Below are 144,179 nucleotides of genomic sequence, written 5' to 3' on the forward strand. Positions count from 1 at the left end.
AACAATGCATTTTACCACCATCCAGGGGATTGGATAAGGATAATTCGAAGAAGATAGAGCCAGGGACTTCCCTGGTGATGCAGTGGTTAAGAATCCACCTGCCAATGCAGGGGACCCGGGTTCAATCCCTGGTCTGGGAAGGTCCCACATGTTGTGGAGCAACTGAGCCCGAGCGTCACGACTACTGAAGCCCATGCGCCTAGAGCCTGTGCTCTGCAACAAGAGAAACCACCGCAATGAGAAGCCTGCGCACCACAACAAAGAGTAGCCCCTGCTCGCCATGACTAGAGAAAGCCCACACACAGCAATGAAGACCCAACACAGCCAAAAATAAATAAATATATTTATTTTTTTTACATGAAGCAGATAGAGAGGAAAAGAATCCATATAAGAATATACTGATACACAATTTTGAATTGCTTGGAAGTGTGACAAAATATTACATAAAAAGAGGCAGAGATAGACCCACATGCATAATCTTGGGTAAGTAACTTTCACTTTACCAATCACAGTTTCAGCTTCCTTATTAACAAAGGGATGGGGGTGCAGACGGTGACCTAGATTAGTCTTACTGGAAGACCAAATCCTTTCTTATATGAAACGTCCAGAATCTCACATGGCACATTATTAGAAACACTATCTTAGAGGATCTGTAATGAGGAGTATCCCATTTACTATGCCCCCAGGGCTTCAGCAACAGCTCACCTGACTCAGACAAAGGTCTCCTCCCCAGGTCCCCATAACAATACCTCCCCTTAGCACTTCCCTGTGCCCTTGGGTCTAGGTGTTATGTCCATTGATGTTATTCCAGTTTTCAGACGCCAAACACATATGTGAATATGAATATTTATGCATAAGCTTGAAGACAGAGAGAAAAGAGAGCCCATAAGAGTTTCATATTGGTCTGAAACTCAAGACTCCATTTAATTCTTCTGGGTCCTCTATCTTGATAGAACCTGGCTGATGGTCTCTGGTGTCATTTAATGTCCTCTCTGGGTTAATCTCATGGCATTCCCCACTCCCCACCCCACCCCCCCCACCACCACCACACTCACCACTCAGGATAATTGCCTCAGTGCTGCTGAATTTGTTTATCTACAGAAAACAGTATAGTGATTCCCCTACAGTAGCTGCACCATTTTATGTTCCCACCCACAGTGCACAAGGATTCACATGTCTCCATACCCACACCAACATCTGTTATTTTCCTTTTTTTATATATAATAGCCATCCTAACAGATGCAAAATGCCAGCAGATGTTTTTAAGATCATTTGGGTAGGAGGGCTTGCCAACACAACGTAACCAGACACCTGCCACCCAGACTATTTAATAGCACAATTAGGGGACATCTTGCCACTTCTATTTAACATAGTACTGGAAGACCTAGCCACAGTGATCAGACAAGAAAAAGAAAAAAAATGTCATCTAAAATGGAAGGGAAGAAGTAAAATGGTCACTATTTGCAGATACAGAAACATATATATGTGTGTGTGTATATATATATATATATATATTTGAAATATATATATTAGAATTAATAAATGTATTCAGTAAAGTTGCAGGATACAAGATTAATACACAGAAATTTGTTGCTTTCCTATACACTAACAATGAACTTAAAAAAGAGAAAGCAGGAGGGACTTCCACAGCAGTCCAGTGTTTAAGACTCCACACTTCCACTGCAGGGGGTGCAGGTTCAATCCCTGGTTGGAGAACTAAGATCCCATATGCCTTGTGGTGTGGTCAAAAAAAAAGAGAGAGAAGGCAGGAAAACAATTTAATTTATAATTGCATTAAAAAGAATAACATACCCAGAAATAAACTTAACCGAGGAGGTGAAAGATCTATACTCTGAAAACTGTAAAACACTGATGAAGGAAATTGAAATTGATACCAAGAAATGGAAAGACATCCTGTGTTTTAGGTTAGAAGAGTTAATATTGTTAAAATGCCCATACTGGGCTTCCCTGGTGGCACAGTGGTTGAGAGTCTGCCTGCCGATGCGGGGGACACGGGTTCGTGCCCTGGTCCGGGAGGATCCCACATGCCGCGGAGCGGCTGGGCCCATGAGCCATGGCCGCTGAGCCTGCACGTCCAGAGCCCGTGCTCCACAACGGGAGAGGCCACGACAGTGAGAGGCCCGCGTACCACAAAAAAAAAAAAAAAAAAAAAAAAAAAATGCCCATACTACTCAAAGCAATCTACAGATTCAATGCAGTCCCTATCAAAATACCAATGGCATTTTTCACAGAACTAGAAAGAAAATTTGTATGGAAACACAAAAATCCCTGATTAGTCAAAACAATCTTGAGAAAGAACAGAGCTGGAGATATCATGCTCCCTGATTTCAAACTATACTACAAAACTACTGTAATCAAAACAGTATGATACTGGCATAAAAACAGACATCTAGATCAATGGAACAGAATAGAGAGCCCAGAAACAAACCTAAGCATATATGGTCAATTAATCCATGACAAAGGAGGCAAGAATATACACTGGGGAATGGACAGTGTCTTCAGTAAATGGTGTAGGGAAAACTAGACAGCTACATACAAAAGAATCAAAATGAACTACTTTCTTACACCATATACAAAAATAAAATCAAAATGGATTAAAGACTTAGAGGTGAGATCTGAAACCATAAAGCTCCTAGAAGAAAACATTGGCAGCACACTCTTTGTCACCAGTTGTAGCAATATTATCTTTGGATCTGTCTCCTTAGGCAAGGAAAAAAAACCAAAAAATAAACAAATGGGACTATATCAAATACAAAGCTTTTGTACAACAAAGAAAAATGTCAACAAAATGAACAGTCCATCTACTGAATGAGAGAACATATTTGCAAGCAATATAGCTGATAAGGAGTTAATATCCAAAATATATAAAGAACTCATACAACTCAACATTAAAAAAATCAAACAACCTGATTAAAAAATGGACAGAGGACCTGAATAGACACTTGTCCAAAGAAGACATACTGATAACCAACAGATACATGAAAAGGCACTCAGCATAACTAATCATCAGAGAAATGCAAATCCAAACCACAATGACGTAACACCTCACACCTGTCAGAATGGCTATCATCAAAAAGTCAAGAAAAACAAGTGTTGGCAAGGATGTGGAGGAAAGGGAACCCTAGTGCACTGTTGGTGGAAATGTAAATTGGTGCAGCTGCTATGGAAAACAGAATGGAGTTTCCTCAAAATGTTAAAAATAAGACTATCATATGATCCAGCAATTCCAATTCTGAGTATTTACCCAAAGAAAACCTAAACACTAATTGGAAAGGATATATGTACTGTATGCACCCCTATGTTTATTGCAGCATTAGTAGCCAACATGGAAGCAACTGGAAGTGCCCATCAATAGATAATGGATAGAGAAAATGGCATATATGTGTATATGTGTGTATGCATATATATAAAGTGGAAATTACTCAACCATAAAAAAGAATGAAATCTTGCCATCTGCAAAAACATGGATGGACTTAGAGGGCATTATGCTAAATGAAATACGACAGAGAAAGACAAATACCATATAATTTCACTTATACATGGAAAGTAAAAAACAAAACAAGTGAACAAATATAACAAAAAAAGAAACAAATTCATAGATATAGAGAATAAACAGGTGGTTTCCAGAGGGCAGGTGGGTGGGGGGATGAGTGAAAAAAGTGAAGGACATCAAGAGGTACAAAATTCTAGTTACAAAACAAATGAGCCATGGGGATGAAATGTCCAGTATGGGGCATATAGTCAATAATATTGCAATAACTTTGTATGGTGACAGATGGTAACTGACTTGTATGATCACTTAGTAATGTACAGAAAGATTTTTTTTGTTTTTTTCTTAATTTTTATTGGAGTATAACTGTTTTACAATATTGTGTTAGCTTCTACTGTACAGCAAAGTGAATCAGCTGTACGTATATAGACATCCCCTCTTTTTTGGATTTCCTTCCCATTTAGGTCACCACAGAGCACTGAGTAGAGTTCCCTGTGCTATATAGCAGGTTCTCATTAGTTATCTATTTTATACACAGTATCAGTAATATGTAGAAATACTGAATCACTATGTTTACATCTGAAATAACATAGTGTTGTAGGTCAATTATACTCCAATTTTAAAAAAGGAGAGAAAGAAACACAGCTGTCAGTGTGATATGAAAAGGAACTGATGGCAACTGAACACATGGTGGGGTAACTTACAGGAGGGGAAGCCTAAGACTAGGAAACTAGAAAACATGAATCTTTTGTAATGGATATATATATATATATATATATAGCCATTTGCTCCAGATAAGTGAGGCATCATCTTTATTATACTGGACTGTAAGCATGACTGCTCTTTGCTCTATAGGGAGACACTATATCTTCCAAGGCTGTTCAGTATATAAACTTCCTTAGATGAAGCTAAGAAAGATAATCCAGATTAAAGGGAAGTCAGTATCTCTGCTTGCAAGCCATGAAGAAACAAGAAAGATACATGGAGAATTATCTCCCAATAGTAGTTACTAGCAAATCCCCCTTCCTCACCTTTTCGTATAAATACTACGAGTATCATAGGATTTAATTGTGTGTGCTTTGATTTGAAGTTTATGAATGTGAATGTGGACATTCATGGTGATTATAATGGACCACTGCAGCAATGCTTAAATGCAAAGGTAAGATGCCTATGGTCATTTTATTCTTTTAAGAGTTGTAGAAATAGACCAGCCTTTGCCTGGGCCCTTGTAGGCTGTACCTGGTAAGTATTTACCAGCCCCACCTAAAAGAGTACAGATAGGTGTCCACCTAGTTTAACCAGGCTACCCAGAATGACAGGACAGGCACCAATCATAGGAATCTAGCATAGGGAGTTACAAATTTAAATGCCTACATTGGCCAGGCTGGTAGGTACATGAGTGAGGTGGTCAGTTGTAATAACTAGAGTAGTAGTGACAAGAGCAACAGGAGAGACCATGAGCCATCTGAAGCTGGTGGCCACTTCTCAACTTCAACTGATTATTTTCATGTAAGAATGAGGGTCCCAAGTTGCTTGACTTTTTTCCCCAAAGAAATTGGAAATGGGACTTTTATGTGGTATCATTTGCTCCTTTAAATGTTGACAACTAATGCAAGTTTAAAGTATTACAAGTGCCCAGGAGAAAACCCAAAGGAACAGTGGGTTGGAATTGAGAGAGCAGTCATAAAGGAAGGAGCCAGCTCTGATAGACCCCTTATCTCCTCTTCTAAGGGGGTAGCTAAAACCTCGGTTGACCATAGTCTTAATAGGTAAACCCAACTGATTAGGAGAACATAAAGTTAGGAGAAGTAGATGGAGATCTGCTAGAATCACTTTCCTGCCCTCTCGTCCCACCCTCACACCCCCAGGGGAGGAAGAATGACTTACTTTATTGGGAATTTAGAAAAAGGGAATTGTCTGGATCAGTTCACTCCTCTCCCTCTCTTTGAGATCTGTCTGCCTACAAAGGACGCGAGATTTGGTCTCTTCCTTGATGTCTCTGGCGTAAGTTTTACAGTAGCCAATTTGCATGGCAGGGAGTGGTGGGGCGTGGGGGCAGGTCCCTGTGGCTATTTAGCACTACCAGAGACAACAGCATTCCCTGAGTGCCACTCAACATCAACTTCTCTCAGTAATAAAGCTGACGTGTTATTCTCCACCCTATTGACACTTCAGTCTATTTCTCAATTGTTTCCAAATTTGGGCAGGAATTAAGGTGTGGCATTTATTTATCCCTTCCAGCTCAAATGGGCATTATTATTATTTCCACTTTACAGGTGAGAAATGTTGGGAGCCAAGAAGTTTTCGCCATTAGAAGATGGCCGACACCCTGCTTCTCTTCCTGATTTATGAGATAGAAGTTCGCGCCTAAAATGAAAGCCCGCGCACGCAGCACCAATGATGATTAGCCAAGTACTTCCCTCATTCTGAATCCCGCCCCCCTTTCTCTGCAGTGTATAAATACAGCTACCGCAGCAATAAAAGTTTGAGGCTTGATCAGGATTCTGTCTTGCCTCCATTCTTTCGCGTCTCCTGCCCTTCCCCCTTTTTTCAACCCCCACAGGTTCCTCCTCGGACTCACAAGGATTTGTCCTGCTGGTCGGGACTCCCGGGGACGCCCGGGGCCGTACACAGAGAAAACGGAGGCATTGGTTGATTGAGATCTATCTAGTTCCACATTCTCTGCTCCTAAAAACCACCAGCGCTATTTTTGCCTGCCTATTAGCCATTCCTCCTTCTACTAGTATCAACGTTTTGATCTGGGCTTCCCTGGTGGTGCAGTGGTTAATAGTCCGCCTGGCAGTGCAGGGGACACAGGTTCGAGCCCTGGTCCAGGAAGGTCCCACATGCCACGAAGCAACTAGGCCCGTGCGCCACAGCCACTGACCCTGCGCCCTAGAACCTGCGAGCCACAACTACTGAGCCGGCGTGCCACAACTACTGAAGCCCATGCGCCTAGAGCCCATGCTCCGCAACAAGAGAAGCCACTGTGATGAGAAGCCCGCGCACCACAATGAAGAGTAGCCCCTGCTTGCCTCAACTAGAGAAAGCCCATGCAGCAATGAAGACCCAACACAGTCAAAAATAAAATAAAGTAAAATAAATTTATATATAAAAAAATTTTGGATCTTACATGGAATTTTCACTGTACATCTGACAGGGGTAAGTTTGACTCACCCCTTCTTCTGGGAGTAGGATATTTCAGAGCTGGTCTATCAGAGCAACAGAACCGTTCATCTGAATACTGTGATTGGCTCAGGAATGAACAGATGATACAAGCTTGACAAACTAGAATCAATTAAACTTAACCTGGTACGATATTGGGGAAGAGACATACTCTCTTCCCTGTGGGGTCCTCAGAAGAAAGGGATAAAAGCCTGGAACTTCTGACAGCCATCTTGCCACCAGAAGGAGAATGTGTATAGAGCCTAAAGAGAGGAACAGAATGTAAAAGTGGTGTGCCAGTTAGCCACAGATTGCCTCTTGGCTCCAAACTCACCCTTTATTGTCTATTCTAAAAAAATGTAGTGGGTCCTTCCATTTTTTTCTTTACCAGCTGTCATGATATTACACTTTGTCAATAGAGAGCACTGGAGAAACATGGCAGAAGAAAGGGTTCTGCTTCCCGGTTCCATGTGTTCACTGGGAATGGGGGCCACTTCTCCAGTGTCTGCCACTTGCAGCATCAATGGCTTTGCTGGCATCTGCTCCTTCAGTGCCAGCAGCACACCCAGTGGCCAGCATCTTACCCCGGCACCTACTTCAGATACGCTTCCTCATGAACAGCTTTCCCCAGCACTATGGGGATGAATTTCCAGTAAGTTGCAGGGGGAAGATTTCCAGCAAGTTCCACTGAAACAGCATGACAGTAACTTATTTGCCTATCAGTGAGATACAGCTGTGCCCTCTCCAACAAGGTCTGGATCTCAGGTGGGGAGATGGGAATGCCTAGATCTTTCCTGGGTGCTCTATATCAGCCCCAGGAGTATTGCTCCATATACCCACACTTCCTGCATTCTTCAGGACTGTTTACTTCTTGCCGGCCATTCCCATGTTACTCCAATCTCCTGTTACAGGTAATAATTCCTTTCTTTTCACTTTTTTATAATTGTTATTGAAATATAGTTGGTTTACAATGTTGTGTTGGTTTCAGGCGGACAGCAAAGTGAATAATTCTTTAGGTTAAACGTTTCCTGTTCGAATGATCGTGTGGTTTCTCCCTCCTGATGGGACTCTGAATGGCACAGATGGCGAGGGAGACCAGGCCTTGACGGCTTTGGCTGGGCCAGAAGCTGCCTCTTCCTCTGGACTTTTCAGTTATGGAAGCCAATACTTTTTTTTCTTAATGGAGCCATTTTGAACTGGGATTTCTGCCTCTGACAAATTAAAGAACCTCAATTATATAAGCCACAGAAGGGTAAGGAACAATGAAAGGAACAAGAAATGTTTACCCATAAAAAAGTCATCTTCCTAGGAGGCAGTATGAGAACTATTTACGTTTTCATCGTGTGAAAGAACTTGAATGTTATGATCAATTTGAATTGTATGACCATAAGATAATTTGTCATCTGATGACCAAATTAGAACCAATGGGTAGCAGTTACAGAGAGACAAAAATCTCAGCTCATCATGACGGCATAAGGAAAAACTCTCCAGCAATTCAGTGTTCAAAGATGAAATGAACTGCCTTGTCCTTTGGGAGGGCCCTGTCCCTGGAGGGGCTGGGAACAAGAGGTGACAGTCACTGGCAGGTATGCTATGGAAGAGATTTTTGCATTGGGTGGGATAGGCAACTAAATGACCTGTAACGTCCCTCCCAAATCTAAACTTCTACTACTAGATTGTGAAACTTCCTTAGCCCAAATCCTATTAGCCCATCCCAGTTAAAAGAAGACCAGACAAGGGCAACATTGTGCCTTATGGGAATCACTTGGGCTTGGAACTTCGGGTACTGCCAGATGTTATCATCAGATGCAAAGAAAATGGAGTAAGTCATCAGATAGGGGTGTTTAAATAGACTTCTTTGCCCTGCTAGGAACGCAATGTATGGCCTGAAACACAGGAAAGCAATTACTGTAAATAAAATGGTTCTAAAAATAAGCATATCAAACACTTGGTTTTCATTTGGCCTGAGCATATCTACCTGACTCAGAATTAGATTGCTTAAACGAGAAGGTAAATGAAAAGTGCTCCAACATCCGGCCTCACCCCCAAGGTATGGAACATTAAACTTGGAGGGAGCCAACGTTGATTCTATTCCGGCTTTTTATAGTGTCCTTGGGGCAAGGGGGAGGGGAAGGGGAAGAAGAAAAAGAACTTGATTTTGCTGAGCTATGGCTTGCCCGAGCACAAAAATCAACAAAACAATAGCCACACCTACATCACAGAGTATGTGAAAGTTAAACAGGAAATGCCTGCAAAAATAGAAAACAATGTATTTGTCTATGAACATAATAGATATTTTGAGTCGGAATCTTTTAATGCAAAGGTTTCTGGGCATAAATTACACTGAAAACTGCATTATTTAGCCAATATTTCCCAACACCCTCTGAATTAATATAACTTCTAAAGATATCTGCTCCAAAACTAGCTAGTTCTAGCATGTAGGACAAATTGGTTTAACATATACCAAAAGACAAAGAAAGTGAAACTAAAACATATAGAAAATCAGTAACACAGTATACCCAAAGGCATAATATATTCAGAAAGTCAGAGACAACTTTGCATCTGACTGTATATGGAGTAGCCCTCTAGACCAAACATTTCAACAAATCAGATCACTTCCTTTTCACTATCGATAATTTTTTCCCCTTCTCTTTAAGAGAAAAAAGAAAAAAAAAAAATCCAACCACAGCTCCATCACAGTTTTTGTGGAGCAAAACTTGCTTTCAAGTTTAATTACTTACTTTGTCCTTATATTTACTATTGTTTCTTCTATTTATTTTTTTCATGCAGGCCGCATCCTGAGCAGGAAATCATTTTAAAACCTAATTCTTATGGATATCCTCATTTCAGGGACATTTTCTGACTGCTTATTTATTCCTTACACAGAGTGAGGGAAGGCAGGAACTGGTTATGAACCAAGAAAGGTAGGGACTGCCCCTGGATCGAGCCTTTACAATTTGGCTTCCCTGATCAGTTAAAATCAACTTCTAGATCAGATGGACCCATCCATGTCCAATTCGCTCCAAAGGCTCATGTATGGTTTAGGGATCGTTATCTGCAGCCCAGACCAACTCGAAAGAGCCTCAGCACACTCTGTCTCAGAGGAAAAGGGTTTGGGAAAGCACATTTGCAGAGGTTCTCCTGAAGCCTGGAGCAATGAAGAAGGCACCAGAGAAAGCATCAGAGGCCAAACTTCCACTAATAGTTTATTAATAGGCACTTGCAGAGGCTCTATTACAGGAAATGCTTTAGAGGCGAGACAATAGAAGTGGGGTGGGGACTTCCCTGGCGGTCCGGTGGTTGGGACTTCGCCTTCCAAAGCAGAGGGTACAGGTTCGATCCCTGGTCCGGAGCTAAGATCCCACATGCCTCAAGGCCAAAAAAAAAAAACCCCAAACAAAAAGCAGAAGCAATATTGTAACAAATTCAATAAAAGACTTAAAAAGAAACAATGGTTCCACGTCAAAAAAATCGTAAAAAAAAAAAAAGCAGGGTTGTGGCTAGGAACGAGGAGAACTCCAGGGGTGGTGTGTGTCTCCAGCAAGCCCCAGTGAGAAGGTATGGGCTCTGTAACCTGGAGTGAAGAGATGGAAGGGGTAGAACATTCAAGAGGCTGGTCTTGCGAGAGGAGCTCTCCTCTCTGTTTAGCACAGGGAAAGAACTAGGAACTCTTCATAGTCAACACCTTGCATGAACCATGGAAGTTTTGCCAGGCAGTGGAAGGGAAGGCGTGCAGAGAATGCGGAAGCAGGCACCATGAGCACGGACATTTCTTTTGGCTTCCAAAGCCCAGGAGAACTGGTGGTGGTTGGTGATGGCCCATAAGAACACACCTTGAGAGGGAAGCCAGCTTTCAGGGAAGATGGATCTCTCTGGATTACGGTATCGCCCCACACTGGCAATATGGTGGCATTGACGTATGAATTGAGGCCTCAATCGTACGGAAGACTTGAGGCCGCCACATTGGGGATGGCTCTAGCTGAAATTTACCGTTAGCACTGGCCTGTTTTAATATGCTTAGAACATGGCTGACTAACCATGAGTATATTTTCTAAGGCGTAAAGGACAAGACTCCTAGTGCATGGTCCTAAGGAAGGGCTTGCTGGGAAATGAGGCCCTGGGAGGACATAGGTTTTTAGGATTCAGGGATTCTACCCCACCTTCACCACGACTATACGTTTGGCCCTTCCCTTCTGGAGGGGCGCTCCAGTCCCAGGGAAGGGCATGACCTGGTCCAGGTAACAAGTAGCTCAGTGCCTGCCACGCAAAGATCACAATACCACACAGAACTCATGTGAGGTAAAGGGGGGATGGGCGAAGCCAAAACCAGGCCTCTCCCTTGCTGCCAGGGCCTCCAAAGGAAGATTGCCCTGTTTTTCTGTTCTCAAGTCGCAAGTGAAAATTTTCCTCGAGGTAGGTATTTTTAGGTTAAAAGCAACCACCACCAGGTTTTCCTGAATTTAGTCTCAATTTAGTCCAAACAAAAAATGGTGAAAGTGAAGCCAGAAATCTTATAATTCTCTTAGAAAAGATAGTATTATTCATACCTATAGGTTCTTTTGTGTTTTATAATCTTCTGTTTTACTATGTAAACAGTCATACTAGGAAAATATGTAGAATGTTGGCAAACATTTATCACGTTAGGATAGTCTCAGAAAATTGATGAAATTATAGATTAGTTAAGTATTTTTCTTTTAATTCTATTCTAACAAGTGTAGCTTCTCTACCAAAACAGAAAAATAAGAAACCATGTGACAGTATTTATCTTATTTGTCAATTAGGTTTCAACTGCTGTTAATTTTACGGAGTTATTATTTAAAACATTCTACAGAATGTTGCTTACTCATAAAACTGTATGTGTAAGTATGCTTATGGACACTTTTAACAGAAAAAGAGAGAAAAAGGAAGAAACACCAATATAGAATATATTGCAAAATCATGCTGGCAAGACTAGTGGTAAGAGGAACCTAATATTAATTAGAGAAAGCGGAGCACAAAACTCTATAGTGTACAGTATAATTTCAATTTTAAATAAATATTATGTGTTCAATTAAAAATCATAGAGATGAAAAGTGGAATGGTGGTTGCCAGCGTGTGGGGGGAGGGAAGAATGAGGTGTTAGTGATTAATAGGTACAGAGTTCCAGTTTCACAAGAAGAAAAGAGTTTTAGAGATGGATGGTGGTGATGTCTGTAGAACAATGCGAATCTACATAATGCCACTGAACTGTACACTTAAAAATGGGTAAAATGATAAATTTTATGTTATGTATATTTTACTGTAATTTTAAAAATTATATATTCAAGTTAAAAGCCTAGATGAGGGCTTCCCTGGTGGCGCAGTGGTTGAGAGTCCGCCTGCCGATGCAGGGGACACGGGTTCGTGCCCCGGTCCGGGAAGATCCCACGTGCCGCGGAGCGGCTGGGCCCGTGAGCCATGGCCGCTGAGCCTGCGCGTCCGGAGCCTGTGCTCCGCAACGGGAGAGGCCACAACAGTGAGAGGCCCGCGTACCGCAAAAAAAAAAAAAAAAAAGGCTAGATGAAAATACAATAAAATACCAGAAGTCATTATTTCAGAGTGGTGGGATTACAGATGGTTTATTGTCTATATGATTTTCCAAATTTTCCACAATAAATATTTTTTAATCAAAAAAAAAATTTCAGCACCTCTTTTCAAACTCCAGTTTTCTTAGATTTCTCAAATCATCAGTCTACTTTTCAACTTCTTCAAGATTTCCCCAAGCACAGACACTAGGCTTTCTTCCCCTTGGGACACAGTCTGTCGAATTTCCCATTCAGAATTCATAGAATTAGGAAAACCTATATCTCAAATAGTCCAAGAGATTTCAGTTTCATCCTTATAGTTGTAATGTCGATATTTAATTCAGAAAGTGTGGTCACAATACCCATACAGTTTTTCAGCTTCCCCACGGCCGTTGCCACCTAATTTTCTCTGCACTTTCTCACAACTCCTCCCCCTGTGGTGTAAGAATCTGTGGTATCAGAGAGTAGATGAGATTTCATACCTTTCACCATGACTGCAGTCAGTTCGTTGGGTCATTGTTCAGTGCTCTATACATCATCTCTCTTTAATTCTGAGAACTCAAGATGTAGTAATAGACTTTCCTTTTTTTTTAATCTATTAAGAAAATTCACTTTGGGGAAGCAGAAGAGACTCCAAATCAGAATATCACCACTAAGGCATAAGCTGCTCTCACCTGAAACTCTTTACAAGGAGCTGTAGGAAATAAAGGACCTCCTCTCATCATTTTCATGAATGAATTTTAGAAGGTAGTTCACCAACCTCTAAAAGCTTGACTTTTATCTCAGGCGTCAACAACATAGGCAGAAGATGGATTCTCCAACCTTATTTTAACGACTGCATAGCATTCTGCATCTTCTACTGTTGAACATTTCCGTTGTTTCCAATTTTTTCCTTTCGCCGATTGTCATTACCCATAAGGGAAGTACTTTCAATTTTCCAAATTGGGAAGTCATAATTTAATCTTTGTTATTCATGTTTAGTTTCATTTCATGTGCAGTCAAGAACTGTGGCCTAAACAACTCTCCGTTTGGAAATTTGAGACCTAGTGCATTATATATTTTGGTAATTTCCCATGGATGCTTGAAAAGAAGGTTCTCTCTGAGTCCATAATGTGCTTTTTAAAGGAGCAACATATCCAGCCAGAGGTAAAAATGGAAAAATGAGTTTGTTCTTGGATCCAGGGGCTCTAGGACCTGCAGAGCTTAGGTGATTCCTTGCCTCCCCGTCAGGCATCGTTAGGTGGGATTCTACCAGCATTGTTACTGATGAGTGGCTGGGCATCCCAGCTCAGCCACTAGAGACTGCTCCATCTCCAACTGTGCAATATCTCTGCTTCTGATACGATGCAGGGCCCTGTGGGGCTCCTGGGCACAAAGCCTTTCTGTGTCCCCCATTTCTTTGATTACAGGAAACAGCCTTCATTCAGCCTCCATGACCTTCCCTGAGTTCCAATGGGCAGATTCAAGCAGTTGTTAATTAGGGAAGGGAGAGGATGCGAGACCAGGGAGAAATAAACAGTCAAGAGCAGCCTTGGGGCAAGGTCCTTTTTCCCCAACAACAGATGCACACAACAATATCTTTGAGCTATTTTGCAGATTCTGAAACCCCCTCCAGGTGGGAAAAGTTAACGATTAACGATGGTATGCTGCCCACAAGCATGTAGACCCCAGACTAGCTGGACCTGAAGGTTGATGATGCCGACTCCTACTTACCTCACCACCAACCCATCAGAAGAATGCAAGACTGTTACTGCCTTGATCCTTATCACATACCCCTGACCACGAGCCCTGACTTATAAGACCTCTCCCTATTCCCCAGGGAGGGGGGCACAGTTCTTGAGGTGCTAGCCTACTGTGTCCCCCTTTGCCTGGAAAAGTAATAAAGCTATCCTTTTCTACTTCACCCAAAACTCTTGTCTCCGAGATTTGATTTGGCACCTGTGAACAGGGAAGCTGAGCTTTCAGCATCACTTCCACTTTGGCAACCGCAATGACATTAGTAATAGCAGAACTAGCTCCTTCCTGCAGTTTTCCTCATATGATATTCTCAAACTTAGACTTGCCTGTTTTGGGTCCATAGAGTCTCAGATAATGAGCCTGAGATGGCAATTTTGGAAAAAGTCAATGTGGACTAGGGGCTGAGAGAAGATGATAAAGGCGAAAAAATCACCATATGCTCCAATTTGGATTAGATAGTTCCAACACTTTTTTTTTTTTTTTTTTTGGTGGTACACGGGCCTCTCACTGTTGTGGCCTCTCCCATTGCAGAGCACAGGCTCCGGCCGCGCAGGCTCAGCGGCCATGGCTCACGGGCCCAGCTGCTCCGCGGCATGTGGGATCTTCCCAGACCGGGGCACGAACCCGTGTCCCCTGCATCGGCAGGCGGACTCTCAACCACTGCGCCACCAGGGAAGCCCCAGTTCCAACACCTTTGCAAGATATTTATAAATGGTTTTTATTAAGATGTGTGTGTCTTAAAATGTACAGGTTGAATCTAGTCTCCACTGTTCGCTAGCTGTGTAGTTTTGAAGTGCAGTTTCCGTATCCATAAAATGGGAAGAATAATGCTGGCCTCTTAGGGTGATAGGGAGGCCTAATGAGCAACATATGCTTAATAATATTAATTCTCTGTTTTATCAGCTCTTGTTCCTTCGTCTGCTAACTAAGGACTCCTTTTCATCCCTATTCATTGTGATCACTTGAATTGTTCATAAACGTGTAGGTGGTTTCAGCTCTGTACATGTGGGGCCGGTGACCAGCCCCAGGCGTGGAGGTGGTGTTGCAGGTGGGTGAGAAACAGAACTCCTCAGCCTGACCTCCTGCTAGGTCCAGTAATTTCTTCTAAGTCCTGGCTGTGGTGCCCCTCCCCCAGCATTCTTCCCCTCTGACCCTCTCCCACCCCAAGTTTCTGTGCCCACTGTCCAGGGCTCCCACACGTGCACGCTCTTCTAAATAAGGAGCACGTGCATCCTGATTTGACCTGTAATGGGCAATTAAATTATGTGTAAATTGGGTCAAGTTACAAACACCTCATAAAAGTGAGTGCTCAAACCTGCTACATTTATAAAAACGATTTGTAAGCTGAACTTAAAAACTTAAATTGAAGCTAGGTTTTAAAAGATGTTACTATAATAAACAGAATATCCATTTTAAATTTAAAGACTCCATCAGCTTTTTGCAGATACACAAGAAGCCCTGACATTGACTAATCTGGGTGGAGGAGGGCACAGATCACACAGAACTTGGAAGGAGCAGTCGCCCTCCCCCAGGGATTTACCGGCCTTGGGCTAGAGCCTGGGACAGTCTTGGTGGACTGACTTTCCTATGCCCTGCCTGCTCTGGCGCTCCACCCTGGGGATCAAAAAAGTCAATTGCAGTTAGATTGTCACTTTGCTAAGAGAATAAGGCCATGGGAGTGGCTGTGGGTTACTGACCCTGATCCCTTTCCCCATTAGGATGACCCATGTCCCACCCAACCTTGATATCCTTCTTCCTCCGGCAGCACAAAGGTGACAGTCTTCTCATGGATCTCTGCCCTAAGTCTCTGGGTTTGCCCAAATCACCTTCCTCTCCTCATTCACCCACTGAGGCATACTTTGTAAATTAAACATAGATGCCTGCATGCAAGATGGAGAGAACCCTCTACAATCACGGGTCAAACTCAGACATGTGAAGTCACATATTTTTCTTTTTTCTTCCCCCTCCAACCCCCGACTCTAATTAGATGGTGGTTGTCACCTGTCAGGTGCAAACACACTTAAGAGAGGAGTCATAGAAAGATGTGGAAAAAATAGGGACAGGGTGGCCAGAAAGAAGTGGAGGGGGAAGGGGAGAAAAAAGATATTTCTTTAAGGTCTAAAGAAGGACTTGATGGGGCTTCCCTGGTGGCGCAGTGGTTGAGAGTCCGCCTGCCGATGCAGGGGACGCGGGTTCGTGCCCCGGTCCAGGAAGATCCCACATGCCGCAGAGCGGCTGGGCCCGTGAGCCATGGCCGCTGAGCCTGCGCGTCCGGAGCCTGTGCTTCGCAACGGGAGAGGCCACAACAGTGAGAGGCCCGCGTACCGCAAAAGAAAAAAAAAAGACTTGATGAAGGGAAAACCAAAGAGAATAGCTTAGGCTAATTAAGAGAGGGAAGAACCTAGCTAAGATTTACTGAACACTTACTGTGTTAAGAATTGTTTTAAGGACTTTGCATCTTATCTCATTTAGGCCTCCCAACAACTGCAAAAGATAGGTTATTTGGGGGTTTTGCTGATGAGGAAATGGAGGCATAGATGAAGTCAGTTGTTCAAGGTCCCGGTGGGGTCAGGATGCAAGCCCACCAAGGCTGACTAGAACCTGAGCGACATCTGTCCTCCATACTCCCCCCTCCCCACTCTTCCCAGTTGGCTGTTCCAGGGATAAGGAAAGCTACCCAGTGAGAAGCACAGGGTGGGCACTGTGGTCATGAACTTATTTAGAAGAAACTCAGTAAACTCAACATGTTTTCTATAATTCAGATTCTTTAAGGGCAAATGTTCCCATGAAATTGCAGATTAGCAGAGAAAATGGATTTATTCTGGATACTATTTCTGCATGTAAGAATGGATACAGGAGACTTTGTTATTTACTAAAAAGGCTTCCTGAGGTATTAAATAACCCTAACAAAAGATGCTGACCAGTTTGGGGTCTGGCCTGGAGATGATTAGTATGGAATCTAATTATGTCAAAGGGGAACTTGGGGTTGACCACATGCCAGACAATTCCATTTAGAGACAGTGGAAGGGACTTCTCTAGTGGTACAGTGGTTGGGAGTCTGCCTGCCAATGCAGGGGACACGGGTTTGATCCCTGGTCTGGGAAGATCACACATGCTATGGAGCAACTAAGCCCGTGAGCCACAACTACTGAGCCTGCATGCCTAGAGCCTGTGCTCGGCAACAAGAGAAGCCAGTGCAATGAGAAGTTCGTGCACCACAACGAAGAGTAGCCCCGCTCGCTGCAACTAGAGAAAGCCCACGCGCATCAACGAAGACTCAACACAGCCAAAAATAAATAAACAAGTAAATAAATAAACAAATTTATGAAAAAAAGATAGAGACAGTGGAAGACACACCAGTGTGATTCAAAACTCTTGAGTGCAATATGAAGGTGAGAACACTGGCCCAGGTGTAAATAAGAAAGGTGTAAATGTGAAAGGTGATGCCACCATCTGTTTACAGATAAAATGCAGTTAGGCAAACTGCCCAAGAGCATTACATAATAGGAAGGAGGTGGGCAGAGTTGGGCTTGCTTTAAGGGCATACAAAAGAAAGTGGAAGAGGAACCAAGGAGTTATTTTCATTTGTCTGAAGAATGCAGGGAAGAGGTTTTTTTGGGGGGCGGGAGGGGTAAGTAAGATAAAGGGAGGTTTTCTGGAAGAGCTTCCAGGGGAAAATAAGATATATTTCAGCTTGTGGTGGGTATTTGGAGATAGAACAGATGACTTTCGTAATATTAAGCAATGAACCGGAGTGGCAGTAAGAAATGTAAGTGGGAGAAAATAGCTCTTGAGAGGAAACGAGAGGACCGTGACTGAAGTTTGTCTCAAGCCTGCAGAAAAGGAGAAGGGGAGGAGAGGAGGAATTAATAGGAAGAGGTGAGGGAGGAGAAGAGTCACAGCTTCCCTGTAGGAATCTCAAGTCTCCAAGAAAAGAGGTGTTAGACCAAGAGCTGGAGACACCAGTAGAACCTGAAATAAAGGCAGAACAGGATTAGCCAAATACAGGAGGAGAAGAGAAATCCAGAGCATGAACTAAAGAACAAAGTAAATACAATCACACAGATATAAACATTGTAACACTTAAGTAGCAAGAGTACCACGTGTAAGAAAGGAAAATTCTAGAGAGGGAGCTTCAAGAGGGCAGAACTCCGATGCCATACAAAGAGGACACAGAGAGGCAGCTGAGGGGTTCTCCCCACGATGGGAGTCCTCACAGCACTAAAGCTCTGAGGTTTAAGAGAATGGCTGGAGATAAAAATTGTGGGGGGAGAGATTCTGTTACGAGATGTAAAAAGTAAGAACACTGATAACTACCCCCCTTCCTTTTTCTCCTAAATACTGTTTATACTGTATTGACATTTCTTCTATAGAAAGTGATACCGGAAGGGAATTTCAAAGGGATCATTAGGAAAGTGGCTGAAGATAACCGAAAGCTGACTTCTGAAGCCAAGCCTTAAGTCATTATGTGAGAATACAGGGCCCATATCAAAGGGAAATTGGCGGAGAGGAGCTGCCCCTGCAGGCCCATCCTGGTGGGGTTACAAAGTGTGGGAGACAGCCCGCGAAGCAGGTGTGTTTCAGGGGTGGGAATAAGCGAAGTTGGGGTAGAAAGGATCAGACACCAGCCAGAGGAGGCACAGTGGAAGAATATTCACTCTTGTACAACTTGGGGGTGGTAACGACTTTGATCCCACCAGTTCCAGTTTCCAGAGGGAATCTGGAAAGAACCTAGAGTGGGCAAGGGCAGCCTCACGTTAGGACCCCATGTGATGGGCATGCCTGTCTCTCTCCTGCCAGGGCACTGGAGGTCCAAGACGGGCGAGTGTGCAGCAGAGGTGGGAGAAGCAGTCGCATCTGCGAGGCTGTCAACCCAGGTGGGCGGCCTGGACTCTAGCATCCTTGCAGCAATGAGGGCTGCAGGTGGCACTGCAGATGGCAGGGCCCCAAGGGCAGGCACCTGAGTGGAGACCCCTTGCTGGTGGATGGCAGCTGGCCCGAGGCACCAGGCCCACGCAGCACCTGCAGGGTTAGCTGCTCAGCACTGCCAGGGAGAGTTGATGAGCGCTGATCATCGACTACCCTCTGCTTCCAAAGCCACTCCCAACCATGCAGGTGAAGGCTGAGGTTTCCAGTTAACCGCGGGGAGGGGCATCTTAAGAAACAGTGAGTTTTGTTGTAATCTTGCGTGTGCCACTCCCCAGCCCTGAATCGAATGTGAGAGGAAGACTGGAGGTTGTGAAATACAACTCAGAAGTCGCTGCCTGCAGTTCTGTGTTAAGAGTGGAAATAAAAGGTCTCAAAAGCCGGGTGAGGGGCCAGCGTCATGGAGCATTTAGCAACTGCGTGTTAGAAATGCAAGGTAAAATAAAAGGACAAGGGAAGGAATTAGGGATCTCTTTTCAAGGAGGCACAGAATGATGAGAAATATTCTTTAAATGTTTTAAAATAAAAGTGCTAAGAAAAGGAGAAAGTCAAAGAAAGTTTTTAAACAGTAAATAGATTTCTGGCTGCACAGAATTTTAAATGCAAGCGTGGGCCAAGGTAAGAATGAAAGGTTTTATTTGGCTCCTGGTAACTCCTCTAATCTGCTGCTGGCACACCCAGTGGATGGTACACCCTTCCCTCAGGTAATGACAGCCACCACCCCACAGCCATAGACTTCATTTGAGGACTTTAGAATGTACTGCCTGCTGATTGCATGCAGGGAGGGCACTACAGAGGAGCTGAGTACTGAGTACAGAGGGAAGCATCTTTTGTCAGCCTTGCATTCCCACCAAAGGATTCTGAGGAGGGTCTAAGGGAAGGGACCACTTCCGGATTGGTTGCCATTGCTCAGGCAGGATTAGGAGAAGCAGGGATTAACTAAGGATTGAGTGCTATTTGTGGCTAAGCAATGGGCTATCCACGGCAATAAGTGAAAATAGGAAACTGGGTCTGGGGGTGTCATTGGTACAAGTCAATCACTCCAAGGGAGGGTTATTATGGCATTTTGCATCCTTGAGAACGAAAGATGTTTTCTGCTAATTGCAGTATGCTTTTATCCGTCTCTGTCCTCCCAGCCCGGTTAAAGGCAGGGCTGCTTTTTGCTTTCTCAGTTTGAGCTGATTTTTATTCTTTCATTATTGGTTAGGTTTTTCTCTTTCAATCCTGTCTTGGCCAAGGGTAACCAATGTCAGCCCTTAGGACATTAATCTGTGAAATCCAGATCTTCCTCATAATCTGGGTCGACCTAAAGGCAGTTCAGAGAACCTCCTGTATGGTCAGGTAAAAGAAAGCTTCTCATTCCTTCTGTTGTCCAATAAACTGTGGGTCATCTCATAGGACAATGGCTGTGCGTTAGCCTTTGGATTCTAGAGGCCACACGTTTGAATACTGCAACACAGACAACACTAGCAGAATACGTTATGATCAGGGCGTATAATCTATTTCTTAACCAAGAGCCAGATTGACTCAGAATTGTATCAAGAACAGGTACCGTCCCCATTCTGCAGAGCCTGTAGAACCAAACACAGGGGTATTAGCTAAAGTGAGCTGAGTATGGACTCATGTTTAGCTTAATACAGATACAGAAGGTTACATGTAGAAATATTTACATAAATATAATACATACATGGCTAATTATACACATTTTTCTTTGCTCTGTCAGCTGGGGAGGCCTAGAAGCAACACTCCACTAACCATGAGTACACCTATTGCCCAGATTTGGGTTTCTAATACCATTCTCTAATCAAAGAAATCAGGGCTTTTTGGAGAAATAGCTGATTCTAGGACTGGGGCAGAAAATACAAGATAAACCTGGAACAGCCTGCAGTGCCAGAAAGTAAATAGGTGTTCCAAAAGGAAATAAGGAAGGAGAGAGGGAGGAAGAGAGAGAGAAAGAAAACACACACGCACACACAATGAAGGGACACAGGTCAACTGAAAACTTCGGTCATTGGGAAAGTTCCAGCTCTCCCGATGGCCAAAGCTGGAAAAATTTTTTTTTTTTTTTTTTGCGGTACGCGGGCCTCTCACCGTTGTGGCCTCTCCCGTTGCGGAGCACAGGCTCCGGACGCGCAGGCCCAGCGGCCATGGCTCATGGGCCCAGCCGCTCCGCGGCACGTGGGATCTTCCCGGACCGGGGCACGAACCCGTGTCCGCTGCATCGGCAGGCGGACTCTCAACCACTGTGCCACCAGGGAAGCCCCTGGAAAAATTTGATCAAGAAAATAAGGTACTGTTAGATTATAACTCAAAGTATAAAATAAATATCCATGAGTCTATGCTGATATAAATAAATGATTGAATAAATGAAAAAATGGGAGAGAAAAGACAAATCTCCCATGCAGAAGGATTTCAAAGCATTTATGTAGATACTTTCCCTCAAGAAGTGGAACATAACGCTCCCTCCTGAAATGTGAACTGCACACGGTGACTTCCTTTCAAAGAACACAGTGAAAAGACAGGGGCGGAAAGTAACTTTACAGTGGAGAAACCTGACAAAACTACCTCAGCCGGAGTGATCCAGATACATCAGCAGTGGTAAGTCTTATTGATGGTACCCTGGATAAGATGTGATAAGAATGGCGCTTTACTCCTTTGATCTTCCTGCAGAAAACCCATAACCCTAATCTATGAGAAAAACACCAGACAAATATCACTTGAGGGACATTCTACAAAGTACTGATAAAGTCAACAAAATACAGCCCTCCTCCAAACTGTGAAGGTCACCAAAGACAAGGGAAGTCAGAAATTGTCACAGCCAAGAGGAGCCTAAGGAGACGTGATAACTAAATGTATTTAATACGGTATCTGGATGGGATCCTGGAACAGAAAAAAGACATCAGGTAAAAACTAAGGAAATCTGAATCAACTATGGACTTTAGTTAATAATAATGTAATTAGAAGTTTATTTTTAAAACGGCGTGTGTGTTTCTACCCCTCCCCTCCAAAAAAAATTAAAAAGGCTAAACACCCCTCTATACTTCATTACCACAGGGACTTTTGGGGACAGTTTTCTCTTGATTGATTTCATTTTCTTTTAGGGCATATATTTAAACTGTCAAAGCTTTGCATTGTCATTTGTTAAAAATTAAGTACTGCTTTTGCCACAAATGGGCCCCTTCACCTCCATCTGTCAGCTAATTACTTTAATCATAATATATTCCATTCTCTTGAGAAAAGGCCCATTGGAGGGTTTTGGTTTGGCTGTGTGTGTGTGTGCCCGTGTGTTTGCCTAAGTGCTGGTTAAGTAGCATTCGTCTGACTTTCCCTTCAGGTCACTTGTTAGATATGTGAGCAAATTACCTACCTTTCCCTTAGATGCATGATTGGAATCTAGTCCTTCATTCAGTGAATATGTACTGAGAACCCACTGTGTACCAGACACTGTGCTAAGTCATGGGAAGACAGACAAGTGCAAAATGGCCTCTGTCCCCCATGGAGTTTATGGTCCACGATAATTAATATTACTAATAATCAAGTTATGAGCAAAAGCAAAATGATCACAACTTCAATACACACTACCAAGGTACAAGGGACAGGATGTGCTGCCCTGGGGGAAGTGAGGCTCTGGAGAGATCCAAGGGATGAGACGGGACAGAAAGTCCTGCCAGGTAGAGCTCAGGGAGCCTGGTGAGCAAATGCCCTGGCCTCCGCCTCCCCTTCACCGCTCCGGTCATCTAGCCAGTTCGTCCAATGCGCTGAGTCTGGGAAGAAGGACACAGAAAGGGACAAGTGTCTCAAACTTAACTAGCCACACTTGAAGTCCTCTCCCTACCACTGAGGAAAAGAAGCAAAGTCTCCAAACAGGCTTCTCAGCAGCAGAGCCAGCCTTAGACGCGGGCACTGGTCCCAGCAGGAGCCCTCACAGCCCTGCCCTGGGCTCCAGCAGCCCCAGGGTGCCTGCGGCTGCGCTTCCACCTCTCAGTCTCTCTGCGGCTGCTTCTGGCCTGTTGACTGCTTGTTCTGATCTCTGCTGCGCCGCGTGGCTTTGCTTTATGAGTGGCCTCTGCTGGCTGCTGTTCGCTGCCACCTTTCTGAGGCTCTCAGCTGCTTCTGCCCTGTTGGCTCCCCCACCTGTTGAGGGAGATGCACTTGGCTCAGCTGATCACCGTCCATAAGCGCCCTCCCATGGGTGCAGGTCTGCACCCATGGCCTGGCTGGAGCCGCTGCATTTAGGTCGGTGGGAGCAGGAAAAGTGAGACAGGCGTCAAGACCTCTTGCATCTGAGGGCCTGCCTCTGGCCACTCTTGCTCCTTTGGCAAGGCACGCACTTCTCAAGAGCTTCACAACCCAAAGTAACTCCCCTTCACCTCCCACAATCGGGGTCATGGCACTCACAAGGCTGTATTATATTTGCTTCTTTTCTCATTTGTCTCCCTCCCTGGAGTGTGTTAGTTTGATAGGGTGGCCATAACAAAGTACCACAGACTGGGTGACTTAAACAACACACATTTATCTTCCCACAGTTTTGGAGGCTAGAAGTCCAAGATCAAGGCATGGGCAGGAAGCATCTCCTCTGAGGCCTCTCTCCTTGGCTTATACGTGGTTGTCATCCTCAGGTATCCTCACGTGGTCTTCTCTCTGTGCAGTGTCTGTGTCCTAACCTCCCCTTCTTATAAGGACACCAGTTATGTCGGATTAAGGCCCACCCACAGGAGCTCACTGGAGGCTCTGTCTCCAAATACAGACCCATCCTGAGGTACTCGGGGTTAGGACTTCAGCATGTGAATTTGTGGCGGATGTGATTCAGCCCAAAATATCTCTCAAGGACACAAAACCTTATGCTGTAAGTCATGTTATACCCAGCCCTCAGGACCACCTGACACACAGTGTGCACTCAATTTTTCTGAAGGCAGGAAAAGAGACTAAGATGAAGAGAAAGAGCACATGTGGGAGGGATGGTTCAGAGTTGGCAGCTTAACTCAAGGCGTGGAAAAAAGTGAGACGGCCAGTGTGAAGCAATACAGAGAACGGCACGACCAAGACAAATGTTCATTTTGTTGAGCTGTGGGAAATGAAACTGAAGGTTAGGCCCAATACTTGAAGTCCTGAGTGCCCAGATGAGGCACTTGGAATTTACACTGCGAGCAACAGAGCTGCCCTGAGAGGTCATGAGCGGAGGAAGAACTTTGAATGTTAGTGGAAATTGGAGAGCTTCTGCCTAGAGACATGCAATTTTTATTAAGAATTCCAGAAAATCGTGAATAGTGCAAGGAAAAAACAAAACCAAACCTGCCTCTTTGTGGTCAAAGGTTGATTTTTCTAATAATAAAGCATTAGGTAACAGGACCATTAAGACCTCATTTAAAAATTGATCTTTTTTATGATATAACCAGGTCAATTTCTAGAGGGGTGGGTCACCACCCTTGTTTAGAGCTTTCAAAGGGTTCATTCCACTGGCCTTCTGGGAGATCCCAGCAAGTGGCTCTGTCTTCTTTTATTGGTTTGATTTTATATCGCCCTCCTCACAAGACCACTGATCTGTGTTTGACAAAGATTCTCTCCTGGTAATTAACCAAAAAAACCCTGGAGCTAGTAAGGCAGAAAGATTTCTAGGCTTAAGTAACTGGTGAGATAGGGGTGCAGCTGGCCTCAGGCATGCCTGCAACCAGGAACTTTGGTCCTTCAAACCTCTCTTGTGCTGGCTTTGTTCTCTCAGGCTGCCTGGCTGTACAGGACTCCCAACCTCAATGGTTACATCATTAACTTCCTTCCCTTCCTCACCAGAGGAAAATTTAAGAGTCTATCAACCAACCCCAACCTCTGGTCTAATTTGAATCCCAGTTCAAATAAACTGTTTTAAAAAATGAAAATTTGCACCTGACTTGGTATTTGATAATGTAAGAAATCTTTGTTAATTTTTAAGGCAGGGTGATAGTATTGTGCTTATTTTTTTGAAAGAGTCCTTATCTTTTGAAATTCTGAAATGTTTATTGTGAAAGCTACGATGTTGGGCATTTGCTCCTAAATAATAATGCAGGGAGAAGTGGGTGAGGGTTGGGTGAAACAAGATTAAAGAGGACCCTTCTTCACCAGAACCAACTGGAAAATTCCAGAGAAACACTGATTAGGTCATGTACCCACTCCTGCCCAAAAAGATGCTTATGGTTGACCTGGGGAGGAGAAAATCCCTCTTCAAAAAAGGGGGGTGCTAACCTAGACTGATAAAATAATAAATGTCTGTTTTGGGGCCTCAAAGAAATTATTTTTATTTTCAAGCATTTTGAGGTTACATGTTTGGTCCTTGTGACCTGATAGGTTAAATTTTCCAAGACAGCCTCAACTTCATTTAATGTAATTTTTTTCTCAATAAAGTGTATAACTAAATATGATTTGTGTACACCTTTGTACAATTTCATATGAATGAGTGAGTGACTAAATCTGAAAGTCATTTGTCAAATCTTGTGCCCTTAGTTTCAGAAAACTGGGTGGGTTGCTCTCCTGTTGAGCACACTGGCAAAATCAGCAAGAATCTCATGATCGTTCTTCTGTTTTGTTTTGTTTTTTTGCGGTACGCGGGCCTCTCACTGTTGTGGCCTCTCCTGTTGCGGAGCACAGGCTCCGGACGCGCAGGCTCAGCGGCCATGGCTCACGGGCCCAGCCGCTCCGCAGCATGTGGGATCCTCCCGGACCAGGGCACGAACCCATGTCCCCTGCATCGGCAGGCAGACTCTCAACCACTGTGCCACCAGGGAAGCCCATGATCTTTCTTTACTTCTGTCATTTGATCTCTTCATCTGTCTGTTGACCCACTTGAATGGGATCCTCATGACCTTAGATTCTGTTGATCGTCCAGGTCTAGGTGTTGTTGACCTACAAACAATCGGTGAAAGATATGTTTGCTAAGCAATTGAGAAATAACGTTTTCCACATTAGACTCTATTTGGTGTGTGAGGCTTTTTTGCTGGCTGACTGATAATCATCATTCCAAACTGCTTTGAATGAGACTCTCTCGAGATTGTGAGGGCAGGAATTTGGGGTTCGCAGAGTCCAAATCATGATATCCCCTTTTAGGCTGCAACTAAATACAAAGCTCTTGATCTAACGGCGTCTCTAATGGTTGATGGCAGGGAGGAATGGCTGGAAGGAGGACAGTAAGGGCAGGAAATGGGCAAGGAAGTTAATGCACACAGGGGAAAACCACACCTGGCATTAGACAATAGGTGTGAGAGTGGAAAGGAAGAGACAAGCCTGAGAAACACTGTGAAAGAAGAATCCGTAGAACTTGGTGACTAAGTGGACTTCCAGAGAGAAGAGGAAGGGAGAGTCAGAGACTGCTAAACGGCTTTAATCTGTGGTAGAGGCAAAGGAAATGCTCAACCTTTAATAGAAATGGAGAAGCTGGGAGTGAGAGCACGGGACTGTACAGTTTTAGACATACTGAGATCGGACGAGACAGAAAACCATCTCAGGTGGTTGGAAACCCAGCATCACTTGTAGTTAACATTCAGGAGGGGAAGTGCAGAGAGGTGGAAACCCCAGCACCAGGTCAAAGACCAACCCAGTTAGGGGTCAGAGGGCACCAGAGGGGCCACATAAGTCAGTGACAGAAAGGATTCCCAGGTGATCTTCACATACTTGTACGTGGCCCTGGAAATGTTGAGATTAATCAGTGGGAATAGGTCTATTTTTTCTCTCCTTTTCTCCTTCTTTTATTTTTTTTAACTTCTTATTATGGAACACTTTTAAAATAAACAAAAGTAAGAATAATATAATGAACCGCCATGTCTCTATCACCCAGCCTCCATAATGATCAGATTGTGGTTAATCTTTTTCATCCCAACCCTCACCCACTTCTCCCTGCATTATTATTTTGAAGCAAGCTCCAGACATCATAGCTTTCACAATAAATATTTCAGTATGAATTTCAAAAGATAAGGAGTCTTTAAAAAAAAAAAACAAAAAACATAAGCACAATACCATTATCATGCCTTAAAAATTAGCAATGATTTCTTATATTACCAAATACCAAGTCAGGTTAAAATTTTAATTTTTTAAAAAAGTTTATTTCAATTGGGATTCAAATTAGTTTACAGATTGGGATTGGTTGATAGGCTCTTAAGTCTCTTTTACTCTATGGATTCTCTCTCTCCCCCCATCCTCATTCCTCACCCCATCCCCACTCCCTACCCCCCTTCCAATTTATTTGTGAAGAAATGAATTTGTTTGCCCATAGAATTTCCCACAGTCTGGACTTCGCTGGTTGCATTCCCTTGGTGTATGTTGGCATGCTCCTCTGGCTCGCTATGTCTGTATGTTGGAAGCCTTGATCAGATTCAGACCCACTTTAATTTCAAATGTTATGCAAAAAGACGCCCAGTGAAGGTGTTGGAGGGAGCCACGGCAGCGGATGGGATCAGCGGGAAACAGTGTAAAGCAGAAGGGTTCTGAGAACCCCTGAGGCCCCTTAGGGAGGGTGACATTTAAGGGGCCGGCAGAGGAGGACACTTCTGGTAAGGAGGGGCAGAGGCGCAGCCGGGCCAAGGCTGAGGTAGGACCTTGAGGCTCAGATCGGGCGGTAGAGTGTGCGGGTGTCTTCACCCCAGACCCGGGCAGTGGCAGAGCTGCTGACCCCTCTTTACCCGCAGTAGAAAGTAACCTTTCTTCTGCAGGGGCTTCTGGTGGCCCCAGAGAGAAAACAGGCCGAAACACTGCGGGATGCATGGGCAACACGAGCCTCGGGGACAGGGCTAAGAAGCAAACACGCACAGCTCCTGGCTTTGATCCGGCACCCGGGGGGAGTGGGGGAGGGGAGGAGGCTCGCTGCCGGATGCCCCGCCATATGACGAGGCCAGGCGGTGTCCTCCTGGCCCTCAGCGTGGCCATCTCTTGAAACAGTCCCTGCATCTGCCTTTGCAATTACACCCTCGCCCACTGGCCGGCCTGGCAGCTCCCTGCAGAGGGCTCCTGCTTCTCCAGCGGCTTCTCCTTCAGGTGCTAGAGAGATCCTGGCAATTGGCCTGCCTTCCCTCACTACTCAGGGACCCTGCTCTTTTTCAAGGTGTCCCCTACGCAGTATCCTCACTGCCGTGTACCACTTACTGCTGCCTATGGCAGTATTTATAGTCACCTTTGTGCTAGGCTTTCAATGATAAAACCTTTGGACTCCTACAAAATCAGTGGGTTGCACCACCACACAGACACCTGGCCTCGGGTCAGTGGATCAGACCAACTTGGCCACCTGTGCCCCAGCAATGCCCATTTGGCTGGGCCAGCCTCGCTGGAGAGCCAGGAGCAACATGTCCTTCTCTGCTTTGGAAAGTCCTGGAAAGAGGCTGGGTCTGCCACAAAGGTCTCTCTTCAGAGGAAAATGCTACACAGGGCTTCTGAGCCCTAGCAGGAAGCCTGTGAGCTGACCAGCACTGTCAATCAGTTTCCCTTCTCTAACTGCCCAGGCATCCCCAAATCTCAGCGTCAGTCGCTGCTTTGCTTGGCATCTAAGGCCGCTGTGACGAGGTTAACTCGATACCAACAGATGCCGGATAGCACTCGTTAACCCCCAATGTAGATTAGTATAAAGTTTGATTGCCTTAACCATGAATATCTAGACTTTCAGGAAATGGAATAAAGGATGGGGGCAGATAGGGTTCTGGCACGGGGAGCAGCCCTGCACAGGTCTGGGTGTGTCTGCAGATGGGGGTACCCTAACATGAAGGCCCTGGCTCTTAGTAAATGGCCAGGATGGGGGGAGGCAGGAGATGTGGAAGGAAAGGAAACTGTCATTTTACTGAACATCGAGACAGGCATTATGCTGGTGCTGAGATACATGCAAAGACTAACTTCTGGGAAGGAGAGCGTTAAAAACTATGGAGGTGGAAACGGGCACTTTTTGTTACTCCTCTCCCGATAAAATAAAGCCAATCTGTGCAGAGTGAAAAAGGTCTTGAAAGAAAGTGGATGCCAGCAGCAGGAGACCCCTCTGCCTGGCACTGAACCCCCTGCCAACACAGCTCATTTCCTCAGCAAAAGCCCCTTAATAGGATCTCAGCCTCAAACAAGGCACAGGGCGTAGGGCTGGCACTGTTGACGCAGCTGCTTCGGAGGTGCCCTGGGGCGCTGCTGGAGCTGAGCCGTGGCTCAGGAATGACTTCAGCCCCATGCTCTCGAGATTCCTGCAGGCCCCTCAGTCCCCACCTCTTAAAGAAGGAAGGACGTGTCTCACATCCAAACTCATCTCTGCAGGAACTACTTACCGGCAAACGGAGCCAAGCTAGGTATTTCCAGCACATGAACCATTCTCCCTGTGCCCACTGGACAGGATGCAGGTTCCCTGAAGCCCTCACAAAGAAGCTGCAAAGGTCACTGGGTCAGGCCTGGTAAATGGCCAATGTCTTAAACCCTCTGCAGGCCCAGGAGCCCCCAGGAAAGGCCTGAATGCTATGCTAGCCTGCAAGCCTGGCTGGCTAGGGGCCCTGTGCTGATGACGTCAGCCTTAGGCTTTCAGCTAAACAGCCATATGGTACTAACAGATGCAAAGCTAGTTGGTTTGACTGGGCATGGAGGGTATGTTTAACTTCTAAGTGACCTGGATTATCATCAATGTTGTTTCCTTGTTATAGAAGTTACTTTTTACTGCTTGTTGCTTTTCTGAAGTTATTTTCTCCCTCTGACTTAGACAAATAACATAGGGAAGGTGATTAGAGGGGGAAAAAAGGGGAGGGGGGAATCATGGGAGATATGCTTCAAAACCACAAACCTGAGGAAAAGGGGAAGTGAGGGAGAGAGGGTTTTTCTGTTTTTAATTGCAGTTGAACTGCACAGCACAGTGCTATAGAAGTGAATTACCACCAGAAATTCTCTGCCCAGCTTCTGGGTGTTGATACATTTTAATTCTTATGTGTGACATGAACAGTTTTAGTGTATATTAATTACCTGCCATCTGGCCTATTTCTTTTAAACATATCTCTGAATTAATGGAGTTTTATGTGCCTTTTGTTTTGTTTATACAAATCTTTTTTTTTTCTCAAAATTCAAAGTGGAAAGAAACCCAGCATTCATTTTTAGAAGCTCATTCTCTAAAGTTCAAGAGATAAAAATGTGTTTCTTCTCTTAAGTTTATTAGTTTGATAACCTCAACTTATTAAAGCATCCAAAACGTAAAAGTCCAAGATTCAAACTTTAATGGCAGTGAGATCCCAACAGATGAAGTCCAGTGACCTGGTTTTCTCTTAAAGTGACAGAAGTATGTATATAAATAGATTAAAATAGCAAACGCTCATGGAGCACTTATTAAGTACTAGGCACTGTTCTAAGCACTTCATAGGTATTGACTCATTTCATCATCGTAAAGATTCTACAGACTAGGCACTATCATTACTCCATATTAAGGGTGAAAAAATAGAGGCACAGAGAGGTTAGATAACTTGCTAAGGGTCACACTCTAGGAAGCAGAGGAGCCAGCACATAAATTCAAGCTGCCTGGTGTCAGAGCCACATTCTTGTCCCATATGCTATGACTTGCAAAACTACAAAGAGCTTCCCTTAGGACACAGTGGTCCCTCAGGGGAGCTGCCTTGAACTCGAGCTGAGTCCTTGTCTGGATATGAGGTTTATGAGTTGACGGGCTCCTGGAGGCAAGAATAATGAAGGTGCAGAGATGCTGAGTAGCTTGCCCCAGCCTGTGTGGGTGGTACGTGGCTGCACAGGTTTCAGAGTCATTGTGTAACATCAAGAACATATTAAACTGCTTTTAGATATTTGTAAAGTCCTTAGAAAAAATTAATATGTGACAATCAGCAATATTTTAAAATCAACAGATTTTTTTAAATCACCAACTATGTTAAAGCACATCTTTAAAGTAAACCTTATACATCAAAATAAGGTGGTAGCATTAGGTTTATGGAAGTAACACAGTTTTTACCCTCAGTAATTTTAGAATTAACAGATAATTGAGATAATGTACATGAAAGTTTACACGTTTGATTCACATTGTTGAAAAATGTCATATGGCTCCATAACTAACTGATCTGTTGTTGTTGTTTGTTGCTTTCTGTGTCTTCCACTAGAATATAAACTCCATGAGAATAAAGACCTTGTTTACCTTGTTCCCTGCTGTAGAACAATGCCTGGTACATGGCAGCTGCTCAATAAATGAATATTGAATGTATGAATGAATGAGTGTATTTACCAGCCTTGTTGAGGCTGTGAGCTTGGATAAACTCTGTGAGTCTGTGGACAATGAAAAGAAAGGAAGAATCTCGAGGAATTCTGCCATTCAGAGGATGGGAGTAAAAACTGGAGTCAGAAAGTAATCAGTGGGATGGAGAGCAAAGCAAGAAAGTGAAGGATCATGAAAGTCAAGAGTAGGGAGAAGTTTGGGAAGTGGTGAATAGCATTAGGAAACACTGCAGAAAAAATTTAAAGGGTGATAAAGGGAAGGCACTGTTGCATTTGGTCTTTGGGGCTGAAAAAAAGGCAGCTGCAGAAGAGAAATTGGAGTGGAACCCCATTTGCACAGGAATTAAGGAATAATTAGGACACTAGGCAGGAAGCTTGGCAGTGAATAGAAGGAAAGAGAGTTGACAGCACTGGGCATTTGCTTGCAGAATGCAAGGACATTGTTAATTCAGTAGAAAAGTGTCATGTTGCCACTTTGTCACTGTCTCAAGTGGGGGCTCCCTCTCACTTGTCCTTTGTCCTAAAAGAACAAAAGGGGCCTTGAATTTCATGAGTGCCCCAATGATGCTTCTGAGAGCTCAGGCTTTGGAATCAGACCGTCCAGGTTCAGATCCTAGTTCTTCCTATTACCAGTTGAAGAAGAAGAAATGACTTAAGTCCCTAAGTTTTCTCATTGGTAAAGTAGAGATTCAGTCACTGAATATTATTAAGTTTCTACCATGTGCCTGACACAATTCTAGTGAGGGAGTTAACACACCAGCGATAAATAGATCTCGGTACTATTCCAAAAACATGAAACTAACTAATATTTTAAAATTGTATCTTGACTTCTGTTTCCGGGAAGATGGAGTAGATATACTTTTCCCTGTTGCTAAGTAAAACTTAAAACCCTGGACATTGTATATAAGACATGAGAAGACTCTGAAAGGTGGAGAGAAAAAGACAGACAGGCTAGGGACTTTGGGATCTGAGGCACAACCTGGTGATGAGTTCCCTGGGTTTTCTTTTAGCCTCGTGGTTCTCAGATCTGGAGCTGAAGAAGCTGGCATCCCCTAGAAATGCCCAAAGGAGCAAACAAACAAAAAGTCCCCCACAAAAGTCAAAAGACCAGGAAAGGGGCAACTTAACAAGAGTAAAAACTTTTAAACTGTAACCACTTACCCCAGCCAAGAGCCACAGAAGGAATGGTGGCTCCACTCCCACCCACACCAGCAAAGGGGGAGTGGAAGCCTAGACTTCCTGCCCAGCAGGGTATATCAAAAGACCCCAACTGCAACCCCCCGCCACACACACACATTGAAATGGTATAAGAGAAGCCCATAGGGAGCCAGACTTTCATCCCCACCTGACAGTAATGGGTTGTGCCCCTATGATGTCAGTAGAGACCACATGGGGCATCTGAATTCCACCCACAGCAGCAGGAACAAGGTACCCCTCTCCATCCCTGCTGGCGTGGTGTCAAAGGCAGCAGAGAGTCAGAACTTTCACTGCTGCCCAGAGGTAATGAGGCCACCTTTCTCTGGTGTCAGTAGTGGCCACATGGGGAAAAATAACAAGGCGTCCTACCCCTCCCAGCCAGGGTAATATATATTGGTGGATGCCTCATGGTAACCAAACCTCCCACCCCTGCCCAGCAGTAACTAGGAGCCCCTTTCCTCTCCAGTGTCAACAGAGATCAAGTTGTGAATCTGGACTTCTACCCCAACCTGGAAGCAACAAGGCAGTGCCCCTCCCTTCCTCTGCCAGGAATCAGAAGAGCCAGTTAAAACAGAAAGTTTAAGTAAGATCCAGAGTCTCATAACATAATATCCAAAATGTCCAGTTTTCAACTGAAAATTACTCATCACACCAAGAATCAGGAAAATTTAATCTTGAAAGAGAAAAGATCATCAATAGGTGTCAACACTAAAATGACAGCGATATTACAGTTATCTGACAAAGATTCTAGGGCAGCCATCTCAACAATGCTTTAACAAGCAATTATGAACATGCTTAAAACATGAAAAAATAGTCTGAGCAAAGAAATGTAACGTCTCAGCACAGAAATAGAAAATGTAAAGAAGAACAAAGTGGAAATTTAAGAACTGAAAAATACAGCTAAAGTTAAAAAGTCAGTGAATGGGCTCAACAACAGAATGGAAGGGTCAGAGGGGGAAAAAAATCTGTGAACTGGAATATAGAGCAATAGTAACTGCCCAGTTCGAACAATACAGAGAAAATAGATTGGGAAAAAAAAAAATGAACAGAGGCTCAGGGACCTATGGGCCCATAACAAAACTCTAACAGTGATGTTGTCCAAATCCCAGTAGGAGAGAAGAAAGAGAGCAAGGCTGAAAAATCACTTGAAGAAATAATGGCTGAAAACTTTCCAAATTTGGCAAAAGACATAAACCTACAGTTTCAAGATGTAAGTAAATCACGAACAGGATAAACCCAAAGAAACCCCATACCAAGCTACACTTCTCAAAACTAAACACAGTATTTCTTCTTATATTTATTTAAATGTAATTTTATGCCATTGAATATAATAATAAAATTTCAACAGCAACAACAAAAACCCCTAAAGACAAAAAATCTTGAAAGCTAAGAGAAACAATACCTTACATAAAGAAGAAAAACAACTTGAATAACAGTAGATTTCTCATCTGAAACCACGGAAGCCAGAAGGAAATGGCATAACATTTTTTTTTTTTTTCCGGTACGCGGGCCTCTCACTGTTGTGGCCTCTCCCGTCGCGGAGCACAGGCTCCGGACGCGCAGGCCCAGCGGCCATGGCTCACGGGCCCAGCCGCTCTGCGGCATGTGGGATCTTCCCGGACCGGGGCATGAACCCATGTCCCCTGCATCAGCAGGCGGACTCTCAACCACTGCGCCACCAGGGAAGCCCGGCATAACATTTTTGAAGTGCTGAAATAAAAGAACTGTCAACCCAGAATTCTATATCTAGTGAAACTATCCTTCAAGAATGAAGGGGAAATCAAGACCTCAGCTGAAGAAAAACTAAGAAAGTTCAGCAGCAGCAGACTTATCTTAAGAAAATGGCTAAAAGAAGTTCTCTAAACAGAAAGGAAATGGAAAAGGAAGAAATCTTGGAATATAAAAAAGGAAGATAGCACAAAAAGAGTAAAAAATATGAGTAAATACATTTCCTCCTCCTCCTAGGTTTTCTGAATTACTTTTGAACATTGAAACAAAAATTATAACACTGTATGATGTTCTTCTATGTAGATGAAATATTTAAGACAATTAGAAGCAGGGGAAGGCAAAGAAATGTAAAGGGAGATAAGGTTTCTACACTTGACTTGAACTGATAACGTATTGACACCATTAGGTTGTAATAAATTATGCATATGTAAAGTAATACCTGGAGCAACTACTACAAAAGCTACAAAGAGATACACTCAAAAACACTATAGCCATAGGAAAATGTACAGATTAACGTAATTATGAAATTAAATTAAAACAGTATAAATAAAACATAATTCAAGAAAAAGTTCAAGTAATCCATAAAAAAGCAAGGAAAATAAAACAGAAAAATAAGAAATAGAACAAACAGAAAATAAAATGGCAGATTTAAATTCTAACATCAATAATTACATTAAACATAAATGATCCAAATATACCAACTGAGGGACTTCCCTGGTGGCGCAGTGATTAAGACTCCATGCTCCCAATGCAGGGGGCCTGGGTTCAATCTCTGGTCAGGGAACTAGATCCCACATGCATGCCGCAACTAAGAGTTTGCATGCCACAACTAAGGAGCCGTTGAGTCACAACTAAGGAGCCCTCGAGCCACAACTAAGGAGCCCTCCTGCCACAACTAAGACCCAGCACAACCAAATAAATAAATAAACATTAAAAAAAATTTAAAAATAAATATACCAACTAAAAGACAGAAATTGGCAAAATGGATTAGAAAATATGACCCAGTCGAATGTTGTCTACAAGAAACTCACTTAAATATGACTATATATGTAGGTTGAAAGTAAAAAGATAGAAAAAGACATATCATCCAAATATTAATCAAAAGAAAGCCAGAGTGGCTATAATAATATCAATAAAGAACACTTTAGAGCAAAGAAGTTTACCAGCGATTCAGAGGGACATGACATAATGACAGAAGGATTAATCCACCAAGGAGACATATCAATATTAAATATGATGGAAGCACCAAACGATAAGAGCTACAAACTACATGAAGCAAAAGATAGAATTAAAAGAAGAAATGGACAAATACACAATTATAGTTGGAGAATTCAACATCCCTCTCTCAACTATTGATAGAACTAGACATAGAGTCAGCAAGAATATAGATCATCAAGCAACAGAATTTAATTGACGTTTATAAAACATTTCACCCAACAAGAGCAGAATACATATTCTTTTCAAGTGCTCATAGAACATATGCAAAGATAGGATTATATCCAAATTTCACATTTAAAAAAATCCACTAATCAGATCTATTGATACTTTAAATATCTAGATATAAATACTGGGGTTTTTTGGAGTTATTTTATCAAAAGCAAAGATTTCAAATGAAATTTATTTCACGTTCATTGGGAATGATGTTGACTGCATCTGCCATCTCTGATAACTTCTTTCTTTCTTGCCCAGAGAGAGCACAGCAAGTTAAGGCAGGGGAGGCACTCACTTTAAATAAACAAAAGTTATGAAAATCTGGATTTACAGAGAAGATACTTTCACATTCCCAGATGTTTTCGCAAAAGGTTGGCCAAAATATTGTTTTATTGGAAGCTCCCCAATTTTAGCCTAAATTCTCTCTCCTAACTGAATAGTACTGTTTACAGTTTCCTACATTAAAGCACATGTACAGTGACTCCGATGAAAGTTTGTCATTTACCTTCTCTGGGAACACAAACTCATAAGCACACATTTGATCACTATTGTCACACAGCAGCAAGATGAAATTTGAGCCTGTTATTCAGCAAAAGATATATGCACATACATTTCATGTCTTCAAGCTCTCAGCCCCTCAACTGACCAGACTGCTCTGGTTATGAGTGACAGAAATTCAAATCAAACTTGCTTAAGGGAAAGGGAGGAACTTCCTGGAAGGCCCATAAAACCCAACTGTCGGCAGGACAAGGGGTGCCAGTGGAAATCAGGTACAATGGAACCATGAATTAGATGTCTTTAGGACTTTCTCTTCCACTCTCTTTCCCTTATTTCTACTTCTTTCTAAATAGGAATTTCATTTCTCAGATTTCCACGTGGCTGAAAGCATGGCCACCAGTGGTTCTTGAGACTCACATCTCTTGCCATCTATGTGTCTGTTTTCCCAGCTCCAGCTCAAATAATTTCGGGAAATGAGAGAGATGCTGGTTCATAAGACAGCAGGTGGTAGATGTATGCTATAGTCTCACGGTTCCATCCGCCACAAACACCTCTTCAAACCCTAATCCCCATGGTGAATACCTAGTTTACTTTAAAGGTTCCATTTAAGCATCATTTCCTCTAAGAAATTCCTTTCTAGAGTCTTCTCCTTACAATATAGATTAACACTGTTCTTTGGATCTCTACATACCTTCTATGTATTTACCTCTATCATGGATCCGGTGATGCTTTATTTTGCTTATTTGTTTACAGCTCTCTTTCTACTGGACCCTGGCATCATAGACATCTTTGCTTTCCCACCCTAACAGGGCAGCTAGTTTGCTGAATGACTGCTGACGATTTTTTTTTTTTTAAACAAAACCCATTGCACAACTCATTCCAGGTGTAGACAATGAGTAGTTGGAACCACCAATGTGCTCACTAATGTGCATGAAGTAGTGACTACAGTAGCAGAAGAAATCGCTGATGTTCACCCAGGAAGAATGAAAAGGACTGCCCCAGGCTAGGGTCACACTTAGCATTTAATTTGCATTCTCTACTCCCTAGTGTGGTTTCCTTGGTTCAGGAGAGATAAAACTCCAAACAGAAAGTGTCATGTCAACCTCAATGGTGATTTAAATCACTACTAAATATCTAAGCAGTTACATCCCAGAAATGTCATTGAAAAAAATTCCCATCTAGGGAGTCTGCATCAAGATTAAAAAATTCAAAACTCAAGACACACACACACACAAAGCAAAAAGGACCCTTCCCCTTTCCCCTTTGAACAAAGAGGGGAAAAGATGAAGGAAGAGCCAAGTGATTTTTTTTTTCTTTAATAGTGGGAGAAAATTTACCACGGACGAGAGATGCCCTTTGCCCCAGATAATAAGTTCTCCACATCTAGGAGCTCTGGGCAACTGCAGAACCAAGCTCAGGCCTCCCAGTGGCCTATGGACTGCTCTGTGGATAAGACAGGAGAGTGGCCTTTCAGCAAAGCAGCCATCCCTCAGAGCCACGCCTGCCCCAATTTCCTTTTCCCTCCTGTTTCTCCATCCTGCTCGATGCATTTTCTAGGAACATTCTATGAACCTGGACCAGTGCAGCTGACTTGGGGGGCGGATTAGTTGCAATAGTAAATCTTTTCTGGTGGGAGCAAAATAGGTATCTTTGACCTCCAGTTTTTCACCAGGACCTAGCTGGATTGGTCCGTCAGAGCCCATACTCCAAGGCACACAGTGGCTTAATTTTCCCTCTGACGTTCAGGCAACACAGCATAAATTCCTCTATTGCTCATCCATCCTCTCTCACTCTCACTTACAGGCACAGACATGAAAAAGTCAGAGAGAATAAGAACTAGCTCCCCAAAGCAAGTTTACAAGGTGAGCTGAGCAGCTGTGTGGGGCATCAGTGCACACAGGACATCACTAGAATAACTCAGAAATGCGTTTCTATTAACTCAGGTCCCACAAGCAATTCCTCACATAACCAGTAGATGTGAACTGGTCCCACGTCCACAGAAAAAGTGGGGAAAATAGTCCTCACCAGCACCAGCTCCATCCACACTAAATTAATCTTGAAAATTTATTTAAATGAATATGAGTTTGGACGGGCTAAATTATTAGTCTGCCTCATATTCCTTGGTCGACTACAAGTGCCCACTTCTCTTGTTTATTATGGTTCATATCTGAGCTAACCAATCAGAAAACAAAATGGAAATCTTGTTTTACTTCGTATCTGTCCAAAGCCAAGAGAAAAAAAAATTTTAAAAGAGTGTCAAGATGATTTAGAACTCTATTTCAAGTTTTTGCTCAGAGGCATGGTAACTTGCAGTGTGGTTTACTGGCTTCTAATTTATTCTCCTCCTCTCTTCTGTTGCCTCTTCACTGTTTGAGGAGGGGGAAAAAAAGGAAACCAAGAGGGTGAAAGAGAAAGCTGATGGGGTGGACTAAAGTTTGATTGATGCTTCAGAATATACCATTTTGGACAAACAGTACTTTAAAAAAAAAGATTTATGAAGAATGATCAAGTGTGACCACTCACTTCTCCAAGAGTTTTTTATTTTTAATAAAAGGGGGTTATGAGAACATTTCTTCAAGAAGTGACCTCCTCTAATGTATTTAAAATACACTTCAGAGTCAAATACAGATGGAAATTGAATATATGCCTAAGATGGCTGATGATATTGGTTCACGTGAATCTATACCTCACATCTTGCTTCAAATTCATTCCATGTAAGAAATCAAAACACAAAAAATACTAAAAGAAATCATGGGAGAAAAGATTTTCTTATAATCTTCAAGTAGGCAAAGAATATAAAGAATTAAATCAAAGGATAATCAAATGGCTTTTACATATATGAAAAGGTGTTCAAATTCATCCATAATAAGACAAAGTAAACTATTCTGAGAAGTGATGTAAGTACATAAATCCTGTGTTCCATTCTACCCAGGAAATCCTTATAAATATTGACAAAGGCTATTATGCTGGCTTTTCACAGAACACTACATGGAATAGTGGCTTAAATGACTTCAGTTATTAAAGGAAGGTTTGACTTCAGAAGGCTGGAGGCCTTAGCTGTATTTGGATTACAATTGCAAAATAAGAAAGATAACATATTCCCACTAAATTAATGTTCTTAGGATAAAAATTAAGAATATTTTTCCAATATGATCTTTTTCAAATTGTATTAGTAAGCTAAAATGCAGACTAAAAAAAACTACACAAAATATACCAATTATCACCTTTTGTGATACTCCATGTATGCCAAGGAAAATATTGGAAGGACAGAGACTAAAACGTTAATGGTGGTTATTTCTTACCTGGTAAAATTATAGTTGATTTTAAAGGTTTTCCTTTATGCTTTTGTGTTTATTTTTCCCCCAAGATTTCTGCAATGAGCACATGTAAGTTACTTGTGTAAAAAGAAAAAAAAACATTAATTTTAGAAAATGATCTCTCAGTAAAGAGAGAATTACACACTCTCCCTAACCAAGACTCAAACAGATCTAATTCTAACGACCACATGGAATAGCTTATAAGAAAGGAGTGGAGGAGGTGTCTTTATACTGCCTGAGAACTTTCTCAGCTTATTAGTCCACTTAGAAGATTAACATAGGCTAAAACCACTGCAGCAAGAAACAAATGTAAGATATAGTAAAATAGCTTCTCAAATCATTAATGTTGAGTCCTAAAGAATCTTTGTAGCACCCATAAAAGAGATCTTGTGGTTTTAAAAAGCTCTAAAACTTGCTCTCCGAGAAATTCAATCTGTAGGCCTGTGTTTAAACACACAGGTTATTATTATATAACTAAGCAGCTGGGAAGATTAATCGTGATTAAAAATAAAAAGGAAAACACACAGAACACCAAGGCAGGACTTGTTTAATGAGAGAAGGGTAACTCAAAGGAAAACAGTATTTGTACAGGGTAATAAAAAGTCAACCCACAGACTTATCAAATAAGAATAAAAATATTCTATCTCATATCTGATTCAAAAGGTACGCTTATCAAAGATACGATTACACTAGAAATAACGCAAACAATATTCATAAGCATATACACAAAATGTATTATGGACCTTTTGTGATTTATTTCCAAATCTCATGCCATTATTCAAATCCAAACACCGTAATATGTCTATGATTTACCTTTCCAGCCTTACTTTTCTTTCCTCACACCCTGCTTTCCAATTATACCTGATAATAGTTGCTTGAACACCATATACACTGTCTACTCACATTTTTTTTTTTTTTTTTTGGCTGCATTGGGTCTTCGCTGCTGCTACAGGGCTTCCTGTAGTTGCGACAAATGGGGGCTACTCTTCGTTGCGGTGCATGTGCTTCTCATTGCAGTGGCTTCTCTTTGTTGCAGAGCATGGACTCTAGGGGCACAGGCTTCAGTAGTTGTGGCACGCAGGCTCAGCAGTTGTAGCACACGGGCTTAGTTGCTCCATGGCATGTGGGATCTTCCCGGACGAGGGCTCAAACCCTTGTCCCCTGCATTGGCAGGCGGATTCTTAACCACTGTGTCACCAGGGAAGCCCTGCCCACCACATCTTTGACATGAACTTCCAGTTTGTCCTGTACATATCAGCCCCAACCCATTTCCTCGGATCCCACTATCCCACCTTATACTCTGGTATGTCCATTCAGACCATAAAGGTTTATGGAGTAGCATCAGGATCTATGATAGGTTCTGGGGACACAACGATGAATAGAACATTGTCTTGCACTCAAAAGAACTTTGGCTGAGTGAGGGACAGATGTGTAAACAATAGTTAAAATACACTTGGCTTGCAGGGAGAAAGCACGGCTATGCTTAGTGAAACCAGCCTCTGGTTGGTGATCACTTATTAATCCATCATCCACAAATTCTCCTAAACCACTGCTTGCAGACTCGAGTGCTTACAGAGTAAGCAGGTAACACGAATTTATGAATCAGGTTGGGTGTGAGATAGTAGCTCATGCTGAGACCTGTAGCCAAATGGAGAGTACCTGTCCTGTCTAAAGGCATTCAATTTCTCACTCTTTTTCAAATGCCATGCCCGAATAACAGAATATGCCTGAAGGCCTGACTTGGTTCAGGCTGCCGGTTTGCGACTTCTGTATACTAAGATTAACAACATCGTTTAATGTTTACTACGTGTAGGTCCCTCTTCTAGGCACTTTGCAAGTATTAACTTACTCCTCACAGCAACTGTGTAGGTGGATATTATGATTTTGCCCATTTTACAAAGGCACAACTTAGGGACAGGAGGGTTCTCATAACTTGCTGAGGTCACACATCTATTAGGGTGGTGAAACTGGGAACTGAACCCAGTCAGGCTCCTTCACAGCCCACACTCTTAAAAGAAGTACTTCATAGCACTATACTGCTCTGTATCTAAACTTCCAAAATTCCTTTATTCAGCTTAAACTACATAATGAATTACATATTTTAAAATGTGCCAAACATTATTCTTTTGGATCAAACTTTTTTAATTGGTATAAACAGACATGATGTAAAAATTTGACCATCTATCTGTTCACCTCTCCATAAATTTCATTACAGTCCTTGCTTACCACCATCTTTCTCATTTGAAGATCTTAATTCTTTAGAAAGAACTTTGCAGTTATACTCCAAGAAATACATATTCATTATAGGAGAAAGCAGGTAGAGTTAAGTGTTATTTAAGGTATTTTCACAATGACTCCCCATCTCCTCTCCGTTCCCTCCAGTCTACCTCCGACATCCTTCCCAATTCTGGGTGTATGTGGATTATTAGTCCTCCAAACAGTAGGACAATGTTTTGTTTTGTTTTCAATAATTGTCAGCATAATGTTTACAACTCTGTGGATCTTTCTGGACAAGGCAATCAATCAGGCCATGTCTTCAGGGAAGTCCTATTTATATGAGCTAAAACAAATCCAAGGACACCTAGGCATTTGGTGAAACAGGCAAAATATAAACTCCCAAGTCTGTGATCTTAAGTCAAAATGTTTCACTAGACCAGGAGATGTAGCCACTTTTTATTCACAAACTTTCCTAAGAACTCTGGACGTTACATTATATTCTTTTTACTTAGGTAAGTTGAAGCCAAAACATGAAATCTTAGAGAGGCTATTGGTTCGGCCTCCTGGCCTTTGTTGCGACTGCTTCCTCGGCCAGGACCTCCCCACAACATCTGCACCCCCTTCCCAAACCCTGCTTCCTACCCGACCTTCCTGAAACTCCTCACACGCCCCCTCCTCTGAGAAAACTTTGACCTCCAAAGTGGTTACATGTCCTTCCTATATATACCCAGTGACCAGCACTTAATATCTATTTCAGTTGTTTACTTATTTCTCTAATTTGTAGTTGGAATTTATGTAGTAATTATACTTCTTAACCTAATTTGTACCTGAAATTTATGCAGTAACACTTATTTCTGGAAAAAAGTTGTGCCCTTGAGCTTTTTAACTTGGCTGTTCATTTTACAATCTCAAGAATAGTAAAAATATATGGGTTGTGGGCTTTGGCATTGAACTAATGTGGGTTTGGCATCCAGCTCTAGTTCTAATGGCTGTGTGACCTTGAACTGAGGCAGTTTTATCCTTTGGAAAATAAAGACCTACTGCTCTGTGAATATTAAAGCTTAGGAGCACAAGAGCACATCACCTGTCCAAGTTCGTGCTAAGGGTTAACTGCTGTTGTATTTCTCAAGAGTAATTTAATTTCATCAAAAGGAGAGATTTAACCAATAGAAAAAATAATGCCAGCTGATTTGGAACTACTCAAATGCATTTTATGATAAGCAACTTTACCTACATTGAGATTAATACTTAACATTTGTTATCTGTTGCTCTCTACCTATTCAATATCAAAATACATCTTAAATGGTTTGAAAATGTATCTGACTCCTTTAAATGCTCTAAAAAAGAGATCTGAAAAATGAAAAACAATGTTGGCACCATCTACGGGAGTATCTTTTATGCCAGGAAATTAATAGTACAGTAAATGTCACCGAATAAGACCCTATCTTAATCTCTAGGAGACTGGAAACGTCAGTTCATCCAACTCTCTAAGCATCAAATTTCAAACAGCTTAGAAAGTATTTTGAAATTATTTACTTAAAGTAAATTGGCTTCTGAGCCAGTAAAAAATCCAGTAATCCAGTTGAGTGTTTAAACCCCTCTTTTTAACCCTTCTTACATAGGAACTAAGATGCTTAGCGATTGATTGCTGCCAGATTTAACCTGCTAAGAGCCACAGACAATTCTTACTAATAAAGACTATCTCTAATGAATTTTCAACTCTGGACCATTCAGAATCCCAAGAGGAAATGTGTCCCACTTCCCTGGATTTTCCTCTTTTAGATAAGCTTTAAGCTCTCTAAAGCCACAGGATTAAATAAGAGGATATTCTTTCGGCATCAGTATAAACCAAAAGTACACTAACATAAACAACAGCACTGTATGTTCATTCATTTATATATTTATTAATCTCCACTTGCTCTAAATCAGAAGCCATACGAGGTGCTGGGGGGAATCCTAAGATGAATAAAACTATGTATTCTTGCCCTCAGGCAGTTCTCCATTTGAATTTCATTTACAAAAGTGTAATACTTTAAGCCATCATTAATTCACAATTGAAGTAGGCACTAACCCATAGCTGAAACCAAAGGCTTGAGATGGCATAGAGAAATGGTACAGCGGAGGTGGGAGTGCGCAGGAAACATGACCACTAAAAAGAAAGGAAAAGGAAACTAGGGCATAATTCTGGTTTTAGGAGTCAGAGACTCATTCAGAGTCCAGATCTGCCAACTACCAGCAATGTAAACAATTTTGGTTTTTGCAATTAGTATGTATGTTATAATTAAAAATTTTTAATTACCAAAAATGTTCCTTGTTTCACAGTTTTGAAGATCAGATGAGAACACTGTAAAGTATACAGCACAGAGCTTTTTAGTGGGAAGCTCAACTAGTATAGTAGTTTTTAAAAATGTAGTATCCCCTTAATGAATGTTCAATACAATTTTGTTAATTTAATTTACATTAATACACTTTTTTTTTTTTTTTTGTGGTACGCGGGCCTCTCACTGTTGTGGCCTCTCCCGTTGCGGAGCACAGGCTCCGGATGCGCAGGCTTACCGGCCATGGCTCACGGGCCCAGACGCTCCGCGGCACGTGGGATCTTCCCGGACCGGGGCACGAACCCGTGTCCCCTGCATCGGCAGGCGGACTCCCAACCACTGTGCCACCAGGGAAGCCCTACATTAATACACATTTTGTTAATACAGTTTTGTTCATGATGATAATGCTCAGTAATAGAGAGTGAAGCAAAAGGGTAAACAAAAAAGTAAAAGCCTTCAAATCGGCCAGATCTAAAGTCAAGTTAGGGTTCGAGCTCTTGAAAGAAGTTATTTTATCATCATGGACAAATTTTCACAGGGTGGTAAAGATTAAATGTTAGAGATACAAGGCCCTCAACACAGCGACTGACACTCCTCAAATATTAACTTCACTCTTCATGATCCCTAAATAAACGCATTTCCCAGCTGTCCTGGACGCCTGGGTTTTGGCTGCTCAGCATGCAAACCTAGTACTTCTTGAGCCCCTTCCCCATTCTTCTCCAAGGGTGAGGACGGGAGGAGACGTGCTTCCCCCTGCCCTCTGGTGGCTGAAGCATGGCCTGCAGCCTAAACACAGCTAAAACGATACTCCTTCCTGGGGCTCGGACTCTGCAGGGATGGCACAGCAGACACTGTCTGGGCTGCTGGTGACAAGGGCGGTGCCTGCAGCAGAATCTGGGCATCACGGCCCCACAGCAACTTCTCATTAATTCTGTGACCTACACACTCATCCAATAAGTGAATTTTCTCCTTAAACAGTAAACAGTTCCTGTTGTTTGTAAACAAGAACCCTAAACTAGTACACTTTTGTAAAACTAATAAAAGTAAATATCAGTGCCACGAAATTATTTTAATATCTTTTTCTCCATGACTGAATATACAAAGATAATGGAAGTAAAGTATTCTTCTGCTGTAAAGATGGGTGGAATATATCAAAATCCACTTGTTGAATTTTCTTTAAATAATCCTCCAGAGCAACCTGAAAAAAAGAGAATAATGGTCACTAGATCACAGAATGATTAAGTCTTTAAAAGAAACAAAAACAAACCCAGCAGGTATTAAGGCTATTTTAGTTTTCCTGAGATGGTCTTCTACATACTAAGAATGTAAATGAAAATTTTAAAAGAGACAGAGAATAAAGACATCTTCTAAGAAGTTTTCTATGAAGCCAGTAAAACTATGTCACAGATCTAGTACTAGAAACATCAAGCCAATTCTGATCATAATTTAGTGTTCTGGTCAAAATGTGACAGAGAAATTATTTGCCAGGTCTTATTACTAGATTCTGTAGAATACAAAAGGGGTGTTTCATTTGAGGAAAATGAACCCCCCCCCACACACACACACAGAAACACACAGTGCCATGAGGGGGAGCTCAAGTTGTTTCTTTAAAAAATTATTTTGTGAATAAGTTTAAAGGGTGTCCATGTTCTTGCTGGAAAACAATTTGCAGCCAGGGAGAACAATCACAGGTCCCTATAAACGTCACACCATGCTCCCCCCATCACACAAAACTTGACAAAGCTTTCTCTGGGACCGGGGGCCACGATGGAAAACACTGATGATGGGCAGTGCTCTTTATGTTTTTCAATCTTATTAATTTGTAAATTTTTATTAAACAGAGAAGCCACCTACTTTTGCACTGCACAATGTGAAGCGGCCCCACCGCCTTCTCAGCCCACGTGTACAGCTCCCCTTAGAGTTCTGCAGCGCAACCTGTGTGACCCACAGAGAGCATATGCTTGTCCAAAGGACTGTGTGTTCTCCCAGACTTCTATACACTATAAACGGATGAGTGTACATACAAATTCACTCTCTACTTTTGAAACCCTGCACTTATATATATGTATGGCAAGAAACATGTGCATTAATGTGCACAAATGCAAAAACCCTGGAAACAATCCAGAAGTTCTTTGACAAAAAAATAAATGTTCACACAATGAAATATTAAGCTGCCATGAAATAAATGTAGCTAGATGCAATAATATGGATAAATCTTAGAAACACTGTGTGTGTGTGTGTGTGTGTGTGTGTGTGTGTGTGTGTGTGTAACCCAGAAGACATAAACAGCTCAAAAAAAAAAAAAAAAAAAAACCTAAGGGACTTCCCTCGTGGTGCAGTGGTTAAGAATCCTCCTGCCAATGCAGGGGACATGGGTTCGATCCCTGGTCCAGGAAGATCCCACATGCCGCAGGGCAACTAAGCCCATGTGCCACTACTGAGCCTGTGCTCTAGAGCCCACAAGCCACAACTACTGAGCCCACATGCCACAACTACTGAAGCTCGCATGCCTAGAGCCCGTGCTCCACAACAAGAGAAGCCACCGCAATGAGAAGCCCGCACACCACAACAGAGTAGCCCCCGCTCTACGCAACTAGGGAAAGCCCACGTGCAGCAATGAAGACCCAATGCAGCCAAAAAGAAGCAACATTTTGGTTAGGAATACATAAAATAGGGAAAAGCTTTTCTAGAATAAAAGCAAGATAATAAATACAAAATTCAGGATAGCTACTTGGAGGAGGAAGGCAGAGTCAAGGGGATGAGATTGGGAAAACACATGAGTGCAATTTAATGGTGACATTCTAGTTTCTGGATTAAGTGGTGAGTTCATGGGTGTTCATTATGTTATCCTTTATAATACATGCATACATATATATTCATTTGTAGATATCAAATAAAAAACATGTTAAGAGAAAAAACTTTGAAGATATTTTAGTGTACTTTCACATGTTCTCTTTTATTTTTGGAAAAAAGCTCATGTTATTCATAATGTTCTGTAACCTGCTTTTTTAAAAAATTAATTCATATACTGTTATTAACTTTCCATCTCTAAGAACTTTATTATGTTCATTTTAATAGTTTTATAATATCCAATTATAAAGAATAGTTAATGAAATTAAGATACAAGCACGAGAGTATTATACAGCCATCAAATATTGTATTAATATCTCTAATGATGTGGTTAAATGTTTGATAAATAGGACACTGCCATATAAAGTGTGACTTTAAATATACACAGAAATTCATTTAAAAGAAGGAACAGTGTACATAGCATTTACCTCTGGGTCTGGGAATTGTAGGTGATTGTTATTTTCTTCTAATATTCTTTTTATATTTTCCAAATCTCTATTATGAGAATGTAATGCTTTTATAATTAGGAGAAAATTCCATTAAAATACAGATGAAACATGACCTCAAAATTAGAGCTCAACTGGGCATTCACAAATTAGGATTTGGTTCATGGTTAATGGTAAATAAATTGTTCAAAGTAACAAATTCATTGCAAAATTCTCAAAGACGTTACAATTTCTGGGCTTCCCTGGGGCAGTGGTTGAGAATCTGCCTGCCGATGCAGGGAACACGGGTTCGAGCCCTGGTCTGGGAGGATCCCACATGCCACGGGGCGACTGGGCCCGTGAGCCACAACTACTGAGCCTGCGCATCTGGAGCCTGTGCTCCGCAACAAGAGAGGCCACGATAGTGAGAGGCCCGCGCACCGCGATGAAGAGTGGCCCCCGCTTGCTGCAACTGGAGAAAGCCCTTGCACAGAAACTAAGACCCCACACAGCCAAAAATAAATAAATAAACCAATGAACCGACACTTAAAAAAAAAAAAGATGTTACAATTTCTGAATATAGCTTCTTAAAACCTCATCTATAGAGCACAACATACTCTACCCTAGACTAGTCATTTTCAAACCATTTTTAAACAGCAAAACCTTTTCTTTGAACAAAGTAATTAACAGATGCTCCATATATAAAACAAATGAGAAGAGATGTGCCCCAGCTGGAATGAGGGTGTAGGATAGAAGCAGCTCCTCGGAAATTACCATGTAGTCCCTCTACTTTCTCCTGGCACGGGACGGAAACAGAGCTGGGCTCCAGCCCCTAGAGTTTCTGATCCATTAGGTCTGTGGTGGATCCCAAGATCTACATTTCTAACAATATCCGAGGCATATATTGCTGGCCCGGGGACCACACCACTAGCCTAAGATAGTGGTTCTTAGGCCTAGCTGCACTTCATTATTACTGGGGGAACTTTTAAGAAGTATCAGTGCCTAGATCCAACCTCTTTGATATGATTTAACTGGTTTGGGGACAGGCCCAATATTGCTTTGTTTTGCTTTAAAAGTTCCCCAAGTGATTCTAATGGACAAGCAGAGTTGAGAACAACCTATTTCACAAAAGTGAACAAAACAGACAAAGTCTTGAACTTTCTTAGAGCTTATAAGTCAAGACAGGTGATGGGTACTTCCCCAGAGGTCCAGTGGTTGGGACTCCACACTTCCACTGCATGGGGTGTGGATTTGATCCCTGGTTGGGGAACTAGGATCCTGCATGCTGTGTGGTGCAGCCAAAAAAAAAAGAAAAGAAAAGAAAAGAAAAAAATAGAAAAAAAAAAAGAGAGACAAAAGAGATGATAGTACATCACCAAATAACCAAATAAATAACAATTAAAAATGGTGATACAGAACAATGTGTTGACACAGAAAGAGATGCTCGACACCTCATTTATACAAAAAATACATATATAATTACATGAACATAAGAAGTCCAGAAAGATGAACAGACATTATCTCTGGAAAGGATAGAATTGTGAGAGCATTCTAATTTCTTTTGCCTCCTCTTATGTGAACATCTAAAACATTAACATATTACTTTTATAATAAGTGAACCCAGAAAAGAAAGAAAATGATTTCAAACACTCAGAACTGAGACCCAGGATAGAAGATGTGAAAGGATAGAAATGAATCTTTAAATATATTTTAGGGAAAAATGTAGAAGGTATGTTTGGTACTGTAGAAAATGCATGAATTTTCCATTTTCAAACATCACAGATCTTTGAACCTTGGTTTCTATCTATAAAATGAAGTAAACCACACCTAGGAATAATGTATGCAATGACCTAGCTCAGAACCTGTCCCACAGTAGGTGCTACTAACCGGAAGCTATTCTCATTTCTTTATGCATTTTACCACAATGGTTCCTGAACCAGGCTACACATCAGAATCACCTGGAGAATTTTTAAAAATCACAGATCCTCTTAGAAATGCTCCCCTCCCCAACCTCAAGAGTCTTATTTAGTAAGAAGACCCCAGGAATCTGTATTTTTGAAGAAGCCTTCCAGATTATTCTGATGCAGCCAGCTCGGCACTGGTCTGTGAACCACTTTCGGGAACCAGTGCTACAATATGGTCACTAAGGAGAAAAAATATAATAGACTATTAAGTCATATTTATATAGCCATAAGTAGCCTAACACTCCTATGAGGTGCTTTCTCCTATGATTCCCATCTTACCTATGAATAAACTGAGGTACATAGTGATTAAGGAACTTGTTCCACAGCTAGTAAGTGGCAAAACAGATTCAAAACGATGCAGTATGGCTGCAGCCAGTGCTAATGACAATTCCACTCACCTGCCTCTGGGGAACAGAGGCATGACCTTCACCAAAAGCAGAATGTAACTAACAAAACATACCACAGGGAGGAAAACAAACAAAGACTCCAAACTAAAGATCTGCACTGGGAACCTTATAAAATAGAAAAAAAAAATTATACACATCTGCTTCATTAATTAAACAACCTTCTCTGTTAATCTACTTACCGTCTGAAGGAAAGCAGGAAATGCTTTCACAGGAACACTTTTGTGGAAGGACCTAGCCTAAAAAAGGAAGACAAAAGGAAACTGGTTTGAAATACAAATATTTCTGGAAATAAACACTCTCCCTCTGAAAGTGAACACAAAGCAACACCAGCAGTTTAAATTATCAGCACTGCTAGGGACGCTCTCGAAAGCAAGAAAATAGTTCTCATCTCCTGTCAGTTGAGATTAATTTGCCAAACCTAAAGGAATCAGGAAAAGGTACTATATTAAGAATTCTCTTCTTTCTTACATTTGGTTTTGACATTTCCAACTGCCTTATAACTTTGACCCCCCCCAGCTCTGTGGTAAGGGGCAAATGAAGACATACAGGTGACCCTAGAATAACATGGGTTCACTTACATGCAGATTTTTTTCAACAGTAAATACTACAGCACTACATGATCCTTGGTTGGTTGACTCCACCTTGGATACAGAAGACCACCTATAAATTATACATGGATTTCCAACTGCGTGGAAGGTTGGAGCCCTTAACCCCCGTGATTGTTCAAGGGTCAACTGTACTTACATACAAGTCCCAGCACCTTCCCAGCTTGGATGTCACTCCCTCCTGTCTTGATGAATATAAGATCCTTCTAGCTGATCTTCCTGCCTCTGTGTTCCCCAACCTTTAATTCATGCCCCAGAGCCAGAGCCAGCCAAATTCATGTCCTAAAGTCACTGTTTTACTTTTTCTTTCTTTAACTTAACTCCCTGATAGATCATGTCCCAAATATTCATCTTGGAATTCAAAGGCCTACACATCTTGAATCTAACCTCATCTATCCAACCTAACACCCTACTACTCCAGACTACAGAGCCCTGATGCACTTAGGCTGACGCCCATCATCCAGCCCTCACCACGCCCACTTCTGTCTGAAGGTCTTTGCTTATACTGTCAGATACTGCTTCTTACTCCTGACTCACTTACCCCACCTACTACAATTGCTCTCTTCAAGACCATCCACAATTTACTAATCATCGTACCTATCTTTTCTCTCAATCTCTCCAAGAAATGCAAAATTTCAGTATTCCCCATTCTTGGAACTTGCTCCTCCCTAGGTTTCCAAGACACTGACTCTGAGTTCTCCCACTTCTTTTGATCATTCTTTCCTTCTGCTTCTTCCTATTAAATGGCCCTTCCTCCTCCTACCTGAGAAATGGAGGTGGGCTCAAGGTTCTGCCTTTGGTCTTATGGTTTAAATGTATATTCTCCTTGGACAACAGCATAGCCACACTTAGAGCTTTAAACATAAGCCTTCCACCTGGATGACTCCCCAATCTGTACCTCCAGTTCTGATCTCCTCTTAAAGTCACAATCCTACAATCTGCATTTTAGCCCACCTCCCTAAATGCCCTCTAATCCCCTTACATTCAATGATGTCCAGCAGCTACTGATCAGCACCCAGCACACCACTGCTTTTTTATTGTAGTCTCTGACTGGCATCATCACCATCTATATTTGAACTCCATGCAGCCTGCGACTTTCCTGCTTCCTAATTCTGCTACAATCCAAACAGTTATCAAGTCCAGCTGATTCTTCCTCTGTTATATGTGTGTACGTATATGTATGTGTGTGTGTATATATATATATATATATATATACACACACACACACACACACACATTCACATACATACATATACATATAAAACCATCTACCCTCTCTAAATCACTCTTTATTTTTTAATGACTTATTATAGCTTAATTAGTTGGTAAGTTTTAGTATTATAGCTTTAATATATTTAAGTTATATTAAATATGGCAATCACTTGTTTGTACTTTCTGGGCTCTAATAAATTACATGTAAATTTTAGTTTCAGAAAACTATTTTGACTGAGCAACCTAGATAAGTTACATTCGCTCACATCTTGGAAGCATTTAGAATAAAGCTACCAAGAAGGTTTAAGAATGCAACAAATCAGACACTTCTTTAAATGTGGCAGTAAGGAGATTATATACTAGAGATTATTATTAGAGTAAGCAGGATGAAAGCCAAATTATAGTATGGTGAATGGTACCATGGTGGTGAGGGCCTTGAGGTAAAATGAAGGTAGAACACTTATGCAAAAAAGGTTAATTGGGAGGGGAAAATAAGAGACAGAAGGGTCCAATGGGCTGCCTGTAACTTCAGAAGGCAATAGCAACAAACCAGAAGATAAAAGGGGCAAGTTATCAGAAAGGCCAACTGAAAATACCAGCTGGGAACTGCTGACGATGCAAGGTCCTGGAAGAGTAGAAGAGGCATCAGCCTTAACAAGGCAGAAAGACACACTGTCCCCTGAGAGAGAAATAGTGAGCGGATGGATCAGAGAGGAGCCTAACTGAGGAAGCTGAGAGGGAGAAGGAGATTTTTTTTAAAGTAGAAAAAGTTTATAATAATCCCTGAGATAAATCTATTGGGATTTCAGTGAGCGATGGATATGGACTGCCAAACAGAGAACACTACAACCATGCTCTAGGAGTAGCCACAGCTAGAAATGATAGTTTCCTAAATGATTTGGCAAAAAGAGGCTACTTACATGCTTTAGGTGCAAGTGTGCCTGGCTGGCCATGTCATATACCACATCTCTCACATTTTTATCTTGGCTCTTCCGTAGAAAATCCTCTTGTGAAACACCATGCTGTGTGGGAAAATGTACATTACATCAGGATTCAAAAAGCACAATTAAAACTAGCTCAAGAAAACTGGTGATAGAACAGTATATACAGTATAATGCCTATTTTGTTTTCTTGGTTTTGGGGTTTTTTGGCCACGCCGTGCAGCTTGCATGATGTCAGTTTTCTTTCTTTTTTTTTTTAATATTTATTTATTTATTTGTTTGTTTGTTTCTTTGTTTGGCTGCACCAGGTCTTAGTTGTGGCACACGTGGCATGCAGGCTCTTTCATTGCAGTGTGCGGGCTTCTCTCTAGTTGTGGTGCAGCTCAGCAGCTGCAGCGCGAGAGCTTTCTAGTTGCAGTGCAGGGGCTCCAGAGCGCACAGGCTCAATAGGTACAGCGCTCGGGCTCTAGAGCATGCAGGCTTAGTTACCCCGTGGCATGTGGGATCTTAGTTCTCCAACGAGGGATCGAACCCACGTCCCCTGCATTGGAAGGCGGATTCTTAACCACTGGACCACGAGGAAAGTCCCCTATTTTGTTTTTTAAAATATATCTATATGTACGTGAGTGCGTATATAGACACACACACAGACACTCTCTCTCCTGGAAGAATATGCAACAAGATGCTAACTAATGACAGTTGTAGGTGAAACAAAATAAAGCACGAAACAAACAGATAAGAAGTTTAATAGAACAGACAATAATGAACCTCCTCCAGAAAACAAAAGTTCTCATAAACAGTATTCTTTTTTAATGGATTATTTCCTCCTTTAAAATAAAATAAAGAACAGGCTAAGGTGACCACTAGGAATAATTACTGTAATTGCTTGAAAGGGAGTAAGGCATCAACATGTAAGTACACCAAGTGAGGTTCTCTGAACCTTCTTACTCATAGCCCCACCACAGACCTAAAATGCCTGACTCATAAAATTCTGACTTGATAACTCTGGAGCAAAAAAGCAATAAGCATGTGTTTCAAAACGGTCACTTGAATAGACTAAGCAGAGAACCAAGACAGGACGTCCCTCCCCATATTCTTGAGGTAAATAATTAGAGGGTACAAACAACGGCCTTACCAGCATACAAATATCCATGGGAAGGAATACTCTTCTTCTACTACCATGATACGGCGTTGCTCTCAAGCAAGTTACAATGCCTTGTGCTTTTCCAATGTGACTTGCGGCATGATCTGCATGAAGATCCTTTATACCTATGATTTTAGAAATCAACTGGGCTGCTCTTTTCTCTTTAAATGCATAACAAGTCAACAGAAGCAGCATAGAGAAATGACCTAAACATGTAAAAGGTGTTTCTCCCATGTTTTATATCTGAAAAACAGGATGTATGAGAGCAAAACTGGGCACAAAGACAAGCTGACCATTTACCATAAACAGGTTTCTGAACTTCAACTTTTAAATAAAAGAGTTTTCCTCAGAGTACAGCACACCAAGAGCACATTTGGAATTTTAATTAGCTATCGTGGAAAAACACTGCAAGTCTTGCATTTCTTCTCCTCAGTGCAATTTCCATATGACCTCATTTTAAGTATATGCTTAACAAACATTCTGCTCTTTGCTCCCTCCTTTCATTGTGTTGGCAAACATGTCACTGAATGTGCAGGCAGAACAGGCCCGGGAAATTTGGTAGGGACTTGGGTTATTCTTTTAGGGTGACATAAAGACATATTACCTTCTTCAAACGGATGATATTGTCCTTGTCCCAAATAATTTCCTCATTACAATAAGACCTCACCAACTTAGAACAAAATCAAAGTAGGAAAAATACCATCTAAGTGGCATAATTGTTTTTTTTTAAGACAAATCTCATAAAACTTTTAGATATACAGTTTTATTTCTTCTACCTTTTGTTTTTAAACATGGGGAAGTATTATTGACAGAGAAGGAAGGAGTCAGGCCACAGGCCTTCCAAATTGTAGGAGATGCATAAAAAAATAGAATCATCTGCAATTACCAGATTATTAATTACAGCACTCTCATGAGGTAGCTAAAGTCCTTTTATGAGAGCCTGGGTATTGTGATTAGTCTACATTCCATTCCAAAGAAAGGTATATATTATATTCCCCTTCTTACTCAAAAAAAAAAAAAAAAAAACGCTATTCCTTTCTAGTTGGTGCAAAGAAAAACTTCAGTGTTAAACTGGTTAGATTGTCAAATTATGAAAGAGTGAAGTCTAAAAGGTGTTTCCTTAACAGTATGCAGGTTCCTTAAAAAACCAAAAATAGAGTTACCACATGATCCAGCAATCCCACTCCAATCCCATATCTGGTAAAGATGAAAACTAATTCGAAAAGATACATGCACTCCAATGTTCATAGTAGTGCTATTTACAATAGCCAAGACATGGAAGCAACCTAAGTGCCCATCAACAGAAGAGTCAATAAAGAAGATGTGGGGTGCGCGTGTGTGTGTATACACACACACACACACACACACACACACACACACACACACACTGGAATACGACTCAGCCATAAAAAAGAATGAAATATTACCACCTGCAGCAACATAGATGGACCTAGAGATTATCATACTGAGTGAAGTAAATCAGATAAAGACAAATATTATATAATATCACTTATATGTAGACTCTAATAAATAATACAAATGAACTTATTTACAAAACAGAAACATACTCACAGACTTAGAAAACAAACTTATGGTTACCAAAGAGGAAAGAAGGGGAGGGGGATAAATTAGGAGTACGGGATTAACAGATAACACACCACTACACATAAAATAGATAAACAACAAGGATTTACTGTGTAGCACAGGGAACTATATTATCTTCTAATAACTATAATGGAAAAGAATCTGAAATACATATATATACGTATAACTGAATCACTTTCCCGTACACCTGAAATTAACACAAATTAACACTTTCTTGTACACCTGAAATTAACACAATTCTAATAACTATAATGGAAAAGAATCTGAAATACATATATATATGTATAACTGAATCACTCTCCTGTACACCTGAAATTAATCACTTTCCTGTACACCTGAAATTAACACAATATTGTAAACCAACTATACTTCAATTTAAAAAAAAAGGTGTTTTCTTTAAAAAAGAGAAGTATAAAAAAAAAAAACTTACCCAATATTTCTAGTGTTAGATAAAGAAGAGAGCTCTGTGTGTTTTCAGCATAATTTTCCAGTTCCTGGATGTTACGATATGCTTTGTCATCCAAATTTTTTTCCTACAAACAAAATGCTTTATTTGCTTGACGAATTGTCAATATTTTATTTTTAAAAGGCACAATTTTTTTGCCCTAAAGAATTGAGTAATAAAGAATAAAAACTTTTAGTATAAGTTGTTTATTACACAATAAAATAAGATTAAAATAAAATTAAAACATTAAAGTCCTACATGTTCAATACTTACAAATCGCCCCTCAAAATAATACCTCAGGAATAACCTCAATGCACAAATCACCACGGACATGGGGTTGGCTTAATTTTTACTTCCTTCTAAAAGCCTGAGGTATCATGAGAAATTGACAACTGAGCTCTTACTTAAGTACTTCAGACATTATCTCCTTAATCCTAACAACTCCCTCAAAAGGAATTAATACTTTTTTCATTTCGCAGATGAAGAAACTGAGTTACCAACAAGTTAAGGAATACGCCCAAGGTCGCACAGCGAATTAGTGGTGGGAAAAAGATTCAAACCCACATATTTTGACCATTAAGCCCGTGCTCTTAATAGGGAAAAGGTGCCTAGAAGAAGAAAGGAGATCACAACCAGGCCCTGCACCCCATTCCCCATAAAAGAAACTATGCTCAATAAACCAACAGTTGATTACCAGAACACACTATATTCAAGAAACAGAAAAATGTAAATGTTAGAACATCTAGCAACTTTTATAATAATACATTTACAAAGACTTGATGGCCAAGGTAATATTATTCCTCCACCCCTTCCTCCTTTTTCACAATCAGGAGAAACTGGCACCAACAATAAATGAATCCCAGGGGAAAAAATATGTTCCAGCTCCATTATATTTAAAAACAAACTGGAACATAATTCATATACCATAAAATTTACCCTTTTGAAGTATACAATTCAGTGGTTGTAGTATATTCACAAAGTTGTGCAACTATCACCACTAATTCCAGAATGTTTTCTCTTCATCACCTCAGAAGGAATCCTGTATCTATTAAGCAGTCACTTCCCAGTTCTCCCTTTCCTTATCTCCTGACAAACCTCTAACCTACTTTGTCTCCATGGATTTGTCTGTTGTGAACATTTTATAAAAGTGCAATGATACAATATGTGGCTTTTTGTATCTGGCTTCTTTCAATTAGCATGTTTTCAAGGTTCATCCATGTTGGCACATCTTTTAGTATCTCATTCCTTTTAATTGAAGAAAATCTGAATAATATTCCACTGTATGGATACACACATTTTGTTTATTCATTCAACTATGAGTTGTTCCCACTTTTGGACTATTACGAGTGAACATTTGTGCACAAGTTTTGTGTGGATACGTTTTCATTTCTCATACCAACCTAGGAGTGAAATTGCTAGGTCTATGATAACTCTATGTTTAACTTTCTGAAGAACTGCCAAACAGTTTTTCCAAAGCAGCTGCACCACTTTACATTTCCATCAGCATCGTACGAAGGGTTCCAATTTCTCCACATCCTCACCAACACTCGTTATTGTTCATTCTTTTTATTATAGCCATCCTAATTGGTATGAAGTGGTATCTCATTGTGGTTTGGATTTTCATTTCCCTCATGAAAAGATGCTGAGCATCTTTTAAGGTGCGTATTACTTATCTGTATATCTTCCTTAGAGAAATGTTTACTCAAATCCTTTGCCCATGTTTAAGTTGGGTTATTTGTCTTTTTATTGTTGAATTATAAGAGTTCTTTATATATTCTCGACACTAGTCCCTTATCATATATATAACTGGTAAATATTTTCTCCCATTCTGTGGATTGTCTTTTTGCTTTCTTGAAGTTTTTACTTTTGATGAAGTCCAATTATCTTTGTTTTTATTGCTTGTGCTTTTGGTCTCATATCTAAGAAGTCACTGCCCAACAGAAAGTTAAAAAGATTTATGCCTAGGTTTTCTCCTAAGACTTTTACAGCTTTAACTCTTACATTTAGGGCTTTGATCCATTTTGAGTTAGTTTTTGTACATGGTATGAGATAGGAGTTCAAATTCATTCTTTCGCATGTGGATATCCAGTTGTCCCAGCATTGCTTGTTGAAAAGGTTATTCTTTCCCCCACTGAATTATCTTCATACCCTTGTCAAAAATCAGCTGACTATCAACATATAGGTTTACTTCTGGACTCTCAATTCTATTCCATGCCAATATAGATGATCTATATGATCAGTATATATTGATCTATATGTCTATGGCAGGTCAATACTACACAGTTGATTACTGTAACTTTATACTTAAGTCTCAAAATTGGGAAATGTGAGTCCTCCAACTTTGTTCTTCTTTTTCAAGATTCTTTTGATGATTCTGGGTCCCTTGCATTTTCATATGAATTTTAGGATCAGCTTGTCAATTTCTCCAAAAAAGGCAGCTGGAATTTTTATAAGGATTATACTGAATCTTCAGATCAATGCAGGGAGATTGACCCCAGTCCTTTACTTTTAAATATCCCTCCATACAAAAGCCAAATGTTATTTTCCATTAAACAATGGAAAAACTGCTATTTTTTCATTAAGAAAAAAAGAGAGATTTTCCATTATCTCTGTCTTGAGTTCTCAAATTTTCTTTACCTCATGAAAACTGAAGACACCTGAAAAATACATTTTCTTAGTACTAATTAATTCTATAGGCCAACTGAGCAATTTTTTAAATGTTAAAGTCATTATCTCATTTTTGCTTATATTATTACTACTATAGCCTATGGTTACTAATAGATTGTATCCAAATAAACTAAGTAAACTTACATTTTCAGGACAACAATATGTGATAAATATCAGGCCAACAAGGACACTTAGCCAACAATGTGTCAGAAAGATTACACAAATCAGCCCAGGTCATCAAGCAATTTGCATGCTTCGTTAGAACTAGAACTTAGTTCTAAGAACTCAGTATAAGATTCCATTTGCTAGAACTGTTGAACTTTCCTTATTCCCTCTATTTGGACAGAGATCCAAGCACTGGGTATGCATAATGATATGTGTACAACTACTCAAGTTTTGATGACATTAAGGAATTATCCATACTTTTTAAAGGTCTGGTAATCATATTATAGTTATGTTTTATACAAGTTTTTTTCTCTCTCTTTTTTTAAATTTCTATTTTATACTGGAGTATAGTTGATTTACAATGTTGTGTTTAGTTTCAGGCATACAGCAAAGTGATTCAGTTATACATATACATACATCTATTTTCAAACACTTTTCCCATTTTAGGTTATTACAGAATATTGAGTAGAGTTTCCTGTGCTATACAGCAGGTTCTTGTTGATTATCTGTTTTATACAAGTTTTTATCTTTTCAAGATACATGTATATGTACAGATCAAATAATAACATGTCTGGGGTTTACTTTAAAATAATCTAATAGGGTTTAGGGAGGGAAGTTGGTAGAATATAAATGAAATAACATTGGACATGTATTTATAACTATTAAAGCTGGGTGACATACACATGGAAGTATATTACACTGTTCTCTCTACTTTTATATAAGCCTGAAAATTTCTGTTTTAAAAACTTTCTTTTTTAAAAAAACAAACTAGTAGAGTGTGGTGTGCACACGCATGCCTCTGCCTGGGTGCCTGTCTTTGCTTGTCTGTTTCTAGGTACAGGGGTGGGCGGCTGAGGTGGGTGGCATGCAGTAATGGAGAATGGATAAAATGGTACAGTTCTCTAAAAGTTTCCTTTCTCCAAATATTAATATACATACTAAAACATTTCCTCCCTGAAGATTAGCTTAAGGATTAAAAAGGAAGAAAAAACTTAAGACTTGAGCAATTTCAACTTACTCTTTCATCAATGATTTTCATAAGCCATCTTTTAGTCAGATTATGTCTTTTGACAGCCTAAAAAAAACAAGAGTTGTAAGTTTTAGAAAGTACTGGAAACGACTTCTGTACACCTGAATAACATAAACAAACCAAATACAAAACTAGGTAAGGGGGCTTCCCTGGTGGCGCAGTGGTTGAGAGTCCGCCTGCCGATGCAGGGGACACGGGTTCGTGCCCCGGTCCGGGAAGATCCCACATGCCGCGGAGCGGCTAGGCCCGTGAGCCATGGCCGCTGGGCCTGCGCGTCCGGAGCCTGTGCTCCGCGACGGGAGAGGCCACAACAGTGAGAGGCCCGCGTACCGCAAAAAAAAAAAAAAAAAAAAAAAAAAACTAGGTAAGGGAGCATTCGTAATAACGCATCACCAGATAGATAGCTATGTTAAAGAACTAGGGAAAAAAAGAGAATGTCCCTAGAAAACATTTCAAAACATTTCCAAGTAAGGATAATATATATCCAAAACTTTTCCACTAATTTGTCTTTTTTTTCTTATATTATTGGTAATTTAGTGATTCCACTTTCAAAACAAAAACGAAACAAGAATTAAGCAGAGCGGAGCTTCTCTGCTATGTGATATGCCCCAACTTCTATGCTTACTTATTACACACAAACTTTTTTCCATAAAAATGAAGACTCTATTTAATGAAAATAAACACTTTCCAAAAAGAAAACAGTAATAAAGCTCCAAAGAAAACAATCTGCAGGGTACAGTGTTATCTTACAAGTAAAGACACTCTAGTAGGAAAGAGAACACCTAGTGCTCAGATCTTGGCCTCTAATACCACTCCCCGCAAAGGAAACAAGAGTCTAGAAAATGGGTGATTCCAGAGCTGGAGCAAGGGAGATTCAAGATGATTCTATTTTATTGCGCCAGAAAATAGAAAGTGCTCAAAAGAACAATGGGAGGCATGTCAGGACACAGAAGCCAGTTTGAAGGGACTCCCACTGTCCAAATCTGGGACTATTTGAACACCAAAATAATTAAGTATAGTAATAAGTTATAAACTACTGAAAAAAACAGTAGAGTTTATACCAATAATTAATAAACAAATAAATAATATAGGAGAACGAGAGCATTTGCCTATAGTAGAGTGCCAAGTGGTAAATGTGAACAGAGCATCAGAGTTGCGAAATTATCATTCTGCAATCATAATAGTAAAGACTGGATAAGACAAGAACCATCAATGAATGCAGGAAATTTCACAAGAAGTTGATGAGGAACAGCGTATTTGCATTGTCTGAAAGTTGGTTAGTTACAAAGGGAACTATAATTATACAGTAGATTACACATTGGGAAAACCAGGCAACATCTTGACTGTTAACGAAAATGAACAATGCCAATAAAGGAAAGATGGACAAAATGTGTCTCCGGATGTGATACCCTGAGAATACATCACCTATGCAGTATTCTGGCCAAGAATGCATAACCTGAATCATTTAATCATGCGAACACATCAGACAAATCCAAAATGAGGAATGTTCTACTACCAAAAAAAAAAAAAAGAAAGAAAGAAAAAAAGAAACAGTTACATTCTTCAAAAATATCAATGTCATAGAAAACAAAGAAAAGCTATGGAAATGTTCCAGATTAAAGCTAAAATGACATAACAAAAAAAAGTACCTGACTGGATCCTACACTGGAGGGGAAAAATACATTAGTGGATATTACTGGGTCAAGTGACAAAATTGGAATATGAGGGCTTCCCTGGTGGCGCAGTGGTTGAGAGACCGCCTGCTGATGCAGGGGACACGGGTTCGTGCCCCGGTCCGGGAAGATCCCACATGCCGCGGAGCGGCTGGGCCCGTGAGCTATGGCTGCTGAGCCTGCGTTTCCGGAGCCTGTGTTCCACAACGGGAGAGGCCACAACAGTGAGAGGCCCACGTACCGCCAAAAAAAAAAAAAAAAAAAAAAAAAAATTGGAATATGAATGGAAAATTAGATGAAAAGTGTTATATCAAAGTTAAATTTACTAAAGTCAATAACTATTCTGGTTATATAAGAGAATGTCTCTATTAGGAAATACTAAAGTATTTAGGGACAAAGGGACATGATGTATGTAACTTATACTCAAATGATTTAAAAACTTATGAGTGTGAAAATATATACAGAGAGAGCATGCTAGCACACACACACTTGAGTGAGCACGCAAAATGATTAACAAATGGGATAAAATGTTAACAACAGGTAATTCTAGGCAAAGGATATAGAAATGTTCTTATACTATTTTTAATTTTGTAACCTTTCTGAAATTTTGAAGTTTTTTCCAAATAAGTTTTTAAAACATTGTTTTCTTACCAAGTCAACACTAAGTATAATATATTTTCACAATAAATAAATATAGTAGTGAAACAGAGTCTTAGGAATATATCCTATACTTCAACTGAGACTCTACGATGTCACTGATACTAAAATGTAAAGGCTGACATGATCATCAATACACATTTATGTGACAAAGGGTGGATCTGTGGAGAATGGAGCCCACTTTGCCCTACAGGAACTTAACAGAAGCTAAAAGGGCTACATGGAGTTGGTTTCCAAGTGCTCTCAGCATTATTACAATTACATAGCACGACTCTCTACAGGCCTCTCTCCCCAGTCCCAGGAATCAGCCTGGGATACCTCAGTCATTAGAGTTCTGCTCTTGTTTTATTTTGCACATGTCTGAGTAGGGCAGGACTTGTTTGATCTTTGTAACCACATCATCAAGCACCATTCCTGGCATAGAAAAGTACTCAATAAATACTTAACCACTGAAAAGTCAGACTCCTATTTACTCAAGACTGACGCTATAACAGCTGCAGTTCCTTGACCACAAAATATAGCTCTCTTGTCTGATTCTGAAGGAAATCGGAGATCAAGATAAAAAATAAATATTTATAAGAAGCTGAAAACCTGCTGAACAAAACTATCAAAACTTTGGAAATAGAAGCCAAATAGAACAAAAACCCTGGCTATAAATATTAGAAATTATAGATATTCAACTATTTTGTACCCTAAAGGCACCAATGAAACAGTGTGGCAAGAATGTACTCTTTGGACAACATGTCACTGTTTCCCTATTTAATCTTCTAAAGAAGCTGAAACTCTTCAAAGAATCAACTGAAAGTTTGACTGGACAGTGGTGCAATAGGGTATGTTCCAACAGAACGGGGAGGGGTAGGGAATATGCAATCAGGACAACTGGTCTGAACACTACCTGCTTCTTTCAAATACTCATATTAACCTTCAATACCTGTCATATCAGAAAGCTGGCCAGGGACTTCCAGCCAGTGGCACAGTGGTTAAGAATCTGCCTACCAGTGCAAGGGATATGGGTTCAATCCCTGGTCCGGGAAAATCCCACATACTGCAGAGCAACTAAGCCCATGTGCCACAACTACTGAGCCTGCGCTCTAGAGCCCGCAAGCCACAACTATTGAGCCCGTGCACCTAGAGCCTGTGCTCCAAAACAAGAGAAGCCACTGCAATGAAAAGCCCACGCACCGCAACGAAAAGTAGCCCCCACTCACCACAACTAGAGGAGCCCGTGCACAGCAACAGAGACCCAATGCAGCCAAAAATAAATTAATAAATTTAAAAAAAAAAAGAAAGCTGGTCAACGTTAATCAACAAAATTTAAGCAGCTATTAAAACTGGACAAATTGGCATATACGTAAGCATTGTGTAATTTAGATATGTTTTCCAGAATTTTTTTAAGAGAAGCGAAGGCAAGATAAATTTGTGTTAAAGAAATCTCTGACCTTTCACATTATTTCCTGACAAAGGTCAGAATCTTCAGTGCACGTCTTAGCATAAACCTCTAATGCAGTCAGGTTTGTATATAAAATAAATAAGAGTTTCTGGATTTTTAGAGAAACTTTTTTCTAAACTGAGTCACCTAGGATGAGATTCTTGAAGTGGGATGAATAAAGGTAAACAACTAGTCTAATACTCACAAGCTTCCCATCCACTCTTTCTTCTCAGTCCCCAGTGGAGGGGCCTGGCTTTCCATCCTTACTGAGGCTCTGTGAAGTCAATCTGGGGCCCACAAATGGGGCCTGCCTCTGCTGGGGCGCAGACCTGAGAAGAGGCGTACCACTGTCAGGTCTGTCAGTGGCTCCTGTGATGGAAACTATCTTTTGGCATTCATCATATTACAATAGGGACACAGATCAGTGATGAAAGGTACCTAATTCCCTTTCTCTGTTCACAGTTCAGCGTATTTCTAAACTGTGCATGGCTGTTTGTGAATGAAGAATCCATACAGCTTTAATGTAAAACTAATTACTAAATACATCTAGTTTACAAATAATACCCTAGCCCATAGGTTTCCATTCTCGGACACCTAAAATTCATCAACAAATAAGCAATTCTATCAAACTAGACAAGGCAGTTTTAGATTTGTGTCTGGACAATGATGAGAGCACGTCTCCTGTCACAAAAGATCAATGCGTGATTTTCTACTGCCCAGAGTACGGATTAAAGCACTGGAATAAGGAGCTGCAGGGCAGACAGAAAATGTACCTGCCACTGCTTCAAAATTTGTAGGGCTTAAATTCTGCAATCAAATATGTGGAAAATAACTTATAGCATATAGAGATCAGATTTCTCCTTCCTCCTTTTATAAAGAAATACACTGAAGATGTGTGCAAATTATTCATGGATGATTTTAAATTCTGTCAAATCTAACATATATCTGAACATTACATGAGCCTAAAATTATTTTCAGGATAGATTCCCCATTGACATTATCCAAATTGTATGTAACAAAAAGTATGCTCAAATAACATTCTTACAAATTAAAAGTAGGGGTCTTTTTGGGGGGTTGTTTTTTTTTTACCTTCCATAGTTCAATGGCCACAGGCTGATGTGGTGGACTGTCACAGTATATATCATCCACAGTTTTTTTCCAAAACTGCATTCTCATCAGTCCAATTGTTTTCTCAGAGACAGAGTCCTTAACCTGTAAATAGTGTTTAAAACTTTAATAAATGCACTGTTCACAGTCTCAAAAACCAGCATTGTAACTGCATAATCATATAATTCAGCCAAAAATTAAGTTTCTCTACATTTAATTTTTTCCTTGAAGTTATGTATCATTTAAATTATCATCATTATGAGTTTCCTAAGTAAAAGCTACAAATTATTTGGTGCTTATTCAAAAATATTTTCAAGGTCTGCATTCAAAAATAGGAGCAATTCTTCTAGAAAAAAATTGCAAGAAAAAACAAAGAGAGGGAGGGGGATCATTTCGTTTAAAAGAAATTTAAGAAAGAGATCAACCAGTCCCATGTAGACCTATTTGAATCCTAGTTTAAAGAGACAGAGACAACTAGGAAAATCTGAACACCAGACGTTTAATGATATTAAGAAATTATTGTTAAATTTTTAATATATAATAATGGTATTGTGGTTTTTTTTTAAGTGAGTTCTTTTAGAGATGCAAACTGAAATATCTGCAGATAGAAAAATTTGAGACTTACTTCAAAATAACCTGGAGGTGGAGATGAGGAGGGTGTGGAGTAAAGATGAGAAAACAAGATTGGCCATGAGTTAGTAACAGTTGGAGGTGGGTAATGAGGTATATGGGGGTTCATTATGCTTCTCTCTCTACATATGAATATACTTCATGTTGTATATGACTGAAGTTCTCCAAAACAAAGTTTTTCAATAATAAGTGGAAGAGAAGAAAAACAATTCTCACTGGGTTAGTGACAGTAAAAATATTTTTGAGTCTGAAGATAAACCTAGGAAATAGAACCAGAGGCTTTTTAGAGGAAGCAGAGAAGGAACTAATATTTATTTATCAAATGTCAACAAGTAGGGCTTCCCTGGTGGCACAGTGGTTGAGAGTCCGCCTGCCAATGCAGGGGACACAGGTTCATGCCCCGGTCTGGGAAGATCCCACGTGCCGCGAAACGGCTGGGCCCGTGCGCCATGGCCGCTGAGCCTGCGTGTCTGGAGCCTGTACTCCGCAACGGGAGAGGCCACAACAGTGAGAGGTCCGCGTACCGCAAAAAAAAAAAAAATGTCAACAAGTACCAGGTACTGTACCAGAGGTTATCTGATCACAATCCTCACAACAAACTCACAGGGTCCTTACAAATACACCCATTTTACAAACACAGAAATTATGGCTCAAAAAGGTAGAAGTTTATCCCATGCTCTGCATACTCACAGCTCTTATAATGGAACCAGAAGGATATGTAAAAGATTGTGGGAGAGGGGAGGGGTTGACTACAAAGGGACACATAAGGGTTGATGGAATTCCTCTGTATCATGACTCTAGTGGTAAATACGTGACTCGAAGCAGTTCTCAAAACCTAGGACTGTACATCACAAAAAGTGAACTTTACTGTGGTGCATTTAAATAAACTCATTTATTTATTCACTAAGTAACTTTTTAAAAGAAGATTATTAGACTCTCTCCCTCACTTACTACTGATTAAGAATGGCACTGGGTCAAGCAAGAATCACCAATGCATGCTAAATCTAGGAGGTACATTTTTTATTTTTAATTGAGCTATAATTGACATATAACAGTATCTTAGTTTCAAGTGTACAACATGATTTGTATACGTATGTATATATTGTGAAATGATCACCATAGGTCTAGTTACTATCTATCACCACACATAATTAGGAATTTGTGTATGTTGAGAACTTTCAAGATCTACTCTATTAGCAACTTTCAAACACATAATACAGTATTAGCTGTACATTACATTCCCATGACTTATTTACTTATAACAGGAAGTTTCTACCTTTTGACCACCCTCACCCATTTCACCCATCTCCCACCCACTGCCTCTGACAACCAGCAATCTGTTCTCTGTATCTATGAGTTTGGGGTTTTTTTTGTTTTGCTTTTGTTTTTGTTTTAGATTCCACATATACGTGAGATGATATGGTATTTGCCTTTCTCTAACTTATTTCACTTAGCATAAAGCCCTCAAGGTCCATCTGTGTTGTCACAAATGGCAAGATTTCCTTCTTTTTTTATGTCTAAGTGATATTCCATTGTGTAGATATACCACATCTTTATCCAGTCATCCACCAATGGACACTCAGGTGGCTTCCATGTCTTGGCTATCGTAAATAATGTTGCAATGAACAAGGGGGTGCATGTATCTTTTCAAGTTAATATTTTCATTTCCTTTGTATAAATACCCAGAAATGAAATTACTGGATTATATGGTAGCTCTAGTTTTAGTTTTTTGAGGCACCTCCATGCTGTTTTCCACAGTGGCTGCACCTGTTTACACTTCCACCAACAGTGCACAAGGGCTCCCTTTTCTCCACACACTCTACAACACTTGTTATTTCTTGTCTCTTTGATAACAGCTATCCTAATAGGTGTGAGGGGATATGTCATTGTGGTTCTGATTTGCACTTCTCTGATATTAGTGATGCTGAGCACATTTTCATATACCTATTTGCCATATGTGAGGTAAATTTTGATGAGGACCATGGTCTTAAAATGTTTCCTTATATTTAACAAGGAAAAAAATGTTAACATCTTGACTAGTGACCAAAATTGGTATTGCCAGTAAGAGGCATACAGACATGTAATGCCTCCTTGTGATTCCCTGAGAAGGACATATACCATTTAGGTAGTTAAGCATTAGACTAGATATATATAAATATAATCATGACAAAAAATAAACTCCAAATGAGAAATACTCAATTTTTGAAAAGGAACAATATTGTTTTTAAAATGTCAATGTAATAGAAGACAAAGAAAGGCTGTGGAAATGTTCCAGATTAAAGGAGGCCAAAGAGACATGAAAACTAAATGCAATACATTATCCTAGATTGGATCCTGTACAGAAGGGTTAAAAAATGCCATAAAGGACATCACTGAAATCATCTGACAAAAGTGGAAACCAGAAGGTAGATTAAATAAATGTACTGTATCAATCTCAAATTTACTCAAACTGATAACTGTTATGTAAGAGAATATTCTTATGGTAATGAAATACAGTTCAAGTTTACAGGGATAAGGGCCATGGTGTAGTCAAGTTACTGTAAAATGATTCATAAGAAAACCAGTGCGTGTATGTGTGTGCATATTTGTGTGTGTGTGTGTGTGTGTGTGTGTGTGTGTGTGTGTGTGTGTGTGTGTGTGTGTACCCAGAGAGAGAGGGAGAGAGAGAGGGAGAAGGGGAGAGGGGCACAATATGATAAAGCAAATAGGGCAAAATATTAACAAAAGGGTATATGGGTATTTGTACTATTCTTACTTTGGTGTGTGTGAAATTATTTCCAAATAAAAAGTTGGGGTTTTTTTTTTTTTTTTTTATGGTCTTGGTGCTGGGTGGGTCTCTTAGCAATGCTTAGTGTTCAGATCCCATGGCATATGGTCTATTCTCAATACAGCATCAAGAGTAATCCTTTAAAGAAGATGTGGCGTATATATATATATACACACACACATACACACACACACACACACACACACACACACACACAGTGGAATATTACTCAGCCATAAAAAAGAATGAAACAATGCCATTTGCAGCTATAAGGATGGACCTAGAGATAATCATACTAAATAGAGTAAGTCAGAAGAAAAGACAACTACTACTTACCAAAGTGATATCATTTATTTGTGGAATCTAAAGTATGACACAAATGAACTTATCTATGAAACAGAAACAAACTCACAGACATAGAGAACAGACTTGTGGTTGCCAAGAGGGAGGGATGGATTGGGAGTTTGGGACTAGCAGATGCAAATTATTATATACAGAATGGATAAACAACAAGGTCCTACTGTATAGCACAGGGAACTGTATTCAGTATCTTGTAATAAACCATAACAGAAAAGAAAAAATAAATACATTTTTAAAAAAGAGTTAATCCCTTTAGGAGGGAGATCAAGAAGGCAGAGTAGGAGGACACTGAGCCCACCTGCCCCCATGAACACATCAAAAATACATCTACATCACTGAAAACAACCTGGAAACTGGCAAAAAGGCTCTTCTACAACCAAGGCTGTGAAGAAGGATGCACATGGAGTCGGGGAGGAAGGGAGGAAGAGAAGGACCCAGGCCCTTAGCAGGGGACACAGAAAAGGAGGGGGATATCACACACAGGCTCAGGGAACCACCCTGGGAAGCAAGGGGTTTGAGCCACACACCAGGCACCCCAGCCCAAGGGTCTGACACCGGTAACACAATTACCCTTAGCTGGTTTGAAAACCAGTGGGACTTACTGGAGGGCTGTAAGAAACCAAGACTCTGCTTGTGAAGAGTATGCACACACTTACTTATTCCCGGGAATAGCATGGAGGCTGCAGACTGAAAACTGCCTGCGGCTCTGACCAGCTGCCTGCTCCAGCCTCTCCTGCTCCAGCACTGCTCTCCACTAGGGCGAAGCCTGTCATTGCTAAGGAGAGTACACACACTTAAAGAAAAGGAAGCCAGCTTGGACCTGACTCTGCCTCTGAATAGCGTGAAGGCAGCCATTAACAGCACGCACATCAGGCTGCAGGCTGAAAACTGCCTGGGGCTCTGACTGGCTTCCCAGACCATTCCAGCATGCACCCCAGCCCACACCAGGCGCCTGCTCCAGCCCCTCTTGCTCTCGACTAGGGCTGAGGTGCCATTGCTAGAGGAGTGCACACACTTAGAAGGATGGGAGGTTCAGACCAACCCTCAGGGCTTGTGCTCCAGCACCTTGGGCGCCAGACCCCACCCAGACAGGATGGTGACTGCCACTGGAAGAGCAAAGGAAAAGCCCCAGCTCACACCTGGCTCTGGCTATAGCCCCTTCATCTATAGCCCTACCTCTCACCAAAGTGGTAGCTGCCAGCACACCCCAGGAGAAGACATGACCTATGCTCACTTCAGATCCAGCCCTCCCACCAAAGTAACTGGGCAAGCAGACTGCATAGGGGCAGTCCCACCCAAGGACACCCCTTCAAGATTGGGACAGGTAACCAATCTTATCACCCAACTCATAGAGACAGAGCAAGTTAAACAATATGAGAAAACAAAGGAATATGTTTCAAATGCAAGAACAAGGAAAAAACCCTGAAAAAAACCCTAATGAAACAGACATAAATAATTTACCACATAAAGTATTCAAAGCAATAGTAAAAAGAATGCTAACTAAATTTGGGAAAAGAATGAATGACCACACTGAGAATTTTAACAAGGAACTAGAAAATATTAAAAAGAACCAGTCAGAGATGAAAAATACAATAAATGAAATGAAAAATGCACTAGAAGGAATGAACAGCAGACTAGGTGATAGAGAAGAACACATAAGTGATCTGGAAGAAAGAATAATGGAAATCACCCAATCAGAACAGCAAAAAAGAAAAACAAATTTTAAAAAATGACGATAGTTTAAGGGACCTCTGAGCCAACATCAAGTGTACTAACATTCACATTATAAGGATTCCAGAAGAAGAGAGTGAGAAAGGGGTAGAAAATGTATTTGATGAAATTATGGCTGAAAACTTCTTGAAGCTGAAGAAGGAAACAGATTTCCAGGTACAGGAAGCACAGAGTCCCAAGCAAGATGAACACAAAGAGACCCACACCAGGACACATCATAATTAAAACGGCAAAAGTTAAAGAGAATCTTAGAGGCAGCAAGAGAAAAATAAAAAAAGAGAGAGAGAGAAAAGCAGAAAAACATACAAGGGAATCCCCCTAAGGCTATCAGCTGATTTTTCTGCAGACGCTTTGCAGGCCATAAGGGAGTGAGTGGCATGATATACTTAAACAGCTGAAAGGAAAAAACCTACAACCTAGGATACTCTACCCAGGAAGGTTATCTTTCAGAACTGAAAGAGAGATAAAGAACTTCTTGGATAAGGAAAAAACTAAAAGATTATCAGTACTAAACCAACCTTACAAGAAGTATTAAATGGTCTTAAGTGGAAAAGAAAAGGCTACAAGAAGTAAGAATTTATAGGTGAAAAAAAAAATCCCACTAATAAAGACAAATCATATAGAAAAGGCTGTGGATCAACCACTTAAATATTAAAGCCAGTATGCAGATTATAAAACAAAAAGAAACTGTAAAAGCAACCATAACTATAATAAACAGTAAAGAGACAGACATGAAGATGTAAAATATGACATAAAAAACACAAAATATGAGGCAGGGGAGTAAAAAACGTAGATCTTTTAGAATGCGTTTTAACTTAAAAGACGATCAGTTTAAGTCACGTAGATATAATTATTGGTCAACATATATGAACCCCATGGTAACCACAAATCAAAAACGTATAAGAGGGCTTCCCTGGTGGCTCAGTGGTTGAGAGTCCGCCTGCCGATGCAGGGGGCACGGGTTCATGCCCCGGTCTGGGAAGATCCCACGTGCCGCAGAGCGGCTGGGCCTGTGAGCCATGGCCACTGAGCCTGCGCGTCCGGAGCCTGTGCTCCACAACGGGAGAGGCCACAACAGTGAGAGGCCCGCGTACCACACACACAAAAAAAACAACAACAAAAACCCTACAATAGATACACGAAAACCAGTAAGAAACGAACCCAAGCATACTACAAAAGAAAATCATATAACCACAATGGAAGAAACAAAATGAAGAAGAAATTAACAGAGAAGAACTACAAAAACAATTGGAAAACAAGTAATAAAATGGCAATAAGTACATACCTATCACTAATTACTTTAAATGTCAGTGGACTACAATTACTTTAAATGTCAAAAGACACAGGGTGGCTGATTGGATTAAAAAAACAAGACCCTTCAACATGCTGCCTATAACAGACTCACTTCAGGGATAAAGACGCACACAGAGTGAAAGTGAGGGAATGGAAAAAGATATTTCATGCAAACAGAAACGACCAGAAATCAGGAGTAGCAATACGCATATCAGACAAAATAGACTTTAAAACAAAGGCTATAACAAAAGAAAAAGAAGAGCATTGTATAATGATAAAGGAACCAATACAGCAAGAGGATATAACATTCATTATCATATGTGCATGTAATATAGGAACATCTAAATACATAAAGCAAATATCAACAGACATAAAGTGAGAAATTGACAAACACAAAGTAATAGTAGAAGACTTTAACACCCCATTTACATCAAAGGACAGACAATCCAGAAAGAAAATCAATGAGTAAACAATGGTCTTAAATGACACATTAGACCAGTTAGAATTAATAGATATCTATAAGACATTCCATACAAAAACAGAATACAAATTCTTTTCAAGTGCACATGGAACATTCTCTAGGACAGATCACATGCTCGGCCACAAAACAAGTCTGAAAAAATTTAAGAGGATAGAAATTATATCAAGCATCTTTTCTGACCACAGTAGTATGAAACTAGAGATCTATCACAGGAAGAAAAATGGGAAAAACACTAACACATGAAGACTAAAAAACCAATGGGTCAATGAAGAAATCAAAGAGGAAATCAGAAAATACCTCAGGACAAATGAAAATAAAAGCACAACTTTCCAAAATCTATAGGACACACAGCAAAGAAGTTCTAAGAGGAAAGTTTATAGTGATACAGGCCCATCTCAAGAAACAAGAAAAATCTCAAATAAACAACCTAACGTACCATCTAAAGGAATTAGAAAAAGAAGAACAAACAAAGCCCAAAGTCAGCAGAAGGAAAGAAATAATAAAGATCAGAGCAGAAACAAATAAAATAGAGACCAGGAAAAAAAAAGAAAAAAGTTCAATGAAACCAAGAGCTGGTTTTTTGAAAAGATAAACAAAATTGATAAGCCCTTAGTCAAGCTCATTAAGAAAAAGAGAGAGATCCCAAATAAACAAAGTAGGAAATAAAAGGGAAGAAATTACAACTGATATCACAGACACAAAAAAAATCAGAAGGGAAAACTACAAACAGTTATATGCCAATAAATTGGACAATCTAGAAGAAATGGATAAATTCCTAGAAACTACAATCTTCTGAAACTAGACCAAAAGAAATAGATAATCTGAACAGACAGATCACTAGTAATGAAATTGAATCAGTAACCAAAAAACTCCCAGCAAATCAAAGTCCAGGACTGGAGAGCTTCACAGGGGAATTAAACCAAATACACAAAGAGGAACTAATACCTATCCTTCTCAAACTACTCCAAAGTACTGAAGAAGAGGGAAGATTCCCAATTATGAGGCCACCATTACCCTGATACCAAAACTAGACAAAGACACTACAGAAAAAGAAAATTATAGGCCAATATATCTAATGAATGTAGATGTAAAAATCTTCAACAAAATATTAGCAAACCAAATTCAACAATATGTAAAAAGAATCATACACCATGGCCAAGTGGGATTTACTAAAATGATGAAAGGATGGTTCAATATCCACAAATCAATTAATGTGATACACCATATTAATAAAACAAAGGATAAAAATCACATGATTATCTCAATAGACTCAGAAAAAAACATCTGACAAAATTCAACATTCATGCATTCATGATAAAAACGCTCATCAAAGTTGGTATAGAGGAAACATCTCAACATAATAAAGGCCAATTATGACAACCCCATAGCTAACATCATACTCAATGGTGAGAAGTTTCTTCTCTAAAATCAGGAACAAGACAAGGATACCCACTCTCACCACTTCTATTTAATATGGTATTGAAAGTCCTAGTCACAGCAATTAGACAAGAAAAAGAAATAAAAGGCATCCAAATTGGAAGGTAAGAAGTAAAACTATCACTATTTGCAGATGACATGATACTAAAGAAAGAAAATCCTAAAGTCTCCACCAAAAAGCTATTAGAATTAAGAAATGAAGTCAGTAAAGTTACAGGATCTAAAATTAATCTACAGAAATTTTTTTGTCTTTCTAATACACCAATAATGAACTATAGGAAAGAAAAAGCAAAAAAAATTCCATTTAAAATCACATCAGAACGAATAAAATCATAGGAATAAATTTAACCAAGGAGGTGAGAGACCTATACTCTGAAAACTAAAAATTACTGATGAAGAAAACTGAAGATAATACAAAGAAATGGAAAGATATCCCATGTCCATGGATTGGAAGAATTAATATTGTTAAAATGTCAATACTACCCAAAGCAATGTACAGATTTAATGTAATCCCTATAAAAATACCCATGACATTTTTCACAGAACTAGAACACATAATCCTAAAATTTATATGGAACCACAAAGACCCTGAACAGCTGAAGCAATCTTGATAAAAAAGCATAAAGCTGGAGATACCACATGCCTTGATTTCAGACTATACTACAAAGGTACAGTGATCAAAACAGTATGGTGCTGGCATTAAAACAGACACATAGATCAATGGAACAGAATAGAGAGCCCAGAAATAAACCCATGTATTTATGGTCAATTAATCTTTGACAAAAGAGGCAAAAATATACAATGGGGAAAGACAGTCCCTTCAATAAGTGGTACTGAGAAAACTGGACAGCTACATGTAAAAGAATGAAATTAGAACATTTTCTCATACTATATATGAAAATAAACTCAAAATGGATTAAAGACCTAAATGTAAGACTGGACACCATAAAACTCCTAGAAAATAGGCAGATCACCCTCTGACCTATGTCAGAGCAATATTTTTTTGGATCTTTCTCCTCAGGCAAAGAAAACAAAGGCAAAAATAAACAAATGGGACCTAATTAAACTTAAAAGCTTTTGCACAGCAAAAGAAACCATTAACAAAGTGGAAAGACCACCTACTGAATGGGAGAAAACATTTGCAAATATTTGCAAATGGTATGTCTGTTGAGGGGTTAATATCCAAAATATATAAACACCTCATACAACTCGATATTAAAAAAAACAAACAATTCAATTAAAAAATGGGCAGATGACCTGAATAGACACTTTTCCAAAGAAGATATACAGATGGTCAAGAGGTATATGCAAAAATGCTGAACATCACTAAGCATCAGGGAAATGCACATCAAAACCACAATGAGATATCACCTCACATCTGTCAGAATAGCTGTCATGGAAAAGACCACAAATTAAGAAATGTTGGCATGGATGTAGAGAAAAGGGAGCTCTAGTACACTGTTGGTGGGAATGTAAATTGGTGTAACCACTGTGAAAGCAGTATGGAGGTTCCTCAAAAAACTAAAAACTGAACTACCATATGATTCAGCAACTCCAATCCTGGATATATATCCAAATTAATCAAAAATAATGTACATTATCACTTGCATGTAGAATCTAAAAAATAACACGAATAAACATAAAACAACAAAAAAAGAGAAGCAGACTCACAGATATAGAGAACAAAGTAGTGGCTACCAGTGGGAAGAGGGATGAGGGGAGAGACAAGATAGGGATAAGGGATTAAGAAGTACAAACTACTATGTATAAAATAAATAAGATACAAGGATACACTGTACAGCACAGGGAATACAACCAATACTTTGTAATAATTTTAAATGGAGCATAATCTATCAAAAATATTGAACCATGGTTGTACACATGAAACTAGTATTGTAAATCAACTATACTTTAATAAAAAAAATTTTTTTAAGGGTAATCCTTTAGAAACATGACAAAGATGTGATGTCTTTCTCTGCTCAGAACCTTCCAATGGTTTTCCATCTCACTCAGAGTAAATGCCAAAGTGACTGAAGTGGTCTCCAAGACCTTACTTTTCTGTCCCAGATACCTCTAACCTAATCTCCTCCCACACTCTCCCTCCTTTCTTTGTTGTGCCACACTGGCCTTCTTGTCTTTGAATATGTCAGGCACACTTACATCTCAGGGCCTTTGCACTTGCTGCTCCTTCTGTCTAGAAGACTCTTCAGACACATATCTCACTCCCTTGCCTCCTTCAAATCTTTGCTAAAATGCCACCGTCTCAGTGAGGTTTTTCCTGATCACCCTACTTAAAACAGGAACCCCTGCTATACCTAGCCTTCCCTATCCTCCTTAATTTTTCTGTACAGTATTTACTTGTTCCTTGAATACAGGGACTTTGTATATTTTATTCAATGCTATAACCCAGTACCGAAAATAGTGCCTAGCATATTTTGGACAATACTTGTTGAATGAATGAATGAACAAGACTGTGTACAAAAAAGGAGTAAGACAGACAGCCATCAGGAGACGGAAGTGGCATCTTGTGCAGGGCAGTGGGACCAAGGGGAAGCCAGGTGGACACTGCCTGGAGTGGCACACAGGTGCAAGGCTACCTGCACAGTTGAATTTATTTAAATTAAAAAAAAAAAAGCAAGACATTCCTATAAGGTGACAGAGAATCAGGGAAAATGTGGAAGATTTATTTATTAAAAATGGAATTTTAATTATTTTACAGTTATAATGGAAGATCACATTGGGTACTATTTATCGTTAAATTGTGACTGACTTAAGATGCTGAAGTATAGTTTATACCTGAAAAAGGATGAAGTAAAAAAATATAGACCCATGACTTCTAGAAATACACCGAGGACAAACAGCCAGACTCTATTACTGTCTGCAGATTTATAGTGTTTAACCACAATTATGCCTCAGTACTATACTCACATCCTTTCATGTGCTCCTACTTCACGTCCTATCATATTCACCAGAGAGGCTGTGTCAAAACTTGTCATACTCTTGAAGACTCCAAACCCTCCCGTGCTCCCTCACTCTCAATAACCAACCTCTCCATTTCATTTACTGAGAAGATCAATGCAATTCTATCTCAACTCCCTCATTTACATTCTCCATTTCAATTTATCTTGTATCAGCACACATTCTTTCCAGTCTAAGAAAAAGAAGAGTCGCTCCTTTGTTTGTAATTCTTTAGAAAAGTTAGTATGATATAAGGTCTGGGTTTGCTATAATTGCTTCAATTTCCATTTCACTTTAAAGCTAAAAACTCAATTTAAAAAGTGCTTTGAAGAACTGCTATATACAAGTAAATTATGCAAATGTGTAAAGAATAAGCAGTAATATTCTGATTAACCTATTCAATTAACAAATGTGCAATGTTAACTGAATAGTTTTATAATATCCTTAAAAAAAGAAATTCCAGGATGGTCTTTCCAAAAACATTAAGTTCATTAGCTAGTTTTATTGTTGGAATTGAACTGTTAAGCAGGAGAAAGAAATCACCAGCAGAAACCTTAAACACATCTAACATACAAATTACTACTATATTTCTTTATTGTTCAGCATTAAACATATTACATCACTATTTTTACAAATAATTTTTAAGGTATTTTAATACCAGCCTGAGCCAGTTCCACATTGAAAGCTCTCAGTGCACAAGCAGAGCTTCTGGATTCTGCAGGGAGTAGCAGGGAGCATAAATAGCCTTCATAATCTCGTTTCCTATAATAAATAAGCAAAAAAAGATAATTACTTTTCACTTTCCAAACTGCACACAAAAAAATACTGACCAAAATGAACCGAAAACAAGGCTTCAATTCAAAATAGCCCCCAAGTTTCCTATATTTTATATCTGTTTCTCTACAATTATAAAACATTTATCTGCTTCCAATCCCAGACCAGTTAAAATGAATCATCAATCTCTATTAATTTATTTTGACTTATATAATATATATATATATATAATTTTAACTGTTTCAGAATCACTTTGGTTTTAGTAAGAATTCAAATGAGTTACAGATGTAGAAATCAAGAAAACAGTGCTAGCAAGTATTGGTATGAACTCACGGTTTTGAATGCATAGATAGATATATACATAAGACAAAGACAGAGAACAATATGGGGGGTGTGTGGGAGGGTGCGCCTGTGTGTATGCGCACACACTCACACTTACTTCTATTTCCCTACAGCATCTGCTGACAAAGCCTAGAAACAATGATATCTGCCCCCATACCTGCAGTATCAGTGAACACACCTTGATTTCTCCACTGAAAGAAACTAAGGCTCCTTGAAGGAATGACTGTCTCCAGGGCAGTGGAGGAAAATACCAAAGGAAAATACCAAATACCAAATTCTCCAGTGGAAGGAAAATACCAAATAAGCCTGAAACATCTTCTTGAGCAGAAAGTAAACAAATGTTCAAAGAATGGAGTGACTTGTTAAAAGGACAAAGAAATTGGCTTGATGAAGTTCTATTGGCCAAGTCTGGGACAATTTGAGCATCAAAAAAATAATGACAGTAAAAGATTGTAACAGGACCCCATGAGCTCATACCAATATAAATGAATTAATAAATGCAAAGAGAAGGGAAAATTTGACAACCAGTATAATGCCAACTGATAAACCTAGAAGACATGATTGAATTTTTAAAATCACCACTTGATAACTATCAAAGTAAAAACTGATTCAAGCAAATATCACTAAATGTCTGAAAATGTTAAACAGGTGAAAGTTTGATAGAAAAAGAATATTTACATAGTATTAAAGTATCTTCTCACAAAATAAATATTATTTGCTAACATTCTTATTAATTTACAAGGGAGAAACCTGAAAGACACTTGAGAACCAAGTAACAAAAAGTTCACTCCACAGTAATAGGATAAATCAACACCATGTGCTTTCTGACATGATACTGAGAAAAGAACAGCATAACTTCTGTAATATTCCTGCAAAAATTGTGTAAATCATGAGTAAACATTACATACACCCAAACTGAAAGTCTACAAAGTAGCCTGTCCTGTTCTCTTAAAAAAAAAAAAAAAAAAGTCAAGTTCATGAAAGATATGGACTGAGAAACTGTTCCAGATTGGAGAAGACTAAAGACACGTGACAACTAAATGTAGCACGTGATCCTGGATACACGGAAGACATAACAGACTAATTAGCAAAATGCCAATGGAGTCTGTGGATTAGATGGTAATACTGGATCAATTTTAACCAAAATAATAAGGGGGGTAATGGGGCATCTACATCTTATTCTCAAGTGGTTCAAAACGTTAACAGTGAGGGAATTTGGGTGAAGAGTACATTGGAGCTCTGTGTACTATTTCTGTAACTTTTATGTGAATTTGAAATTACTTTAAAATGAAAAGTTAAAAATATATAATCCTTAACTATATTCATTCTAGGATGACTTAAGTATAAAGTGCTTACCAGGGCTTCCCTGGTGGCACAGTGGTTAAGAATCTGCCTGCCAATGCAGGGGACACGGGTTCGAGCCCTGGTCCAGGAAGATCCCACATGCCGCGGAGCAACTAAGCCCGTGCGCCACCACTACTGAGCCTGCTCTCTAGAGCCCATGAGCCACAGCTACTGAAGTCCATGTGCCACAACTACTGAAGCCCGCGTGCCTAGAGCCGGTGCTCCGCAACAAGAGAGGTCACTGCAATGAGATGCCCACGCACCACAACGAAGAGTAGCACCCGCTGACCACAACTAGAGAAAAGCCTGCGCACAGCAACGAAGACCCAGCGCAGCCATACATACATACATACATACATACATAAATAAATATAAAGTGCTTACCAGACTGCCTATTGACAAGGCTACTTTCACTGTAATACACTGGAACCTTAATATAACAGTATTTCCTATAAAACAGTACTCAGTATAAAATGGGTCCAACCTCATTCCTGCGGCTAACAGAGAACTTAAACCTTCACAATTCCCCCAACTTCCACATAAACAAAAGGGAGAGATCATGAATAGATAGCAGTAACCTTGTTATCACAAGACAGCTCTACTAAAAAATCTCACCATATGCGGTTTCAGCTACAATATGGAGAGTTCAGACAAAACTTTATAGCTTATACTTGTAAATATATATAGATGTAAACATTTCTAAATTTTATTTTATTATAAACAGTCTCTAAACTTCAAAAGTGTTTAAAACACGTGAAAGTTAATATGAGACAGTAAGAAAACACTGAATAGGAATCAAACTACAATCTTAATTTCCATCATTCAACTAGTTATTGACAGAAATGATACCAGTCATGTCTATTTCCTAACTTGAAAAATGAGGCTTGATAGTCTACCTGTTTCGTGTCTCCTTAAAAATAACCAACATGTGAAGTACTTCAAGTTTCTTACATGAAAATGAAAAATGAAATGAAGACATAACAGAACTGTAACAGTCTCTGGGAAATAAGATATTCTACACAGCTAATGGTTTGCCCTGTTAACAATTTTTAAAATACTTTGGAAATTTTCCTAAACAATATTACCCTCTTCTTTACATTAAATAGGATATACTATTTAACCATTTCTTCATCAATCAGGATCACTGTTATCAACGTTGACTACTGGTATACAAGGATAACCTATAAATAGCTAACCAAGGTCCGGTTACCTAAGAACTGTTCCAGATAATGAGAAATGCTATGCTATGATGGCTTTATACAGCAGCAGAGTCAATAACCTTTCATTCATTCATTCATTCATTCAAACATTTATTCAGTGCCTAGCACGTGCCAGGCACTGCACTAGACACTGAAGATAGGTATAGACTTCAATCTAGCAGGGAGAGACAGACATATGAGAAGTAAGCATATCTAGTGCTAGGACTGCTATGCTAATTCCACGGACCTGTGCCACTGAAGCACAAAAGAAGAAGTGGTTCCTCAGTGAGGCTGGAGAACTGCACTTCCAGATATCACCACTGCCACCTCCTCATCTTATTATAATAACACTAATCCCAAGGCCTGAGGTGGTGTTCCTCAAACCAAACCCCAAGAAGCCTATGTAAATTAGGCTTGAGATTTTCCCAGGAACCTTGATTCCTAGAAGATCCTCGGCTGGCTAATCTGAAGTTATAGTCTAGTATCTTGTCTGATATTTGGAGGCCTTGCATAAGATACATGTCCAAAACAACCCTGCACACACAATTTCGGAGGCCAAATCTTGCAAAGATTAATGGACAATTAGAAGCTAAAAGTTCTAATCTTCCTTTCAAGTTCATTTTGTTTTTATTTTAAACTATTTATTGAGCATTTGTTATGTAACAGCATTTTTATATACATCATGTAATTTAATCCTCACAACCATGTTATAAAGTAGAAGTAGAAATCTACATATGAGGAAATAGCTGACTCTTAAAGTAATTAACTTTCCCAAGTGACAGAGCTAGGATTAATAGACTCAGATAAGGTCTGCCTGCTGCCTGCTTTTCGATAAATCGCTAAAGTCAACAGCCTCCATTCCACTTAAATACCAATATGGACAGATTAAGTATCTGGCCATTTATAAATATATATTTGAGAAAAGCTGTTATGTGATATCCACAGACTATTTCTAAAAGAATATATAAGAAATTAGTAAGAGTGATTCAACCCTGGATAGGAAAGTTAGGATACTACTGGCGTCAAAGAAAAATTGCACTGAACGAGTGGATATGGATGGTATACGTTTTGGTAACTTAAATGTCTTATCATCGAAAAATGATAACTTAAAAATTATATAGATGAATATAATCTTTTTGGCTTTTACGATTCTTAATGACCTGATTTCCACCAATGCTACCTTGTTTCTCCTACAAGCAATCAACAAGTAAATAAGGTGGGGTAGGAACACTATTTCAAAAAGTGATTAAAAACGAAACAAAATACTGAAATGCATGGGAATGTTGTCGTTGTTCTAAATGCTCTAATCCACATAACTGTAAGTGGTAGGTCTACAACTGTTCCCTCATACTTTGTAACGAAAATTAGATAATTTACTTGTAAACTACTTTGCATAGTGCCTGACACATAGGAAGAACTCAAAGTTAACTACTGCTTAATTAAAATTAGTTACTAGCCATGTTTCGAATTTTAAAAAGCTATTCATGCAAAGCGTTTAATTAGGTAAAGTTAAGGCTCGGGCAAGGTGACAGACGAAGGCATTTTGCCACAAATTTGTGACCAGTGTGAAAGCTCCTGTTGCCTCACTCCCCCATACACCCGAGCTCACACGCTGAGGGACACAGGGAAGGTGCAGGTCCGCCCCGAGGCCCCCCGCGCCCACCAGGGTCCCTTTCGGCCTGCTCCCCGACCTCCCGGCCGGGGGCAGTCCGGCTCGCTCACCGCAGCAGCTCCAAGCAGTAGCGGTCAGTGCCCGAGGTGCCAGGTCCGCTGACCGCGGCCACACTCCGCCCGGACCCCGCGGGCTCCGGAAGCCGCCATGCGTTCGCCCACAGGCCCCTGGGCTGCCGGCAGCGGCACAGGCCAGGGACGCCGGGCCGTAGAGGGCCCCACGCCGACAGCAGCGTGGAGGCCGCCATGACAGGGACGCCGCCGTGCCCTTCGACCTCGCGCTGTTAGCGCGCGGACACGCCTCTCCTCGCCACGCCGCGCCACGCCCCCGGCAGCTCTGTCTGCGCACCTCTTAGCGGCGGGAAGGAGACCGCGGGACTCCCGTCGGAGATGAGACAGATGTCGCTGTGGTCCCCTGCATCTGCGCCGCCGCCGCCTCGCTCCTCGGCCTTATAGGTTCCAGGAAAGCCCCGCCTAAATTCGACGGATCTCGCCCGGGTTCTCCCCTTTCCTTCCAGGTCCTTCTGAAGATGTATTGATATTCATCGAGGGGCAGTAGGAAAGAGAATAATTTGACAGTTTACTAGCTTGATTTATAACTTTTAAACCCTTATTCACATGGTATATGAGCCTCCTTTGGCACTCTTACCATCAGGCCCCTCGAATATTATCGTTGGGTCTAGTTGCCACGACCTGACTTGGTCCAAGCCAGCAGCTGCCTACATCTGGATCCCAGTAACACCTCCTGCCTCCAGATTTGACCAGATTTTTCGCGCTGCAGCCACACTTGTTCTTTCTAAAGGGTGCCTCTGATCATGACCCCTCCCTGCTTGACCAGTTTTACTGCGTGTTGGATAAAGCTCCTCCACGATAGTAGCCTGTTTTTACCTTTCAGCCTCAACCCTAGCTATCTGCATTTGTGACTCCATTTTAATGTTTCTCCTTAAACCCATGGGAGAGTACTCTTGTTGTCTGGACCTAAGAACTCTAGCCAATTCACCCTGCTTTGGTTTTACTCCCTGACACTGGCTCTCTTCAGCCTATGCAGGACCTCAGTCCCTCCTGCATAATATTCTCTTTTCTCTCTGGGCTTCTGTCCTTTAGTTCTGACAGACACACACTAGTGTTTCTGATACCAAAGTTTAATAAACCTGCTCAATTAAAAAAAATCACATCTACATCTCTAGTTCTGGCCTCCTGCCTAGCTGGACTTTTCCATCTCCACATCTTGCCATTACTTCAAAGTGTATGTCTAAAAACCAAATTAAACTAACTCCTCTTCTTAGTCTTTTTATCTGGACAGCGTCCCCCTTCTCACAACCAGGGGAAACACTTTGGAGTCACCATTACCTCTTCCTGCTTCTATATCTAATGTTATCTAACTTGTCAGGTCCTGTGAATTTTTTTATCTTCATATACTCACATCCATGGCAGCATAACTTGTGCAAAACTACCTGGATTCAGATCCTGGTTCTACCTCCTACTATCACTGTGACCTTGGGTGACAGACTTATCTTTTCTTGTGCTTTAGATCCCTCCCCTGTGAAATGGTAATAGTAATAGAACCTGCCTCATAAAGTTCTTGTGAGAATTAAATGAGTTAATATCTTCAAGGCATCTAGGGCAATGCCTGGCCCATAAATAGCACTCAAAACAAGTCATCTGTGTAGGGAAACCATGAAGAAAGGCTGTTTAAAGGGACCAAAAGGATTGTTGGGTGTCTTAAGGGAAAGTTAGACATTGTCCAGTTTATCTGATTTTATGGGGTTTTTGTGCCTTTCATTGTCTTTGAACTATTTTACAATTCTGTAAGTTGCAGAATATTGACAATAATGCAAATAATTCTTGTCCATAACTTATGCAAATTATATCCATAGGAGATTCAGTTGATTATTTTTCTATGGATATTATCTGTTTTTGCCAGTTTCATATCTATTAAGCAGATTTACTTAAGCATTCCTGACTGCCTATAGATGTCTAGTAGTTTGAATACTTTTTTTTTAATACTTCTTTGAATTGGTTGCAAAATCTTACTGGTTCCCCCACTAATTAATGAGTTAAATGAAATTTTTAACATGTGTGGACTTTATAGCTGTATGAGATCATGACTATACAGTTTTGTTAAAAATTATTTCTTAACAGTTATCATTGGCTATTATTAACTTCTCTTGTTTTATTTCCCGTACCCAATTTCACATCTTTCTGATGGACCTCTTTCATTTGTTTTCTTGTCTCCAGGACAGTCAATCTATATCAAAAAATATAGCCATTTCTAATAATTCACATAATCATAACTGCATACTAAAGATGTTATGAGCCTTTAGATATTTAAACTTGAAGGCAGAATTTCAATTAATGGCAATAGAGGAAAAGTTAAGAACCTTTAAAATTATTCTATGGATAACACACTGTCACCAATTAACATTTATTGAACATCTATTATTTGCCAATCTTGAAGTTAATTTTGTTTAGAATTATGAATACATGAAAATACTTCCTTAGTGTAATTTCTTGGTATTAAAATCAGTGTATTTGAAATATGCGTACACTTTTCTTCAATCAAGGTTATAATCAAGGCAGAAGCTCAGTGCCTAACCAAAAAATTAACATTAAGAAATGAATGCCCACAGAAGCACAATTTGTTAACTTGGCCTTTAGCTGTGGCAGTTGCTTACTCTGTCATCTTTGAGTTTATGACTCTCTTCATGGTGACTATAACTGATTCATCTGTGTAATGTGAATGAAATATAATAAAATTTATTTCCAAGCTTTAGCCCAATAAAGATTGTCCTATGGTTGTTGCTACATTGTAAAGAGCTATGCATTATTGTTCCAGAATATTACTCCACCTCTTACTTTTTCCATGGCCTCTGTTAAGAAGTGAGTTTCATTCTTTATGTTAAGAGTCAAGCTGGCCTGTTGGCTTTTATATGACACCTTGAGTATCTAAAGGGTCTGAGAGGGTCTGCACCAGACCACAGCTGGTTAAATCTCCCCAGACAAGAATACTCCACACACCTCCTCCAACTTCTCCATGGCCCTCAGGGATCAACTAACTTCTCCTCGGTCCATTTTGTTTTGTTATATGTTTTTTATTATATATATGTTTTCTTTTGCTTAAATCTCATTAAAGGAAATTTGGAAAATATAGGCAAAAGTAGGAAAACATCATGCTAAAACCTATAATTCAAAGTTACTATTCACATTTTGTATTTTCTTCCAACCTTTTTTCTATGCAGAGGCTTTTTGCTTGTTTTTACATACTGCCTGTACAATGTTATTTGATTAGCCTAATATGCTCATACACATTTTCTTATGCTATTATTTCATTCGTTTTGAAACATTTATTAAGAATCTACTCTGTGCCTACACTGTACCAGTTGCTAGGATTCCAGAGTGAACAAATACCTACCATGTCCTCAAAGAACTTATTCTTTACTGGTAAAGACATTTAAACAAACAAAAATCATCACGAATCAATATATAATTACAAAATATGATAACTGCTGTTGTATTAATAAGGAAATAGGTTCAGCTGCTCAAATAAAGACACAAAATAACACTGCTGTAAACAAAGTAGACATTATTCTTCTTTGAAGTAGCAATTTGGGTGTAAGCAATTCGGGGTTGCATGGAGATTCCAGGGTCCCAGAGACATAGGCTCTTCCAGTCTGGCTGTTCTATCATCTGAAGAGGTGTAATTCTCACCTGCGTGTCCAAGATGGCCCATTGCTAGTTCCACATGCCAGCCAGCGGCGAGAGTGAAAGGGGAAGGGGCAAGATGCCCTTCTCTTTCAGATACGAGTTCCTTAATCATTTTTGTGCCATGGCATATATGTGCTTCTTTAACTGTTAAATAATAAGATTTAGCAGTGAGTCTAATTTCAAGTTTCATAGTGGTGATGAACATAAACAATATTGAAAAACTATTTGTGATTTCATTTGGTGACAATACTTTTGTGCTTTGTTGCCTATATTCATAACTGAAGCCAATTCTAAATTTTAGTTAGCAGTTAGTAAAAACATGTAGTTTTTTTTTTTTTTTTTCCTATTCAAGGTCACAGACCCCTGTGAATTCCCCTCTTGAACACTTCTCTGAGTCTGCCATTAAGGAAACTGATTTAACCTACTAGAGGAGAAGAGGTCACGTGGAAGAAAACCAGGCAAGAGCCAAGACCAACTGCCAGACATATGAATGAAGCCCATTTGGACCTTTGTGCCCACCAGATCTCCCAGTCGAATTCCACCACATGACTGAGGCCAGGTGAACAAGCAGAAGGACAGCCCAGCCAACCCACAAAACCAGGTGAATTGATAAATCGCTGTTGTTATAAGTCATCCAGTTTGGGGTGGTTTGTTATTCCGCAGTTGAGTCCTAATGCAATTTCCATGGTGCAAAATATTTTAAATATAAAAATAGGGGGCTTACCTGGTGGCGCAGTGGTTGAGAGTCCGCCTGCCGATGCAGGGGACACGGGTTCGTACCCCGGTCCGGGAGGATCCCACATGCCACGGAGTGGCTGGGCCCGTGAGCCATGGCCGCTGAGCCTGCGCGTCCGGAGCCTGTGCTCCGCAACGGGAGAGGCCACAGCAGTGAGAGGCCCGCGTACCGCAAAAAAATTAAAATAAAAATATACAAGTGGGCTTCCCTGGTGGCGCAGTGGTTAAGAATCCGTCTGCCAATGCGGGGGACACAGGTTTGAGCCCTGGTCTGAGAAGATCCCACATGCTGCGGAGCAACTGAGCCCGTGCGCCACAACTACTGAGCCTGTGCTCTAAAGCCGAGCCACAACTACTGAAGCCCTCATGCCTAGACCCCATACTCCGCAACAAGAGAAGACACGGCGATGTAAAGCCCGCGCACCACAAGGAAGAGTAGCCCCTGCTAGCCGCAACTAGAGAAAGCCTGCACACAGCAGCAAAGACCCAACACAGCCAAAAATAAAATAAATTTCCAAAAAAAAGAGAGAGACAAATTACTTCTCTCCTGGGGACCAACATCTGCATTCCTATAAAAAATATATATATACAAGTAAGGGCTTGAAGAGATATTTGTACACCCATAGTCAGAGCAGCATTTTTCAAAATTGCCAAGCGACCCACATGTTCACTGACTGATGAATGGATTAAAAACGTGGTATACACATACGATGGAATGTTATTCAGCCTCAAAAAGGAAAGAAGGAAATTCTGACACATGCTACAACATGGATGAATCTTGAGGACATTATGTTAAGCAAAATAAGTCAGTCACAAAAGGACACATACTACATGATTCCTCTTATACAAGGTACCAGGAGTAGTCAAATTCATAGAGCTAGGAAGTAGCATGCAGAGGGAGGAATGGGGCATTACTGTTTAATGGGTACAGAGTTTGTTTTGCAAAATGAAAAGAATTCTGGAGATGGATGGTGGCGAAGGTTGCACAACAGTGTGAATATACTTAATGCTACAGAACTGTATGCTTAAAAATGGTTAAGATGGTAGATCACAGCTTTTTCCCAGTTTGTTTTTGGTTTTTCTTGTGGAATCTTGCCATGTAGAAATTTTGTAATATATTTTTATATAGTCAAACTTATCAATATTTACTTTTATGGCTTCTTTTATGTCATCATTAGAAAGGCCTTCTTGATTTTAAATTTTTTTAAATAATTTTTCTCTCTTGTTTTCTTCTAGTACTTTGGTTCCTTCTATAGGGCTTCTACAGGTCCAATTTATGTGTGTGTGTGTGTGTGTGTGTGTGTGTGTGTGTGTGTGTGTATTTATTTTGGAGGGAGTAATGTTACAAAGGCATGGATCCAACTTTTTTCTTTATACCTATCTAGTTGTCTTACCATCATTTATTCAGTAGCCCACCTTTTCCTCCTTTGATTTGAGATGCTTCCTTTTTCACAGAGTAAAGTCATGTATGTGTTTTTCGTCTATACTCTTCCATTTGTCTCTCTATTAACATTCTAGTGCCACACTCTTTTAACCATTGATGGCTTAAAATATGTTCCCATATATATCTGGTACTATTAGTCCTCATTGCTCTTATCCCCTCCCAGAGTTTTCCTGGCCATTCTTGTTTATTTTTTCATTTGACTTTTTGGATCAGTTTTTTCTACTAAAAAAAATTCTGAAGGTATATTTATTGGAATTATGTTAAATTTGTAGCTAACTTATATTTTCTCCGATTTTTGTTTTTATAAATCATTCTTAGATAAGCCATTATATTTAGTTGAATCTTTTCCCATAGCTGTGATTATTGCCTTATGATAAATTCCTAGAAATAACATGTGAGCTTTTGAGATATCTGTCATTGCCAAAATTCTTACCAAAGAAATTATATACTCCTACAAACTGTGGATGAAAATGATAGATTTATTAACTATTTTAAAAAGCCTTGCTACTCTCATAGGCAAAAAGTGGTATCTCACTTTTAATTTTCACTTATCTGATTATTAGTGAGATAGAAAATTTTTTGTTTGCTACCTATTTGTATTTAATTTTCAGTGATTTGATATTAACATCATTACCCATTTTTTGGTTAAAAATCAAAGTTTATTTCAAAGTACAACTTTCCTTATGCATTTTAATGCTGATGGTCTTAATGTTTTACTTTTCGAGCATATAAGCTTATATATGTTATGTCTATCAAATCTATTTTAAGTGTTTATCATATTTTTGTCAAATACTTTTCCAGTTTGTTTACTTTTAGTTGTTTACAGCATGTTTTACTGTATGTAATTTTTTTATTTTAAAAGTTGTATAGGACCTCCCTGGTGCTCCAGTGGTTAAGACTCCACGCTTCCAATGCAGGGGGTGTGGGGTCGATCCCTGGTCGGGGAACTAAGATCCCACACGCCACGTGGCACAGCCAAAAAAAAAAAAAACGTTGCATATATTCACTGAATAAATTAAATAATACAGAACCATTTGTTTATACTTAGAAAGACATTCCCATACAGAAGTCAGAGGTGGAGGGGAGGCAGAGCGACTATGGAGAAACCAGTAGGTGGGCTCCTGAGGTTGTCTGGGCATGAGATTATTGTGGCTTGGACTGGGATTGTAGCACAGAGATAAAAAGAGGTGGAGAGATCAATATGTAATTTGGAGGTTGACTTATAGACTGATCAATCGGGGGAGGTGATGAAGAAAAGAGAGAAATAAATCATGGCCTAGATTTTTGGCATAAGCAACTGGTGGAATGGGGGTATTTTTTCACATTCCTGAGCTAAAGAATGTGAAGTCTTTATGGAGTGATCAAGGGTATTTTGGTATATGATACTTTCCCAACGATATTCGTCAACATGTGATCCCCTTTAGCAACATCCTTAAATATGGACTGACACACCCCTCAACTCTCTGTGGCTGCCCTCTTGCAGTGAGGGCCCTCGGGCAGTTCCTGAGAGCTGGTGCTGTATGACTCACCGCCATCTTTTATTTCAACATTAGGGTCATCAAAGGAGAACTTGGTTTATGAGTGTGTGGCCTGGAATAGCTAGTCTGGAACTAATCAGTAAAAACGGCGTCAGCGGGTTTATTGTTGGTGTTGCTATTGTACAGAACAGTGCCCAGTGAAGCTTCTAGTCTGCCTTGAACTCCACAAACAGGTTCAGAGAACACCGTCATTTCAGAACATGATGGCAATGTCAGAGGAAGAAATAAAGTTCTAGGGGAAGAAAGAAAGTTCATTGCCTCTGACCCTTGCACCCCAGTACAATCAGTCTGATGCCTGTGTATGACTGCTCTCCCTTAATGACCCAGAAAAGACATCCCTGACTTCCTGCCAAAAGGACACACAGAGAGCTGCTTCTCTGAGAGCGACAGTGGCTTGCGTGGAGCTGTGTTTTCTAGCAACCAGTAGCATGTGCTAACAAGGGAAAAGGTTTACTAGAGTTAGAAATGTCATCTGTGGTCTTGGAACAGCTTTTCTGGGCAAAACTTACTGATCCTTCTAGGGAAACAGCAGTCTAGGGCTTTCAAAAATTACATTCTAGCTAATCCACAATTCTATTGCATAACCAAAGGTCACACCTGCAGGCAAATTAAATGTTTGTCACTAAGGATATTTCCATCTGGCAAACAAAATACTGTGGGATTATGCTGCTCCCTCTTCCTGGAACGTCCTTGTGTGCTGTATCTTCAAGGAGGCCATTTGGCCACGCTCCCAAACCCCCAGCCTTTGACCAGTCACCTGCTGCCTCCTCAGGTGCCCGAGAGAGAGCTATGCAGGGGGACAGTCCTGGCCAATGAACACTGTTTATTACTCTGTTTATACAAGCCCCACTGCTGAGCTTGTCTGGATCACTTCAAAGGCAAAAAGAGACATAGACAATCCAACAAAAATGGTGGGACCCAAGACCTAGATCAAAGCATAAAGCTGCAACTGCAGCTTAATTGAGTTTGTGGGTACCAGAAAAAACTCTCGAGCCCATCCTCATCACCAAAAGTCCCAATCCCCTTTCCCACCTCATAAACGTCCACTCATCACACATTGAACCCCAATTCAGATGCCTCTTCCTTTCTGAATTTTCCCTGACCGCAGGAACATCCAAGAGAAATGAGTGGTTCTTTCATTTGTGATTCAACAGCAATCTCTGTGTGTTTCTCTTTGATCACTTTACTAGGTCTTATTGTGGTAATCTGTTTACATGGCCCTCTTCCCAGTCTCCAAAAGTAGACTCTGTTTTATTCCTCTTTTTATTTCCAGTACCTGGCTGAGTGCCCAGCATTGGGAGGTGTTCAGTGTATTGTTCTGATGCCAGTGCCATGTTTTTTTGGCACTGGCATCAAGGCACCTGGTTGTGCAGTTCGTGCACTGCGCAAACATGCCTGGGAGTGGGGGTGAGTGGGGCTGGTGTATGGCGGTCTGGGGCTGCCAAGAGTGAGGGAGCCTTCCTCTCACACAGGCACAATGTGGCAGGACTGCATGAGCCCCGAGGGGGGCATCTCCTAATTTGCACCAAGATGCTGTATAGACTTGCACTCTTCCTTATTGGAAGAGCAAACCAGCCACTTTAAGAATGGCAGAATGTGAAGAAATTCAAGCTTGAAAGGAATAGTTCCCCTTGTGAAAAGTTTCCACTACTCATTTAATAGTCAACCAGTAACCTGATTTTGGAGAACTTATTGTCAATTACGAGTAAGAAGAACCTGAATGCACCATGCTTCTCAGTGTAGTGTATTTATCCTCAATTACTATTTTTTTAAATACACAACTATACAGTTTTAGTCCTGAAAGAAAGTTATCTACTGATTTTTTTTTCTGAGCATTTTAACGCTGGCTATATGCTTACTATGGACTAACACTAGAGATTGTAATCAAATTGGCCAAAGTCAAACAAAAAACAAAACAAAGGAGAAATAAGAGGCAAAATGGTCACTCTGTTAGTGCAATTACAGTTTTATCCATTTTACTCTTCAGTTTCCACTGTGGCCTCACATTGCCAATTTTTCAACGCAGAAGCTGCTGATTCTTTAGTTTGTTTGTTTGTTTCTCTCTGTGTTCTCACCCACCTACCACAAATATACGGTCAACCGTTCTGGGGATAACACTGCTAAATACTCCACAAAATTATGTCTGTGAAGAAGGAAGATAGATGGTGGCCCCTGCACAAGACGCAGACATGACCTGTCATGGTTGTCATGTGGTTATGGTGAGTTACCTCTGCACAAATTGTTTTGAATCAGAATTAAAAAATCAAAGTTTGAAAATGGTTTGCTTTTCATATATATTAGAGATGATTCCAGGTTATCCCTATGATAATGTCATTCCAATATAGGAGAGAAAAGAATGGAGTTTCAGTTTTGTACCAGAAATTGCAAATACCTTCCTAAGCCACTGTCCCTAAATCAAGCGCCCTTGTGGGAATGGCGTATTTGTGAACAATGCCATGGATAGGTAGGGGGAAATAGTACCCCAAGAGCTTATGATGTCCTTTATTTTTCTTCTTGTCTTCTTTCTTCATCTCCTCCTGTTTCTTCTCTTCTTCTTTTCTCTTTTGGCACCCACATTGGGTTGCCACCCACAACTGTTCCAAGATCAGTTCAATACAATTTGTATTTAAAGAGCATCTTTACACGTGTTTTTATCCCGGTGTCTTTCCCATTTCCACACACATTCTTCCCAGGTGTTTTCTTATCTGCTCCCACACTACTAGATTGGGAGCACCTTCAGGAAAGGAAACAAGTCTCGATCTTATTTATTTTTACTCCCTGGATTTATAGTAGAGTAAGTAGTTGCTCAATACGTCTTTTTTAAATGAAAGTTAATGAATGAAGGCATTAACAAGTGAATGGAGGTAATGAGTGACAAGAAGCCTTCCACTCTGTGATGGTTTATTTAAAAATTCCGAAACAAACATCAAAATATTAACATTTTCTAAATTAGGGTGGTAGACATGAGTATACATTATCTTATTCTCCATAATATTTTTCATATTTGAAATTTTCTGTAATATTTAAAAACCAGGATGAGTAATGAAGGTGGTAGCAGTATGCTAAAAATGCCTTTCTTCAAAGATCTCATCACTTAATTAGGGAATCGTTCCAAGAGCACATGATTGCAGAAGTCTATTGGACTGTGCATTTTTAGGAGTTGACTGGCTATCTATTTAAAAAAAAGCAGCAAATAACTCTTAACCTAGAAAAGCAGGAGTTGACACTACTTGTCCAGTTTGCAGGGTATCCTAGGAATCAGCAGATAAGCGCTTCTGGTATTTTTTAATACATATCCAGCCTATGAACTATGAAATATAGTTAATAAGAACTGGATGGATCTAGGCAGCATGGTATTGGCTAGCTATATACCTGGGGGTTGGTAGAAAGCCTGTTGAGAACTATGGAAAAATATCTCTGTTTACTCCTTCAGGCCAAACAGGTCTACTCTTCCTCTTCTCCATCCTACTCTCTGCCTGGAATATTGACCCTGTATGGACCACATTAGTAGCTGCTCATGACTCTGCTTTCTGGCTGGGTTCAGCTAGAAGTCAAAGGAAGGGAAGGAGAAGGAGGTCAGGTTGCTTAATTCCTTTGTTTCCTTCCTATAAAGTTGCCTCCAGCTGGCTGTGTTTCTCGAATAAAGGTCACTGCTCCTCTCATATAGAGTGGCAGCGCTACGACTCTGTGTCTCTGTCTCTGTCTCTGTCTCTCTCTCTGTGTCTGTCTCTTGGGTCCAGGAAACATCTCTTCTCCTCATCTCTTTAGGCCTGGGTATTAAAGGCTCATTAAGAAGCGCCAGGGGCTTCCCTGGTGGCGCAGTGGTTGACAGTCTGCCTGCCGATGCAGGGGACACGGGTTCGTGCCCCGGTCCGGGAAGATCCCACATGCCGCGGAGCGGCTGGACCCGTGAGCCATGGCCGCTGAGCCTGCGCGTCCGGAGCCTGTGCTCCATAATGGGAGAGGCCACAACAGTGAAAGGCCCGTGTACCGCAAAAAAAAAAAAAAAAGAAGAGCCAGATGCCTGCACACACACACACCTTTGAAAACAGTCCCTTTGTATATAAAACATCCCAATTAGCCTCTTCTGAGTGTGCCGTCTGTTTTCCGTTGGGAGTCTGATTAATCGAGGGCCTAGACCACACGTCCAAGTTTTACCTCTTCACCAGTGGTTAGTACCCAGGTTTCTGTCCTTCACTTAGCAGATGCCAGGAGAGAACTTCAGAAAATTACCTTTAAATACTAAACTCCTGTATATACCTGGTGTCCTCAGCTCTTTCTAAACCTTTTTTTTTTTTTTTTTTGGCTGCACTGGGCCTTCGTTGCTGTGTGCAAGCTTTCTCTAGTTGCTGCGAGCAGGGGCTACTCTTCATCGGGGTGCGTGGGCTTCTCATTGCAGTGGCTTCTCTTGTTGCGGAGCATGGGCTCTAGGGGCACAGGCTCTAGAGCGTAGGCTCAGTAGTTGTGGCGCACGGGCTTAGTTGCTCCACGGCATGTGGGACCCTCCTGGACCAGGGCTCAAACCCATGTCCCCCAGCATTGGCAGGTGGATTCTCAACCACTGCGCCACCAGGTAAGTCTCCTTTCTAAATCTTATCATCTTCTTTCCTACCACAAATTTATAGAAGCCAAAATGTTAAATTACTATGAAACACTTGAAAACATATTGTCAGCATGATATAATTACAATCATCCTTTAATAAATTCTACCTTCTGATCACTTTTTGTCACTTTGTGATCTTCATATTTTAATATACTAATATATGCAAATAATAATCAGAGGGGGAAATCTAAATATTCATTCTACCATATAATGATGAAAAGGGAATGTGTGTGATTTATTTAATTTGAAATATAACGGGGACTTCCCTGGTGGTGCGGTGGTTAAGACTTCGCCTTCGCCTTCCAGGGTGCGGGTTCAATCCCTGGTCGGGGAACTAAGATCCCACATGCCTCACAGTCATAAAACCAAAACATAAAACAGAAGCAATATTGTGACAAATTCAATAAAGACTTTAAAAAAAAGAAAAGAAATTTATGGAAAGCAGCAAACAATGGAATTATAAGTATCTGGGTTAATGTCCCTGAGGCTGGCCAGGGATGTCTGGCGATACCCAAACCCTTTAAGGCCTTCACACATGCCATTCCCTCTGCCTGGAATACTCTCCCTGCCTCTCCCACTCTTCAGCTGGCTAATTCCTATTTACCCTTCAGCATTCTGCTTCAATGTCACAGCCTCAGATAAATCCCTGATCCTAATCTAAATTAACCTCCCACCTCCTGTCAGGTCTCTCTGATAGAACCCAGTTCTTTTCCTTTTTCATACTTATCACAACATAAAGTATATATTTATATATGTGTTCATTGTCCAATGTCCATCTCACCCACGAGCACAGAAACCAGGTTTGTTTGGTTCCCGCACTATATTTGCAATTCCTAACACAGTGCCTATCCATATTAGGGGCCCAACCAATAGTCATGTAATAAATGAATGCACAAAGTTCTTAGAAAGGAAGAGCCATTGAATTTATGAATTATAACTCGATTTACACCGCTGTTATCAAAGGTGGATTATTGGCATTCCTTAAGTTCAAGAGTATGTCCCTAGATAAGTTCAAGAGTATGTCCCTAGATAAGTTCAAGAGTATGTCCCTAGATAAGTTAAAATAAATGTATTTAGATATCTACTGTAGATTTGCATTTTATGAGTCATATTTTGTTCCAGGAAGGGAAAAGCCCAGCCAAGACCTTGCCAGAAATAGTCTTTAAAAAAACATACGTCCTTTCTTAAAGTTATAATTAGATGTACTAGGGTATACCTGCTGGTTTGGCCCACACAGCTTCCTTTCTCCCTTCTTTAGGTTACAGAACCAAGGACCACCATCTGTGGCCTCTCCTGGGTTGTGCACTCCCCAACTCCAAGAGGTCCCGTTCACATACACTATAAGATGAATTAGAGTTCTGAAGCTGTGCAGAATGGTGGCCCTGACATAACGCTTTCTGTTGGTAAATTCTCCTCAACCACCATATCATTCAACCTCTGGGTCAGCTCCTTGCCAAAGAGGTGGACATGTGATCCAATCCAGTCAATCAAAAAGCTCTCTCTAGGGGCTTCCCTGGTGGCGCAGTGGTTGAGAGTCCGCCTGCCGATGCAGGGGACATGGGTTCGTGCCCCGGTCCAGGAAGAACCCACATGCCGCGGAGCGGCTGGGCCCGTGAGCCATGGCCGCTGAGCCTGCGCGTCCGCAACGGGAGAGGCCACAACAGTGAGAGGCCCGCGTAACGCAAAAAAAAAAACAAAAAAAAACTCTCTCTAGAAATCACGATTGCTTACTGTAGGACTATATATAAATTGGGATTTCCAATACTAAGAAGCATGAAAGTCTAGAGCTGCTAGGGGTTCTTTTGCCACATAACAATAAAAACCTATCTGCAAGTGAAATCAACATAGAGGAAGGCAGAACTGAAAGAAGGAGAAAATGAAAGAGATTTTTGATGATACGGGTTGATCCCCAGCTCTGCCTAAACTACCCATGGGCTTTTTGGTTATGTGATCTAATAAGTTCCCTCCCTTGCTTAGTTGAGTTTGAGTTGAACCTCTGTTACTTACAACTCCAAGAGTACTGGCTAATACAGATACATAACTGAAACCATAAATTAGGAACTTGGACCTTGTTTTCTACTTAACAGAAACTAAATATGCTACTTGTGACAACAATGATGCCATTTTTCTACCTACAGTCCTCCAATGGCTTCTCATCTTACTCAGAGAAAAAGCCAACAGTCCACATGTGGCCATTCGGTCCCTACATGGTCTGCCCTTATCTCCTCCCCACTTTCCCCCGCTTTGCTCACTGTGCATCAAGAATCCTGACCTTGGGCTTCCCTGGTGGTGCAGTGGTTGAGAGTCCGCCTGGCGATGCAGGGGGCACGGGTTCGTGCCCCGGTCCGGGAGGATCCCACGTGCCGCAGAGCGGCTCCCGTGAGCCATGGCCGCTGAGCCTGCGCGTCCGGAGCCTGTGCTCCACAGCGGGAGGGGCCACGGCAGTGAGAGGCCCGCGTACCGCAAAAAAAAAAAAAAAAAAGAATCCTGACCTTGGTGATCCTTATACCTGCCAAGCATGCTCCCACCAGAGGGTATTTGCACTTGAGGTTCCCTCTGCCTGGTACATGCTTCTCCCAGTTCTCTGTTCATATGTGAACTTCCCTCATCACCCCATCTAAAAATCTTACTTTCCCTCTCTGTCCTAGGTTCCTAGGGGTTCCATAACAAAGTACCACAAACTGGGTGGCTGATTCAACAGAAATTTATTGTTTCACAGTTCTGGAGGCTGGAAGTCTGAAATTAAGGTGTTAGCAGAGTTGGTTTGTTCTGAAGGCTGTGAGGGAGAATCTGTTCCATGCCTTGTTCCTAGATTCTGGTGGTTTGCTGGCAATCACTGGTGTTCTTTGGTTTATAGAAGCATCGTTCAGATCTTGGCCTTCATCTTCACATGACATTCTCCTTGTGTGAGTGTCTGTCACTGACTGTATCCTAATTTCCCCTTTTTCTAAGGACACCAGTCATATTGGGTTAAGACCTACTCCAATGACCTCATCTTGACTTGATCATCTGCAAAGATCCTATTTCCAAATAAGGTCACATTCACAGGTACTACGACTTCAACATCTTTTGGCGGGACACAATTCAACCCCTAACACTCTCTCATGCTATCTTATTTTTTCTTTATAGTATGTATCTGACATTATAAACTTATGTTTATACTGATTTAATGTCTCTCTCTCCCTCAGCATAAGTCCCATGAACATGTAGATGTAATATTATAACCACAGTTTTTAAAACAGTGCCTAGTATACAGGAGGTAAGTAATCAAACTTTGTTAAGTAAGTTAATACTATACAGGAAAATGGGCTCTCCTATTTTAAAATATAAAGTCTGAAACTTCTTTTTGGATAGTCAGCTATTTGAAGAAATTAATGCTTCTTAGATGGCTTTAATGTGTATATTAAGAGTCTAACACTCACTGGAGATGTCTAAAACAATATCACAAACTAGCAAATACCATTCCTATGAAAATAGAAGGGTGGATAGAAACACTCTGAGGAAGAACAGAATTTGGGAGTGATAGGTTGAGAGAGGACATGTGAGAAGTGTTAGAAGTTGAATAAGGTTAAGAGTGGTCAAGCTCTGGCAAAATTAACAGTAGCAACCTTTTTGCCTGACTTCATGATAAATGCAAGCCAGTGGCCTTCAATAGAGTTACATTGTTTCCATTACCAATTGAAAAGTAATATTAATGTGAAAACAAATTTTGCCTGCTGCAGATATTAGAAGTGCCCCCTCAGGCATTTATTGAGATGTACTATCTGTGTACAACCTTATCAAGTTGTATTATCATTATCTGTCTTTCATCTGATGCCCCCATTGGAATATGAGCTGAGGGGTAGGAGTCTGTGTCTTTGTTAGCCCACAGGCAGTCAAAAGACAAGTGATAAATTAAGTGTATATGTATTTGCAGCATACACATACACAAAAAGAGTTAAGAGCCCTTACTTACATAAGGTTTTTTAGAAATCAATAAGAAGACAGATGAGCCAATGGATCAAAGGAAGTGCAGCTGCCAGTAGGCAGGGAAATGCAAATTAAAATAATAGCAAAATTGAATTTTTGCCCATCTGCTTGGCAAAAGTTGAAAAGATTGATAACTTCCAGGCTGGTGAGGGTGTGGATAATCAGTCATTCTCATACTTCTGGTTGTGAGATAGTACACAGAACTATATGTTCAAATTCAAAATACACTGACCTTTTGACCTAAAAATCGCACTTTTAGGAATCTGTCCTACAAAAAAGGCAAGCTTCAAGATCATACATATCAATAAAGCTCCAGAATTTCAACATGGGAAAGACATAGGGGTCCCATTTTTGTTGTTGTTGTTGTTGTTGTTGTTGCGGTACGCAGGCTCTCACTGTTGTGGCCTCTCCCGTTGCGGAGCACAGGCTCCGGACTCGCAGGCTCAGCGGCCATGGATCACGGGCCCAGCCACTCCGCGGCATGTGGGATCTTCCCGGACCGGGGCACGAACCCGCGTCCCCTGCATCGGCAGGCGGACTCTCAACCACTGCGCCACCTGGAAAGTCTTACCATTTGGTTTTAAACAAATCAAGAATATGATATTTTTGTACTTCTGAGTTTGTGTAGTAAAGTTCCTGCTCTCAACAGAATTAATTACCAATTAAATAGAAAAGCAACATTTATCAAATATCAACTGTAGGCAAAGGGTGTTGTTTGTAGGGTGGTGTTGTAGGCAAAGGGTGTTGTTTGATTCCCTAGCATTCTGTTTAGTCATGACTATTTAAGAAAGTAACTCCTCAGCTTCTACCGGTCTAAACCACCCTAAACCAGTCTCTGATGTACATGAACCATTAAGCCCCAAAAGCGAGCTTAGAAGGTGAGAAGTCAAACGGGCATGCATGTAAGGCAGTAAAAGTCTCTGCTTTTGCTTCCAAATGTCACTCTGCTCCCAGCATCCCTAGTTGTTTGTGTGTATAATAAAAAGGGGAAGGTGCTACTTAGAACAAGAATTGACACAACTATTTTCTCATACTAAGGGAGTAGCTTAATATTTTATATTTATATCCAGGGAAGATACCAGGTTGGCCTCTTTGAATAGAAAAGATGACTCCTCCCACTAAAAAAGAAAAGTTATTTTTATCATACTGAAGTGCTCTGCCTAACAAAGTGAGAAAAATCTAGACTTTTCCCAGGGATAGGGAGGAGGTGAGGACCGGGGAAACAAGAGAGGTTTGAGGGGTTTGGGAGGGAAAACAAAGGCTCCCCTCGGCTAGCGGGACACCGGAGGCCACGGCCGTGCTCCCATGCGCCCGGCACGGAGCAGCGCGGGGGCTGATAGCCCTTCCCCAGCCGCTCCAGCAGGGAGTGAGGCGGGCGGTGCACAGGGCCCAGATGTTTCCACCAGATAGAGGACTACTTAACCGTGCAGGCGGTGGCCTGAGCGCCCCTGGTCCTGACAAAGCTTTTGTCAAGTCCGCCTGGGTCGGATGACTCCCCTGCCCAGCCGGCTTCCCTCCCCTTTCCCACCCCTTCCCTCTGTCAGTACCTGCTCCCCTGGAGAGCCTGGCTGGCACTGCCAGAGACCCCTCATTTGCCGCTGCCCAAGTTTCACACCAGTGAGTGTTCTTTTAAAAGACGCTGAAAGGAAATACTTCTCATTTTAATTTCAAGTTCAGGAATTAAAACCAAGTAATTGCCAGTTTGTCTCCCCCACACAGTCACTGCTTCACTTAAGATGATGACTGGCTTTGTCTGGGGGAACAATCGCAAATTCCCTCAGGAATACATTCCTTTTCTTTTTTTGTTGTTAAAGAGAAATGAAAGAAATTCTGGGGGGAGAAAACCTGCAAACGTTGTTACAAAAACTTCTAACTTTGATGAGCAGTGGAGTCCTAACTTTAGGATAAAAAAGGACCACCCAGTTTATCCTAATTAAAGACCCTAGCTTTGCATCAGAGGGTTGGTCCACAGAGCCCTTGAAAATCGTAATCTAGATCTCCAGTTACAAAAGTAAACAAGTAAACAACAAAAAACTTTGCGACTGTCTTAGTAAAAACAGTTAACATTCCAGGTAATTATAACTTGGGTTTGCATTATTCAGAATTACTGTAATACTAGGTGGTAACACCCATCTAGATAAACTAGCATTTATGTTATTAAAGTAGATAAAGCTCAGTGTTTAGGATCTAATGTTTTTTGCAATTGGATATATTTTTCTTTTCATTGTTTTCAACTTACCGATTGTATTTGTTAAAGGGGCAATTCCATTTTCTTTTTCAGAAAAACAACACGTGAGGCCACTTGGCATTTCTGGTCTATGTGCTGGGGAAATTGCAATCATATGAATTCAGTGCAGTGTATTTATTGGGGGAGGGGCATTCTGTGTTTTGTTAAGAAGAGCAAAACAGCTTAAAAATCTGTCACTTTTAAAAGAAACAGGTAGTTATTACTTGTTTAATAAACTTTTAAATACATCAAGGAGGAAGCTGACATTCAAAATGGTTTTTCTGAGTGTTTATTAAGGGAATATATTTGTCAATTCCGTTTATTCTCTAAACACTCCTTTCTCTGCCCTCTTTCGCCATCTCTGCTGAAATTACATCTCCACTTGGCTTTTTCTCCTTTACAAAAAGGAGAAGCTCACCTGCAGACCCAGGCTGCTTAACCTTCATTAATCGGCTTTCTACCTGCGCTGGCCCGGAGCTTATGAGGTTATGGTGAGATTTCTCAGCGTCTTAGGAAGACCAAAGTCCCTAGACATTTCAGTTGCTGCTTTGAGGATCCTGCTGCACCATCCGCCCTCTCTCTTCTATGACCCACTGACCTAGTAGTTCCCGGGGCAAAATGGCTGATGATCTAAGTCCAACCATATCTGGTTTCTATTGACCCCATGGAACAGCCAACTTGTCTACACAAAAGGGTGGTTTCAGCTACAAATTACATGCAGATGGTCAAGTATCTTTTCTGTGCTAGTAAAATTGAGACAGAATTTTTTAAATCAAAGGCAATCACTTGAGTGAATGATATTTACTTATATATGTATGTATGTGTGTATATGTGTATTATATGTTGGCTAACAGTGATGCTGTCTGTGTTCAGAAGCATGGGGTTCAGGATATTCCCACAACTATAAATATATGTGTGTAAATCTTAGTGTCGCCCATATGATAAACAGACAATTGTTTTTCTGTTTAAATCTTAAACAGTTTAAATGGGAATTACCCAGTAGTATTATTTGCCTTTTTAGTAAGATAGAGTTTCTCTGTAAGGAGCTTGTGATCTAAATAAGACATAGCAAACCAATACCTATAAAAATGAGCTTAGAAAAACCTAGGCTTCCGCATTTGGGGGGAGAAACTGGCCTTAGAATCTGCCCTTTATTGAGTTTACCCAAGCTAGGATTATTCAAAGTTTTTCTTTACACCACTGGAATGGATAAGACTCAACGGTGATCATCTTTAATTCATGATGTATTACTAAATAATAATGTGAGGGAGAGGAAGAGGAGAGAGCGCAGAGCTGGAAGGCTATCTGGCTTAGTTCCCACATTTATAAAGGGCCTGGAATTTAGGCTTTTGATTCACCTCCAAAGGAGGTAACACAAAAATATTCTGATGGTATTGAAAGAAGATACCCCCATCGAAATTCACAACTGAGATTCCCTAACTAAACCACATCACCTTTAGCGTACTACAGACTTTTAAGTTAAATCTTTTAATTATCGTCTGACTAGCACAGCTGTCTTGTGTTGTAAATTTTTTGTGTTAAAGGTAATCAATTGTTAAAATTTAAGCGTTCAAGACACCACCAATTTTTAAAACTTTATTTTAGTATTTTTAAAAAGTTTAATATACTGGGAACCTAAAAATAATGGAGGCAGCCTGGATCTCCCTCAGCCTTTGAGAAACCTTGAAATTATTTGGTTAGAATGCAAATATTTCCATGAGGTACAGGAGCATTTTCATATAAGCCTAAGGAACTGTGATGAAGAAATCTGGAAACAAGGAAATTGTAGGAAAGAATGAGTTACATGTATCAAATGAAAACTCAATGCATACCTTTTTGTTTTTCCTCTATGCTGAATTTTACGGACTTCAAGAAGTCTTACTATGCCACCTATTAATGCATATTAAAAATATATACAATAGGGCTTCCCTGGTGGCTCAGTGGTTGGGAGTCTGCCTGCGGATGCAGGGGACACGGGTTTGTGCCCCGGTCTGGGAGGATCCCACATGCTGCGGAGCGGCTGGGCCCGTGAGCCATGGCTGCTGAGCCTGCGCGTCCAGAGCCTGTGCTCCGCAATGGGAGAGGCCACAACAGTGAGAGGCCCGCGTACCACACACACACACAAAAATAAAAAAAATAATACCCTCTTTTTAAGGTCATAATGCTTATGTTCTTCTGCTTCTGCTGTTTGGATTCTAAATTCTCTGCATATTCAAGTTTGATAAAATACAAAGAAATAAAAAAAAATATATATATATACAATATTTACCCCTTTAAAGCATGCTTTCTCATTTCGAAGTCACAACTAGCCTTGGTAATCTTACAGAAATGGCATGTGTGTGAAGTTGTGAACGTTCAACCAGAGTAAACTGCAGGATGAAAAGTGTTCTTGAACACTGAAGCCTGGAGTGCTAAAATAAAACCTGATATGTAAGATTCTTTGAAACACAAGTCTTACCCAGATGCATTAAAGGAGAAAGGGGTGACAACTAAAACAGTAGGAAAGTCAACTCTCATGAGTTAGAAGGGAAGGTTAATTCTGGGTAGCAGGTCAACAGAGGTCATTATTTGAATTATAAATATCTTGAAAGGGAACTTCTTCCTCTCATCTGCCCAGTTCCCACAACTGCATTGTTTCCTGGGGAAGCATTCATAGTTATTTCAGCAAATCCAGTACAGCAGGGGTCCCCAGCCCCCGGCCCACATACCGGTACCGGTCCTTGGCCTGTTAGGAACCGGGCCTCACAGCAGGAGCGAGCGGTGGGCAGCAGCGAAGCTTCCTCTGCCGCTCCGCGTCACTGCCCATCGCTCACATTACGGCCTGAACCATCACCCGCCCCCCTCCACCCCCACCCCACTCCCTGTCCGTGGAAAAATTATCTTCCATGAAACTGGTCCCTGGTGCCAAAAAGGTTGGGGACAGCTGCAATCCAGAGTACTGGAGACAACCATTTGGGGACTGAAATATGAAGCCAGCTGCCTAGCTGGGGTGGGGAAATTATATCTTTGAGACCAATTGGAGTTGGTCTAAGGACACTTAGAGAAGAATAGAGGAAAAAAAGATACAAAGGGCACAAGGGTGAAAGGAGGGTTTGAGTCTGAATTCCATCTCTGCTATAGGGTTAATGTATTCCTAATGGTCTCAACTCAAGTGCTTAAAGTAAAAACACAATAAAAGGAGGAAGGCTCATATCATTAACCACACCCTGAGGAGTCCAGAGTTCTAAATGCTAAAATAGAATCTATTGAGTAATGACGGCCCAAGTTGTAACTTTCTAGTACTCCACAAAAGGCAGGTGGAAGGAAGATTTAAAATTCCACAGTGAGAGTCCAGGAAAGAACGTAGCAGACACAGGTAACTAATGGCTTGTTTTATGGTGACAAGAAATATACTTCAAAGGAAAACTCTGTGAATGGTCCCTGATGTCTTTGGGTCTCCGTGTCACATCTCAATATGTCTAGCTTGGTGAAGGTCTCTCTCAGCGTGGGTATATGCTCTACAAATGTGATCTCAAGTATACCTCATAGCAGCACTATGAGTTGGTGGTTTTTATTCCCATTTTATAGACAATGAAATGATCTCAAAGAGGGATGTCAAGTCATTTACTCAAGATCGAGTGGGAAAGTTGGACTTTAGATTCTTCTGACCCTAAAAATGAGGCTATTTCTTCAGTAACATTCTGTGTCATTCTTACTGTTACTTTACTGCTTGCAAATTAACCTGATTGCTCCTTTCTTTAAGGGGAATCACCCAGACTTGAAACTTGGAATCATCTTTGACCCTTTCAATCAATTATTTATTGGGTACCTACTCCAAACTAGCCATTGGGATAAAGAATGAATGAAATATAATGCCTGCTCTCAGAAAGTATGCAGTTCATACACTGAATCAGTTACTAAACCTTGCAGAGTTCATTTACTGTACATCTATTCCCATCTTTCTTTTCTGAGTGTCTCCCCTGCTCAGACCCTCACTCCCTGCTGCTTGGACAATAGACTTATAAATGGTCTCTATCTGTTATTAGCTAGGGTCACAGGAGAACTACTCACAGAGTTGTGAGCACAGTGAAGAATTTTTTAAAGTAATGAGGAACTCAAAATGGCTTAAAGACTTAAACATAAGACATGACACCATAAAACTCCTAGAAGAGAGCATAGGCAAAACATCCTCTGACATAAATCGTACCAATGTTTTCTTAGGTCAGTCTCCCAAGGCAACAGAAATAAAAACAAAAATAAACAAGTAGTATCTAATCAAACTCACAAGCTTTTGCACAGCAAAGGAAACCATAGAAGAAATGAAAAGACAACCTACAGAATGGGAAAAAATATATACAAATGATCCAACAGACAGGGCTCAATCTCCAAAATATACAAACAGCTCATACAACTCAATAGCAAAAAAACAAACAACCCAATAGAAAAATGGACAGAAGACCTTAATAGACATTTCTCCGAAGAAGACATACAGCTGGCCAGTAAGCATATGAAAAGCTGCTCAACATCACTAATTATTACAGGCATGCAAATCAAAACTACAGCGAGGTACCACCTCACATCAGTTAGAATGGCCATCATTAAAATGTCTACAAATAACAAATGTTGAAGAGGGTATGGGGAAAAGGGAATCCTTCTATACTGTTGGTGGGAATGTTAAGTTGGTACAGCCACTATGGAAAACAGTGTGAAGGTTCCTCAGAAAACTAAAAATAGAATTACTACATGATCCAACAATCCCACTCCTGGGCATATACCCAGACAAAACCATAATTCAAAAAGATACGTGCACCCCTATGTTCATAGCAGCACTATTCACACTAGCCAAAACATGGAAACAACCTAAATGTCCATTGACAGATGAATGGATAAAGAAGATGTGGTACATATATACAATAGGATACTATTCAACCATAAAAAAGAATGGCATAATGCCATTTGCAGCAACATGGATGCAACTAGAGATTATCATACTAAGTGAAGTTAAGTCCGAAAGAAAGACAAATAACATACGATATCACTTACATGTGGAATCTAAAATTTGGCACAAATGAACCTATCTACAAAACAGAAACAGACTCACAGACATAGAGAACAGACTTGTGGTTGCCAGGGGGGAGGGATGTGGGGAGGGAAGGACTGGGAACTTGGGGTTAGCAGATGTAAACTATTATATATGGGATGGATAAACAACAAGGTCCTACTGTATAGCACAGAGAACTATATTCAATACCCTGTGATAAACCATAATGGAAAAGAATATAAAAAAGAAGACTGTGGCTACAATAGTGAGCAGAATGGATCTTTCCTCCATGGAGCTTATAGTTTGGTGAAGGACACTGAGAAAAATCAAATAAAACACAAATGAGCCTAATTCAAATGGAAGTAGAGCTGTGAAGAAAAGGAACCCAGTTCAATAAGAGAGTATAGTGAAGGAAACTGAATCAACCTTGAAAGCCAGGAAGGCTTCCTTGAGAAAGGGATAGCAGCTGAGAAATGAAGGAGGAGATTAGAAAGGAGAGAAGGAACTGGAGAGCACATCTAAGCAGAGGGCACCGTAGGGCAAACTGCCCGCCCATGGTGGGAGGGAGCGAGGCTCATCAAAGGAACCAAGAGAAGTGTAGTGTGGAGGACAGGAATGCTGGAAGGACAGGGACCTTAGTGAAGCCAGGAGGGGGGCCAGGGCAAATCAGGGGAAGCTTTGTGGGCCAGGTTAAGGATTTTGGTTTATATCTTAACAGCAAGTGGGAAACCAACAGAGTTTTCATTCAGGGAAGGAATGAGGATGGGAGTGGACGCAGTCAGATGTCAGAACTGTTTGGGAAGATTACTCTCAGTACAATATGGAGCCTGAATTGGAGGGAGGTAGAGACCAGCACTAGCCTATTGTGGAAGTCCAAGTGACAGAGAATGAGGTCATGACCTTTGATGGTGGCAATGGAGATGGAGGGCAGTGAAGATGTTAGGAGTGATTCAGGAGCTATAGCAGGACTTGGCAGTGCGTTGGGCATGGGAGTGGGGGAAGTGAAGTGCCAGGATGACTCCTAGGTTTCTCACTTGAACAAATGATTAAAGTATTCACTGAGCTAGGAAAACATGGTAGGCCAGGTTTGAGAATTGTTATCAGTTGAATTGTGTCTCCTCAAAAAAGATATGTTAAAGTTCTGGGGACTTCCCTGGTGGTCCAGTGGTTAAGAATCTGCCTTCCAATGCAGGGTATGTGGGTTCAATCCCTGGTTGGGGAACTGAGATCCCATATGCCACAGGGCAACTAAGCGTGAATGCTGCAATTTCTGAGCCAAAGGGCCACAACTAGAGAGCCCACATGCCGCAACTACAGAGCCCACGTGCTCTGGAGCCCATACACCACTAAAGAGAAGCCCGCGTGCTGCAACAAAAGATCCTGCGTGCTGCAACTAAGACCTGATGCAGCCAATAAATAAATAAATAAATAAATATTAACATCCTAACCCCAGTATCTCAGAATGTGACCTTGTTTGGAAATAGGAACTTTACAGAGATAACCAAGTTAAAATGAGGTCATTAGAGTGGGCCTTAATCCAAAATAACTGGTGTCCTCTTAAAAAGGGGAAATTTGGACACAGACATGTGCAGAAGGAAGATCATGTGAAAACACAGGGAGAACACCAACTATAAACCAAGAAAAGCCTGAGGCTACCAGAAGCTAGGAGAGAGGCATGGGACAGATTACTCCTCATCGTCATCAGAAGGGACCGACCCTGCCAGCACTTTGATTTTGGACTTCTAGCCTCCAGACTATGAAATAATAAATTTCTATTGTTTAAGCCACCCAGTTTGTGGGACTTTGTTATAGCAGCCCTAGCAAACTAATACAAGGATGAAATCAGAAATTTGACCCTGTACAAACGGAGTTTAAGGGGTTATTTGAGAAGCAGTATAGCAAAATGGTTGAAAGCATGGACTACGCAGCCATCTACTTGAGTGTGAACCTCTCTCTGCTAGCTACCAGCTGGGGGAGCATGCACAAGTTAATGTAAATCTTTTAGCCTCAGTCTCTTCATCTGTAACTAGGAATAATATTACCTTTCTCGTAGAGTTGTTTTGAGGAGAAAATGAGCCGATTGTTAAGCACTTAAAACAGTGCCTGGCACAAGTAAGCACTATAGAGGAGTTTATTTAAATGTAGACTATAAATACATAAGGCATCCACATATTGAATAGAGTTGGTTATAGGAGCCTGGAATTCAGAAGAGAGTTCTGCATTTTAAAATTAGGAGTTGGGGGCTTCCCTGGTGGCGCAGTGGTTGAGAGTCCGCCTGCCGATGCAGGGGACACGGGTTCGTGCCCCGGTCCGGGAAGATCCCACATGCCGCGGAGCGGCTGGGCCCGTGAGCCATGGCTGCTGAGCCTGCTCATCTGGAGCCTGCGCTCCGCAACGGGAGAGGCCACAACAGTGAGAGGCCCGCGTACAGCAAAAAAAAAAAAAAAAAAAAAAACAATAAAATTAGGAGTTGGGGCTTCCCTGGTGGCGCAGTGGTTGAGAGTCCGCCTGCCGATGCAGGGGACATGGGTTCGTGCCCCGGTCCGGGAAGATCCCACATGCCACTGAGCGGCTAGACCCATGAGCCATGGCCGCTGAGCCTGCGCGTCTGGAGCCTGTGCTCCACAACGGGAGAGGCCACAACAGTGAGAGACCCGCGTACCGCAGAAAAAAAAAAAAAAAAAAAAAAAACCTTAAAATTGGGAGTCACTGGCATGTAACTGAAATTGTAAGGGAGAACACAATGGGCTAGAGAGAGTGTGTGGGATTGAGAAGCAGAGAGGGCTTCTGGCCAAGTCTTGACATCTCCAACATTTAATGGCTGAGTAGAGGTGGTTGAATCATCAAAAGAGATAAAAAAAATGGCTAAAGAAAACCACAGTGAGATACCATCTCACACCTACTGGGATGGCTATTAGGGACTGACTTGTGTCCCCCAGAATTCATATGTTGAAGCCCTAACCCCCAATGCAACTATATTTGGAGATAGGGCCTTTAAAGAGGTAATTAAAGTTAAATGAAGTAATAAGGATACAGTCCTAATCCGGTAGAACTGATCTTCTTATAAGAAGAGAAAGAGACAACAGAGATCTCTTTCTCTACCTACACAGAGGCCTTTTAGGCCATGTGAGGACATGGCAAGAAGGTGCTGTCTGCAAGCCAGGAAGAGAGGCCTGATCAGAAACCAACCCTGCTGGCATCTTGATCTTGGACTTCCAGGCTCCACAACTGTGATAAATTTCTGTTGTTTAAGCCACCCAGTCTGTGGCATTCTGTTATCGCAGCCCAAGCAAACTAATACAATGACTGTAATTTAAAGAATGGAAAATAATAAGTGTTGGTGAGGATGTGGAGAAATTGGAACCCTCATACATTGCAGGAGAGATTGTTAAATGGTGCAGCCACTGTGGAATGCATTATGGGGCTTCCTCAAAAAGCTAAAAATATAATTACCATATGGCCTGGAATTTCCACTCCTAGGTATATATCCAAAAGAATGGCAAAGAAGGGCTTCCCTGGTGGTGCAGTGGTTGAGAGTCTGCCTGCCGATGCAGGGGACACGGGTTTGTGCCCGGGTCCGGGAAGATCCCACATGCCGCGGAGCGGCTGGGCCCGTGAGCCATGGCCGCTGAGCCTGCGCATCCAGAGCCTGTGCTCCGCAACGGGAGGCGCCACGGCAGTGAGAGACCCGTGTACCGCAAAAAAAAAAAAAAAAAAGAATGGCAAAGAAGAACTCAAACAGCTACTAGCATGCCAGCAGTCCTTGCAGTGTTATTCACAATAGCCAAAAGGTGGAGACAACCCTAGTGGTAATCAACACATGTGATATATCCATACAATGGAATATTATTGAGCCATAAAAAGAAATGAGTTTCTACTACATGCTACAACATGGATGAACCTTGAAAACACCATGATAAGTGAAATAAGCCAGATACAGAGGACAAATATTGTATCATTCCACTTATATGGGGTGTCTAGAATAGGCCAGTTCATTGAGACAGAAAGTAGGTTAGAAGTTACCAGGGGCTGAGGGAGGGAGAGATGGGAGTCATTGCTTAATGGGTACAGAGTTTCCATTAAAAAAAAAAGTTACAGAAAGAGTTAGTGGTGATTGTTGTACGACATCATGAATGTAATTAATACCACTGAATTGTACACTTAAAAATGGTTAAAAACACAAATTATATGTTATATATGTTTTACCATAATAAAAAAATAGGGCTTCCCTGGTGGCGCAGTGGTTGAGAGTCCGCCTGCCGATGCAGGTGACACGGGTTCGTGCCCTGGTCCGGGAAGATCCCACATGCCACGGAGCGGCTGGGCCCGTGATCCATGGCCGCTGGGCCTGCACGTCCGGAGCCTGTGCTCCGCAACGGGAGAGGCCGCAACAGTGAGAGACCCGCGTACCGCAAAAAAAAAAATAATAATAATAGCTAGGAAGGTTGGAAGAAAGGAAGAGAGTGTGGCATTGTGGAGGCAAGGAAAAGAAAATTTGCAGAAGGAGAAAGCAGCTAAGAGTGTTAAGAAAGGTGAATAACAGAACTGATTCACTTAGTAAGAGCTATTCAGTGGAAAGATGGCAGCAGAAGTCAGATGCCTGGGTTGAGGAATAAGTGAAAGAGGAGAAAATAAGTGAAAGAGGATGTTTGTAGGTAAGTCCTTCAAAGAGCTTGGTGGTTAAGAGAAATAAGATGGGGTAGTGGCTGGAGGGGGCTGAGGAGTTGGGACTTGTCCTTTGTAAGATGAAAAGAGTTGAGTATGTTTGATGTTGATGGGAAAGAGTTTAAAAAGAGTAGTTACATAAGAATGAAGGGATCAGCTAAGGGTAAGGCGCTTGAGGTGGGGTACAGAGTCCAAAGCCTGGGAGCAGGGATTGGCCTGGGACCGCAAGAGGAATCCACTACTAAAGCCAGATGAAGAGAAGGGGAGATGAGGGCGGTGGGAAGTTGAGAGGATTCAGTTCTCTGGAGTGGAAGGTGAGATCCACCAGCTGGAGGTAGCAGCAGGGTGAGAAAGGAGGATAGAGGTTCAAAAGAGTGGAAGAGATGTGCAATCATCATGTGAGAAAATGAACAGAAGAGCGAGGGTGGGTTGTCTTGCCAGGCAGAGGGCTCATTGAAAGTTGGCCATCTTCACTTTATCTTGTACAGGTTTGCCCCGGAGCACTGCTCAGCTACTAGAGTCAGATATGGGGAAAGCACAGAAGGAAGGGCTCACTTTGGGTTAGGGTTTTCCCAGGTGGTATGGAATTGGAGGTGCAGGAGAGTGTGAGGCTGAAGAGGCAGAGACCTCAGGGAGGTTCCTGGGGGCCCAGGGTTCTGGAGGTGGGGGAGAAGTGGCAGGCAGAGGTCAGAGGCTGGGAAGCACAGAGCATTGCTGTGTGCCACACACACTTGTCAGGGGAGCATTTTTAAATTATGATTCCAATCACATCCCTCCCTTTGAACACACCAACTTAAGTCTAGACGGAGCTTGACTGAGCTTGCTTTAAAGCCCTTCCCCGGAAGGGCTTAAAGTCACCACTTTAGACATATCTCCGAAACCTCCTCCATCACCTTCTACCCCTTCTATTCTTCTTGGTGTACCTACCTGGTGCTGAACCAAATCGGACCATAAGTATCTCCGTTGCTTTCTCACCTCTGTGCCTTTGCTTATGTATTTTGCTCCTTCAGGAATGCCCTCTCCGTGACATAAGTCACTCCTTTATCAGTGCTCTTATGGTAGTAAATGCACATCTCTATTACAGCCCGTGTCACATTTGTAGTTTTTTGTTTACATTTGCAGAGTTTATCTGTTGTGCTCATCTGCCCAACATCCCTTTCTCCTTGACCCCTCCTTTCCTTTGACAGCAAGTTCACCCTGCAGTTAAAGAACTGACCCTCCTTCACGCATTGTGGATCTAGCCTGGCTCCCAAATGTGGCTCCAGGACTGTCTGGCTATAATTATAGGCACTTGACCCAACCGGGCCAATCAGCATCTCTTCTCAGGATCGTATCCGTGGAAAGTGAAAAGATCTCTCTTTCTTCAGGTCTACTAGCTGAGATGACATAAGCCCAAAGTTATCTATGGCCAATTTCCACACCATAACTTCTAACCATTACCACATAGAGGAAGCCCAATTGTAATGGGGAAAGAAGAGGAGACCCGAACAGGGATTACATTATTTAACTTCTGAGACCCACTTATGCCTGATGCCCTCCTGGGCCTCGCAGTTGTACAAGCTATTCAAGTGCCTCTTTTGTTTAAGTTGGTATGAGCTGGTTTTGTTTACTTGCCCCCAACAAGGTCTCGATGAATACACGTTATCTCCTGTGCTAGACCATAGGCTGTCAACTAGATGCAGAGACTGTATGCCAGCACCTGGCTTAGAGTGCTCAATAATGTGAAATAAATGTTGAAATCCTAACAATCATTCCAGGTCCAATTTAAATTTCATTTACTTCTATAAAAAATTTACTGAACCCCCAAATCAACTCTGATCACTCTCATGACCCTAAAGCTATTGCCTGTTGACTCCTGCTGGTACTTTATAGATTCTGCTTCAAATTTTAGTTGTGTTCTTGGCCATCTCTCCCTACCAGATAACAAGTGAGTTGGGTGCAGGACTTAAGTCTGTGAAGTAACTCAGTAACAGTTAACTGTTCAAAATTGAACTCCTATGTGCCAGCTGTTGTGCAGAGGAAAAAAGAAAGGTGAGACTCAGTTTATGCTCTGAGGAGCTTACAGCACATGTTCAACAAATAATGTTATGAATTGCCTTGGCCTGAATAGAAAATGAATAGAGAAGAAAGGAAGTAACATATATCCCTTATGGAGAAACAAAGCTCTAGGCTGAGAGCAAAAGATATTTTTATCAGGAAGTGTCAAAACAATGAGGAACAAGCTTGGAAACATTTATAAATAGATCAGGGACCAAATATACTGGAAATATAAAACCACTCATAAATAAAGTCAAACGCAACATTTCCCTGAACATAATATAGCAAGTGTGGAAGTTACTAAATCCTCTTTCCACCATCTCCAAATTTCTTTCCAGCTAAATAAGGGTAGGTTAATCTGATCCTCTGTGTATGTCTAACCCTGTGTAAACACAATGGCTATAAAATGCTCTGCTTCTTCAGAGAACACTTGATGAAGCTGACATTGTTCCAACTATTCCAGCTCTACGTTAAATATGGTGGCAGAAGTTTGTTCAACTTGGAGGCCCCCTTGGTTCCCCAAACAGAGACTTGCAATCTGCAGATGCTCTGGCAATGTGTGTTGAATGAATTGTGAATGACTCAAACCAAATCTTCTCCCCCGAGGTGGGATCGTATCCAACTTCCTCACACTGTTTCCTCTTCTGCCCCCTTTAGAGGTTTAAGAGTCCAGCCCTGGACAGCCAAATGGAAGCAAAAGTTTATGCAAGAATCCAGGACTCTTACTTAGTCTAATCCCTAGAGAGCCTTGGGGAAATCAAGCAGAAGGCATCTGGGCAAATACACCCAAAGTGATTATGTCATGTCAGTAGTAATAGTGTTGTTCAGTGTCCTGGGTCGCCTGAAAGCTTTCTGGTTGCAGTTAAGATGTGGAGCGACCAGCTGGCTGGCGGCCTAGTAGGATGTCATCACAAAGTGACATTACCAAGCTGAGGCACCAAAGGCTCAGGACCTCAACTTTTCTGGATCAAAAACTTGATTAGACCTACTCTTTCAAGATAGGTGTATTACTCAGGGTTCTCCGGAGAAACAGAACCCACAGGATATACAGAAATATGTAAGAGGAGATTTAGTATAGGAGTTGGCTGGCTTGGCTACGGAGGTTGAGAAGTTCCGCAATGCAAGCCAGAGAACCGGGAAGGCTTGTGGTATAATTCTGTCTGAGTCCAAAAGCCTGAGAATATGGTAGAGGGGCTGATGACTAAGTCCCCATGTGAATCAGAAAGCTCAGGAACCAATATACGCAATATCTGAGGGCAAGAAAAGATGAATGTCTCAGCTCCAGTTGAGAGAGCAAATTCACCCTTCCTTTGCTTTTTTGTTCTGTTCAGGACCACCACATTGGTGAGGGTGATCTTCTTTACTCAGTCTGCTGAGTCAAATGCTAATCTCTTTCAGAGACATCCTCACAGATACACTTTGAAACCATGTTTCACCAGCTACCTGGGCATCCCTTAGCCCAGTGAAGTTGATACATAAGATTAACCATCCTAGTAGGGGTAGTCAAGCTCTGGGAAATGGAGTTGCCCTCCCCAAAACATTTCCCAAAGGGTCAGAGATTCAACCAGCCTGAAATTCAGTCCTTCTTTCCTAATGAAATAAATACAGAAATTTTATGCATGAAAAAGTAAGGTGTTTTTTTTTTCTTTTTTCTTTCTTTTTTTTTTTTGCTTATCAGAATAGGGGATTCATAAAAGATAAAGAATAGGGGATTTGTATTTTATATGCTTTTACATACTTTGAACTTTTTTACAATAGGTATGCTTTACTTTTATACTAAAATATGCATTTTTTAATTATTGCAGCAAATAATTCATCTGTGAGACCAATTTTTAGTTCTGTGAGGGTAGGGACCATGCTTTGTTTTGCCTTGCCCCTGTACCTCCAGCATGTAACGCAACGCCTAAGACATTGTAGGTGATGAATAAATATCCAAATAAGCTTCTTGACTCTTATCAATCTTGTCTTATTTAAAAAGTGGTCACAGTCACGTAAATCAGGGAAAGGCTGACTGCTTTATAGACTATCAGAGTCTTTAGACACTAAATACTCCATAATTTCCCAACTTGCAGATAGTGCCTATTAGTAGTTTGTGAAATCAGTGTAGTGAGTCATGACTGGCATTATAAAAAAAGTAGAATGGAATCCAGTAGAAAAAACAGAGTACATATAATAAGGGTATTGTTTCATGAAATTTTGTTTCCATTTTACACACACTGTGTGATGATGTAAAACATGTTTCTTAACTTGGGGTTGTGGTCAAAAAGTTTGAGAGCCACTGATCTAGTTTAACTCTCTCTCTCTCTCTCTCTCTCTCTCTCTCACACACACACACACACACACACACACACACACACACACACACACACACACACACACCCTGCTGTCCAGCAATAACAAAGCACTGTCAGTTCCCCAAAACACCAGGCCATTTTCTACTCTAGAGGACTTGGCACTTAGTTTTCCCTCTACCTGAAATGGACTTGCCCTCCTTGTTTACCTGAGGCCCCTGGCTTATTTTTCAAGATACTGCTCAAGTATCTTGCCTATGAACCCTCTGTCCCCCTTCTGAGCCAAGCCAGACTCCCTCCTGCGTTCTTCCACCTCCCCTTCCACCTGACACAACTCAGTGCTGTGCACTGGGCAGTGATCACTTCCACAGGTGGCCGCCTCGTCTACTAGTGTGGGCTCCTGAAAGCATGGACTACGTGGTCTTCCCCTCAATACAGGGCCCTACACGATGCCTGTAACACTTAGTGCATGACTGTAAAATAATTACAGGGAAAGGCCTTTGTGAGGAACCAGGCAGCTCTTCATTTAATGAAACAGAATAGCATCCAGATTTTCAGTAGTAAGTACGTGAAGTGAAAGTAAGTAAGTGAAAAAAACCAAGGTGTAATACAGTATGCATAATATACTGCCCGTGTGTGTGTGTGTGTGTGTGTGTGTGTGTGTGTGTGTGTGATCACAGAGAATGGCTTTGGAAGAATACAAAGGAAAGTGGTAACAATTGTTGCCACCTCGGGACAGGCATAGAAAGGAGACCTACTTCACTGTCTGCCTCTTGTTTTTTGCGCTATGTGCATGGGTTACCGAGCACTAAAATTAATTAATAAATATTACTCCAAAAATTTTTTATAAGCAATGAATATGAGAAAGACAAGATTTATGGCTTCCAAATATTTCATAACTTAGAAAGGCATAATTGTTTTTTTCTTAACTGATTATTTAAAAAAGCATTTATTCTTCTGTGAAGCTGAATAAACCTAGACATCTTCTGATTTACAGCGAAAAGGAGAATTGGCATTTCGCCTAACCAGGGGAGCAGCCCGGGTGTAAGAGGGAACCTGGGGCGGATGGAATTACAGTTTCCGTGAAATAAGCAAGCCTCCAATCTTTATGGAATATGCAGATCTTAGGAAGCCCTGACTAATAAACACTCAGCAGTTGTCAAAGAAGGCAATTGTAACAAAGGATAATCTAAACTAATTTTGTAACCCTTTGGAGAACAAGGTTCTTCCGCCAGTCCTCTGGCTGGGCTCTCCAAATTCTTCATCTCATTAAAATATTCTTTTATATAAGCCTAACTGTCAGAATTTTAAAAGCTGCTTATAACAGACTTGGGTTTCTATGGCAACAGTAAAATAAATGCCAAAGTGTCTGAAGCATTGAGAAAAATAATATACACTAATAATAGGTAGCCCTGTGAATCCTTTTAATAAAACAACTAATTGAAAGCCAGGTACCCTACATGTTGTAACAAAAATGGCTATGGAGATCTGCAAACTTTTTAAAACCCAGCAATACGTCCTCTGTTAAAGTCACTGAAATGATTCTAAGTCAAGATATATGTTCCAAGTATATCTGTTAGTGAAAGAAAAGATCATTTTCTCTTTTACATTGTATGTTCAAAATCTGTCTCTTGCATTTTCTCTCTCTCTTTTTGTCTTTCTTCCTTCCTTTCTTTCTTTCTTTTTTTTTTTTTTTTTTTTGCTGAAGTGCTCCCTGAAATCCTGGCAAGGGTGATCTTGGCCCCAGGTTGGGGCCTGCCCTGCAGCAGTGTGTGAAAACACAGGGGAACTTACTCCCTTCTGCTGCATCTGCCATGTTCCTCTGCTCAGAACGGAGGATGAACTCTAAACAGAGTTCAACTTCAAACAGGGTCCCTGAGATGGGCCCCTTTTGGTCCATGTTTTTTTTTGTTTGTTTGTTTTTTGTGGTACGCGGGCCTCTCACTGCTGTGGCCTCTCCCGTTGCGGAGCACAGGTTCCGGACATGCAGGCGCAGCGGCCATGGCTCACGGGCCCAGCCGCTCCGCGGCATGTGGAATCTTCCCGGACCGGGCACAAACCCGTGTCCCCTGCATCAGCAGGCGGACTCTCAACCACTGCGCCACCAGGGAAGCCCTGGTCCATGATTTTGAACATAAGTTCTTTTCTAAAATAAGTTCTTTTCTTGATTTATTGTAAAGCAAATGGCATAATTCTTTGTGTTAGTTTGCTAGGGCTGCCATGACAACTACCACAGAGTAGATGGCTTAAACTCAAACACTTATTTCCTCACAATTCTGGAGGCAAGAAGTCCAAGATTAAGGTGTAGGCACAGTTGTTTTCTTCTGAGGTCTCTCTCCTCGACTTGTAGAGAACCACCTTCTCCATGCCTTCACATGATCTTCTCTCTGCGTGTGTCTGTGTGCTAATCTCCTCTTCTTACAGGACACCAGTCACATTGGATTAGAGCCCCCAGCCCAAAGACCTCATTTTAACTGAATTATCTCTTTAAAGACTATCTCCAAATACAGTTACATTCTGAGGTACTGAGGGTTAGGACTTCAACATATAAATCATGGGGGCACAATTCAGCCCATAACAGTAAGCGTGCTCGTTTACAATTGACTCTGATGTCCTTCCCATCCAGGTAAGCTCTACCCAGGATAACTGGTGGCCTTGCAGGATGAAGGGATTAGGACCCAGACGTACATAGAGACACAGAGGGAGAATGTCATGTGAACATGAAGACAGCCATCTGCAAGACAAGGAGAGAGGCCTCAGAAGAAACCAGGCTTGCTGACACCTTGATCTCAGACTTCCAGCTTCCAGAATTTTGAGAAATTAAATTTCTGTGTTTTAAGCCACCCAGTCTGCGGTATTTTGTTATGGCAGCTTTAGCAGATGCACACACTTACAGAGACAGGAGGAATTGCAGCAGCTACCTTTTCTGACAATCTGCCACACCCCCAAGACCTTAAGCTCCCTCTGGCTTGGGATTCTGTTGTTCTTGTGCATCATCAACATTCAATAAATATTCCCTATTTTTAGGCTGTTTTTCAAAGCAAGAGAAGAAAGAAAAGCCAGACAAGGTGTTGAAAGATCAGAGAAATATGAGAAAACCAGAAGAATGTTTGTGTCACAGAAGCCAAAGGAGGAGAGAATCTTAGGAAAAGATCTTTGGAAATCTCAAGGAGGATGGGGACTGAGAAACGGCCATTGGTTGCAGGGAAGAAAAGAGTGTTGGCCAAGGAGAACTTTACATTCTTACTGTATATTTCTACTTCTTAAAATATTTTACCATGAGGATATATCATATGTGAAAGAAAACTTTAACGTGTAGAAATTTTTAAAGAAAGAAAGTCAGAATCCTCTCTGGACCTTCCACCCCTACTTTCTGCAAGTACTCATTTCTAGGAGCTTAGTGCACATTGGCACAGTCCCTGGGAGGGCAATTTGGCAAAAAAAATAATAATAATTGTACCTGAGTAAAGTTCTTTTAAAAAGTTACAAATGCGTAAACCCTCCAGATATACTCACACACATGCAAAATGACACTGTGCACAAAGATATTCACTGTAGCTTTATTCGTTATGGGAAAAGTCTGGAAATAATCCAAACATCTTCCAATAAAGGATGGTTAAATAAACTGTGCTATAGTCACGCAATGGAATCTCCATGCTGCAGTTTAGAAAACAAAACGAAACAGAATGAGGAGCATCTCCTTGTTGTGATATGGAAAGATTTCCAAGAGAGATTAAGTGAAAAAAAAAAAAACAAGGTACAGAGAAGTTGTATGCTCCTTTTATGTAAGCAAGGAGGCAAAAAAAGAATACACTTATACATATATTTTAAATTTGCATATGTTTGCATAAAAAAACTCTGGAGGGATAAGAAACAAACAGAATTGGTTATCTGGAGAGAAGGGTGTAGACAGGAACAGAGGTGGGATTATTCTAGATTATTTTATCATTTTTATACACAGTGTCCTTAGATCTGAGGCAAGTATTATTATCCCAATTTTACAGATGAAGATTAGAAAGACTAAGTCACTTACTTGCCCAGTTACCAACTTACACAGCTGGTAAACATGGAGCCTGATTCCAGCATAGCTCTGCCTAACTCCAAAGTCCATGCTATAACATCATTCAGACTGTACCCTGAATAAACATGGGCCCCCCCATCTTCAGATTTATGATCTAAAATGAATGACATCTAAGGCAGGATAATCAAAAGTCATAGCCAAACATATTTTAAGGTGTTTATACAAATATAAGGGGCTTGAGATGAGGAGAGATTTTTTATTAAGTGGAATGGTTTTCCAGGCAATTTGTGTTTATTTGTTCCTTTGTTGGCTTCTTGGATTCTCAGATGTCTATTTTGGAATAAATAAGTGAAGGAGAGGATGGGAAGATGATCTACTTTATGAGGTACCTACAGTTTCCTTAGGTAAGTAATTTTTTGTTGAGGCTTTTGAAGTTCAGAGTTTATGCTGTTTAGTTCCTGGACATATTGTCCAAGAAAGTGACCAGAGGTATAGGAAAGGAAATAAAAGATGAAGGAAGGTCCCTTCCTGGATAAGACTTCTGCTATCACTGCTGCCAAGTCTCCTGGATCTGTCTGAGTTTAAAGGGAAAAATCTGGAGTTCATCTATCTGTGAGAAGGCTCTGGCACCCAGTTAAGTTACACTGTGTGTTCTAGATCTTTTCTTAACTAATTGTATCTTTTTTGCCCTGTTATAAGGAAATTCTCTTAAGCTAGATTTATTTTCTAAATGGAAATGTCCAGGCCTTGAATGTAGTAGCTCTTGCTCTGAGCAGTCCAGATCCTAAAGTCCTTCCGTTACATGTTCATGGTTGTTATTTTTGTGTAAGACCTGAGTGATCCTTCAGAGAGGTTCTAATTAGAACTTTGGGAGTTCTAATTAGAAAGAGAGAGGGGAGTCTCAAGAAAACATAGCAGGAAATGGAGAGTTCTCTCCTTGGATTACTTTCCCCCTTGATTTCAGCTGCAAGGGACACTGGTTTGCCATGAGGCCAACTTGGGCCAAACTCACAAGTCCTTTCCCAACTGGTAAAAATGGAAAAATAGAATAGTTGCTTCTCCCCAAGGCTGGTGACTTTTGTCCCCATCACAGTGACTCACAATGCCAGGACCACCCAAAATTGTTGTCCTAACTCCAAACCACCTTGCAAATGCTTTGCCCTCGTCTTGCAGCAAAGCAGGCCTCCCAACTTGCCCCATAAGCCTCAGTGCTCCCAGCATAATAGACCAGACCTCATGATGCTTCTGTTCTGGAGACCAACCCTCTCCTTGGCTCATCACAACTAATAGAAGATAAAGTGAATCTTAGCCATAACACTGATTAAATTTTTATAGAGTAAAACTTTCCCTCTCTGAAGTCTTGAAGAGAAACAAGAACTATTGTGATTTGTAACACTTGAAAGAGAATTAACACTCCTTTGGCAATGGAATAAATACAATACCCAAATCCCCAGTCATTGTCAGTATCAAAGCAAGAAGCTGAATGTGCTGGCTGGTAAAATGGTTTATTGGCTGAGAGAAGGTGTCTCATCATTTTCATTCAGTGATCCTCAGTTCATTAGTTTCATCATTTATTCTTCATTATTCATTTATTCACATTTATTGAGCCAGCCATTGTATTAGACACTGGAATTACAACAGAGAACAAGAAACAATGCCTGACCTCAAGGAGCATACAGTCCAGCGATTGTTCCCTCCCCTCATCACTCTCATGAACTGTAAACTGCTCCCTTTTATTTGACCTTCATGCACAGAGCTGTAAGCAGCTCTGCCTCTCTGGTCTCTATAAATGCCAGTTATCACTGGAGAACTCTTTTAGTATATCAGCTCCTAACTTAAGGAAATAATGAAGTCTAAAATTAATTATCATTGTATAGTTTGACATACTTTTCTTATTTATAAAACAACTCATTTGAGCCTCGCAACATATCTGAGTTGGGTAGAAATTATTGGTTCTTTATTTTGCTTTTTTTAATAACAGCTTTATTGAAATATTCACATACCATACAACTTACCATTTAAAGTGTACAATTCAGTAGTTTTTAGTATATTCAGAGTTGTGAAAGCAAACATCACCACAATCCATTTCCAAACCTTTTCATCACCCCAGAAAGAAACCCCATACCCATTAGCTAATATACTAATCAACTTTCTGTCCTTATAGATTTAGCTATTCTGTACATTTCACATAAATGGAATCACATAATACGTGATCTTTTGTGTCGGGCTTCTTTCACCTAACATAATGTTTTTATGGCTCATCCATGTTGTAGAATGTGTCAGTACCTCATTCCTTTTTATGGCTGAATAATATTCCGTTATATGGGGCTTCCCTGGTGGTGCAGTGGTTGAGAGTCCTCCTGCCGATGCAGGGGACATGGGTTCGTGCCCTTGTCCAGGAAGATCCCACTATGCCGCGGAGCGGCTGGGCCCGTGAGCCATGGCCGCTGAGCCTGCACGTCCGGAGCCTGTACTCTGAAATTGGAGAGGCCACAACAGTGAGAGGCCCACATACCACAAAAAAAAAAAAAAAATTCTATTATGTGGATATTTCACATTTTATTTATCCATTCATCTTTAGATGCTGTATTTCATTTTATATTTGAAGAAACTAAGGCAAAAAAGTGGCTGAGTTGAGACCATTCAAAGCCAGGTCTCCTGGCTCCTGATCCAGTGCTCATTTTATTAAATCCACTGGGTCCCATAACTAAAAAGTACATGTTCATTTCTATTTTTAAAATACACTTACCTAAGAAATTCTAAAACAGGGAATGAACCTCAGAAATGAAACATAGCTTCTAGGACTGCCTCCTAGGAAATCTAGGAAGTCTCCTCGTTATTTGTTATTGCTAGTTAAAGGCTTTTCCCACTTTACAGGGAAAGAAAAAATTTTGAGAGTGAAAAAGAAGTCAATAAAAAATGGTTCTTTGTAGATCCTAACCCCAGCCGATGCCCCCGTCCCTTCCTCTGATTCTATGTCTCTCTTCTCTGTTGTCTGTGTACAAGTCATAGGTCATTAGTACAGGCTTGTGGGAGCTGAGAGAAGAGGAGTCAGGTCCTCATTAGAAAGGAGTACACCAGAAGTTGACAACCATCACCCCTCAGCTTCAGTGGCTAACACACAGGCTCCAGAATCCACAGGCCATATGCAAATATGATGAAACTCATCCTGATTACTTTTGCCTCTCTAATAGTTTTACACACTTAGATAAGGCCCTTAGCAGGGGGATAGCCTAATGGAGGCTACTATAATTAATCATTTTTTTCTGTATAGAGATTTTTTTTTCAATTTTAAAAGAAAATGGCTTTAAACAAAGCAAATCCATCTTTAAACCGAATTCCAAGAGCAGCCAACTCCTAGTTTTCAGCAGCTGTCAAGAGCACACAATGTGCTCCACTGACATTTCTTTTTCTTCATCCCATGTGGTATAAAACAAAACCAACCTAGAGTCCTTGATAAGCTTTATGTGGTCGTTCGAGTTTTACAAATGGTTTCCCTAATGGTATGCCAAAATCATTTTTGTGTTCTCTCCAGACAGCTTTACTGTAACACGCAGCAGTGTTTAGCCCGGTGATGAGTCTTCTGTAAACAGTTAACCAGTGCTGTATGTTATGGAAACCAATCTATATATAAATGAAACAATCCACAGGCTCTAACCTGGAAATACTAAGAAAACAATCTGGGTGCATTAATCACAGCACCGTGAAGATATGTTCAGGCTGCTGTAACAGAATACCAGAGACCTATGGTATAAATAACAGAAATTTATTTTCTGTGGCTTATAAATAACAGAAATTTATTTCTCACAGTTCTGGAGTCTAGGGAATCCAAGATCAAGGCGCTGGCAGATTCAGTGCCTGACGAGGATCCAGCGTCTGGTTCATACATGGCCATCTTCTCATTGTGCCCTCAGATGGCGGAAGAGGGCAAGGGAACTCTCTGGGGTCTCTTTTATAAGGGCGTTGATTCCATTCATGAGGGCTCCACCTTCATGACCTAATCACTTCCCAAAGGCCCCACTTCCACATGTCATCACATTGGGGATTAGAATTTAACGTATGAATTTGGGGGGACACAAACAGTCAGTCTATACCATATACTAAGGATAATAAAGGTGAACAAATTAACACAGAAGATTCAGAATTAAATACCAACCTAGTAAGCCAGGCTAAGGGAAGGGGACTGATAAATTAAACAAGAAAACATTGTCAGACCTTTTTATGCAGAATACCAGTTTGAGGTTTCAACCTCACTGAGTTCTTTGCAGTTCATCTCTCACTTCCTCTTTTGCTTCCAGCTTTCCTCTCTTCATCGGAGAGATTGGAGCTTCTTCTTTGAGGACCCCAGTTAGCTAACCAGCCTAAAACTAGGCAGATCCACCGGCCAGGACTGTTCCAGCCAACAGTGGCCACTGCTCCTTTTATGAAAATGTGTGTACTAAGATCTAATTCTACACCTATTCTGATTCTAGTGCGTCTCCTAATGTAATGCTCTGTCCTGGCATGGCTAGGGACCCCCTGCGTCCCACAGATAAGCACCTCTGGACAATGGACCTCCTTCAGGAGGGAAACTCCAAGGGAGAGGAGAGAACGGTATGTATGGGTCGGGGGTTGTGGGGAGGTTTGCGTGTCTAAAATGAAAAACCCAGTCTTTTCCTCCTGTTTTAAGGGAAAATCCCAGTTCAGTCTGTCTCCTGTGTATTTCTCTTACTACTCACACAAAACACTTCACTTCTGACCCTTCTGGTCACCCAATGTGTGTGTGGTTTTCTCCACAACAATGAGAAAGTCTCCGACGCAAGCTGGGTGCCCTACAATTTAACTCAACTCTGACTATCTACCCAGAGAGAGCATCAGATCCCACAGGTTAAGGGCTCAGTCTTACAAGACTGCCCCCCCTTCCCCACCCTACGCAAACACACACACACACATACACACACATACCTATACCACACTCCAGTTGAAAGCCAGCTGAAAGCCCAGGTGCTTTCTGTGTTTCTGACCAACTGGCTGTAGACTGGAAGTTTCAATGACCCTCTCCTTGGCTTCAATTAATTTGCTGGAGTGACTCACAGAACTCAGAAACACTTATGTTAACCAGTTTATTAAAGATACAGATGGACAGCCAAATGAAGAGACACCTAGGAAAAGGTCTGGGAGGGCCCTGAGCACAGGAGTTTCTGTCCCTGTGGAGTTGGAGTATGTCACCCTCTCTGAACCCTGTCCTATTGGAATTTTATGGAGTCTTCATCATGTAGGCATGATGGATCATTAACTCCATTTTCAACCCTTCTTCCTTCTCAAGAGAATGGGGGTGGGAGGTGGGCCGGGCTGAAACTTCCAGGCTTCTAATCATGGCTTGATTTTCTGGTGACGATCCCTCAACCAGGAGCCATCCAGGAGCCTATCCAGAGTCGCCTCATTATAACAAAAGACACTCCTTTCACCCAGGAAACTATAAATATTTCAGGAGCTCTGTGTCAGGAGCCAGGAGCAGAGACCACTGTATATTTTCCATTATCTCACAGTGTTCCACTGTAATGTCTGAAAGGAACTAGAAGCAAGACATCAAGGCATGCTACTTAAGTACTTGTAAGAACTGCGCCTCTGTTTTGGGAGGGATGAATGACCAAGGGCACCTGTAAGGGTGAACGAACCAAGAATAACCAATAAAATTTACTGCATTGGCTTAAAAATGTTTAACTATATGTCCACCGAGATATACATAAATTTTAAAAAAACCATAAAGAATGATGAACATCAAATCCTGAAGAGTTGTTACTTCTGGGTGACAGAAGCAATGCATTCAGGGAGAGACACACAAGGGAATTCAACGATATTAGGAGTTTTATCTCTGAAACCGAGTGGTGGGTACACCAGTGTTAGTAGCACCATCTGTTCACAACAGTGTCTGTTTTTTTAAATTTCTTGGTTTTAATGACTAGTAAACATTAATAGATATAACCCACATAATAAACAAGAACTCTTTTCAGTCCCCAATTTGTTTGTTTGTTTCATGTGCCAGGTTAGTCTTTTTTTTTTTAATTGTGGTAAAATATGTATGACATAAAATTTATCATTTTAACCACATTAGGGTTCTTTTAACACCACTGGCTCACATGGGATAGATGCATAGGGAAGGGTGTCAACATAACACAGAAACCAAGTTGGTTTACGTGCGATTATTCCAGTATGTTGATATTTTGAAGTCATCGAGGCAAGCTTTCTCACAAAGAGAAAGCCTTCATCATATTTGAGGATCATAGGCGGAAGCTGAAAATCCCACAGACGTGCCTTCCTTAATGCCTGATTTAGTAGCTTCAAGATCCTCTACATTTTTCACTATATTTATCTAGGGAAGTTCAGAGTACAGATGAGAAATTATGAAAACTCTTTTCCTTAGGTTTAAATAGAGCAACTTAAGAAAGCTCCCTCTAGATTGTATTTTTCGTTTTGGGGAAAACAGTCCCTTTGGAAGCAAATGTCTTTAAGGACCCTCATCTCTAAGGAGGAAACAGGCTATAAGGCTACAAAGAAAGGCCTAGCCATGTGGTTGGCTGCAAATGCTAATGGAGAGTAAACTGTGCCAGGATATTTATCTGAATGGTTATCATTTTTATCAGGGCTAGGCTTACAAACCTCTTAAGATTTTGAGTGGCCTGTTCCTAACTCTATTTTTTCCATAAGCCATTTTACTTCTTATGCACGATTTGGCTAGACATTTTTCAAGAATATAAAAGAATGGGCTTCCCTGGTGGCACAGTGGTTGAGGGTCCGCTTGCCAATGCAGGGGACACAGGTTCGTGTCCTGGTCCGGGAGGACCCCACATGCCACGGAGCGGCTAGCCCCGTGAGCCATGGCCGCTGAGCCCGCGCGTCCGGAGCCTGTGCTCCGCAGCGGGAGAGGCCACAACAGTGAGAGGTCCACGTACTGCAAAAAAAAGAATATAAAAGAATTGTTATTACTCTCTATACATACTTGTATGTTCTAAATATTTAATTTAAAAAATTAAGGCTGCAAAGGAGAAATAATCTAGGTTGGGGAGTTATTTACAGTCAGCCTTCCATATCCACGGTTCTGAAGCCACAGATTCAACCAACCGTGGAGCAAAAATATTTGAGAAAAAATTCCAGAAAATTTCAAAATGCAAAAATTGAATTTGCCATGCACCAGCATTTACATTGTATTAGGTAATATAAGGAATCTAGAGATGATTTAAAGTGCACAGGAAGATGTGTGTAGGTTATACACAATCTGAGTATCCTCAGATTTTGTTATCTGTGATTGGGGAGGTGGGGGAGTGGCAGAGTCCTGAACCAATCCCACACAGATACGAAGGACAACTGTATTTTCTTTCCTGATTTCTGGGCTGATGTTAACCCAGGGATTAAGCAAATCAAAACAGCTTAAGGAATAAGGAAAATGTGTTAATTTCATACAACATAAAGTTCCAAACATAGGGTGGCATAGCTAGAGTGACATAATGATGTCTTCAAGGACTGAATCACTTTTCATCTTCCTCCTCTGCCATCTTCAGTACCTTGGCTTTCATCCACAGCTTGTGCCCTCCTGGTCACAGGATGGCTGCCACAGCTCCAAAGCTCACACTGTCATACAACCCTGTTCAAAGGCAAAAAAAAAGTTTTTGCTTTAGAGTCATTTTTTACTAAGAGGGAAACTCTTTCCAGAAGTCCCCCAGTCCAGAGTCTGTGCTCTGCAACGGGAGAGGCCACAACAGTGAGAGGCCCATGTACCACAAAAAAAAAAAAAAAAAAAAGTAAAATGTTAATAATTGTTGAAGCTGGATGAAAGGTACATGGGAATTCATTACATTATTCTATTTTTGTCTATGTTTAGAACTTCTATAAATAAAATTAAAAATGAATGGTTCTCGGGCTTCCCTGGTGGCACAGTGGTTCAGAGTCTGCCTGCCGATGCTGGGGACACGGGTTCGAGCCCTGGTCTGGGAAGATCCCACATGCCGTGGAGCAGCTGGACCCGTGAGCCACAATTACTGAGCCTGCGTGTCCGGAGCCCGTGCTCCGCAACAAGAGAGGCCGCGACAGTGAGAGGCCCGCGTACCGGGATGAAGAGTGACCCCCGCTTGCCACAACTAGAGAAAGCCCTCGCACAGAAATGAAGACTCAACACAGCCATAAATAAATAAATTTTTAAAAAATTTAAAAAAAAAGAATGGTTCTCCATGTTCAGAAACTTTGAAGCCAACGTTATGAATTTAGGAGAAAGCACAGTAAACATTCAAATGGGATGTTACACATGGGAAATTAATTTCCATTCAATCTAGACACAAAATCTGCAGGCCCTTTGGTAGGGTTTTCTTCTTTGCTTCCCCAGACTCAATGAAGCTTCAGTCTTCCATTTACTTTGGACAAAAGAGTGCCAATGTATTGTGGGAACTTATCACAGCTCATCAGTGACGGTAAAGTTCATTTCTGATATGCACTTATTTTCTTTTGATTACATATTCAATACTTGCTTGGTTATTTGGGTCTTTGTCAGGCGGGTTCCACATTTGCTCAAATAAGCCACAGAACATTCATTTTAAAAACTAATAATAACTTTGACTCAGCTGACACCAAAATTTGCCAACAGTAGTTAACCAGGAACGAAATTAAGCAAAATTGTTTTAGTGAGATAACTGCTCAAGTGATCTCAGTAAAATGCATTTTCAGTTCATAAACAGGGAACTGCAGAGGTTGCATTTTATCACATTTTTTTGTACAAGATATACACAGTGGAACTTCCTCCCTTGTTTCCTCTTTGAAAAGTTCTGTCTGTTCTCCATGGCTTAGTTTAAATTCTGCCTCCTTTGTGAAACCTTCAAGATTGAGGTTGCTATTATCATAAAAACTATTTTTATTACAATCTTAGCCAACCTGTATTGAACCCTTATTATATGGAGGCAACAGGCTGAAAAGCAATTATCTGCTTACTCACCAAATTCATTTGGGAGGAATATTAAAAATAGATTCCCAATTGGGATTGACATGTATACACTGATGTGTATAAAATTGATGACTAATAAGAGCCTGAGGTATAAAAAAATAAATTAAATTAAATTCAAAAATTAAAAAAAAATAAAAAAAGATTCCCAAGTCCTTTCCCTAGAGATCGATCCTATTTTGGTAGCTCCGTGGTGAGCCCTGAATCTGCACTTTAATAGGGTTTCCTGGTGATTCTTCAACCCAGGCAAGTTTGGGAAACCAGGTAAAACCATTAAGCCATGGACCGTAGACACCCTTGGATGCAGACTGCCTGGTTTGAATCCTGGCTCCACCACTCACAGTGTGGTCTTAGAAAAGTTACTTAATAGCCATAAGCCTCAGTTTTCTCATTTGTAAAATGATAATAACAGCAGTACCTATCTCATAGCATTGGGGTGAGGTTTAAATGGGATAATACCAGTACAAGATTTGGGGGACCTGATTTAAGATAAATAATTGCAAACATATCTTAAATTTGCAAATGTTATGAAAACATATGACCATGTGAACACATTACCAGAGTCCCTCCCAGGGCCCTGAAGTTTTATGAGCTTCCTAGAAAATCGGTTGCTAAGTACCTATTCTTTTATTGTGCTCAGGCTTTGTGTATATCGCTCGATTTAGTTTTTGCAATGACCCTTTGAGAAAAGTATTATTGTCTCCACTTTAGAGTAGAGGAATCAAAACAGAGGTTTAAGGGGACGGTATCCTGCCCAAGACTATACCAAAATCAGGGGCAATCAAACCCAGGTTTACCGTGTCCCAGAGCTCACTCGTATTGTCAGGACCACATACTGGATATGCACAGTCCGCCCTTATTAACCCTCTTTTTATGTGAATGACCTTGTCAAAGTTAAAAAGAAATATAAAAAGACTTTTTTAAATTTATTTTTTATTGAAGTATAGTTGATTTACAATGTTGTGTTGATTTCTACTGTACAACAAAGTGATTCAGTTATATACACATATATACATTCTTTTTTATATTCTTTTCCATTGTGGTTTATCCCAGGATGTTAAATATAGTTCCCTGTGCCATACAGTAGATACAAGGAGACTTAAGTTGATTGGCTTCTCTGTGTCATGGTGGGACACCATGGACCTGGGACTGTTCTCAGCCCTGTAGTCAGAATCTCAAGGTTAAGCAACTAATTGCTTAACCAAACTCACGGGAGGCTGACCAAGCACACGTCATGCCAGTGTGTTCATGGACAATGGGAGGGTGCCTACCTAGTCATCAACGCAGTCAAGGGGTAAAGGACAGGTCAGAGGACAGTTTAGTAAATCTGGAATCAGAAATAGGAGTTGAGCGCCATGGTGAAACATTTTCATCAAGCTAGACTAACCGAATGTATGACTGTTTCTCCATGGGAGAGATATTAATGCATCTGCCCAACGAATAGGAGTGGAGGCCAGGAATCAGAGCATCAGCTCTGTTAAGAAAGCAGTGGATAAAAGGCAACACATTCTTATTCTCTAGCCCTCCTTTTAAAGTGAATCTCAAGGGACTTCCCTGGTGGCACAGTGGTTAAGAGTCTACCTGCCAATGCAGGGGACACGGGTTCGAGCCCTGGTCCGGGAAGATCCCACATGCCACGGAGCAACGAAGTCTGTGTGCCACAACTACTGAACCTGCGCTCTAGAGCTCGTGCTCTGCAACAAGAGAAGCCACTGCAATGAGAAGTCTGTGCACCGCAAGGAAGAGTAGCACCCACTCACCGCAACTAGAGAAAGCCCGCGAGCAGCAATGAAGACCCAATGCAGCCAAAAACATAAAACAAAATAATAAATTATTTTTTAAAAAGTGAATGTCCATAAGCACAGTTTGTAGAACTATTTTGGTTATAAGTGTCTAATAGCCCAACTCAGCCTGACTTAGGAAGTGTGTTGGCTCACATAAATGAAAAATCTAATGGCAGAAGACCTGGCCTCACCAAGGCCAGACTGGGGTTCAGATCATCTGCTCCTCTCCATATGTTGCTGAATTCTCAGGCTCCACATGAAAGCAAGACGGCTACAGCCACATCAGGCAACAAGGTGCAAATTCAAGTACATGAAAAAAAAAGAGCATCTTTGTAGTGCCTTCAATTTAACTGTCTTACTTACTTGCTCACTTTTGGCCAATCATGAGGCAAAAGGAATGTAATGTGCTGACTGCTGTAGGCCTAGATCATGTGCTGTGGCTCTTGAGGCAAAGGTGGAGCCCAGACACTTCATGGGTTGTTGAGGGGTTGGATGCCCAAACAACTATAAGTCACTCTTGCTGGAAAAATGGGGAATAGAGGTGAACAAATATCTAAACCAGGGCTTCATACCTGATATAGTACAGCACTGTTGACAGTGTTCGTTTTCTTCTAACAATAACCACATTCCATGTGCATCTTCTTCTTCCTTCTTCTTCTTCCAGGCACATCCCAGTCAGCTTCTTTGAGCCCAGGTGTCTCCCACAAACAATTTCTTAACGTGGACATCTTCTGCAGTTGACTAAAGTCCTTTAACATGAGTGGTTCAATTTTCCCACCCATTATGAAAAAAGTATGCTTTTTTCAAAAAAGTATATATATATATATACTATATAAATATATGAAGAACAAAAAAGTAATTATACAGTCTCACCATGTAAATAAAACCACTATTTTTATGTATTTCATCCCACTCTCTCTTCCACGAATAAAGTTTGGTTTTTGTCATTGTCTTATTTTACACTGTTGTCGTCCTCCTGCCCATATTTCTACTTTTTTCCTTAGCATTTCATCATAAACGTTTTTCCAGATTATTACCTAGACTTTATGAATATAATAACTTTTCATAAAAATTTTTTTTATTTATTTATTTTTGGCTGCATTGGGTTTTCATTGTTGCATGCAAGCTTTCTCTAGTTGCAGCGAGTGGGGGGCTGCTCTTCACTGTGGTATGCAGGCTTCTCATTGCGGTGGCTTCTCTTGTTGTGGAGCATGGGCTCTAGGCACGTGGGCTTCAGTAGTTGTGGCGCATGGGCTGTAGAGCACAGGCTCAGCAGTTGTGGCACATGAGCTTAGTTGCTCCGCGGCATGCGGAATCCTCCTGGACCAGGGCTCGAACCCGTGTCCCCTGCATTGGCAGGAGGATTCTTAACCACTGCGCCACCAGGGAAACCCCATAAAAATATTTTAAAAGATATTACAAAAGTAATACCTATGTGGGGAAATAATTCAAATAACACAGAAGTGTATACGTTTAAAAAGTAAAATCACCAGATTTTAAGAATGTGGACTAAACTCACGCTGAAATCCACTTCCTCATAAGACCCTGAGAAGAGATTTTTAAAGATATGAAAAGGAAGGAAAGAAGGAGGTAAGGAAGGAAGGGAGGGAAGAGAAGGGAGAAAACTGAAAGATAATATAGTCACTCTTGAAAGTGAGAAAGGGCACTGTCCATAATGGCTGGAGACGGAAACCACGTGGTAAGCCGAGACACCCGTCTCATAACATCCACATGGGAATAAGTGCAGCCAGGCCACAGGAAAAGCCCGGGGTGTAGGTAGAGGTGTAGCCCAGGTGGCAGAAGGTGAGCTCACTCAGCCTCTGAAAAAGGCCAACACAAGGAGGAATTTACACCTGAGAAAACATTTACCAGATCAACGAGAACTTGAAAATTAGGGATTTCAGATCCTCATAGGCAATGGTCCTCAGTCCTAGCCGCACGCTGGAATCACCAAGGAGCTTTCACAAGTCAGGTGCCCTCTGATCCCCAGACCAGACTGCTCCCCAGATTTCGCTAGCCCCAGTTAAGTCAGAATTTCTTGGGATAGGATCCAAGCATCGGTATTTTTAATGTTCCCAGGTGATTCCAGTGTGCAGCCAAGATTGGTTTCAGCTCTTCAGTCGGGAATCATTTCCATGAAATGAAAACAAGAGGCTATAACACAATACATGATCATAAGAAAGAATCAGCTAAAGATGATGAAAATAAAATATAAATCATTGTTGACAAAAAAAAAATTGATAATGGCCTGAATATCAGACTGGACATGACCTTGAAGGCAGTCTCTTCAGATGTGTCACTTCCCAGAATTCATTCAGCTTCTTTCCTCCCACACGCCCTCTCTCCCTCACTTTCTCTATTCCCAGCCCTATCACCTGTAAATGTAGTCAAAGAGCACCGTACAAAAGTCTACAGAAAAGATCAACAAAGAAACTTTCCAGGAGACCAGCAGTTGCAGGTCACGGGAGTTCTGTGAATGTGCTCTTTCTGACTGCCCTGGCTCATCTCTGCCTGAGCCTTGGCAGGATTTGAACTCAGAGCCTGGGAGGCACACCTGGAACTTTCTATGAGGGTACACCTGGAGAGGGGGACCTTGGAAGAAGGAATAGTTCAGTAGACATCTCACTGTGCCTTCTTCTCTCTTTTCCTTCCCCAACTCCCCCCAGGAAGGTAAAATCTGGCTGAAACGATCAATTCGGACAGCTTGCGAAGGAAAAGTAGACTCAAGAAAGCCACCTGCAGAGTGTGAATGAAAGGGGCCCTCCATCCCACCCAGCTTCCTGTCTCTGCCTGACCCCAGCAGCTATGGGAGGACAGAGAAAGACTTGCCCTCTCCTAGGGGCAATTCAGCATTTGGATGACACAGCTGGGGCTGCCAAACACCACAAGTGGTGATCGTGGTAGGCCAGGAAGGGTAGCAGCAAGGAGCTGGCATTTTGGAGACAGACCTAGATTTGACTTCCTGGCTGACTTACTCCTTTTTAGCCTATAATGCCTTGGGTTTGAATCTCAGGTCAATTCTTGAGGCAAATGTCTTCACGGAGGCACTCAGAGACTCAGTGTCTGCTCTGGGGGTAATATTGCCCACCCCCTAGTATAGGGCTAAAGATTAGACTGGATAATGTAAAGCCCCTAGTGCAGGGAAGGTGCTCAACAGATGGTCACTCAATCTGCCCTCCTAAAGGAACCAGCCACTAAAACCAAGTCTCAGTTACTAACCGGAAGCTGCTCTTTCTCTCTCTAGGAACTGAGAGCTGAAACTCACAGGTGATATATTCTCCAAGCTATTTTATAAACATGCGCTCTTGCTACATACATATACTTTGCATATTTACACTACCCTGTTGATACCCACTTTTAGGGCTGTAAAATCATCTGGATTTATTCAACTTTCTCCAGATATTTTTGGATTTAATTTTGCCAATGATAAAAGGAGTAAATTTAGTTTTGGAAGGCCATTAGCACTTTCAATCTACCAAGACCTTCTGAAAAAGATAGTTCCATCCACCAGTAAACTGGCATCTGGGGGATCCTGGACCGGGACCTCACTGATAACCTATTAATCTGCATGAGACTTCTATCTGAAAGTATAGCAGACATTCCTTGCAATATTTTTTTTTACTTAAACTTTTAAATTTTGAGATCACAGACAGTTTTAAGGAATAATACAGAGAGATCTCAGGTACCCTTTACCCTTTCCCCCAATGGTAACATCTTACAAAACTATAGTACTATATCAGAACTGGGATAGTGACATTGAGACAGTCAAATACAGAACATTTCCATCACCATAAGTAAGGGTACCTCTTGTCCTTTTAAATCCATACCCACCTCCATCCCCTCCTTAACTCCTGGCAACCACTTATCGGTTCTCCATATCTATAATTTCATTCTCGTCATTTCAGGAATGTTTTACAAATATCATCAAAAACTTACAAATAATAAATGCTAGAGAGGGTGTGGAGAAAAGAGAACTCTCCTACACTGTTGGTGGGAATGTAAATTGGTGTAACCATTATGGAAAACAGTATGGAGGTTCCTTAAAAAACTAAGAGTTACCATATGATACAGCGATCCCACTTCTGGGCATATATCCAAAAAAGATGAAAACTCTAATTTGAAAAGATACATGTACCACAATGTTCATAGCAGCACTATTTACAGTAGCTGAGACATGGAATCAACCCCAGTGCCCATCAACAGACAACTGGCTTAAGAACATGTAGTATATGTAGTATATATATATATGTGTGTGTGTATATCTATATATCTATCTATCTATATATATATATATATACATATACACAATGGAATACCACTCAGCCATAGAAAAGAATGAAATATTGCCATTTGCAGCAACATGGATGGATCGAGAGAATATTATACTTAGTGAAGTAAGAGAAATATTAATAGTATATGATATCACTTATATTTGGAATCTAAAAAATAATGCAAATGAGTCAATATACAAAACAGAAACAAATTTATGGTCACCAAAGTAGGGAAGGAGGGACAAATTAGGAGTATGGGATTATTAGATACAAACTACTATGCAGAAAATAGATAAGCAACAAGGATCTACTGTATAGCACAGGGAATTATATTCAATATCTTGTAATAACCTATAATGGAAAAGAATCTGAAATATATAGATATATAATTGAATCACTTTGCTGCACACCTGAAACTAACACAATATTGTAAATCAACTATACTTCCATTTTTAAAAAGGAATGTTATATAAATGGAGTGATACCATGTGTAATCTTCCGGGGTTGGCTTTTTTTACTCGGCATAATTCTCTGGAGATTCATCCAGGTCATTGCCTGTTTCAATAGTTTATTCCCTTTTACTGCTGAGTAGTATCCATGGTATGAATGTACCACAGTTTGTTTAACAGTTCACTCATCGAAAGACATATTCATAGTTTCCAGTTCTGGGCTATTAAGAAAAAAGCTGCTATAAAGGATCGTGTCCAAGTTTTTGTGTGAACATAAGTCTCCCTTTCTCTGGGATAAATGCCCGGGAGTGCAATTGCTGCGTCATATGGTAGTTGTATGGTTTTTGTTTTTTGTTTTTTTAAAATTTTTGGCTGCATTGGGTCTTCGTTGCTGTGCGCGGGCTTTTCTCTAGTTGTGGCGAGTGGGGGCTACTCTCCGGTGCACAGGCTTCTCATCGTGGTGGCTTCTCTTGTTGCAGAGCGTGGGCTCTACGCGCGCAAGCTTCAGTAGTTGTAGCACGCAGGCTCAGTAGTTGTGGTGCACGGGCTTAGTTGCTCCGTGGCATGTGGGATCTTCCCGGACCTGTGTCCCCTGTATCGGCAGGCGAATTCTTAACCACTGTGCCACCAGGGAAGTCCCAGTTGTATGTTTAATTTTAAAAGAAATAGCCAAACTGTTTTCCAGAGTGGTTGTACCATTTTAAGTTCTCACCAGCAATGTATGAGTGACCCAGTTTCTCTGCATTCTCACCAGAATTTGGTATTGTCACTATTTTTTATTTTAGCTATTCTGAAAGGTGTGCAGTAAGTAATATCTCACTGTGGTTTTAATTTGCATTTCCCTAATAACTAATGAGGTTGAACATCTTTTCATGTGTTTATTTGCCATCTGTATATCCTCTTTGGTATATCTTCATGTGTTTTTCCATTTTTTAATTAGATATTTTTTTTTACTGTTGAGTTTTGAGAGTTCTTTATATGTTCTAGATACTAGTCCTTTATACAATATGCAGTTTGCAAATACTTGCTTTGATTTTGTAGCTTCTCTTTTCATTGTTTTGTTGTTGTGGGTTTTTTTGCGGTATGCGGGCCTCTCACTGTTGTGGCCTCTTCCGTTGCGGAGCACAGGCTCCAGACACGCAGGCTCAGCGGCCATGGCTCGCGGGCCTAGCCACTCTGCGGCATGTGGGATCTTCCCGGACCGGGGCACGAACCCGTGTCCCCTGCATCGGCAGGCGGACTCTCAACCACTGCGCCACCAGGGAAGCCCTTTTCATTGTTTTAACAAGGTCTTTCTCAGAGCAAGTTTGTAGTTTTGATGAAGTCTGATTTATCCATTTTTCCCTTTATGGATCTTACTTTTGGTGTTAAGTCTAAGAACTTTTTGCCTAACCCTAGAGTCTGAGATTTTTCTCCTATGTTCTTTTCTAAAAGTTTTGTCGTTTTACATTTAAGCCCATAATCTATTTTGAGTTAATTTCTGTACAAGGTATGAGGCATAGACCCAGGTGTTTTGGGTTTTTTTGTTTTTTTCTCATTATGTCCAATTGTTCCAGCATCCTTTGTTGAAAAGATTATCTTTCAGCAATTGAATTGCTTTCTCATCTTCGTCACAAAAATCAGCTAGACCAATTTGTCTCGATCTGTTTCTGCATTCTCTGTTCTGTTTCACTGATCTCTGTGTCTATCCCTCCACCTGTACCATACAATTTTGATTACTGTACCCATATATAAGCCTTGAAGTTGGTTAGACTGAGTCCTCCTACATGACTCTTCTTTTTCAAAATCGTTGTAGTTATTCTAGTTCCTTTTGCCTTTACATATAAATGTTTGAATAATCTTATTTATATCTATAAAACATCTTGCTGGTATTTTGATAGGAGTTGCATTAAACCTGTATGTCAACTTGGGAAGAACTGACATCTTTACTAGGTTGAGTCATCCAATCTATGACCATGACGTGTCTCCATTTATTTAGATCTTTGAGTTCTTCCATCAGCATTGTGTAGTTTTCAAGATATAGGTCCTACACGTGTTTTGTTAGTTTATTTCTAAGTATTTCTCTCTTTTTTTTCCTTGAGCATTTGTAAATGATATATTGTATTTTTAATTTTGGTGAATAATTTGAGTAATCCTTAAAAAAAAATAAAACCAGAAGAGAGGAAGATCTTACTGACTGTTCTGAGAATGTAAGGCTCAGCATGTCTGCAATGTTCTATCCACAGTTCTATTGAGAAGAATCCTTAGATGGTTCTTCACACGTTGCTTACAACTGTGACCACAGAGGACTGGGCCAAGGAAGGCACAAGAACTACTGATCCCCAGGCAACCAATGGCTGATGAGGTCGGCACCAATGAGAGCCTTGCCCAGTAGGGACAAGTTACTAAATGAACCTTTTAGATTCTTTCTCTCTGAAAGTTAAACCAGAGATATGTGGAAAGAGTTACCAGGCTATAGTAGAAGCAGAAGTGAAGAAACACACAAAGAAAGAAAACAGAAGCTAGGAGGCATGCATGGGAGAGAGCAGTTGGTCTTGGGAACAGAACCCAAAAGACATGCAGAAAAGAAATGCATTTGGCTCCAGGTGGGCACCAACAACTCCTTGTGCAAAGGGGCGAGGAGGTGACCCAGTCAAGAGAGCTGAGCATTGTCCCAAGTGACCTTCTAGTTCCTGACCAATGACAGCCTCCACAGGGTACAGAGCCGCCAGTGTTCCTGTTCTAACCCTGAGGACTGATGGAAGGGCTTTCCAGAGTTCCCATGAAGATATTTGCTTTCCTCACTTCCATGAACACCCTTAAAATAAATCTTCTATTAAAATAACTGCGTACACAGGACTTCCCTGGTGGTCCAGTGGTTAAGAATCTGTCCTGCAATGCAGGAGATGCCGGTTCGATCCCTGGTCGGGAAACTAAGATCTTACATGCTGCGGGGCAAATAAGTCCACGTGCCACAACTAGAGAGCCTGAGTGCCACAACTACAGAACCCATGAGCTCTGGAACCCACACACCACAACTAGAGAGAAGCCCATGCACCGCAACTAAGACAGAATGCGGCCAAAAAAGAAATAAATATTTTTAAAAATAACTGCACACAGCCCAGCCCAGGTGTATAAGAAATAAATCAACATCTACAAAGTCTAGTGTATAAGAAATATCACCTTCTACATCCCCTTTAAATCAATCTAAATCTGATTCCCAAACCCTGTCCCGCTGGGTTGAGAGGAAATCCCAACTCAAGCTTTGCTTGTCATCGAGTTTTTTACTGTCTGTCCCGCCAGCGCACCCACCACGTAAGCTCCACAAAGCAGGATCTTTGGTTTTGTGCACCAGGCATCCCGGGAGTCGACATGAGCACCTGGTACAGTGTTTCCTGACCTTCTCATCACCCCTGGTGTTTCAGCAGATTTTTCATGGAGTTCCTAGGCCAAAAGAAATACCTAAAAGTTCTGTTTTATTAAGTAGTTAGGTCCAAACTATAAGCATTGTATTCTAAAAACAGCAGTCGTTTGAAAGAAACCATCACACAAACTAAAAGAAAAATATTTTTAATTCATTCTTTTTTAAATTTTTATTGGAAAATAGTTGATTTACAATGTTGTGTTATTTTCAGGTGTACAGCAAAGTGATTCAGTTATACATATACATGTATCTATTCTTTTTCAGGTTCTTTTCCCATTTAGGTTATTACAGAATACTGAGCAGAGTTCCCTGTGCTATACAGTAGGTCCCTGTTGGCTATCTATTTTAAATACTGCAAGGTACACATGTCAATCCCAAACTCCCAATCTATCCCTCCCGCCCACACTTCCCCCCTGACAACCATAAATTCGTTCTCTAAGTCTGTGCGTCTGTTTCTGTTTTGTAAATAAGTTCATTTGTATCATTTTTTTAGATTCCACATATAAGTGATATCATACACTATTAATATTTCTCTGTCTGACTTACTTCACTAAGTATAATATTCTCTAGGTCCATCCATGTTGCTGCAAATGGCAATATTTCATTCTTTTTATAACCACCATTACTTACCAATAGGACATGCGTACCAACCAGGCACTGCAAACTCCTCCAACTTTGGAGTTAGATTGGACGTTGCCACCCTCCTTTCCGTTCCACATTGATTTTCCTGTAGTACTTGAGCTTTTATCACAGCAGCTGCTGGAAACCCAGCTTCGCAAAGATGAACAGCATCTAAAGAGGAATGTAGCTTGGCCTAATATTGAAATTGATCCTCCTTGAGTTAGCAGTGCCTGGTGTTCAACACATGCGTCCCTCAAAAATGTAGAACACTCCTTGAAGCCTCTGTGAGTTCACTGCAGCTAGGATGCCTTAACACACATTTTGAGAATGACAGCCCTAGCACATGGTAGGCGTTCCATAAATATTTGTTGGGTAAAAAGTTCGGAGTCCCCTTTCCCAGTCAGAGTCACACTAGAATCCAGGAAGGCTATGTACAACCAGGAAAACAAGAGAAGAGCCTCTAGCCTGGCCTGTCCAATATGGTAGCCACCGGCCACATGTGGCTATCGAGCGCTTGGAAATGGGGCCAGTCCGAGTGGAGATACACTGTTAAGTGTGAACTACATTCAAGCTTTCATAGACTTGATACAGAAAAAAAGTAAAATACCTCAGTAAGTTTTTATATTGATTACTTGTTGAAAGGATAATATGTTAGACATAAAATATATTATTAAAATTAATATCACCTGTGTCCTTTTATGGTTTTTTTATGTGGCTACTAGATTCTAGTAGCTAGAAATTTTGGAATTCCAAATGTGGCTCAAATCATACTTCTTCTTTTTTTTTTTTTTTTTTTTTTTTTTTGCGGTACGCAGAGCAACAGGTTCCGGACGCACAGGCCCAGCGGCCATGGCTCACGGGCCCAGCCGCTCCGCGGCATGTGGGATCTTCCCGGACCGGGGCACGAACCTGTGTCCCCTGCATCGGCAGGCGGACTCTCAACCACTGCGCCACCAGGGAAGCCCTCAAATTGTACTTCTATTGGTCAGTGCTGCTCTATCCATTGCATTCTCATAGTCAAGGCTGACTGTGTCTTAGTCCATCTGGAGCTCCTTGCTTCTGGGCCACAAGGCATGGGAAGATGGGTGCTACCTTCCTTAGCACACAGCACAGCCGTCCCTCTGAGGGGCTGCCACCACTTGGGGCCCTGCACGGGCTCCCAGCCCTAAGCCTTTCTCAGGAACGCTCCCCGTCTCTCCTCTCTTCTTATACTCGTGGGCCTCACCCACCTCCTCCTCTCCTGGGACACTCAGCATCACTTCAACGGGCTTAGGCTTGCCTTAAAGACTAGAAGAGCCCCTGGCTTCAGGCACCTGCTCCTCCCATGGGCTTCCTGCTTCAAAGGAATCCCTCAAGACACAGACACAAGACAGCATGGCTACCTGCTTGAAAGGGGGAAAACAGGACAACTAGAGGAAGAAGAAACCTAGATGAATACTTCAATACATTGTCACTATCGAACTATTTCATGTGCTTGTTTTTACTGGTGGTGACTGCTTTTTTTTAACAAGTGATAGCAAGAAAAAATAGCATTTACTTTTAGTTTATTCATGGTTTTATTTAACAAACACTTAGCGGGTGTCACATACCAGGTACTGCTGAGAGCTGTTTACAAAATACGATCTCATCTGATTCTCATTACAACCTTATGAGGTAGGTCCTATCATTGTCCCCATTTTACAGGAAAAAACTGAGACACAGAGAAATTAAGTAACTTGCTCAAGGTCACACAGCTAGTAAGTGGAAGAGCCAGGATTTGAACCCAGGCAGTCTGTCTTTAGACACTGCAGTCCTACTTACATGGTAATTACTGAGAGTTCCTTTTGAGAATTGAATGTTTTAAATGTAACTTATTTTTACAATCAAAAACTCATTTTCCTTTAGGTTGACCATTAGGATCTCTTTTAAAGATCATGCCTTTGCTCTCTAAATCAGTCTTGCTATGCCATTGACCAAAACACCTAACCATTTGAAAATAACCTCTTTCACCTTTTCAGAAAACAGCTTTCCAAGAGAGTTTTCTCCCTGATGCTATCAGAGCCATTATTTTTCTTCTTTAGCAGTTGTCAAATAGTTGCAATTTGATAGGTGAAGGACTCAAGGTTGAGGTGGCCCTGCCAGAAATTAAATAACACGGTTGGTTTCACAGCCAATGACACCATTCTTCAATTTGCTGGTGAGTTAGAATTTCTTTGAAATATATGTAAAGGACTCTAGAAATAGAAGTTATGGTTCTCTGTCTTCTCCATTCATGAGAAACTTGAAAACAGAAGCATTCCCAGCAGGAATGACCCTGACAACACAGCAGGAACCTCCAAGCCAGTCTTTGCCAAATAGGTGGGATGGAGAAGCAACCCCAGAGGGAAGAAGAATAATGACTCACCTTTGGTTTCAGGTGCTCCTGGGCACCGAACCTCTTACAGCAGGAAGTTAGATCACAAGTCCTGTTAAGAAACACCAGCTTCATTTTCCAATTCCATTAGCTATTCCTTGACTTTCGTTCCTTTGGGGTCAAGGCCACATCAACTCCAGCACTGGGGTCTCCATCAACTGACCACCCAATGCCCTGTCACCTTTGACCCTGGGACTGCAGGTGTGGACAGGGCCATCAAAGGCCCAGCTGTGCGGCTGAGGTTCAGTTTGTGGCTGGGCTCAGTTTTGCTGTTTTTTGTTTTTCTGGGTTTTTTTGGCTAAGCCACGCATCTTGTGAGATCTTAGTTCCCTGACCAGGCCAGGGATCAAACCCAGGCCCTTGTCAGCAGAAGCACAGAGTCCTAACCACTGGACCGCCAGGGAATTCACTCAATTATTTTTATATCTTTTGAGATTTTTAAAACAGTTTTTCAAATTTTAGTTAGATGTAAATTCTTCAAGGGCAGAATTTTTGGAATTATCTTTGTAGTCCCCGGATTTGGCACAGAGAGATCAGCATGGAACTCAGCAAAGGTGTGCTGCAGGAAAGAAGGTAGCCAGTCTTCCTCTGTGACCTGCAGGGAACACTGTGATGGGTTTCCTTTTGTCTATAAATATTTTTCCCTTAGGTGAGAATATAAGACACCATTTACAATCCTACTTTTTTTTCTCAGTTAACATGATATAGGCATTTTCATGTGTGCTACAGTCTGAATGCTTGTGTCCCCTCTCCCCAAAATCCATACATTGAAAACCTATGCTCAAAGTGATGGCATTAGGAGGTGGGTCCTTTGGGAGGCGATTAGGCTCTGAGGATAAAGTCCTCATGAAAGGGCTTAGTGCTCTTATAAAAGAGGCCCTGAAGAGCTCTCTTGCCCCCTGCACCATGTGAGGATACTATGAGAAGTCTGCGACCATAGAGGGCCCTCACCCAACCATGCTGGCACCTTGATCTCAAGCTTCCAGCCTCCAGAAATGTAAGAATTAAATTAAACTACTTAGTCTCCAGTATTTTGTGTTAACAGCCCAAATGGACTAAGACACTGTTACCGTAAATTCTTCTCATTTTTGGTATTTATATGTGGTTGATTAATATTCCATTTATGAATGGAATTTTCAAACCAAAAATTTTCAAACCAAAATTTTCTAAGCCATTCTTTTGGTGTTCAGCATTTGGATTATTTCCTCTTATTAACTATTATAAATAAATCTATGGCCAGCTCTTTCATCTGCATTTTGGCTTAGTTTCTTAGGATTCCCTGAACTGGAATTACTGGGTTAAAGGGTATGAACAGCTTTTTGCTAATTTGATAGTTTAAAACATGTCATCTTGCTGTTTTAATCTGTATTTCTTTCCTGGATAATGGCACCAAACATTTTTCTTTATCTTTGTTTACTAGTTGTACTTCCTCCTTTGTGAATTGCCTGCTCATGTCGTTTGTCCTTTGCTATTCGGGTCTTCGTATTTTTCTTATCAATTTGCATGAGTATTTTTCCATTATGAAGATTCTAACTCGTGCTATATTTACTAAGAACAGTTTCCCTCTTTCTGTAGTAAGGGTTTTATTGTTAGAGTGTTTGTTTATTGATACAGACATTTACCAATTTTTTTATAACTTAATAAGTGTTTTCCCGCATGCTTTTATTGTTTCTAACATTGAAATTCTTAAAAGAGAGGCCCATACCCACTAGATCTCTTTCTAAACTTCATTCTCTCCAAAATTCACCATCATCCAGCTCTCGACTCCAGGACGCTTTGCAAACTGCCCTTTCTAGCGTCACCAATGACCTTCTACCACCTTTCAAGTCCCATAGCCCCACTGGACCCTCTGGAGGCATCTGGTAGGTGGAGAGCACCTCTCCCCACGGCCTCAAAGGTAGAGCCTGTTGCCTGCCTCGCCGGCACCATCCACTGTTTCTTGTTGGCTGTTCCTTCTCAGTCCCCTTCACCAGCTCTTCCTCATCCTCCCATTTCCAAAAGTTCTGAGAGATGTCTTCTCTTATCCATTAAGACATATTCCCCAGGTGAGTAATCACATCTAGTCCTTTGGCTTTAAATGTCAACTTGACACTGATGACTCCCAAATTTCTGTTGCCAACCTGAACCTTGCCCCTGAACTCCAGACTCCAGCTTCCTCTGCAACATCTCCACTTGGATATCTTACAGGCATCTCAAACTTAATGTGGCCACAAGACCAGAGTCAAATCCTTGATTTACTCTCCCAGATTTGCCCTGCACATCCCAACAAATGGCGACCTCAGCCTCTCAGGTGCTCGCGCTAGAAGCCTGAGTCGTCTTTGACACCTCTCTGTCATACCCTAAATCCAGTCTATCAGCAAGTTTTATTAAATATGTCTGGAATCCTATCCCTTCACTTCCACGCAATCCAAGACTCCATCATCTCTCCCCTGGGCTACTGCTGTAGAATCCCAACTGGTCTTCCTGCTTTCACTCTTGGCCCTTGTATCATCTGTTTCCCACACCACAGCCTTTTAAAAGTAAGGTAGGTCGGGGCTTCCCTGGTGGCGCAGTGGTTTGGAGTCTGCCTGCCGATGCAGGGGACACGGGTTCGTGCCCCGGTCCGGGAAGATCCCACATGCCGCAGAGCGGCTGGGCCCATGAGCCATGGCCGCTGAGCCTGCATGTCTGGAGCCTGTGCTCCGCAACGGGAGAGGCCACAACAGTGAGAGGTCCGCGTACCACAAAAAAAATAAATAAATTAAAAATAAAAATAAGGTAGGTCATGTCACACCATGGCTCAGAACCTTCCAATAAAGACTTCACTGTGTCCTATAAGTCTGTACATAATCTGACTCCCACCCCACCTCCCTATCTCCTCCCTTGCTTACTCTGCTCCAGCCATTTTGGTTGAGTGTTTCCTTAAAGACACCAAGCGAGCTCCTGCCTCAGGGAGTTTGCACCTGCTCTTCTCGCCACCTAAAATGCTCCTTCACACATACCCATGGCTTACTGCCTCATCTGCTTCAGATATCTCATGAGAGACACCTTCCCTCACTCTGCTTTATCTTTCTTCATAGCACTTATTGTCACTTAACATATGATATGTCTGTCATCTGTTTCCACTGACTAGAATATAGCTCTGGGGTAGAGCGCCTCAAAGTGGTTCCCCAGGGCCCCCGCCTCCTGGTATACATGCCCTGATGTAATGCCCTCCCCTTGGGTGTGAGCTTGACCTGGCAGCTTACTTTAAAACAAATGCAACCTGGAAAAGGTGATCGAATGCCACTTCCAAGATTAGGTTACAGAAAGACTAATTTCTATCCTACCTCCCCGTAACCTCCAGCCAAACGGTAAGGCCCACATGGCCATGAATTGATGTCTCTGGCCAACAGCCAGTGAGGACCTGAGGCTAACAGCCACGTGAGTGGGCGGGACACAGGTCCTCCCCAGAAGGCCTTGGGATGATGGCAGCCCCAGCCGGTATCTTAATTACAGCCTCAGGAGAGTCCCCAAGTCAGGCCATGTCCAAATTCCTGACCCACAGAAACTGGGAAATAATAAAGGTTAGTTGCCTTAAGCTGCTCAGTTTTGGAGTAATATGTTACGCAACAATAGATGACTAAAACAAGGTCCAATGGGGGAAGAATCCCTGTTTGTTTTATTCACATTATCCCCAAAATCTAGAAAAGTGCACATAGTATTACCCAGCGATGTTTCTGAGTGAGTGAATGAATGAATGAATGAATTTCAGGACTTGTGCTAAGTCCTGAAATTGCTTGCTCTGGACAATGTGGCTTGCATATATGAGTCCCAGAACTACTTCAGCCATTTTACTACCATTTGTGAAGCCAACCTGAAGGCAAGGCCAACAGAGAGGGGGCAGAGCCAGGAAAATAGCAAAGTTGCAAAACCGGAGCCCCAACTAACACACCTGCCCTACCTGCAAAGTTTTTTGGTCATCTGAGCAAAGTTTAAGCTAGCTTGGGCTGAATTTTCAATAACTTGAAACTAAAAGCATACTAACTGTTACATTTTTTATGGCATCTTTTTCTCCCCTGCCCCCATATGTTCTGCTTTACCTTTTTCTTTCCTCTGCCTACCCCGTTATGGTGGAGATTACAGCTGTCAACCCAGGTTCCATTCTCCCTTCTTCTCTATCAGAAGAACCACGATTTAGTTGGAGCAGTAAGGGGCCTAGCTAAAGAACTACATCTCCCAGCCGCCCTTGAAGATCAGTCATGTGACTAAATTCTGGCCAATGTAAGCAGAAACTATGGAGTGGGTCTTCTAGAAAGACTTCCTTCAAAGCAGGCTCACTTGGCGGGCAGATACACTTTTCTCTTGGCCTCTTCCGTTTTCCTTCTGCCTGAAATGGGATGGTGGGACCTAAAGTGACCATTCTGTGATTGAAGTAAATTTGAGGAGGAAATACATACACTAAATATGGTGAGGAAAAGAGCCTGGCTCTCTAATGAAGCCAACATACTAACCCTGAGGACCCCACCTCAAAACTTCTGTGATGAGAGAATTACAAGTCCTAAGCTTATTCCTTGTTTTTTCTGTTACCCGTAGTGTAACTGATGTAACCCTTAAACCCAGAGTCTGTCCTTGTCTTCTCTTTTCATGCCACACACTTCTCCCGGCTGATCTCATCTGCTCCCGCAACTTCAGGAACCATCTACATAATAAAGACGCCCAGACAGATGCCTGCACCTCCTGCCTGTCCCCCAAGCTCCCAAAGTGACTCCTAGATATCCCCACTGGGTGGCACTTAAAAGCACGTTAGGGGACAGCATGGACTGTGGAGTCAGGTAGATATCGTTTCCAACCCTGACTCTGTTACCCTCCAAGAAACCTGGGGTGAGCAACAGCACCTCTGAGCCTTACCTGTGAAATGAACATAATAATACCACCTCATAGGGCTTCCCTGGTGGCACAGTGGTTGAGAGTCCGCCTGCCGATACAGGTGACACGGGTTC

At 41.1% G+C, this 144,179-nt stretch overlaps 1 protein-coding gene across 3 annotated transcripts; it reads right to left on the reverse strand.

Annotated features, from left to right (window-relative positions):
• Positions 1-42,070: 42,070 nt before the first annotated feature.
• On the reverse strand, positions 42,071-81,485 carry NDUFAF6 (NADH:ubiquinone oxidoreductase complex assembly factor 6). Of its 3 annotated transcripts, none has more exons than XM_079901996.1 (9): positions 81,130-81,485; positions 76,411-76,510; positions 64,074-64,196; positions 59,214-59,270; positions 55,349-55,451; positions 53,305-53,438; positions 52,149-52,250; positions 49,591-49,647; positions 42,071-44,963 (listed from the first exon to the last, which is right to left on the reverse strand). In XM_079901996.1, exons 1-9 carry the CDS (start codon positions 81,324-81,326, stop codon positions 44,835-44,837), a joined length of 1,002 nt encoding a protein of 333 aa, XP_079758122.1. In that variant the 5' UTR covers positions 81,327-81,485; the 3' UTR covers positions 42,071-44,834. The 3 variants fall into 3 exon arrangements, with proteins under 3 accessions (XP_079758122.1, XP_079758124.1, XP_079758123.1); XM_079901998.1 differs by having other exon boundaries at positions 76,407-76,510; positions 81,130-81,178; XM_079901997.1 differs by lacking the exons at positions 42,071-44,963; positions 49,591-49,647 and adding an exon at positions 49,661-49,829.
• Positions 81,486-144,179: the final 62,694 nt, after the last annotated feature.

The sequence above is a fragment of the Stenella coeruleoalba genome, assembly GCF_951394435.1.
Source record: "Stenella coeruleoalba genome assembly, chromosome: 17".
Taxonomy (NCBI): Eukaryota; Metazoa; Chordata; class Mammalia; order Artiodactyla; family Delphinidae; genus Stenella; species Stenella coeruleoalba.

Coding starts and splice junctions, on each gene's coding strand:
- NDUFAF6 (XM_079901996.1), bottom strand. CDS start 81,326: ATGGCGGCCTCCACGCTGCTGTCGGCGTGGGGCCCTCTACGGCCCGGC. Junction 52,251..53,304: donor CCATGGATATTTGTATGCTG/GTAAGGCCGTTG, acceptor TTTCCCACACAG/CATGGTGTTTCACAAGAGGA. Junction 44,964..49,590: donor TTCCTGCTTTCCTTCAGACG/GTAAGTAGATTA, acceptor TCTTTTTTTCAG/GTTGCTCTGGAGGATTATTT.